The 144,179-nt window shown below is 31.2% G+C and overlaps 11 protein-coding genes, 1 long non-coding RNA gene and 1 pseudogene across 20 annotated transcripts; 7 read left to right on the top strand and 6 right to left on the bottom strand.

Moving 5' to 3' along the window:
• The first annotated feature begins 14,257 nt into the window (after nt 1–14,257).
• LOC125419493 (protein DETOXIFICATION 51) lies at nt 14,258–16,587 on the top strand. Its single transcript, XM_048465667.2, has 2 exons — nt 14,258–16,255; nt 16,390–16,587. Exon 1 carries the CDS (start codon nt 14,595–14,597, stop codon nt 16,221–16,223), a length of 1,629 nt encoding a protein of 542 aa, XP_048321624.1. The 5' UTR covers nt 14,258–14,594; the 3' UTR covers nt 16,224–16,255; nt 16,390–16,587.
• A 22,748-nt stretch (nt 16,588–39,335) lies between these two features.
• Nucleotides 39,336–42,506, top strand: LOC107432812 (protein IQ-domain 26). 4 transcript variants are annotated; one of them, XM_016044008.4, is made up of 5 exons: nt 39,336–39,538; nt 39,687–39,829; nt 40,705–41,127; nt 41,229–41,432; nt 41,511–42,506. In XM_016044008.4, exons 3-5 carry the CDS (start codon nt 40,735–40,737, stop codon nt 42,165–42,167), a joined length of 1,254 nt encoding a protein of 417 aa, XP_015899494.3. In that variant the 5' UTR covers nt 39,336–39,538; nt 39,687–39,829; nt 40,705–40,734; the 3' UTR covers nt 42,168–42,506. The 4 variants fall into 4 exon arrangements, with proteins under 4 accessions (XP_015899494.3, XP_015899495.3, XP_024935376.3 ...); XM_016044009.4 differs by having other exon boundaries at nt 40,725–41,127; XM_025079608.3 differs by having other exon boundaries at nt 39,687–39,825.
• A 4,133-nt stretch (nt 42,507–46,639) lies between these two features.
• On the bottom strand, nt 46,640–49,605 carry LOC125419270 (probable pectinesterase 53). The gene is made up of 5 exons (XM_048464861.2): nt 49,167–49,605; nt 48,572–48,761; nt 48,269–48,475; nt 47,827–48,062; nt 46,640–46,960 (listed from the first exon to the last, which is right to left on the bottom strand). Exons 1-5 carry the CDS (start codon nt 49,523–49,525, stop codon nt 46,813–46,815), a joined length of 1,140 nt encoding a protein of 379 aa, XP_048320818.2. The 5' UTR covers nt 49,526–49,605; the 3' UTR covers nt 46,640–46,812.
• A 5,320-nt stretch (nt 49,606–54,925) lies between these two features.
• On the top strand, nt 54,926–60,272 carry LOC132799055 (probable glutamate carboxypeptidase LAMP1). Of its 3 annotated transcripts, none has more exons than XM_048464800.2 (12): nt 54,926–56,046; nt 56,218–56,285; nt 56,503–56,584; nt 56,665–56,757; nt 56,861–57,013; nt 57,662–57,730; nt 57,902–57,989; nt 58,658–58,741; nt 59,088–59,176; nt 59,342–59,458; nt 59,542–59,725; nt 59,827–59,990. In XM_048464800.2, the coding sequence occupies exons 1-12, from the start codon at nt 55,099–55,101 to the stop codon at nt 59,847–59,849; spliced, it is 1,998 nt and encodes a 665-aa protein (XP_048320757.2). In that variant the 5' UTR covers nt 54,926–55,098; the 3' UTR covers nt 59,850–59,990. The 3 variants fall into 3 exon arrangements, with proteins under 3 accessions (XP_048320757.2, XP_060668475.1, XP_048320753.2); XM_048464796.2 differs by having other exon boundaries at nt 54,928–56,046; nt 59,542–59,685; nt 59,827–60,272; XM_060812492.1 differs by lacking the exons at nt 57,902–57,989; nt 59,088–59,176 and having other exon boundaries at nt 54,927–56,046; nt 59,542–59,685; nt 59,827–60,272.
• Nucleotides 60,273–62,316: 2,044 nt separating this feature from the next.
• On the top strand, nt 62,317–67,442 carry LOC107407286 (probable glutamate carboxypeptidase LAMP1). The gene is made up of 12 exons (XM_016043972.4): nt 62,317–63,411; nt 63,582–63,649; nt 63,870–63,951; nt 64,032–64,124; nt 64,250–64,402; nt 65,046–65,114; nt 65,284–65,371; nt 65,986–66,069; nt 66,360–66,448; nt 66,617–66,733; nt 66,815–66,958; nt 67,100–67,442. The coding sequence occupies exons 1-12, from the start codon at nt 62,458–62,460 to the stop codon at nt 67,280–67,282; spliced, it is 2,124 nt and encodes a 707-aa protein (XP_015899458.3). The 5' UTR covers nt 62,317–62,457; the 3' UTR covers nt 67,283–67,442.
• A 3,562-nt stretch (nt 67,443–71,004) lies between these two features.
• On the bottom strand, nt 71,005–78,565 carry LOC107432821 (serine/threonine-protein kinase VPS15). Of its 2 annotated transcripts, none has more exons than XM_048464911.2 (11): nt 78,155–78,565; nt 77,598–77,720; nt 77,462–77,507; nt 77,210–77,370; nt 76,619–76,698; nt 76,417–76,522; nt 75,973–76,149; nt 72,695–75,874; nt 72,134–72,381; nt 71,953–72,052; nt 71,005–71,412 (listed from the first exon to the last, which is right to left on the bottom strand). In XM_048464911.2, exons 1-11 carry the CDS (start codon nt 78,425–78,427, stop codon nt 71,236–71,238), a joined length of 4,671 nt encoding a protein of 1,556 aa, XP_048320868.2. In that variant the 5' UTR covers nt 78,428–78,565; the 3' UTR covers nt 71,005–71,235. The 2 variants fall into 2 exon arrangements, with proteins under 2 accessions (XP_048320868.2, XP_048320869.2); XM_048464912.2 differs by having other exon boundaries at nt 77,611–77,720; nt 78,155–78,171.
• Nucleotides 78,566–81,706: 3,141 nt separating this feature from the next.
• Nucleotides 81,707–88,288, top strand: LOC107432778 (arginine--tRNA ligase, cytoplasmic-like; annotated as a pseudogene).
• Nucleotides 88,289–90,792: 2,504 nt separating this feature from the next.
• Nucleotides 90,793–98,196, top strand: LOC107432781 (arginine--tRNA ligase, chloroplastic/mitochondrial). Of its 3 annotated transcripts, none has more exons than XM_016043967.4 (18): nt 90,793–91,034; nt 91,384–91,454; nt 91,575–91,714; nt 91,871–91,946; nt 92,074–92,175; nt 92,376–92,591; nt 93,158–93,238; nt 93,880–93,963; nt 94,150–94,254; nt 94,781–94,959; nt 95,777–95,861; nt 96,120–96,306; nt 96,454–96,523; nt 96,702–96,771; nt 97,024–97,113; nt 97,483–97,551; nt 97,680–97,781; nt 97,875–98,196. In XM_016043967.4, exons 1-18 carry the CDS (start codon nt 90,929–90,931, stop codon nt 97,983–97,985), a joined length of 1,944 nt encoding a protein of 647 aa, XP_015899453.2. In that variant the 5' UTR covers nt 90,793–90,928; the 3' UTR covers nt 97,986–98,196. The 3 variants fall into 3 exon arrangements, with proteins under 3 accessions (XP_015899453.2, XP_015899454.2, XP_015899455.2); XM_016043968.4 differs by having other exon boundaries at nt 90,875–91,034; nt 91,331–91,454; XM_016043969.4 differs by having other exon boundaries at nt 90,876–91,034; nt 91,380–91,454.
• A 2,333-nt stretch (nt 98,197–100,529) lies between these two features.
• On the bottom strand, nt 100,530–101,548 carry LOC107432813 (protein OXIDATIVE STRESS 3). The gene is made up of 2 exons (XM_016044011.4): nt 101,144–101,548; nt 100,530–100,977 (listed from the first exon to the last, which is right to left on the bottom strand). The coding sequence occupies exons 1-2, from the start codon at nt 101,428–101,430 to the stop codon at nt 100,701–100,703; spliced, it is 564 nt and encodes a 187-aa protein (XP_015899497.2). The 5' UTR covers nt 101,431–101,548; the 3' UTR covers nt 100,530–100,700.
• A 6,125-nt stretch (nt 101,549–107,673) lies between these two features.
• On the bottom strand, nt 107,674–112,627 carry LOC107432800 (mitogen-activated protein kinase kinase 6). Its single transcript, XM_016043992.4, has 8 exons — nt 112,316–112,627; nt 111,761–111,845; nt 110,747–110,881; nt 109,588–109,812; nt 109,321–109,503; nt 108,909–109,132; nt 108,131–108,176; nt 107,674–107,950 (listed from the first exon to the last, which is right to left on the bottom strand). The coding sequence occupies exons 1-8, from the start codon at nt 112,387–112,389 to the stop codon at nt 107,858–107,860; spliced, it is 1,065 nt and encodes a 354-aa protein (XP_015899478.3). The 5' UTR covers nt 112,390–112,627; the 3' UTR covers nt 107,674–107,857.
• A 6,611-nt stretch (nt 112,628–119,238) lies between these two features.
• LOC107420310 (uncharacterized) lies at nt 119,239–120,851 on the bottom strand. The gene is made up of 3 exons (XR_009634721.1): nt 120,720–120,851; nt 120,539–120,611; nt 119,239–119,384 (listed from the first exon to the last, which is right to left on the bottom strand). It is a non-coding gene; the product is annotated as an uncharacterized LOC107420310 (long non-coding RNA).
• A 9,021-nt stretch (nt 120,852–129,872) lies between these two features.
• On the top strand, nt 129,873–134,143 carry LOC107432785 (glucan endo-1,3-beta-glucosidase 13). The gene is made up of 4 exons (XM_016043974.4): nt 129,873–130,343; nt 131,941–133,215; nt 133,616–133,646; nt 133,743–134,143. Exons 1-4 carry the CDS (start codon nt 130,289–130,291, stop codon nt 133,882–133,884), a joined length of 1,503 nt encoding a protein of 500 aa, XP_015899460.3. The 5' UTR covers nt 129,873–130,288; the 3' UTR covers nt 133,885–134,143.
• Nucleotides 134,144–137,326: 3,183 nt separating this feature from the next.
• On the bottom strand, nt 137,327–139,758 carry LOC107432825 (profilin-1). Its single transcript, XM_016044027.4, has 4 exons — nt 139,475–139,758; nt 138,305–138,442; nt 137,645–137,787; nt 137,327–137,550 (listed from the first exon to the last, which is right to left on the bottom strand). The coding sequence occupies exons 1-3, from the start codon at nt 139,595–139,597 to the stop codon at nt 137,653–137,655; spliced, it is 396 nt and encodes a 131-aa protein (XP_015899513.1). The 5' UTR covers nt 139,598–139,758; the 3' UTR covers nt 137,327–137,550; nt 137,645–137,652.
• Nucleotides 139,759–144,179: the final 4,421 nt, after the last annotated feature.

Here is a 144,179-nt window from a genome sequence, read left to right on the forward strand (position 1 = left end):
CCTGCCTTCATCCTTTGTTTATTTTACATGCTCAGGGATGTCGATGGAACCCAAAAAAATTAAAAAAAATTAAAAACAACGTGTCGTCTAGGTGTCGTTCATCCTAGACGACATGTCGTTCGATCTATCTTCAACCTTTGTCCGGGTTGACCCGAACCCGCTGAACTGGTCCCAATCCGATTCTTGACCTGGTTGTTTCTTCCACCTCCGGCCACCGTACAAGGCCAAACCAGTCCCATTTTTTTCCTCTTTTCATTTCCTACTAATACCCAATATCAATCTATCCTAAAACCTAGGTTATAATCACTTCCATACAAAAACCTAAATCTTCAAAAATTCCACATTTTTAACCAGTTCTAAACACTAAACATAAATCATAAGTTTCAATGTCTCATTGTACTAAATTTGTAAGTATTTAACGGTAAGGCAACAAATAAACACAAAAAATAAAAATAAAAACGCACACGCATCCACGGCAAGGCAACAAATAAACATAAAAACAAATCCACACTGATCACGGCAAGGCTAAAAATCCACACAAAAACAAACCCACACAGGTCCCACAGCAACAAATAAACAAAAATATTCAACCAATTACCTCGAACAGTGCTGAGATGAGATGAACTTTTGTTTGGCTTTTCCACGGCAACTTTGGTTTTTTGTATTTGTGTGTATTCGTGTAAAGACAATTTTGTTTAGAAAAAGTAGATTTTTGTTTTGTTTAAAATATAACAGGATATGTAAGTAATTTTTTTTTTTAAGGTTAAAATAGATATTGAGGGGTAAAAAAAAAAAAAATATCAAATGAGGGGGCAAAAATCGTTAACCTCGTCCCTATGAGGGTATTGGGCCAAATTCCTCTTAATTATATGATTGGTCAGGCCCAATGTATAAGTTTCATGGGTTGTGTCCACGGACTCCTATGCAGATCTGAAAGTTCCCATTGTTGACATGAAAAACTTAATGGTATGATTAAGCCCTTTTTTTCTTTTTCTTTTCTTTTCTTTTTTTTTTTTTGGGTGATACTATCTGGAATGTCCTTTTAAGCATGAAAAAACTTTACTTTATATATTAATGTTCCTCTTGAACGAGACCGAAAAGGTCCAATTCCCTTTTCAGTTACTAATTTCCACGAAGAATTGATCAAAATGTGCACATACTGAGGAAAGAAAGCGTTGTGAAAAAATGGAGAGAAAAAGAAAACAAATGAGGAAGAGAATCGGAAGGAGAATTAGGAAAAGATGATGAAAATCCATGGTAGCGGATGCTGAATGCTGGTGTGTATAAGTAGCTACGGCTTAAATGGTGGGTATATGGATATCCAATTGCATGTAGTTTGAATGCTTTTTTACCTAAAAAATTTAATAAAAAATGCAGTTTGAATGGTTAGTACATTGGAGATTTGAATTCGTTATCCTTACTTAAAAAAATAAACAAATAAATAGTTTTGCCATTGAACTATAGAATTTGAATAAAATTTTACTTCTTTATCTTTTATAATTATGGAGATAAGAGATTCCAAAAAAAGTTAATTTTCCTATACTAATTTTATTTTTATTTTGACTTCCATATCACTTTATGAATATAAATATATATTTACTTTTCTTGTCCACGTTAAATAATAACTTCCCATAAAATTGTTTTCTAGCTAGTTATTGTTATAGTTTCACTCAAATAGACAACCAATATAAACAACACGTCCAAAATTAACGTTTTTTCAATATATATATATATATATATATATATATAGAACTGAAAGAAAACAAATGAAAGTAAATTGTTTGCTTTCCACGGTGGTCAATCACCATAAACATTAGTAAATAGTTTCTGTATTTAAAACTAGTTGAGACGGAAAAGACGAAAGTGGTAGAGAGGATTTTATAGTCGCACAGAGAGAACAGACCAATAGCAAAGCTACCATTTCTCTATTAATGGTATGAGTTTGAATCCCATTTCCAAATGAACAAAAGACTTTGTAAAAGGTTAGGTCTATAAAAGTATATACGACAAGGTGAGTAAAATAATTGATCTTTTGACTTTTATTTATTTATTTTGATTCTTATATATTATTTCATAAATTAGGATCTATACTAAAAATATATATATATATATATATATGGATTTTACCTCTCTTTGATGAGGGAATGAATAAGTTTAGGTTTGTTTGGTACGTGGGATATGATTGGATTGAAATTAGGATTGGAATTGAAATTGAGATTAGATGGGATAAGAATTAATTTCAATTTTGTGTTTGGCGTCAATTGGATAGGATTATTTTATATATATATATATATATATATAATTATTATTATTAAAATGGATATAAGCTTATTTTTGGAAACAAAACATGAACTTAAATTATAATATAACTTATTGATATTTGAATTAAACAAAATGATTTAAATTAAATAAGTTCAATATAAAAAATATATAAGTATTATATTTAATTATCTTTAAAAAAATTTTAAACAGAGAAAAAAGAACAAGAGGAACAAAAAAAAAAAAGCAAATTAAAAAAAGAAAAGAAAGAAATTGAAAGATAAGAAGAAGAAAAGAAAAACTGAACTTAAAACTGATGTAATTAAAAAAAGAAAAAGAATAAACAAAGATTAAAATCAAGAAAAAAGAACAAAATTTGAAAAAAAAAAAAAGAACAAAAGATAAAAGAAAGAAACAAAAACCAAAAAAAAAAAAAAAAAGGAAGATAAAAAATTTAAAAAAAGGATAAATAAGAAAACGGAAGAAAAAAAGAAGAAAAAAAGAAGAAAAAAAAAAAAAAGGAAGAAAATTTTTTTTGACACTGCTGGAAAAAAACGAAAGAAAGATTTAAAAGATTAAAAAAAAATTAAAAAAAATCTAGAAAAAAATATCGAAAGAAACAAAGATTTAAAAAAAAAAAAATCAAAAAACAAATTTTGATGAGATAAAATTATGCCACCATTTTATATGGAATAGTTTTATTCTATAGAAGAAGGACTAATTAATGAGTTGAGAATATTTTAAATCTATAATAAAAGTTGATTCAAACATGGGATTGGACATAATCCTAATCTCAATCTCTATCTTACTTATCAAACAGGCCTTAAGAGATGAGATAACGAGAATCGAAACAAGTAGAGCAAAGAAAAAAGGAGTACCACCTTTGCAATCTGGCCCCCTACGATGCTATTGGCAAAAACTTAGCCCATAAATTCATGGCGTTGAATAAACACCCAGACCCAGTATACATTTCTACCCCCAAAAAAAAAAAAAAAAATTTAATTAAGAAAAGAAAAAGAAAAGGAAAGGTCCAGTATACAATGGTTTAACTTGAATGAAGACTACTTAAATAATTATATATATACATCACTAAGCAGCAAGTAGTTAGACTTGTGGTTAATTAAAAGGGAATTAATATGATTATTTGGTTGTTTAACACTAAAACTAGATTTAACATCATTAGATTCCTCATAATTAATCTCTAAAATGTGTTTGGCAGCCCCCACTTGTATGTAGATCCTTCTCTTCAAATATTAAACCCTTCTCAAACCACACCTATTAGGATATTTTATTTTAGTATCACTTTACAGGATTTAGCAATGATTCTTTCACACCCTCCACCATTCAATTCAATATGTTCTTGTTTTTTTTCTTTCTTCTTATGTATTAATTTATTAATCTTCATTATATCTTAAAATCCAATGCTTCATTATACATATAACTCAACCATCAGCTTGAGCTAAGAGAGAGAGAGAGAGAGAGAGAGAGAGAGAGAGAGAGAGAGAGAGAGAGAGAGAGAGAGTCTAGCTAGGAATTGACAAATATGAAAATTACATGGTAGAGTCTAGATAGAGAAATCAAGGTTTTTTATTTTTATTTTTATTTTCTTAGTTAAGGTAAAATATATTAATGTGAAAACGAGGATACATCAGTATCTAACCAGGATTTAAGCCACAAGGAGAAATCATGTTTAGATGGAAACCATATTGAAAACTTTTCATTCTTAGAAATACAGTACTTTATTGTAAACAGTCGAAACATTCATATTTTCATGGATTTTTTTGTATTAAATTTGGAATAAGGGATTTGAATTCTAGATATTTGTGAAATAAAACCGGACGCATAGTTTTGCCACAGGTTATTCCCATGAAGACGATTAGAATTTAGAACTACTCCTTATCAATTAGCAGAATTTTTTTGGATACCTAAGAACTCGAAGGGGAAAAGAAAAAAAAAAAAAAAAATTTCTCGATAGCTATGGTGCACTCCATCTAATTGCTCTGGACTAATTTTTTTTTTTTTAATTATTTTTTTGGTTGTTTTTTTTTTTCTCTCTTTGCAATACGGTTTTATAACCAAAAGAAAGCCCAAAGGATACAACCTACTGGAGGGAGCTGGCTGAAATGCCACTCTCTTGGGCAGCAAAAAAAGAAAAAATACTAGGAAGAGAGTCTACCGAACCAGTAATATCATTTTTAACACACCAATTACAGGGCTAGGAAATTATTTATATATTATATAATATATAAATATTATATATATATATATATACACATATATTTATATAATATATAATATATACTGCTTATAGGAGACTGAATTGATAATATTATACTAATAATTCGTATCAAAATTATGGGATTTTCTAAGCTTTATTTAATTGGATTAAACAAGAGATCCTTAATATAATAATTTTAAACTTATCCTGGTAAAAGATTGATTGAATATATATTAGAAAACCAAAATTTTCTTGGTAGTTTATTAGACAACCAAAGTGAAGAATCAATTTTCATATCCTAGAGAAGCACAGTGAAATCGAATTATAAATCAAAGAATATTGCTACAAAATGTTGAATCTTTTGAAGTGCTTTGTATAACGATTTGTAAGAACATCAGTAAATACAAGATGTGACTTTCTATTATATGTTAGCAAAATTTTTGTCCCCTACTCGTTTTGGTTTAAGGGGTTTCACGTTGCGAGTATAACTAGTTCCAACTAAATAAATATTCATTGTGATCTCATTTTCTTGTGAAGGCTAATTTTGGTATGCACCATAGTTTTATGATGAAAACAGTATCTTTTGCTTGCACATTATTATATATATATATTATTCACTACAGTAAAATTTCTTTATAGTTATATTGTTGAGACCAAATTAATTTTGTAATTATAAAAAGATTATAACTTAAAGAAGACATTTTTTAAGAAATATTCCACATATAGTTTATTTTAATATTTAAATATAATTTTGAAAAATTAGAAATACTTTGATAATTGTATCATTAGAATTTTTTTTATCAAACTTTAAATTATTTTAAAGGATAAAATTTAAAATTGCGTTACTAATTTATTTGAGTCTTTTTGTAAACTACTAGAATTCAATATGCATGTACAAAGTGAAACCCGCTAATCACATAAGTTTAAACCATTAATGTATTTTGAAGCGGTACAAATGTTGATAAAAAAAAAAAAAAAATCTTGATAGTTAATCATTAGGTTCGGTTTTATTATGTGAGCATACTAGTATATATGTATATATACAAGTTACTCATATAAAAAAAAAACCAGGCCAAAGCCAACATGCAAATAGTAGGGTATGAGAGGAAATTTAATTAATTTTTTTTTTTTTTTGGGGATGCAATCAACTCAATTGTTTGAAAAAAGTTTCACAAGAGAAAATGAAAAATTCAAATGGCCGGAAATCACTCGCGAAAAGCTAATAAGCAGCATGACCTTTGACCGATCAAAAGGTAATTTTAATTCCCCTTGTTTTGGTGGAAGGTGGTAGCTAAGCTATAGTGACTCCTTTTGGTGGATCTCAAAACGATTTTCATCAACAACACAAAATCATGTTGAAATGGACTTCTCGAATATCTGTATCCAAGCATCTACTCTCTTCCTTCTCTTTCTAATAATCTCTCTAATTCTTTTTTCCTTTCCTTTTTTTTTTTTTCTCCCCACATCCTCCAATCAATAATTTCCTCTCCAACTTCGTCGGTGAATGTGTTACTTACGTATATCAATGACCCCCCAAATCCAACCAAATCTATTCCTCATCATAATCTGATTCTCTTTGTGGATCAGTCCTTCGTGCTTTCAAATCATTTGTATATGTGCTATATTCCTGTTCCCAAATTGTCAACCTAAAAAATCTTTTTTTTTTTTTTTGTGGTGAAATAATGGATGATTTTGACCTTGTTTCTTTATATATATATATATATATATGACCTTATTGAGCTCTCAAAGGTACAACCATAATTTTTGGTTTTGCAATGAATCTTATTCAGACATAAAACAAAAAGCATTGTTATATATACATATATGATAAAGATCATGTTCGCATTGTCCTCAATCAATGGACAATTCAACCTCAAAAAAAACAAATTTCTTTTTTGAACAAGTTGAGAGAAACAAAAGTGGGGTCAAGAGCAAATCTCTAGTACTGGAATTTGTTTTGGAAAATCTTACTAGCACCCTTTCATTCTTGCATCAATTAAGGAATCAAAAAAATACCAAACTCAACAAACAAAAAGAAAAAAAATCATGTTTTTGGTTTGTGTAAAAGCAGCAGCATTTTGACTCTCCAATGAGCTATCTATGATAGTACAAGATGTAAATATAAAGCGAGAAAAAAACTCATATCCACGTGGCTAGGACCCAGTTTGCCACCTGTAGAGTCCTTTACTTTCACGCCTACAATTCAACTGGTACTGGAGGAGGTGAAAAATGAAAAAAGAAAAGAAAAAGGAAAAAAGAAAAACACAAACCCTGCAGTTAACCAGTTCCTTATAGTAGTACTAGTTAGTAATAGACTAATAGTATAACTGCAAATGACAATATATATATATATATAAACAGTTATGATATTTACACAAATTATTATGTACGTCACCTAGTTATATACATACATAATTTCAGCTGTATCCATATATAATTAAGCAAAACCTATCATAACATGCCTGTGTAAGTTACTGTAACAAAATTAAGTATATATAAGTGTTTTTTTTGGTTCTTTTTGACAAAGTGAGTTGATAGTGTTTGTTTAAGAGGAAAATGGGTGGTTGTACTCATTAGTAACGAATAGAAAAGGAGGGTGGGGATTTGATTAGTTAAGAGAAAGATTGAAGGCGGTTGTAGAGAGAGCCTTGGCTTGGCTGGCTTTTGGTTCACTTTAATTTGGATGAGAACAGAAAAGAAAGGTCAAGAAAATGGTATGGATTTGGACAAAAATGTCTCACATCCATGTGCAGCAATGCGCCCCACGTGGGATATGGCATGCGTGTGGGTCTTCTCCTCCTAGACCTTCTCTGTATTTATTTTTTTAAAAAATAAATGGCAGTTTAGGGAAGGTGTAGCAAACTCATAAAGCCCTCAAAGCTTCCAAGTAAGGAAAGTAATAGCCGTAAAGGAAATGAAAGCAAAGCATTTAAAAAAAAAAAAAAAATCAAATCCTATATATACACACACACATTGTGTACAGACAAAGATCAATATTATTCAACAAAATGGGGCTTTGAAATTTGTTTTTTTTAAAAAAAAAAAAAACAATAAAGCCCTTTGAGAGGGCTTTTTTTTTCGTTCTTTTGGAAATTTTATACATTTGTCCTCCTTTTACAGATGAAAAATGTTTTAATTTTAATTTTAGTTTTTTCTTCTTTTCAGTTTTTTGGGTTAAGAAGCTAGGTGGAGATGAGCTGGGCGTTAAGGCAAGTAGCTGGCTTTTGTAGAGACCCATCTGCAACACTTTCTCTTATATCACGTGCTTTTTTTTCGATTTTTGGTTTTTGGTTTTTGATTTTTGATTTTTCTTTGACAGTTAAATGGCCACTTGTGTTTTTCCCTTTTGGAAAAAGAAAAACTTTTACCATTTTAATTGTTTGCATATAATATACAGCAATATATAACTGATTAGGGTGTTATAATATACAGCAATACATAGCCGATTAGGGTGTTTTGTTTATATATGTGTGTGTGTGTGTGTGTGTGTTTGAATTCTTTTAATTTTCTAGACCAAATATGAACAATAAGCTTGCTTTTCTTCAAACTAAAATCATTTATCAATCTTATTCTCTCATATTTTCTCTTTCTTTTCGGCCAAATAGATATTCAATTTTTGTCACTTTTTTTTTTTTCTTTTTTTTCTTTTTTTTTTTTCACTTTTCCAACCTCGAGAAGTTCATAATACGTACTGGGTGTTATTGATAACAGCATAGACCAAAAAAAAAGTGTCAAACTTTGCTAAATCCCACTTTTTCTCCTTTTCTCCTTTTGTCCTCCTTTTTTTTTTTTTTTTTAAATTATTATTATTATTATTATTTTATGTCCTTTTGTCTTTCTTCTGTGCTATATACTCTCTTCATAAAAAAACCCTAACTCAGAAACCTTTTTCCAATATCACTTTTTTTTGGTAAAGATTTTCCAATATCACTTTTTAGGAGAATATAAGGAGAGGATTATAGCCTTTTTCTGCGACAACCTTTTGAATCACTTTTAGACAAATTGGACAACTTTTTTTTTTTTTTTTGAATATTTTTGGACAACTTTGGCTGTCACATTCAACAGTCAAAACACAGGTATCTAAGTGGGTTTTAAGGACGAGTAGTTTTTCTTTCACCTTTCATGAAACGAAAGAGGAACCAAGATCATAGTCTTTGTGTGTCTACAACGACTATATATTTATATATATATATATATAAATATAAAGAAAAATCGAAAATAATACACAAGTAAAACAAAAGAAAGGTCAGAGAGATATTGCATGCGTTTATGTGGGATGTGTATGAGTTTTTTTTTTTTTTTTTTTCCTTGTGCTTTGCTGCTCAGAACTTTTAGCAGATCAGTGTGATTTAGAGCAGAGAGCTTTTTGGCAAAAGGAGGTGCTCAGCTTATGATATGCAAAAAAGGGATCTTATGAAAAGCTTCTGTTTTTCCTCTCCTTATCTGGGGTTTTGCCACGTGGACCTCCATTGATGCTGAAAATTTAATGGCTTTCTTTTTTTTTTGGACCTCCCTCCCTTATAATATGGGGAAGAAGTCTACATTTTCATGCAATCCATTGCAATTTTATATGATGAGTGGGAGATTTTTGAAAATCTCTCTATATATTCTTGTAAAGATTATTCATACTCCCCCACGACACATATATATATATATATATCAATTTTGCATTGGCATGCACTTCAAACCCATCCTTAGAGGGAGAAAAGTCAATTTAAAATATTTCAAGAATTTTTAATATTATCTGCTACATTATGTTGCAAATAATTCATGATGGACCCAACCCCAATACACAACACAGTTGGGGACGAAAAATTTTCGTACGATCCAATTATTAACCATTTGATCTACTCTATATGTTTATCTTTTTAGGAAGGAAAAAAGGGGAAGATCTTAAAATGGTCCATGTAGAACATTTCATCCATACAATTTGGCTTGCCTCTCCTTTTATACTTGCACACTATAAATTTGAGGAAATTAATTTTTGAAGCTTGAGATGAGAGTGGTAACTTCACACATTCCCAATGTTTATTTTAGTGATGTAATGGAACAGTTTGTGTTTTTCGTAACATTTTGCGCTCCCATGAATAAAATAAATTTTAGTCCTATATATAATTAATCCTTACAAATAGTTATATATTGGAAAATTTAAACATGGGATAAATAGTCCAAGAAAATAGTATTTTTGTCATTGGATTTTCCCTACATTATTGTCCTTATGAATAGTTAAATCATAGTTTGACATTGAAAGTCGTAAACATGCACTTTTAATGCATTAAAATAAATGAATATTAAAATTTTATGTGTTCTCAAAAATTAATGAGTAGCATGAATGGTGAAGTAGGGGATTTAGCAGGCAAAGCAAATGGAAATGTAATTTTAAGAATGTATATAAGGAGACAACAATGAAATAAACCAACTCATCGAAGCAGAATTTAAGCAACTTCTCATGTGCCTCCATGATCAAGTGGCTTATGGCTATGCTAAGAAACCTAGCTGCCCATCACCACCTTAAATTTAAAAAATAAAAAATAAAAAATAGTAATAAAAAAATAAAAAATAAAAAATGAAACAAGAAGAAGAAGAAGAAAGCTACCCCACTATTATGTCTGACTAGGGACCTACTCACCAACTACCCAATGAGAACCCACATATTCCCTTGTGCCATATGCTAGCTTCTAGCATCTGCTTCTAACACCTCTGAACTTCTGTCTCTCAATTTGCTTTTCCATTGTAAGTTCGGAATCTATTGAACAAACCAAAAATAGTTTTTATTTTTTATATTATGGATTAAAAAATATTTTATCTTGGAAAATATCAAGTTAATTCCAAATGATATATATAATATTTACCTGCAGAAAAAAATTCTACATGAATTCTTTACTTCTTTTACTCTGTGTTGTAGATATGTAGGACTGCGCATAACATGTGCATGCATATCCATGCTTTTGCATAAGATCATCACCGTGCCCAACTTTTAAATTTTTTGTTCCTTGTTAGGACAAAAACAGCATGATCAACTTGGAGCATAAAATTAAAGTGGGAAACTTTTTAAAGGGTTGAAAAGAATATAATATATATTTATATAAGTGAATCAGTAATTTAATGTAATGGGTCAAAGTGAATCTAATGAGTGTGCATGGTGTAAGTTCCATAAGAGATTTTAAAATAAAAAAATGTTTGTTGTGAGTTAATGTGTTTTAATAAAAGCTATGTATGTTTTATTTCATCTCATTAACTCTCAAAGTGAATATGATATTCTATGTACAAAAAAAAAAAAACATTATTTAATTATTTTTTGAAACTTTACAATAATTCTATGAAATTGAGAGTTAATGAATTCTTTAAACACCAAAAACTTTGACAAGATCTGTTTCACTCAAAATATGTGGTCTCAAATTTCCTTTAAGAGCATCTGAATAATTTTGTCATTGGAGGAGCTTATGTGATTAAAAATTTAGAAGGTGTTGAAGGATAAATGACGTAGTATCTATTAATAAAAAATATTTTTTTAAATTTATTCTCCAATAGATTATATTTAGAATTTTAAATAAAATAAATTGACATACTAGAATAAAAGATAAGAGAGGAAGGAAAGAAAAAAGGTTGTAAATTAATAAGGAAAGAGAAGAGAGAAAATATTGAATTTACAAATCATACTGTCTAACAAGCCTTTTATAAATAGAGGATTTGTTAGACAACTTTATTTTATTTTATTTTATTTTTGTTACCATTTCATTTTAATAGATTTCTTGTACAGTACCATTTGAGATTTTTTTTTTTTTTAAGATTGTTTGTCCATTTGATATGACAAATATTTTTCCGATGGACAAAACCAATAAGACATTTTATATGATAGATAAAGCTTCGAACTTTATCGATGAATATTTATTTTATTTTTTTTTAAAGATAATCTTCTATTTTTTAAAAAATAATATTAGATTTTCTTTCTTTTATTATTATTATTTTTTGGCTAGTTGGAGGAGTCCATGAATCCAAGACCTCATATTGCATTATTGCCACAACTTAAAAATCTGAAAAATTTCTTCAAGAAAACAAAACTGAAAATTATTTTAATTAATGTTAAATTTTTAATCACATATAATTAGGTATCTACCATTTTATTTCAACAACGAAAAAGAAAGCTAAAACTCATGATCATTATGGAGAGATAAGAGACTGTCATTCTTTTTTTTTTTTCCCCCAATGAAACATATAAAACATACATAACATGAAATACATGAGTATTAATTTCTGTTTGTTTGTTTTGATAGTTCAAGAAGATATTAACAAAATTGAAAGAAGTAATAACATTAAAATAGACCCAAAAACCAAAAAAAAAAAAAAAAAAGAGAGAATGGAGGTGTAGGGTCCACAGGGTAATAGCATTTGGGAAGGTGTAGAACGGGGAAGAGAGAAGAAAAGGCTCCCGTTACAGAAACAGAGTGGTGGGTGCTTTGTGGAGATTGGGTTGGAAATGTGTGTGTCACATTCACTACACAACACAAAACTCTCTCTCTCTCTAATTAGTTTTCTATCTCACTATTTCTTCTTAGCCACCCAACCCACTCTCTCACTGGGTTTTTTTCTTTTTCATTTTTTTTTTATTATATTACATGCCGACAATTCCAGTGGTCTATTTTTCCCAACTCAACTGGACAGAGATGGATACATTTGCTTGCACATATATATATATATATCCCTTTTAATTCATTTTCTTTATTTTAATTTAATTTTCATTGGGAAGTGAAACAATTTTCCTCATGTCTCCTTCCTTCCATCTGTTTGTGGAAATGCCAACGAGAACAGAAACACGTAATCTCTCTATTCACCACCACAAACTACATTGCATTTGCATGTAAAAAAAACAAAAAAAAAAAAAAAATCCCATGCATTTTACTTTCTACACACACATCCCAAAAACAAAAAAAGAAAATTGAAATAATTAATTATTATTATTTTTTTAAAAATCTTTTTGGTGGTGACGATGACTGACGTGGACAACAACTTTGGCGGGCAAAACCCAGCAACAGCTTTTTTGGCAGTAAAATCCCAGTTTTAGTTTATGGGTGTTTTTGCTGACGTGTACTCATGACCCCACCTTTTTTTTTTTGTGTGTGTGTGTGTGGGGGGGTCCGTCCTAGAAATTCCACTCGCCCAATCAGATCACCGAAACTGCCACAACCCGCGGGCCCACACAACTCACAGTTCCTTTGCTATTAGGATCCACTGCACGTGCCATCCTCACGTGCTACTCCACCATCTGACAATTTGTTTATTTATTTTATTTTTTTTTAAATAAATATAACTTTTTTAATTCTGATTTTTTGGAGCTCCTTTAAGATTGCGTTTCAACCTTAATATGATATCATTGAGTTTAATTAGATTACCATACGTTATTAATTTGTAATTTACACTGTATTTTCCTAATTACGTTTGAAATTAAAACGCTCTTTTCCAAAACAAGAAAACAAATAAAAAGAAAAACATGCTAAGAAATCAGATCCGATGAATTTAAAAATGTTATGTCACTTCTAAACTCACTGAAACTTTTGGAATATTTTCTGCAACTCCATGATATGTTTGAAGATTTTATCATTATACCAATCAACTATATACTTTAAAATAGGACAACTCAGTGTCTTTATATATATATATATAAAACATATTATTTGGATTGATATTTTGTAATAAAAGATATATATATTTGTTTATGCTTTGGATGCTTGCAGAATGGCAGATATATATATATATATATATATATAGTTATCCATTTCTTTCTAATTTCGTTTTAATTTTTAGATTGTATGGAATATTAAATTTTAAAATTATATTTAATTTTAATAAATTTTTTTTTAAAAATTAATATATTATTAATTTCATATTTTAAAGTTGATAAATAAAAATTTATCATTTTGATATGGGTCTCATTATATTTTTTTTTATTATTATTCAACAACAAATTATGTAATGTTAAATGCATATCAAAGTAATGCACCATAATAAATCTCTGAAGAATAAGAAAAAAAAGATATTTTGTGCAAGAATTACTCCAACAACAACCATAAAAAAGGAAAATTTTGATCATCAACCGTTAATGCTTTTAATATCCCAACATATATAATCACAAATGATAAGACCAAAATGACCCATGGAGAGGAAACAACCAGTTTTGACAGTAGAATAAATACAGGGTCAGCGTGGTCAGTTCCTTTCCTTTTATTTTTCTTTATTCTCCGTATGTTGACAAGCAGAACGGAGGGTCCTCGAATCACAAGCCCATTTTGCAAGTAAAGTACATTATTATATTTTTACGTATCGAAGAGTTAGGGGTAGGGGTCTGGTTTTTGCTGATAAGAGGAGTAAAACACTGCACAGACTCATCGGCTTCTTCAGCGAGAGAGAGAGGGTTTAAAATATAAAAAAAAGAAAAAAAAAAAAAGACTTAGAATAATAATTTTTATTTTTATTTCTATTTTTAAAATTTTTATATCTCGTCAAAACGCCATTTTACTCATGGGAAATTGCACCTCTTCAGAAAATCTGACAATCTGACATCTGTTCCTTTAGGCCACATAAAGTAATAAAATTTATTTACTTAGCTAAATAAACTTAATTAGACAGAAACACAGGAAAAGATTTTTTTTTTTCAAAAAAGAAAAAGAAAAAGAAAAAAGAAGATGAATTTGATAAACAGAGCATAAAAAGTGGGAGAATTAAACAAAATAATAATAATAATATAAAAAATTTGATTCAAAAAAAAAAAAAGAAAAAAAGGAAAAAAAAGGAAGAAACCCCACCTCTAACTCTCCCTATTAATACTTCATCATCTCCAACTTCATCTTTCATCTTCAGCCAAAAAAAACCAATCTATCTTCTTATTAATCTAACACCAACAAAAAAAACCAAAAAGCACTTAGTACCCCATTCAAATACTAGATAGAAAACCAAAAAGGAAGAGTAGTATATACGAGAGCTCTCCATTGAGAGTATCTCTGAAGTTGAAACAGAGCATTCAAAAAACACCACTTCAACAACAACAACAATAACAACAACAAGATTTTCCTCGTCATAACCATCACTATCATCATCATCATCATCATCATCATCGACCACCATGTGTAATCCCGACACATCTTCATCTTCATCATCCTCATCTTCAACAGAGCAGCAAAAACAACCACAAACCCACCTGTTATTCGATCTCTTATCATCCTTGCCAACCACCATACAACAACACCAAGAAAACAAACCGAGAACCACCGACCTGGAATTCACTAAAGAACCGCAATTATTCACATATCCTACGTTCTCCGATATCGTAACCGAATCCAAATCTCTTTTCAACCTAGCTTTCCCTATAGCTCTCACCGCACTCATTCTCTATTCCCGCTCAATCATATCCATGCTTTTCCTGGGTCATCTGGGCGACTTGGAACTCGCCGCTGGTTCGTTAGCGATCGCTTTCGCTAACATAACCGGTTATTCGGTGCTTTCGGGTCTAGCTTTAGGGATGGAACCGCTTTGTTCTCAAGCTTTCGGAGCTCAACGTCCGAAGCTACTATCTCTAACACTCCATCGCTCTGTCATCTTCCTTTTGGTGTCTTCCATACCCATTTCTTTGCTCTGGCTCAACATGTCCAGAATCCTTCTATATTTACAACAGGACCCGAACATCACACGCATGGCTCACACGTACCTCGTTTTCTCTCTCCCTGACCTTTTGACCAACTCTTTCATCCACCCAATCCGCATTTACCTTCGTGCCCAGGGTATCACCCACCCGCTAACGCTAGCGTCTCTCGTTGGCACAATCTTCCACTTGCCCATCAACTTCCTCCTTGTCTATCGGCTACGGCTCGGCCTCGCCGGCGTCGCGGCTTCCTCGGCCGTATCCAATCTGTTTGTGCTCCTCTCCCTCGTTGGTTACGTTTGGGGTTCGGGATTGCACAAGCCGACTTGGATTGCGCCGAGCAGGAAGTGTTTGACCGGCTGGAAGCCGTTGCTGAGGTTGGCGGCTCCGAGCTGCGTTTCGGTTTGTTTGGAATGGTGGTGGTATGAGATCATGATTGTGCTTTGCGGTTTGCTTGTGGACCCCAAATCGACGGTGGCTTCGATGGGGGTTTTAATCCAGATGACGTCGTTGATCTACGTGTTCCCGTCGTCGCTTGGTTTTTCGGTTTCGACTCGGATCGGGAACGAGCTCGGGGCGAACCGACCGGAGAGAGCGAGGTTATCGGCTGTGGTGGCGGTTCTGGTTTCGGGAGTTATGGGCCTATCAGCGATGGGTTTCACTTACGGGATGAGGGATAGGTGGGGCCGGATGTTCACGGGTGACGATCAAATCCTGCGGTTGACGTCGGCGGCTTTGCCGATCCTAGGACTGTGCGAGCTTGGTAACTGTCCACAGACGGTGGGATGTGGGGTCCTCAGAGGGACGGCGAGGCCTTCCACGGCAGCTAACGTGAACGTTAGCGCGTTCTATCTTGTTGGAATGCCTGTGGCTATTGGGCTTGGGTTTTGGGCCGGAATAGGGTTTTGTGGGCTTTGGTTGGGTTTGTTGTCGGCCCAGGTTTGTTGTGCTGGACTCATGCTTTATGTGGTTGGGACCACTGACTGGGAGTTCCAAGCTAATAAGGCGCAATTGCTAACATGCGCTGGGTGTGTAGATCGCACCCTGCCTGGTAGTGATTGTAGGGTTGAGGAAGAACAGCCATTGATTTGCATTGTTGTCACTTCACCATGATAACACAAAAGCGAAAAATTAGTGACCCATATGTAACTTTGATTTAGTTTTCATTTCTTTTCCTCTTTTTTTTTTTTTTTTTAATTTTAAAATTATTTTTTTTTAGCTTTATTGTGAATTATTATTGATTTTTTTCTTTTTGGGTATTTTGGTTTTTTTTGATTAGAGAGATGGGGACTTGCATAAAGAGGATAAAGAAGAATTTTTGTTTTATTTCGTATGGTGTCTTTGTCTACAAGTTGTTGTCTATCAGCTATACTTTTGATACTTTCTTATCATCCTGCAGGATGCTCCAAAATACCACTGTAACTTAGGAATTTAAGCTTCTCTTTTTAATTTTAATTTAATTTATTATTATTTTTTATTTTATTTTTGCTATAAAAGCAAATTAAACTTTTACCTAATATGTTAATTATGACATAAATGATAAAAGACTTGACAAAAAGCTCCAATAATAGGATAAGCATCTTCCGCATGACATTATTCAACCTCTTTTACTATCTTTATGTAAAATATATATATATATATATATATATAACTAATTAAATTTATTGGTTTACTTATCTCTATAAGGGGTCTATTTGAAAACATGTTTTTGTTAAGGGGATTGCGTTATAAAAGGTGAATAACTAAACCAGCATTGATGAGATTAAGTTGTACATAAATTCATATGAGCAATAAGGAAGGGATAATTAAAATCAATATACTCATATATAAATATATATTTTATATTATTCAAGCAAAAAAAAAAAAATATATATATATATATATATATATATATATATATTTTATATTAATGGAGATATGAGATTTATGAATGTTGAGAGTGGCATTGCTGGCTAGCTATCAGAACCGTAGAGTGCAAATGCGCAATGTCTCAGAAATTCGGACATGTTTGTTCTTTTTCTTTCATGTGTTTGTTGGGTAGGCAAAGACTTTGAAAAAGTACCTAAATAGCTCTCAAATAAAGAGGTGACACATGGCAGCGTTTAAAGCCCTATCACATCAGATCATCAGGTCAAGTCAAGAGAAGAGACTGGTAATAATTGGTGCTAACATGGTCCAGTTGGGCAGTAGTAGTAGTGACTCCAGTGGAGCTGATGAGCTCATGGAAGTTTCAGCTTATCTTTTCAAGTTTTGGTCCCTCCCAACTTACAAATCTACCCTTTCCTCTGAATGCTACACCCCTGTGCTCCTATTAAAATCTCTCACTGCGGTACTAATATTGACTGTGACACTCTCAAATATAATTTATCTACACAGCCGCAGCTCATATTAACTCAATTTTATAGTTTCACTGTTATGATCTTATTGGTCAGCTTTTAAGTCATTTCATAGTTCGAATTTGAAAAATAATAACAAACTTATACAAAAATATGGAAATTTTACTAAAATTTTATACAGCAAAATATGTTTATTATAGGCTTAATATATATATATATATATATTAAATTTATTTTTTATCAATTTAAATTTTTGATAATAATAATAATTTAATATGATATTAGAATATAAAATTTTATATATAATTAGGTTCAAATCACACCATTAATCATTAAAAATAATCAACAAACTACGATATACTTATATAATATATATAATATATATATGCAAATATTTTTCTAAAATCTATCTGCCAATTTATAATAAATAATATAGTTTGAAAGTATTTGTCTCCACATAATTGTACATTTAGTGACAGTATTTTTGATATACTAAGAGGTTAAAAAAATTAGAATAAAAAAATAAAAAGAGAAAAAAAATGAAAGAAAGGACCATAGCTTTCAACTTCATCAGCAGCAAAGGTACAGCTAACCAGCTAGTGCTAGCTAGGGTTAAAAGTTTCATTATCTACGAGTGTAATTGGTGAAACCAATGATCGATGTTGACAAAAGTTTGAGGGGGACGGTGCATTAATTGCATGTGTGAGATATCTATTACGTATGTTTGTAAGTATGTAAATACTAAGTATATATATGGGCTATATATATATATATATATGAACCTAGCTAGGTAGACATTGTACTAGCTCATAATTTTGATAAAAAAGCAAAAACCAATATAATTCAGGTCGTTGGTTTGCAACCCTAGAATATGGATAAAGGGAAAGGAAACTTAGCAAACAAACAATTAATGGGTTTTGTGTGAAAAAGAGGCCCCCCCTCCACACCCCTCTAAAAAACTCTTCTGGAAAGGGATACCACTACCATGGGAGCTCTGAAAGGGAAAACAAAAGAGGGTCTTGTCTGTTATTAAGCAGCACAAGCTCTTATGCAGAAAGCGCACGAGGGGGGGATCAGCTCTTTTATGTCTTTCAGTGGGACTTTCTTGTTTTCTTTCGATACACTATTATTTATTTACTATTCCTCTCTCTCTCTCTCTCTCTTCCCTCAGAAGCAAGTGGAGATTATGAAATATTGCTGCTGCTGAGAGAAAGAGAAAGAGAAAGAGAAAGTGAGAGAGAGAGAGAAAGAGTAGCTATATAGCTTAATTTCTTCTCTGCCTGCCAAAATCTGCATTTTCAAACTCACTTGCTTTGTATGTATCTTCCTCAGCAGAAATGGTGGACCTTGTACTGCATGCATTGTGGGCTCCTTTCCCCATCAAATCCATCAAAGTCTTGATTCCAAAAACCCAAAAACAAATTATTTGGCACTACCATCAATGTTTTCTGCCATATATATGTACACATATCGGTTCCTATATATCATAATATATTAACTGTTTACATAGCCCTTTTTTGTATCCATGCATTTATACTATGTTTGCGTCAATTGTGTGGTGTGTATTACATGTACCATATTTTAACCTGAGGCTTGCTGCTTATGAAATCAAGGTAAATTTAGATAGGGTCTATCTTATCATTCTGATGTAGACACTAAAATTAAAACACATGTCCTCTCATGGTTATTTAATTAGCTATACATCTTTGGCTCTCCATATATAAATAAACCACACAATTTCTGCCTCTACTTTCAAGATTTTTTTACCTAGACACCCTCCCTTTTTAAAAAAATTGCGCAAACTCTTGTAGTTTTAATTTTCTTTCATATAGTTCCTCTCCTCTCAAGTCAAACTTTAGATCCAATTTCATTTAGATTATTTAATTTTATCATAATTATATTTAGATCCTATATCTTTGAAAAATTATCATTTATCTCCTTTAATTTTCTATATATTTATCAAAATAAAAGCATTTGTTAGTTTTTACCAGTTATATTTAATAATTTAAGGCCAAAAGAAGGTTAAAATAAGCATTTTATAATTGAGCAATATTGTGAATATATATTATGGCTTTAAACTGTTAAAATTAATTGATAAAAACTAACAGATGGATTTAAGTGACAATTTTCCAAAAATATAAAGGTTAAGTGTAATTAGATAAAAAGAACCCTGAATGAAATGTTTTTCAAACTTTATAAAATAACTTCTAAAAATATGGAATAATTACCTTTTATTTTTAAGATTTTACATTGAGGTTATTTTTGATATTATAAAAAAGTATATCTTGTTGATTACTAAATTTCAAAGTTAGATTAAGCTAGGGTACTATGCGAGTAAAAATTGAAACTACAAGAGGAATATCCATCGTTTTTTTAAAAAAAATAAAATAAAGAATGTATTGAAAAAAATTGAAACTAAGGAGTGTAGTATATGTAATGTACCTTTTCTATATATATATATATATATATATATATGTATATGTATTTGATTTTGCTCGAATCAATAAATTTTGACTATTAAATAATACATGTTTATGTAGTAGCTCGCTAAGGTTTACCACATCCATTAAGATTTTTATTTTTGAATTCAAATAACAATTATCAATACATCTAGTAGCTAATACAAAATAGCATCCTCACTTAATTAAATTAAAGATTTAGATAAGAGACTTATCATATATATATATATATATGTATATGTATGTATACCTATATAGTTAATCTTCTATGAGTATATTCTGATAGTAAAATCATCAACATTTTATTATTAGTCATTAAATTACTTTAATAAGATTTAAAAATATATTTGATGAACTATGTAAAATTTAGTGAAATACTAAAATTCTATGATAACAAAATGAATCACGTATGAACTCATATTAACTTAAATATATTTTTAAATCTCAACTTTTAAAACATTTTTAATAAAGGATGTTCTGATGGAATCATTAGGATGGTTTTGACATGAGAAATCCTATATATATATATATACACAATCAGTCTCATATTAGAATGACCTAATAATTTTAATATCAAATCTTTTTTTATTAGTCATTGGATTACATTATAGGATTAGAATCTAAAATTCAAAAATAATCAAATTTGGATTTAGTGACAATACTAAAACCATATTTAAGGAAAATGAACTTTGTCGGAACCGTGATGAATAAAAATGATTTTAAATCTCATTCTTTGATGTGATTTAAATATTGAAAACCCTAACATTAATACTGATATTAAATACCTAATACCTGATTTGAGTCTGATTATATATATATATATATATTAATTGAACACCTTGATATACCTCTTCTATTGGCTATTGAATTATTTCAAGAATTGAAATATTAAAAATGTACATTTTTAAATTCAAGCCCATGAAGCTATGGATAGTATTTGATAAAGGATATCCTACCCATGAAGCAATACATAATAACTTATAAACAAGGATCTGATGATAAGGCAACAAGACCATGAGGGTGTTATAGTAGGAGAACGATTGTACATACATATTATATATTACACATGAATGATTATTTATTTTTGGTATTACACATGATTATGCTGGCAAAGGCAAAAGCAAAAAACCTAATAAATTTAAGATAACTTTTAACATTTTTCATATTAGTAGATTTAAGTATAAGTTGAGAATTAGCTTCCTAACAAAGCAAAATTTTAAATAAGTGAATGTAGATAAGTAAAACTCAGTACAACCTAATAAAACAATGACTTGATAAATTATAATTTGGTGCCCGTAATATTATTAAAAAATGGTTCTTTTTTTTTTCTTTTTATCTTAAGAAATACCAAATTCAAGCTCAAAATCATTTATTCGAAAAATAACTACTTTTTTTTTTTTTTGGTTTTTTTGGTTTTTTTTTTTTTTTTTTTTTTTGGGGGGGGAGAACAACTACCTTGCCCTAGGGCTTTTGATCATTTGTAATTTTCCTTTATTATTACTAGTTAATAAGGATAAATTGAAGATCTTAGGTATAATATTTTTTGTTAAAATATTTACAATGATAATTTTTAAACTTCAATTAGTAAACTATATTCAATATTTATAGTGAGTTATAAAAATAACTAAGCACCAACCAAAAACAAGCAAAACAATATAAATATAAACAACTATGAAAAAGTCACAAAGTTCAAGGAAGTTAAAGAATCTCCAAGGAAATAGACATTGTACATATGTAGCTACTCAAGTGGCAAGTGTGATTGTCGCATCTAATCTAAAATTTTATATTTAAATTTAAATATTAATTACAATTTTATATAATGGTTAAATCTTTACCATATAAGAATCCTTAATTTGGTTAACTAAATTGAGATTTCCTTATAAAAGACTTACTATATGTATATAGAGAAAATTAGACTCACATCAGGTTAACTTATTGGTTTGAAGATTAAATTTTCCTTTATTAGCTTTTAGATAACTTTAAGTGTTAAAATTTAAAAACCAATTAATGATTTGTTATGAATTTAATGACAAACTAATTAAATTTTTGAAAAAAATGGACCCTATAAAAATCCAATAAATCATAAATATATTTTTAAATTCCACCACAAAGTAAGTTTTAAATACCCTTCCTTCCATTTAGAGTAGAAGAATTATTGTAACCTGATAATATATATATAGTTTTGATATAGTGAAAAATTTATGGATATTTTTATAAAAACAACATCTACATTCGTTAATTCTGTATGACCTATGTAATGTAATTTAATAGCTGTGTATAACTATCATTTATAGTTTTTTTTCATAAGTTTTTCACTATATCAAACTTATATATATATATATATATGTATGTATATATAATTAATTAGAAGTATTACAGGGTATCACTCCAACATATAGGCTTTTATTTTAATCATATATAGACATAACAACTCATGGTTCATTTAAGAAAAATTAGGAAAGACAACATTTAAAATTTCTAGCATTTTCGCTCAAACAAATTTGAAACAAATTTTTGATCTCTTAAAAGTGATCAAAGTGATAAAAGATTCGATGAATTTTTTTAAAGTTATGCCACAATGGATCTAGTATGGGTTATATATATGTATACAACGTCTTCGTTACTTCATAATAAAAAATAATTATGATTATGCTCTTAATCTATTCAAAATAATTTACCTGGCCTACCAAAAGATATTGGTCGAGAGGTTGAAATTGCAAGTTAGGAAGCAAAGAAGTATGTGCACAATATATAAATATACATCAAGATCGTTTTTAAATGATGTTTAGAAAATTGGTAATATCTAATTATATTATCTCTCTCCTTTCCTTTCTTTTGGTTAATTAAGTGGGCATGCAAGACAGGATATACAATAATTAAAATAATAGTAGGTGAAGCTTAATTAGCATGGTCCAATTTGGCTAATTTAGCTAGAGTAGGCGTGTGCAATTGCTATGCATGCAGATTTTATATCAATGAAAAGTGAATATTCCACAATGGCAATACTTTATTTGGTAATATACAATGGCCATACTTCGATCTGGTGTTGAAACCACAAAGTCAGAGAGGATCAACATCCATAATTAAAGTTTTCTGCAATGGGGTTGGCAATATGATGAACGCACCGTGGTACTCGTGTCTGATTCTAGTTGGATTCCTTGGATTCCTTTCCTGCAGCTAAATCACATATTCATTAACTGAGAATCAGATATGATATTCCTGCCTAAAAAGGGCCAATAAAGATAAAGTTTTACAATTATACATATGACCCAATACATACATACATATATATATATATATATATATATATTTTGTTATTATGGATGAGTTCGCCCACTTTTTGATAGGAGGTAGGCAAAATCTCTAGGTGTTGAGAGTTAGGTCGATTACATGTAATATGAAAAAAGCATCCCATGACATATTACATGATACATATTTACAAATTAAAGTCTAAAATTTTAAAATGTATTAATTAGTAGATTATATAAGTTTAATAAAATCTAAAAACGTAAAGTGAGTTATATGTGAACTCAAGTAAATTCTTATTATATTATTAAATCTCAACCATTTAAGTAATTGAAAGATTAATAAAAAACTATCAGAATATATGATCTAGTTAAACTTTTAAAATATATTGAAATATCCTAACTCTTTAAGTAACTTAAAAATATTATAAGAAAAAGGATTCTAATAGAAAACTATAAGGATGAGAATTCCTGTACATAAAAATATGTGTATATATACATATGTTATGAAATACTATATATATATATATATATGACTCTTATGACTCATATAGATGAAAAGCAAGCTTAGACAACCATGGATTGGATGGAGTGTTGAGAAGTCCTTGCTGGTGCCACTAAAGTGATAAGAAAATAGTGGTCATGCATGGTTCCAATTCATTTGGTGATAAAATAAAAAAGGGTAAGCAAAAAACAGATAGAAATTAAGCGACCATAAATCGACCACATCATGATTTGAGTTTTTATCATGCTTCTCACATGGCTATGGTTATCCTTTTGAGAGCAACCACCCCCTCCAAAAATCTCTTTAAACCCTCTCTCTAGATCTCTAAATCTCTCTCTCTCTCTCTCTCTCTCTCTCTCTCTAGACCTCTCGCTTTGTCCCCTTATCTAAACTACCCTTCACTTTTTGAAGGACTTCTTCCATAACCCCTCAACAAACACCATCATCGCCCAAACCAAACTACTCCATCATGCCTGTCTCTGTGTATCCAACAAACAAAATCCTTCATGAACCCCCTTAAAAAATAAATAAATAAAAGAGTCATTTTTATTTTCCTTTTGTAGGGTTTTGGGTTTTGGGGAAAATAGGTAGAGAGGTTCTCTTTGTCTACCTTTCAACCAACATGCACCACATTTTTCCGTAGACTACTTTAATTTTTTTTAGGGTTATCATGCTTAAAACCCTAGCTATATATAGCTAGTCTTTTTGCATGCAAGAGTAGAAAATGTTTTAATGATTTGCTCAACTTATTTGTTTTCCACCAATTGGCATGACATGTCTCCCCTATGGAGGTATTCATCTCTTCCTCCACACATGGCTCTTTGGGAAGCCATCTATCTATATGTTTCTAGCATGTTAGGTCTCAGTTGCGCACCCATCATTCCCTACCCCTTAACACGTAGACATGGGGGGCCATTCCTAGATGTGGGTTTCATTACTATATCTTCCGAAAAAACAAAAATATCCTAACCTTGCCCTCTCAATTAGATAATTATACTATATGCTTTCTTCTTTCAGTCGTATGTGTATTATATTCGTACTTGTTTACGGTTTTGAAGATATAAGGTCATATATATACACACACACATAGAGATAGGTTATATAATGATGGGTTGCAAGATTTTTAGGCCCGCACCATATATTTCTGTAGGGACGTCCATCTTTAAAGTGTTGGCCATTTGCTTTTGTTTGTTAAGATTATGGGAACGATATAAATATCCATCTATGTGTAATAAAATTTGTTAAAAAGTTTTTATCTGCTGGGCCTTTTAATCTCAGGACCTCACTTTTGCTATACCAATTATTTTGGGCTGTGAAGAATTTTGAACACAAGACCCTAATTCGGAAAAGCTTAACCAATACTATGATAGGCCTCATTAGTCATTAGTTCTACGTAGTTGACCCAGTTGCAAGACATTCCAATTTTTATGTAAGAGGATGGATATTTAAAAAAAATAAAATAAAATAAAATGCAGAGCCTACGTACGCACACACGTAACAGTTTGATGAACTGGTGAGTGGGGATTTTAACAGCAGGCTTTGAACAAAAGACTTAAGAAGTTTTCATCAATGATCATTGTCATTTGGGCTTTTCCAATGGGACCAAGGATTCCCAACATTGACTATATATATATATATATATATAGCTTGTATCTAATGCTTTCCTTTCGTAATCTCCTTATTTCCTCCAGTAAGTGTCGACAAATGAGACACAAATTCACTTTCATGGATCTTCCTTGAGGCTGTTAAACAATATTCGAACATAATAAATTAGTTCCCAGCAGCCAAAATTAACTTGGGAAAGGGACTTTGATGAAGCTAGCACTCCGTAAAACTAAGCTATAAATCTTGATGCTTAGCAAAAAAGGGAACAAAGAAAGGGAAGAAAAAACAATCTTGAGGCCTTGAAAAAATTACGTTTTTCCTTCTTGACAATGACTATGGTCCAAAAGGCCTAGAGCAACTGAAACCTATTTGGATAAACCCAACCAATGAAGCCCATGTTATGATAAACGGGCCCATCAGCTTGTGTTTCTCTTTTATATTTGCATAGTAAAATTAACTTCATAACTTACATAATATCAACTATTAAAGCCTCCTCTTTAACGTATCAAGAGAAATAAATATATTTCTTAGCAAAATAATAATAATAATAATAACATATAATATAAGTGTTTTTTTTTTCTTTTTTTTTTGTTTTTTCCAGGTTGAAGTAATATTTAAGTGTTTGTGTGTGTGGATAGGTTTTATTTTTGCTGTTAAAATCCCATTCTCAACCCCAAATTAAGGCCCAAATAACGAATTCTAAAGGACTCTTTCATATTGCACCGGTGCTGGAAAATATTGTACTCTTCCCCTTCCTATTGATCAGAAGCATGCAACAGCACAACGACAGATCTCATCTATCCTGCGCCCTTAGCGGGAGCTGCTCAATTTAACCCAAGCTACGAGGAAACTTGTTGCGAGACCCGACCATAGAAGCACTAGCTTCGAAGGCCCCCATCAACAACATCAAATATTGCTACCTCAAAGATCATCCACAACTGAAAGCGAAACCAGAGCTAATGATAGAGGCAAGAACAAACACTTTCCGGCCACGCTTTACTATAACCAACCTCACAGATCCCACTCAATCTTTTACACCGATGTATCATACTCTCTCGACCAGGTCATCATATTGCTATTACGCGATTACATGAACAATAAATAAATATATTAATTGGAAAAGTCATCTTTTACATTTTGATTGTGTTTCAGTCAAAACACTTTTTCCCCTATTTTTTTAAAATTATTTGTAACTATGACATAACATCAAATTAATATTTCATTATGTATTTCTGGCATGTTTTAAATTATTTTTAAATAACTTTTATTCCAGAAGAATCTAAACGGAAACAATATATAGAGAAAAATATTATTTCACCATTAGAATTTATATGTTATTTGGCAATTTAAATGGTTATTCAAAATTCACTACTTGAAAATTGATATCTAGCGACATTCATTTAGCGACGCTACGAAACAAACACGTCTGAAAAAACAAAACTGCGACTCTAAGGTTAATGTGTCAGTAAAAATTCAATAAATATACGACGTACTATATAGATTGTGCATCGCATGTTCTCTCCTCCTCTTTTTTTTTTAGTTCTTTTAAATAATCTAATTTTAATTCAACAACAAATAATCCATAAAAATATTAGAACAACATAACTGAGGTTGTTTTTTTTTTTTTTTTTGTTATATGTGTAACAGTCAACGCACCAGTAAGATTGTGCGTCGCCTATTCTCTTTTCATTTTTTTTTTTTTTAGATCTTTTAATCAATCTAATTTTATTTTAATAATAACAATCAGTAAAATTATTAGTGCACTAAAACTGAGATTTTATATATATATATATATATATATATATTTTTAACAGGCCACGCACCAATAAGATTGTGCGTTGCCTGTTCTCTCTTCACTTTTTTTTTTTTAATTTTTTTATGTAGTTAACAGGTGATGCACTATTTAGAATTTGCGTCGCTTGTTCTTTTTTTTTTTTTTCAATTTTTTTGTTTTAACATTTAAAAAAAAATAAAATCGAAATAAGACCATAACAAGAATAGAACCCAAAACCTCCTACACTCTCAAAAAATCACCACACCACCAAGTCAAATGACTTGTATGTATTAATGCAATAAAAAATGGTTAATATAGTGTTAGGCGACGAATTATTTAAAGAATGCGTCGCCAAATAGATGAACAGACAACGTATTCTTCAACAAATGCATAGCCTCTTCTTCTTTTTTTTTTTTTGTGTCGCCTGTTCTTTTTTTTTTTTTTTCAATTTTTTTGTTTTAACATTTAAAAAAAATAAAATCAAAATAAGACCATAACAAGAATCGAACCCAGGACCTCCTATACTCTCAAAAAATCACCACACTACCAAGTCAAATGACTTGTATGTATTAATGCAACAAAAACTGGTTAATATAGTATTAGGCGACGAATTATTTAAAGAATGAGTCGTCAAATAGATGAACGGGCGACGCATTCTTCAACAAATGCGTAGCCTCTTCTTCTTTATTGAACCCAGGACCTCCTACACTCTCAAGAAATCACCACACCACCAAGCCAAATGACATATATGTATTGATACAGCAAAAACTAGTTAATATAGTATTAGGTGACGCATTATGTTAAAAATGCGTCGCCAAATAGATGAACAAAAACAAATGCATCGCCTGTTCTTTTTTTTTTCAATTTTTTTGTTTAAACATTTAAAAATAAATAAAATCAAAATAGTGCCATAACAAAAATTAAACCCAGGACCTCCTACACTCTTAAGAAATCACCACACAACCAGGTCAAAATGACATATATGTACTGATACAGCAAAAACTAGTTAATATAGTGTTAGGCGACGCATTATGTTAAGAATGCGTCGCCAAATAGATTAACAGGCAACGCATTCTTCAACAAATGCGTTGCCTATTTTTTTTTTTTTCAATTTTTTTGTTTAAACATTAAAAAAAAAAAATCAAAATAAGGCAATATAGTAACATAATGCGTCGCCAAATAGATGAACAGGCGACACATTCTTCAACAAATGCGTCACCTATTCTTTTTTGTTTTTTCAATTTTTTTGTTTAAACATTTAAAAAAAAATCAAAATAAGGCCATAACAAGAATTAAACCCAAGATCTCCTACACTCTCAAGAAATTACCACACCACCAGGCCAAATAACTTATATGTACTAATATAGCAAAAACTGTTTAATATAGTGTTAGGCGACGCATTATTTAAACAATGCGTCGCCAAATAGATGAACAGGCGATGCATTCTTCAACAAATGCGTCGCCTATTTTTTTTTTCAATTTTTTTGTTTAAACATTTAAAAAAAAATCAAAATAGGGCCATAACAAGAAATGAACCCATGACCTCTTACATTATCAAGAAATCACCATACCATCAGGCCAAATGACTTGTATGTACTAATACAACAAAACTAGCTAATATAGTGTTAAGCAATGCATTATGTTAAGAATGCGTCGCCAAATAGATGAACAGGTGACGCATTCTTCAACAAATGCGTCGCCTTTTTTTTTTTTTCAATTTTTTTGTTTAAACATTAAAACAAAAATAATCAAAATAGGGTCATAACATGAACTGAACCTAGGATCTCCTATACTATCAAGAAATCACCACACCATTAGGCCAAATAATTTGGATGTAATAATACAACAAGAACTATCTAGTATAGTTTTAGGCGATGCAGTTTTTTAAAAAAGAGTCGCTAAATAGAATAAAAGGTGACGCATTTGTTAACAACTGCGTCGCCGTTTCACCCAACCAACTTTTAACTTGTTTTTCAATTTGAAAGAAAGTTATTTTTAGTAATTTTTTAGTTTTGCAAATATGCTTTTTTTTTTTTAATTTGTAGATGACCAATCAACAAAACTAATTAAAGATTAAAAAAAGAAAATGGAATAGACAACGTGTTTTAATGGAATTGCATCACCTGTTCCTTCAATTATTTTTTATTTTTATTTTTTTAAAAAAAGCAATTTAATAGACTTTCAATTTTTAAAAACAAGTAAACTATCAATGACCACAAATACATGATAGTTAAGCTCATTTAACATATTTATCTAGATAAATTGGTCAATAAATGCTTGTTGAATTAGAATTCTATATTCGGTATCCTATCTCAAATTAGGTCTTGAGATATTTTGTATCTCGTCTATACACATATATGTGTAACTGAGAAGAGCATTGACAAAACTATTTTCTATTTTTAAATCAATAGAATTTATGTTCATTGGATTGCTACATGAATATATTTGTAGATGAACAATTAAAAAATTATTTAAAGATTATAAAGAAAATATAAAAAAAATGAAACAGGCGACGCTTTTCAACCATAATACATCGCTTGATCCCAAAATTCAAGAACAGACAACCCTTCTTGAAGAGAATACATCGTTTGTTCTCTCAATTAAAAAAAACAAAAATTTTGAAAGACATGCAAATTTTATAAAGAATAAAGGTGTACTTGAAAAACAGAAAAATAAACAGCAATCTTCGATATTTTGCTTCGCATTTTTAAGAAATATTTTTAGTTTTTATTTGTAGTTGAAAAATAAAAAATTAATCAAAGAAAAAAAATGCAATTGGGAGAAAAGGCACGTTCTTGCAATTTTTTGAAAAGTTTTGGCGCGTTTTAAAATTTTTATGCGCTCCTTTGAATCCATTTTTACTTTTTTAAAACTACATCAGGTACACTACCTAATCGATATTAGATTTGGAAGCAATCTAAGAGAGACTTGAAGAGTGAGATATTTCAAGCTTCATTTTTCATTTGCCTACGTTGTTGTCGGCCGAGAAACTGGATTTCTCTGTGTCGCCCTCGTGATTTTTTGGTTTTCTTCTTTCTTTATCTCCATCGTTTAGGTAAGTTTCTTTTTTCTTGAAATTAGGTGGGTTGTTTTTCTTTTTCTTTTTTTCATTTTAACTGCAGCTTAGGTTCATTGGGTTTTATTAATCTTGCTTTTGTAGAAATTATGTTTATGATATTGCTTGACATTGTTTTGCTAAGTTTAACAAGTATTTTATGTTGAAGATCAACTTAATTCAAGATGGTCTATTGTTTTAACTTCACCACAACATCGTACTTTTGTTGAAGAAGATGTTCTTGGAGATACAAAGATAGCTCACAATCCATTTGTCATATAGTTGCCAAGTATCGATGAAAATGATAATGAGGATGAATGTGAGAGTGACTATGTTTGTAATGACTGTGAGGGGAGAAATGTGCCTCGTCAAATCTTAAGAACAATGGTAATATTCTTTAAATTTTCATTTATTAAATTACAAATTTAATAATGATTAATATTTTATTTATTTTGCATAAGTGCTAATAACTTTTTTAATTTTTCCATGTGCAGTATGAGGCTGTAATATCGTTAACAAGAGGATGTCAACTTCCATCTTAATGAATATGCATTCATGGAAGTTTAATTAATATTAAATTTGTTATGAAAAATACAATAGCTTACAAATTATGTAAAAATATGTTAATGAGATGATATTTAATTTATTTGATAATTAATTTGTTATAACAAAATATTTATTTAAAATTTTTGTATTCTATTTATTTTGGATGAAGTTAGTTTTCGTTTTTTTTTTGTATTTTAATTTTTTTTATATTTTTACTATTTTAATCATTTTTCACAAAATTTAAAAAAAAATTTAAAAAAAAGGGCAACCCATTAACAAATAATGCATTGCTAAAAATGTCGATGCGTGGTTAAATAGGCAACTCTATTAATGCGTTGCTAAATAGGCAATTCTACTAATGCGTCGCTAAATAGTCAACTCTATTAATGCGTCACTAAATAGGCATGGCTAAATAGGCTACTCTATTAATGTGTCGCTAAATAGTCACTTTATTAATGCGTCGCTAAATAGGCGACTCTACTAATGTGTCGCTAAATAGTCAACTCTATTAATGCGTCGCTAAATAGGTGACTCTATTAATGCGTCGCTAAATAGTCAACTTTATTAATGCGTCGCTAAATAGGCGACTCTATTAATATATCGCTAAAAGTCAATATGCGTCGCTAAAAACTCAAAGATAGGCGACTCTCATACTGCGTCGCTTGTTGTCTTACAGATTTAGCGACAGGACGTTGGACGACACTGTGCGATACATTGTTATTTATTTTGTGCGACGCATTTATTGCGTCATTTATCAATGCAATTCTAGTAGTGATTGCTTATCTTTTCAAATTTGGTTTGTGGAGTAAAAAATCAATATATAATTAAATGCAACCAATAATTTATGGTTATATCAGCAATAATTCAATTCATTTTCCTCAACACTACTGACAAAATAAAAAGACTCGTATATTAATTATGTTAGTTGTATATGTGAATATAATGTGATCAATTTTGTAAATCTCTAAATAAAGTGAACAGTATAAATAATTATGATCTAATAAGTAACATAGCTCATCTTAAGGTGACTTATAAGCTAGAATAGGCAAATTATGGATGGTTATAATATTAATTATAGCATTTATTTTTATTTTTTATACTAAAATATAATATAAGAAAATAAATTCTTTAATGATAGTCATTTAAATTACCATATTATGTGTAGAATCAACTTAACTTTTTTAATAAAAAGAAAAATTTTCTGCATATTTCTTTTTTCACACTCACTTAACATTGTGCCACATATTATTATATACTTTAAAGTAGGCTACAAAGTACACTACATCAAAATTCTTTAAATTAATCCTTCTATCATATGGATATCCGCATTTTGTTAAATGTAATACCATATAATTTTGCAGAATTGCAAAACTTCTAAGTCCTAACTACATATAACTAGTAACAAATACACGTATCCACATTCTTGCAAAATAAAGATATATGCATGGTGGAATTTTCCTCCTTTATGTAATTTAGATATGGCAATCTTATGAGAATCAATTGTCAAGTGAAGTTGTACGAATAGCAAAACTCTTCACACCCACAATAATTAAATCATTGGTTTGACATATGTTTCTTTATCCTTTAAGAGTAGAAATTATTGTAATATAATAAAAAAAATATATAAAAGAAATCTTATTAGAATCAACTATACCAATATCACAATCATTTCTCAATATGTGGCTATCTCCCTTGGAAGTTTATCGAGAAAATAAAAGCCTATACCATATTCATTTTTAAGTAAGTCATCAACCATGTAACATTTTCTAAAAATATGAGCAATGATACACTCCATATTATTTTTGGAAAAAATAAAAATTAAAAAAAAAAACTTTTTGCAACTCATGATAGAACTAAAGCAGTGGTTGGAATCCATATTTCCTTTTATTTGTTAATTTCATCCGCATTTTTTAATCTTTGGCTTAAATATAATTTGATTTTTGTAATTTTAAAAATATTAATAATTTCTTTTCAAATTTTAAAAAATCATCATCTTTATTTTCTATTGTTTCATTCACACTTCCTAAATTAATATCATCTATATCCCTTATAAGATAGATGGAATTTTTAAAATTTAAAGGTTTAAATTGTAATTAGCACAAACTTTAGGGATTCTAGATAAAATATACCAAAAAATCAAGTAGATATCTTAGTGATTTAGGAAATTACATAAACACCCATTCCATTTCATTTTTCTTGCAATATCAACCCTTTTGTCTACCTAATTTTGAAAACCTTTCTCCTATAAATGGTCACATTTGCACATTTCCATAGACTCAATTTATGTGTTAAAGTTTTAAAATATTATAGATAACATATCAACAAAAATAAAACATAAAAAGGATCTTTTTATATTTTCCAAAAAAATGCGAAAACACTTTTTATAAAATCGACAAATAAATAGGGTGGTATATAATTTTTCAGGAGAAAAAAAAAAAAGGAAAAAAAATTGTGACCTAAAACTTTTTTAGCCCAAGTCATAAAGAGATGGCAAAACAAAAAAATAAAATAAAATAAAGGACAAATAGGGTTCGAGCTAGCAGAGAAAAAAGCTAAAACATATTGAGTGTGCAGGTAGCGTAAGCAGGGTCAGAATGTGCTAATGATTTAGGTCTGTCCCCTGAGCCCATATCACTATCCATCGTATCCATATCTCATAAAGATATACGAAATGGATATTTTCTATAGTCTGTTTCAAAACGATGTCACTCTGTACGCGGTCATGATCATCAACTCTCCCAAAACCATTAATTGCTTCTGCAGGTACTTTCTTCTAATTTCCTCTCCACGTCCTGTTCCTTCATTTGGAAATTAAAGGTCTAAACCACGACTCCCACCAGACAATACTCTCAAAGGGATAAGGCAAATTTCAGTACGACTCATAAAGAAGCTTTGCTTGGGTACTATTTGATAAGGTAGGTGTCCTAGCTAGCTATGAGGTACTTATTTGGACTTTTTTTAGGACAAAATCAAATAGCAATTTTATAGACTCATAATGTCTAGCTCACAACCTCACCAAATTTGGTATCAAAACTTTTTTAATTTTGGATACTTGTGCTCTAATGTCTAATGAAAAATGTGAACAATTTTGACACCTTCACATGGTTGTAGGGGTTATGGCACTTGGCCATCACCCTCCCATAATGGTGGTTTTTTCTTCATTTTTCTTTTTTATATAACAAAGGGCACCCCTTCACTTATAGTCACCCTATCTAATTTTCTAATATTATGTTGTTTTGAGGGATGAATAAAATTTCCACTTTTAGGGTTTTTTTCAAGTTTTCTTGTAAAAATTTATGCAATGTATTCACTTTCTAAACCTATTTTTTATATTCCCCTTTCTATAAAAACTCATCCTACAAACCATGATGGATTCAAATTTTTTATTGTTATAATGTACATTTTGTGCATGTTTACTAGAGGTATATTATTTTAAAATTGTTGCCTTTTGGATTTTATGTTCTGTGAATGTAGGTAAGTGTTTTACCGAACCATATTAAATTATTTCCGTTATTTTCCTATTCTACTCTCTTGTTTCTTCGTATTTTAACATGGCTTGTAAAACAATGTGATGCAATTTATGATGAAACATTTTATTTTAATGATCATCTGAAAAATGATTTTTAAGTCAATCAAAAGCAGTTGTTAAAATTATATTAACTAGCTAATTTTATATATTTCAATGTGTTTAAAAAATTTAAACTAGGTTGATATCACTATACCTCCCAAATTATCCGTTGTTTCTCAATTATCAAAGTTAGTGGGGTTAAATGTGATCATATTGAAAAATTAGGGGAAAAGTGAGAAATAATGTTTTTTTTTTTTTTTTCTTTGAAGGTTTAGGGATAAATAAGTATCAGCCCTTCAAACTATTATCAAAACACAGTCTTCACATAGAATAATGCTGATTAATTAAAAAGTTAGTTTTCACTTTATTATCTTTAAGTTGTGACAATTGGATTTTGAGTATTCTAATTTTGGAACGTTGTAATTTAGGATCTTGAGTTTCAATTTATTGCATTTTACTCTAATTGGTTTTTTTGACTAGCAGTGGGTTAATGATTTAATTCTACTCCATCATTATTAAAATACAATTTATTGAAATTTAAACCCTCTTGTTTAAAAAATATGTATTTTTTTTTTTATTTTAAATCCTCATTATTTGGTGGATCCCAGCCATAGGATTCCATCTTTCCAGTGATCGCTAGGCCCTGACTAATCCGGATCGGACCACAAGGGTGTAAAGCTCTCCCATAGCACTAATTTTCTCCATTCACAACATTCGAATCCAAGATCTTATTTAAGGGGAATAAGTATCGAACCACCTGAACCAATTGGCATTGGTTAAAAAATATGTATGTTACTATCTCTAATTTAGACCCCATGTTAACCACTACTAGTAAATATATATATATATATATATATAATTGGATCAAAATGCAATAAATTGGAATTTAAAAGTTTAAATTGCAATATTTTACATTTGAAGATCTAAAATGTAATTCCCAAATTAAAAAATAGTAAAGTATAATTAACCCTTTTTATCTTCTTTTGAAATAATTAACCCCTTATTAAACATTCTAAATCTATAAATTTCCAACTATTTATCATATCATATGGTATAGTGTATAGGATAGGATTCAACTTCACCAATTATTATTATTATTTTTTTTATCAACACACGACCAATTAAATTTGAAATGTGTAACGTTTTCTATTTACATATTCAAACTATAAAATTTTCTTCAGATCTCAACCAATTACAACTTCAAAGATCTGTAAAAAGGAATCCAACAAGTTTCGTATCCTCGAATTTTATAATAAAAAAGTAAATATAAAAAGAGAAAAGGTACTCTCTTTATTAAATACGTAAAAGGTAAAAAGATGTTCTTAGCCCCCAAAAAGAGGGAGGGGAAAAAAAAAAAAAAGTGAAAGCAAGGCAACACGTCCTGCTGCCATTTTTTTGTTTTTTGTTTTTTTAATTAAAGATCCAAAAAAAGTTTGAAAGGTCCGTAAAAGCCGTACACAGAAGATTCCTCCAAAACTTTGAAACCCACATTCAACATTTCATTTTTTGATCTTGTCATGTTAAACATTTTTGTGATTACCCAAAAAAAAAAAAAAAAAACATTTACGTATGTACTACTAAATTATTATTTTTCTATTTGTTTAGTCCAATTATATGTAGATTAATAAATTTGAAAAATTAATCGCATATATATTATATTGTTATCAAACAAATTAAAAATAGAGTTCTATAGTATAAAAGCTAAAATGTTAAAAATGATATGAGTAATGGTAGAGGCTTTAAATAAATTTATAAAAATTATATCAAATGCTATATATGCTAATATTTTATGAATTAAAATATCAATATAATCTAATTATAAATATTCATAAATTATTAAAATGATAAATATAATTAAATATAACCCAATTAAATAATCACTAATAATATTTGATATACAGTAAATTTATTTCAGTATGGGTAAAATGTTATGCCATATTAAATTATTTGTCTACTTTCGCCAATCTGCCACTGCCAGCTAATTATATATTATTTAAATTTCCAATTTATATATAAATATATCAACATCCAAGAACAAAAAGAGACAAAAAATTACTATTTCATTCCTACCGCCATAGGCGCTCTCATTCCTTAAATTAGCCATCAAAAATAGATTTCCTAAATAATTTCATCAGGCTTCGCCTGCTAATTAAAGTTGTAAATTATTCCTTAAGCATTCAGATCCTGCCAGCTATCCAAGACTGCCTATGTAACCTATGCTTATGTGTTGTAAAATTCACACTTAATTCCAATTACATTTGAATCATTTGATTTTAAACCATAAGTAATACTAACGGTATTAAATAATCTATCAAAAAATCAACTAAAATGATGTGATACAATAACATATTTTTATTTTATCTGTTGAAATTTTAATATATCAATTAATTTTAATATATCAGTATAACACCTGGATCATTTAAATAAGATTAACTATACTTTTTTTTTGGACTGTTTAGTTTGTTGTCAAATTCAATTGAGTGCATATGATTTCAAGTTTTTAGTTAAGTGCTTCAATTTTTATTTGGCTTAAATTTAGATCATCCAGTTTCTTATTTTTTTTAATTGAGGTAATCAATTTGAATTTTTTTCTTTCAACATGAATAGAAAATAATGAAAGCTTGGTCAAAATAAATATTTTATTATAAATCCAAAAACTTATTAATTTAAAATGTTTCTACTATAAGGTTAGTTAGCTAAGTAATGCCCAAATTGAAATAAAACTAAGGTTAGTTAGCTAAGTAATGCCCAAATTGAAATAAAACTAAACTTGAATATCCAAATTAAAAAGAAAAAATTTGAAAGTGAAGGATTTAAAAACTGAAACCAAAATGAAATTAAATATGAGCACTCAAGTGAAAAAATTGAAATATGTGGCACTGAATTGAAAATGGAAGCGAATTAGAAGTTCAAAAGTATAGTTTACCCTATGTAAAAATATAAAAATTTTGTGTTGCCGTGTGACATATATAATTGCTGCATGAATAACATATATTGAATATATATATATATATATATCAGCAATTTGGAAATTTTAATTCGGAATTATTGTCCAAAAAAAAGACAAGTGGACAGATATATATATATATATATATATTAGCAAGGTCATATATTTTGTTCTTGTATTGCTGTAGCCATATACTTAAGACTGTACGAGAGGTTATCTACTTAGGTAACAAACTAACAACAATATTACGGGTATCAATTTATTTATCAATATTTAGACAATATTTAGACATTTTCGTATCACAAAAGAATTAACATCTTACAAGTCTTTTTTTTTTTTTTTCCCCTTAAATTTTTCTTAAGGCTTTCTGAATATGAATTTTATTTCCCAATATTTTTAATATTAATTGAAGTAGGTGAAAATATTAATTGAAAATGCTGGTTTTAAATATTATATATATAGTTACTGCTTACTAGTATTTCTCCTTGCCGTTGAAAAGTCTATCTCGAACTTCCTTTTGACAATCCTTTTTAGGAAAAAAAAAAAAAAAAAGAAAAAAAGAGAGAAAGGAAGAAAAATCAATGTTTTAGCGGTGCATTGGCAATTTGGTATTTGGCTTTCTTAGAGAATACAAGAAATTATATTAAGTTGGAAGTTATAATCCAAATAAGGATATGAAGAGATTTGAAAGGAAAAAGTTATCCAACCATTCCACCAGAACACATTAATCTCCGTTTGAAAATAATTATCTTCCATACCATTTATTTCAAATAAAACCTTATTCAAATGATCCCTTTTCATTAGGAATTATACTAAATACTAACTATATTAATTGCAAATGTTGAAATAAAATTGTTCAATGTATATAAAGTAAAAGTTTGGCATATATTGTGGAATGGAGGATCCCATGTACAAGGGATTCGATAAACCTTTTTAACAAATCATTTTATCCTTTTGTTTTTCTTATCCAATGATAAATAATTGTTTATCTTTAATAAAATAGTTATTAAAATTAATTAATTTTTAAAAGTCGTAATTCATTTAAAATAAAATAGTTATAAACTTTTGAATGAATCTCATCTAAACTAGGGTTAGTCAAATATATATAGAATAATCAAATAATTATGATAGGTTAAGATACAATATGCTTAAAGTCAAACTAAAATTAAGATGATTAATTTACTTTGATTGATTTGAACTATATCATGAATTATAACTGTGTATATATATATATATCTATATTATTGAACTAGTTCATAATTTATAATAGAAAAAATAATGCCGGAAATACCATTTACCTTACTAAAGTATCTATTGAATTTACATTTATTACTATTTGATTGGCTTATAACACTTGTATATTTCCAAAGACCAAATACTACCTCTGACATGTTAGTCTAATGAAAAATATGCTAACTAAATAAATTCTTGTAATCTGCTTTGTCCTCCATTTTTAAGAGGAGATAATTACTTGGAGATTAGTCTTTTATATAATATATATTATTATCTAATGCGGATTGTCCACCATAGTAATTTTTTTAACAGAAAATCCTATCTAGTAATTAGTATCACATATTGTTATTCTATGAAACAAAAAAATATACATTGTTATTTTCAGCCAAAAAAAGAATATATATATATATATATATACACACACACATTGTTATTCTATTATATTTCAGGGTGATACCATTTTAAAGTGTCACATCACCATAAGTGTAAGGAGGGGGAAATTCAACCAAAAAAGAAAAAAAAAAGGAAGGGGAATATTTCTAGTGGATGATGCTGTGAAATATATATATATATATATATATATACTGTGAAATATATATATATATATATATTTATATATAATATACGTGAAAGAAGAACATATGAAATGACTGAACCCTGCTTGAAGTACATCAATAGTATAAGACCTTTAATTTATCAACTTTTTAAGATGGTGTTTCAGAGTTTTTTTTTTTTTTTTTTTTTTTTTGGGTGAAATGATGTTTCAGAGTTAACAGAGAAAAAAAAAAAAAAAGTGTGGTGAAAAATTGGCAGGTGGGTTGAGTAAAGTGCACAAATAAAGTGCATGAATAATTGAACAACCAGAACAGTGAAAAAGAATTATCAGGAAAAAAAAATTAAAAAAAGAAACAGTTAGATAGGTCCTGCAAAACCTACAGAAAGCAAAAAAGCATCAAATGGAGAGTGAAAAAAAAAAAAAAAAAGAAGCTTAGCCATTTGGCAAAGAGAAAGAAGTAGAAGTTGAAAAAGAAAAGGAAAAAGAGCCAAGGATTCTACAATTGGGTATTGCATTAATTGCTAAACAGTAAATCAGAGAAGAAGAACGATTTTGCAGAGCATAGAAGCAATATGATCTTCTTCTGTTTCTGTTTACAGGTTAGAGTGTTCTTCTTTCATATACCCTGTCCAGTTTGTTTTTCTTTTTTCTTTTTTTGATAATACCCTGTTCAGTTTGTTTGGATATAAAGAAAATGGAAGAAAATATTATATATATTATGTGATTGGGTTTCATTTTCTTTTGCAGGGCAAGTTTTGAAAATTAGGATAAATAATAATTTAATTAAAAAAAAAAAAAAGTGGAGTTTTGGTATGTGAAGGAGAAGAGGAAAGAAAAATATAAAAACATAAGGTTTCACGGGACTGTCAGAGGCTGAGAGGACACTGTAGGTATCTTTCTTTTTGAGGACACAGCGCTCCAGAAAGTAAATCCATTCACACACACACACACACAAACACACTATAAAAAATAAAAAATAAAATAAAAAATAGAGTTCGGGGTGTGTTTTCTTTTTCTTATGGAAGAAAGTAAAACTTTTCTCAGTTTCTCATTGGACAACTGAAAATTTTGAGCGTTTCAATCACTTTCTTTCTTTTTTTTTTATTTTTATTTTTTAACTTTTCTATTGAGAATCTGATTCAACCAATTTGGGCGTCTCTTATTCTTTTAGATTATTTTACTCTTCAAATTTTTATTATTTTTCTGACAGTGAATCTGTAACTTCCTTCATATTAGTAATTTTGTATAAATTTCTTTTTTTCAATTTTTTATTTTTTTATTTTTTCTTTTTATGAACTCCTGCATGTACCAGCTGCATGTTTTTGTCATGTAATGCAGATTTTCACGCGGACTTTTGGAACTTTGATAGTGATTTTCTTGTTTTTTGTTTTTTTTTTTTTTAACATTTCATTTAAAAAGAAAAAAATTGAATAGAAAATTCTTTTGAAAAAATTTTCCATTTTTTTCCAACATTTTTCATTTTTTTTCCAATGGGACTTTATTCTTTAACAACGACTCTGTTTCACCACTTTTCGCAACATGGAAAGTAACCTAAAAAGATTTGTGAGCTGAGATGTTATAGTAGACTTTTTTCTTGTTTTCTTTTCACCAAAATTTAAAAAAAAAAAAAAAAAACGTTTTTTTTCTCTCTAAACTAAAAGCTCAACTGGGTTTTTCTCACATTCAATCTTTCTATCAAACCCACTTTTTAAATTTTTTTAATTTAATTAAATTTTTCTTTTATCTTCTTCGTTATCTCTCTCAGTTTCATAAACACTGTAACAGAGAGAGAAAAATGGGTAAAGCAACAAGATGGTTGAAGGGCTTGTTTGGAATGAAGAAGGATAAAGAAAACAGAGCGGCCAATTCAAATTCCGGCGACCGGAGAGACAAAAAAGCTTGTAATTCTGACCTACTGTGTCATAATCCGGCGACTATTCCACCCAATTTATCAGCAGCTGAAGCTGCTTGGCTAAGATCATACTACACGGAAACAGAGAAAGAACAGAACAAGCACGCAATTGCTGTTGCCGCAGCGACAGCCGCCGCCGCCGACGCCGCCGTAGCCGCAGCTCAAGCAGCCGTGGCGGTTGTCCGGCTAACCAGCCATGGACGAGGTACAATGTTCGGTGGTAGCCATGAAAGATGGGCTGCTGTGAAGATTCAAACAGTTTTCAGAGGATATTTAGTAAGTGAAGAAAAAGTTCATAGTTTCTTTTTTCTATCTGTTTGGATTGCTAGAAAATTTTTACAAATGGGGATTTTTTTTTTTTTTTTATTGTTAAACAGGCTAGAAAAGCTCTCAGAGCTTTAAAGGGATTAGTGAAATTGCAGGCACTGGTTAGAGGTTATTTAGTCAGAAAACAAGCAACAGCAACACTTCACAGTATGCAAGCTCTGATCAGAGCACAAGCCACTGTTCGTTCCCAGAAGAATCGAGCAATCTACAACAATGAAGCTAATAGATTCGAAACCCGAGCTCGAAAATCCATGGTAAACAAAACCCACTTCTTGAAATTCTCTATAAAATGCTAAAAATATAGTTATTGAATTTCCCCAAAATGTTTGCAGGAGAGATTTGACGACGCCAGAAGTGAATTCACAGCTCCAACGCATAGCAGGAGGCTCTCTGCTTCTCTCGAATCCACTGTGACAGCCAACATTGATGAAAGCCCCAAGATTGTGGAGGTAGATACAGGCAGACCCAAATCCAGGTCTCGAAGAACAAACACTTCCATGTCCGATTTCGGTGACGACCCAAATTATCAAGCACTTTCTTCTCCTCTTCCATGTCGAATCCCCTCGCGGATATCAGTCCCGGATTGCCGGAACTTCCAGGACTCTGACTGGGGACTTACCGGCGAAGAATGCCGGTTCTCCACCGCCCAGAGCACGCCGCGGTTCATGAACTCCTGCAGCGGCGGGTCTAATGCACCGTTGACCCCAGCAAAGAGTGTTTGTGCAGATAACTTCTTCAGGAGTTATGGTAATTTTCCAAATTACATGGCTAACACTAAGTCTTTCAAGGCCAAATTGAGATCTCACTCTGCCCCTAAGCAGAGGCCTGAAGCGGGACCCAAAAGGAGACTCTCTCTGAATGAAATGATGGAGTCAAGGAATAGTCTAAGTGGGGTTAGGATGCAGAGGTCATGTTCACAAGCTCAGGAAGCCATTAATTTCAAGAATGCTGTGATGGGCAAGATTGATAGGTCCTCCAGGATTTTGTAGTAGCGAATCAGAAAGGAACTACTAGCAGAAGAAAATGGTGATGAATAGGATTTTAGATGAATTCAAGTTGGCAGCATTTCCAATTTGCTTTCTTGTTCAAAAACAAGAAAAACAGAATAGAGGATAACAGAAAGAACACAGGGTGTGTGATTTAGAATGTAGATTCAAAAAGTTTAATGTTTGAATAATTCCATCCTTTTGTGATTCTGATTCTATGTGTGTTTCTCTGGTGCGATGGAATTGTTCTTTTATTAATGGTGTTATTAATTGTATAATAATTGGAATTACATATATATTTTATGAAGTCCCAAAAAGAACAAAATGTACAACTTTTTACTCTCTGTCAATTCCAAATTGGATGAAATATTTGAGAAATGAAAGCCATCCCATCGATTTGATATGTGTATATATTTATGTTGAGGTAAAAAATGAAAGAATTGTATTTGCATGGTTTTGAAAAAATAGTGGAAAATATTTGAAGTGTTCCCGCTTTTGAGAAGGTATAATTATGATATGTCGGGGTAATTTGACACTTGATTGATATTGTTTTGTTTGATTGTGAAAAGTGACCCCACTTTCTTTTATAAATTGAGCTACAGACAGTCTAGAGTCGGCTGGAGAGTCCCTTTCACTCCATGTCCTCATTTGTCTCTACTCTCTTACTCTGTGTTTTGGAAAGATTTGTACAGCAAAATTCATAAGCAAAGCAGTAAATTATTGTTATTATTACCAAAAAAGCAGTAAATCATTTTGTTATTATTATTTTATTTTTGGGTTAGTGAAAAACTTTCTTAATCAATTGAAGAATTTGCTGTTTCCAAAGCTATGAATCATGTGTTTAATATTAGATCTGTTTTTAAAATGTTAGTTTACGAGGAAGGAAGGGAAAACAAATCAATATTTGAAACTTTTCTGAGCCAATCATTATCATAAATCATTATTCTTAGATGCAGCAGATATTAGGTACTGTCAAATATTTAGTATTTTGCAATGTACGAGGAGACTTGAAAATTCCCAAGGAAAAACTAAAAAAAAATATGAGAGAAGAACGAGAAAGATGGACAATTAGCCAATTATGATTAGCTTTTGATTTGACACAATGATTAATTGATTTGAAAGGTAATCTTTTCATTCTTGTGACGTTTTTGCTACTTTACTACTAAAAGAGAACTTTGTTAAGAGGAATATTTTAAATAAGATATTTACTTGCTTTTTTTAAAGAAGAAAAAAAGATATTTACGGTAGAAATTTACTTCTTCGATTACTTTTGTTGGGCATAAATTTTCTTGTCCATGTTTCTAGCATGTCCTGTCAACATCATTTAAAAGAATGCTCAAGAACCCTTTGACTAAAAGTTCTAATAATTAATTGTTCAAAAGTAGACACTAGACAGGACTTAGACAAACAAATAAAACAATATCATATCAATTGATATGGTTCACAATGTTCGGGTTGCTCCTAAAAACTAATAATAAGATTTTTTTTTATGGTAAAAAAAAAAGGAAAAAAAAAAAAACTAATAATAATATGGTACTTAACAAGGAAGCTACTTTCAAAAAGTAGATAACATGCAGTTGAAAACTTTTATATTCCCTCCCAAACGGTAACATGTTTTGTCAAAATGATACCATGGAATTTCCACAATTTCAAGTATTATTTTCTTGCTTCAGATTGCATGTATTCTGCTTTCTTCAAATCTGTAATAATTGGTAAGAAATATTCCAATATTTCAGAATCTTTGGTACTATGAATCATATCTTTTTTTATTTTTTATTTTTCGTTTTTTTCCCTCTTATAAATGAAAGTTGGAACAGCTAAAAGATTGCGCATCTTTAACACAATATGAAAAATTTTAAAGAATCTCAGCAAACCAAAAAAAAAAAAAAAAAAGAGAAAGAAAGAAAGAAGAAGAAGAAGATGAAACTTTAAAGAAATTCTAGTGAGTTGGGTTATAAAGCGAGATAGCCCCTAGACTTAATAGCAGGCATGCTGTATTTTTTAAATTTTGTTTGATGGCATGCATTATGTGTTTTGAAATTTAGAGAATTTGTGTTACTTATTTATGCGCTCCTTATTTTACATTTTTTTTTTCTAATCTAGCTTTTTTTAAAAAAGAATAATTATTTCAAAACTCATACTTCTTTTAAAATCAATGATATATGTGACGAGTAGTGTCGAAGGATGCGAAAAGCATTAGCAAATTACCTATTGTCCAATTTATTGTCGTTAGGATGTGGATTAGTAGATGATTCAAATATAATGATAGTCATTTTCATAATGTTGTGGTTTTTTTAAAGCAATTGATTTTAAGATTCGAAAAAAACGAGTTCAAAAATGGATAATCTCTTAAAATGCTCTAAACAAAAACTTTTATACTAAATGTGATGGTTAAATTAGGGAGTAATATAGATAGAGAGCGATATATTTGCTACTGGAGGCTGGGTATTACAATGATATCAAAACTTGTACTCAATCGGAAGTGTGCCAGAAAGGAGGCTATGTCTAAAGAGGTGGATTGTAACCACAAATGTGGGTGGGTACAAGAGACATTGGCAGACTGCATGATGTCTAATGCCACATTATCTGGGTGTGGATCAGGAGATGGTTTAAATATGATGATAATCACTCTCATAACACCAAGATCTCTCGGTAGTGGATTAGAGAATTGTTTAAATGTAATGATAGTTACTAAGGCCTTTTCAGAGTAATTAGTTTTAAGATTTAAAAAAACTCTGAAGTTAAATATACTCAGGTATGAATTATTTAAGAACGAGTGACCTCATAAAAAACTCCATAGTAACCCAATGATAGGTGATTTCCTAAAAAACTCTATATCTAATCGAGACAATGGAGGTGGGGTGTTAAAATATATTTACCAATTTTTTTTAAAAAAATAATTTTCCTATTATATTTTTAAACTTTTTTTCTATTTTTGTATGATATTTAGAAAGGGGGGAATTTGAACCGAGGACAAAATTTTTTAACAATATTATAAGTATAGATTAATGTGTGTTTATATTTAAAAATTACTTTTTTAAAAAAGTTATAGAAAAAAAAAAATTAGTCAATTCAAATCGTTGACAACTTTTTTCTTCCAAGGGACCAAAAAAAAGACCCCACATTTTTGATAAGTTCGTCTAATTTGATTTTAGCCTCAATTGGGTCTGCAAGTCTCCAACTCTCCGAGTCAAAATACAAAAATTTGGGCCCCAAAAGAATTTGGGTCATTGTTTTTTGCTTCTGAAATGAGGCTTCGAGGCTTTGCCTTTTTGAATGGACACACATGTGCACTTCTCTTTCCAAATGTACTTCCTTGGAAGACCCATTACAATCATGGGCTACCTATGTAATGATTCTCTTTTTCTTCTTTCTCTTCCTTCTTCATTAATTAAAGCATATCTTTATTATTATTATTATTATTATTAGAGTAATGGAGGATTTTCAGCCATGTAGTTTTAATTTGGACTTGGAGGTGCATTTTCAATGATTTAATTATTGGGCTAAACTTATGAATTAATAAATTATAGGAAATCTTAAATTTGGTTTCAAGTAACAAGGAATTCAGCTTACCTATTTTAAGTTTGTGATGCATCTTCTTTTACCAAAAATTAACTATGATTAGTAAGAGCATAACCAATAGGCTTTTTAAAGAACTTCACTTCTTTATTTTACAGAGTTATATTTCTTTTTCATTATTTCAATGGACTCTCTAAATTGAAAAATTAAAATAAAAAATGGGGTTTGATTTTTAGAGAATCAAATTTACTCTCTCTATATATAGCTTTTTATGAAATCATTTATTCCTATACAATTTTTTATGCAGAATTTTAGTTTATTTACTAATTATAATTTTAATTTCATATTTCAAATTTTTTAAATACTGCTTTGGTATGAGAAGACCAAAAAAAAAAAAAAAAATGCGGGAACATGTGAATTACAATTTTTAATGGAGAAATGCAAAATAAAAAGTAATTATTGAGAGTGGTGTTGAATTTGGATAAAAAATTTCTCTCTTTAATTTTAAAATTTTTTTCAAGATATTCTTTATTTTGAAAATTTTACTCTGAAAAATAAAGAGTCTCATAGGAAATGCTCTAGGTTAGAATTTTTTTTTTTTTTTTTAAATTTTAAGCTATTCTACTCTAAAAGATAAAATGAAAATATCTCAAACCCACAATCTCATGGTATGGCCGGCAGTTGTTAGGTATCTTGGTGTTCACTGTTACTAAACTTTAAATAGAATTTTATAATCTCTTGAAAAAAACAAATAAGGCCCACCTATAAAATTAAATGGGACAAAATTTAGACAAATAAAAAGTAACATGTCTCTTGATAACTAAAAGTTTGATAAATTAGATTTGTGAATTTATTATTATTGATTGGAATGACATAATGTATGGATTCAAAACCATTTTGTTATCTTAAAACCTTTTTTATTACTTTCCGCAACCAACAAAAAAAAAGAAAAAGAAAAAGAAAAAAGAAAAATCTTTTATTAATGTGATTGCCAATTGATAACATGGCATTTATTTCAGTTATATATACCTAGTAACATGATCATAAGGATGATTTTACAAAGATTTTATGAGGGGAAAAAAATTAAAAATTTTATGTGAATCTAAAATTATAGACTGCAGATATAGCATCACATGTTAATCCATTCAGAGCCATCAATATAGCTAAGTGAAATAAAGGGTTTGGCTTCCTCATCAGTAAGTTCCCTTGACCATGATACCCTTCCTGCAAAGCTTGCTCCTGGTCCTGTGCACTTGTATTGCCCATAAAACACAGTCCTGCCAACCCAAAAACAAACCTATATCATTATAAATGTTTTCTTCCTTCTGCAGTCACAACCAATTTCAAAAATGCCAAACATGTACCTGTTATATAAAGCAATCCCACCGAGTTTAGGTGGCTTTGGCTTATTAGATGGATATGTATATATAAATAAATAAATAAATAAAATATATATATATATATGCATCTTTTATGGTGCATTACACGTAGGTTTTGCAGCAGGGTGGAAAATAAAAAAAATAAAAAAAAAGAGCAAAAAGACATTTCCATGATACTCTCATGGTTAGGTTTCCTCAAAACTCTACTGCCCCATTTGTTGTTTTTCCAAATTCCCTAAAAGGTCTTATCTGTTTACTAAAATAATCTTTGCTAGTTTTGGCTTGTTTGGTGCATTTTTGGGTCATTCTACTTCTAAAGATGCTAGTGCACGAACTAAGCTGTGGCTTGGAAATTCTGATTTAGTTGGAGTAAAGATGACAAACACCTAAAACCCATCTTATAGGCAAAATGGGTCTGCAAAGAGTGGGGGGAAAATTATGGTTTTCCACAGTGCAACTAACCCAAATAATTCATCTTTAGAATTTTCTCATACCTAACTAAACATCTGAACCCTTAACCATCCCCTATGGGATAGTCCAAGACAAAACCAACAATTCCTTTGACAAAAAATTTATTTTATTTTTGTCAGGATTATAATAATTTTCTAATCTAAAAAAGAGAAGATATAACTTAAATTTACAATTTCAAAAGTGTGGAGTTAATCTTACTGTGTTTTGTTATAAAAGTCCAAGTCTGAATTTGTCCTAACAAGATAACAAAAAACAATAATAATGATAAGAGAGAGAGAGAGAGAGAGAATTACATCTCACGGCTAGGATCACCCCAATTATACCAGCCTTTGGGAATGATAATGTTGTCCATATATGTATAAGCAAAGATGACCCTTGAGAAAGGCCCCCATGCTCTCCCAAGATACAAAGCTCCTGAACCCGTGACCTTACAGTTCACAAATGAGAACCCCGTGTCATCCAATATGCTGCTTCTCCCTTGTGCTGTTACGGCACCTATATTCTGTGCTATGGCGTGCACGTGACATCCCTGCATCCATTATTTCCCATTTTACCATATATATATATATATATATATATACATACCCTTTTATTTCTTTTTAATTATACAAATTCTCTATGACAAATAATCAAACATCCACACTTTCACATCTCTTTTTGGGTTCCAAAATTTTATGCCATTTTTGGGTGGTCTATTAAATTTTGCATAAAGGAATGGGAAAAATTCGTTATCACCTCAAATAGAGAGAGTGAATTGCCAAAGATGAAATCCACTGAGCCTTCAATGTAACAATCTTTGTAATAATGCCTACCAAGATGATCATAGAGTGTGTCTTGTGCTCCTAAGAATCTACACCCAAAGAAGGCTGCTGTGTCTGCTGATATTCTAAATGCCACTGCTTGTTTACCTATTGCTCCTGGTGGTGGAACTGGGGTTGTGTTCTGCTCCACCATTGAACATATATAATTGGAGTGAGAAAAAGAGAAACATATAGAACAAAAAAGAAAAAGAAAAAAAAGAAAAGGAGTAAATTATACCTTAAATGTAATGTTCTTGGCAATGAAATAAGGGGAATTTACAGCAAAAGTTGCTGAACTGTAGGTCCCCATGGGTTGCCCTCTTGGACCAGGTGTTTGAGCTGTGTCTCCCCACTGAACTATTGTCTTCTCTGCCCCTGCTCCTTCTATTGTTATGTATGATTTGAACGGAGGTATACTAACCTTTTCCCTGATAATAATTATAATAATAATTTCAACATTATTATGGTTCATAGTTAAGCAAAATTTACCACAAAGTGAAAAACCAGCCATTGATATCAATGAATTAGAATATAATTACATGCTAGAAAAGTATCAGAAAAGACAATTCCTCAACAGCTCAAAAAAAAAAAAATTATTTTCTTATAGTCAAAGAACAATTCCAAACAACATTGTGCTCAGAAAGAAAAAGACATTACATCAAGCAAAAAATAATAGTAATATGAAAACCCTTTTGAACAGGAAATTAAAATAATTTAGAATATAGACAAATTTCAATATCCATTTGAGGCTCAGAGAACAAGATTTTCATGTAAAGAAAAGAAAAAAAAAAAAAAAAAAAGCAGAGAAAGCAATGTATCCAAGCACAACTCACGTGTAAACTCCTGCATGAACCTTGATGACAACTCTCACGAGATTGACTAAAGGTAGAGAATCAATGGCGTCCTGAATTGAAGTGAAATCTCCAGAAGCCTTGTTTTTTGACACTCTGAGAGTAATGGAAGGGAAAAGCTTGTTCTTTGCTGCTCTGAAAACAGAGTGTTTGAGCCTCCCAACAAATCTAACCCACTTCATGAATTGCAATTCAGAGATTTGGGTCTGAGTCATGTTTTTGTTCTGTTGCCTGGTAGATGAATTCCTTGGTCGGAGACCTTTGGTGTGGCATAATGTTTGGCCTGAACTGAATAGAAGAAGAATAGCAACAACATAGAATATCTTCTGTGTTGTTGACATTATTTGAAACAGAATGAGAGAAATAGAGAAAGGCCCCAAAAAAAAAAAAAAAAAAAAAAATGTTATGGATATGGAATATGATGAAGTGCCATAGAAAATGGGTGTTTGTTTAAATACAAGTTTTTAGTTGGTACAATTTCTTTTAGTGGGGGAAAAAAAAAAAAAAAAAAAAGTGATGCTGAATTGGAGAATCCACGAGAGAGAGAGAGAGAGAGAGTGTGTCACGGGTGCTTCTAGGACATCCATTTAGATTGAGTAAGAGAGGGAGAGAGAAAGAAACATTCTAAGCCACAAGACAGGTTTCACTTTTCAGCTTATTAAAACGTTGTTACTAAAAAATTTTAGCACTTTTTGTTGTTGTTGTTGTTGTTTGGTTTGGTGCCCGTGAGTGTCCCTCTTGCTGTTTGTGTGTGATTGTGAATATATTCTGAGACGAGGGCATTGGGGGTATTTACGTTTCTGTGATTTTGCTAATAAAAAAATATGATGTTTATGACCAACTCTCTGATTACCTAATTTTTTACTTTTTTTAATCACGGCCATCCAATTATAGTACTCAAAAAGTAAGATTGCTTTGATTATATAATCAAAATTTTTTTGATCTGTGATCATCATGTCCGGTGGTTGAGATTAATTTGGCGGTCTTTAGCTGCAGACTAAGAAGTTATTAATGTGAGCAGAAAGTGTATGGGATTTATAATAGGTCCACTTGTAAGGAAATAGACAAAAGCAACTCAGAGACTTGGGGGTCGTTCTTGGCAATATTTACTTGTGAAGAGAATTTTGTTGATGTGAAAGAAATCAGAAAACCACAAGGAGTATTCTGTGTGCTTTAGAATGAAGAGAAGATCAATATCTCCACCTTTTTCCCTTTTTGTGCTTTTCTGTTTTAATACCATCCCACTTCCTGGTTTTCTTTAGTATACTTCTTATCACCTACCACCTTTTATGCTTGTGTCGGTGAAAAAAAAAAAAAAATGAAAAATTTGGCTAGCTATTGAATTGGCGAAAACCCTAACATTTGAAGTTAGTTACTTTCCATATAATTGAAGTACATTGCAATAATCTTTATCCCATTCATTATGATTCAAATCCACCGTTAATTTGAGTTTAACACATGAAAGGTAATCGCTCTTTATTATATTAATAATGTAGACCTCCACATATTCATTTTTTTTCTGGTTAATCATAATTTTATTTGTCATGTAATGTTAATTCAGTGGCAAGTCATTCACGTTTATAATTAAAAGATCAAGAGTTTAAGATATCAATTGGGGGAATGGAAAAAGAGTTTAAGATATCAATTGGGGGAATGGAAAAATATTGTGAATGATAGAAAAAAAAAATGATCCTATTTGCAAAAAAATTAAAAATTGAGTGTCTAATGGTAAGTTTTACAATCCAAGATCAAAAGTACAAAATTTTCAAATTAAATAGTATCAAAATGTAATTAATATTATATTTTTGGAGTCACTCTCATGGAAGAAGAATTGATTGAGTAAGCAATGTATTTTGATTTTTTAATATTAAATATGGGAAATTCAAGTTCATAATTTACCACTAGATTATCTCACAAGCTATAAGCTGCTATTTCTGTTGTATATCTCATCCATTTAGATCCGTAAAGTGCAAATTGATTAATTCCACAAGAGCCAAGCCAGTGAATTAAAGGAATTTGCAAAATCCAAACTTTCTTCCTTACCAATTAATCTCAAATATATATTTATATATATGTACATATATTTTGGTGAATCCTGCCATTATCATATTCGTTATATTGACACTGCTCAATCCCAATTCTCATTCAAATTAATGAAATTAATTGAGAAACAGACTCAAACAAATAGTCAATGTCAGTACATAACATGGTCCCGTGAAGAGGTCAATGCATACAAACAGTAGTAACCAAAAGCAATTGGTCAAACTATTTGAACCCCCATCTGGTCCAGAGGACCACCAGTGAACCACATGGGCTTTTTCTGCCAATTGATTCAAGAAGCTTCTCTTTTTATTTGTTTATTTATATATTTTCTATAACAAATTGAAACAAAAAGAAAAATAGATAAATAATAAAGAAAATAAGATACACAACACGAGCAGGTTACATACTCAGGAGAAGGATAGGCTTAATTTATTTTGAGTTTCTAAAAAATCTATTTTGTTTTATTTTTGTTAGTAACTTCCTTCTTCCACTTAATAATTTTTTCTTCTTCCTCTCCATTTCAATGATATCAATTTGACTTTTATCATTTTATAACATTTACTAGCATGTCAAACTGATAGATTCAAGGTTAAAATCTGTGCAAAATATTTTGCTGACCCCATTATATTTTTTAATTTGTCCAGAAGCTTTGGCATGGGGTGAGAAGATTATTATTGTTCGGTATTTCATTATAAAATAATTTTTAATTAATATTATAAATGGCACAGCTTAGTTGGTAATAATTATCAATGATAATCCAAATTCTGGGTTCAAAGTGAGATGATGGAATTGCCCCTTTCCAATTTATCCAAAAAATTAATATTAAAAAAATAAAAGTTTTACAACTTCTTAAAAAAAATCCATAAACTTTTCTCAAAGTAAATTAGTACTCGGCTATGAAACTAAGCTCCTATTTTTTTTTTTTTTTTTTTTGAAATGAAATAATCAAAATTTTATTCCAAAATTCCACATCTAGCAAAACAAAAGGGAAAAGAGGATTTAGTTGCATAATAAGAATAGGTTGCCATTTTTATTTATTTATTAAATCTGGAATAAGTTATGAATAAAGTAAAAAACTAAAAAACAATAATGGTGGAAAGGAGAGAATTTTATAAGGAAATCTATCATCTTTTGTATCCGAAGGGGATATACAATTTATAAATGGGAAGAGATTCCGTTGATGGACACTAAAAAACACAGGCTAACACTAACTTTTAGGTTACCAAAAAAAATAAACAAAACAAAAAGAAAAAAACATAATATATGATTCTTAAGCGAGTAGATACATGTTAATCATCTAACTTTATATATATGATTCTCAATCGCATGACATGGACCATACTTGGAAAGCTAATTGTGATCTCACCATTTCATGTTTGATCGATTTCGCATGATCAAACATAATATATAATATTATGTATACACAGAAATGATTTTATGGGTAATATTTTCTTCTTTTTTTTTTTTTTTTTTTTTTTTGAGAGAGAGAGAGAGAGAAAGGCATATCAACATGTTGACATGAATTTCCAAATCACTTAATAATATTTTATTTAATTATTTTTCTTCTGAATACACTCGATCTTACAAGTTGATCTTATTATTTTACTTTCGTTTTTTATTTTTTTTATTTTAAAAAAACTAAAAATGAAAAGAAAAAATTATAAAATAGCCAATTAAATTGTCATAAAAATATATGGGTTTCATTTGTAATACACACATTTTATAGTGATAAAATTTGCTTTTTTTGTTTTTTTGATTTTTATCAAAAATTTCTATATATGCTATTTTAGAAACTGATTTTTAATGATTTTTTTTTTTGATTGCATAAATGTCTATTTGGCATGGTCTTTGTTGGAAATTAAATTTAATAAACATATTGCATTGTACAATATTCATTTTTAATTTAATTTCTAGTACTAATATTTAATTTATCCTTAAATATAATTAAGTAGATATACTATAAATTTACATATCATATACTGCCATCCAAATCATATAATATGGATGAAACAAAATACGTTTAGTATATAAAACCTAAATGATTTGAATTGCCTGGATTGGATTGTATATGCCAGGCAACTATTTGATATAAACTAGATATATCTAATATGCAAAACTTAAACAAATTCAAATCATTTAGGTGATAAATATCAAACAACTACTTTATGGATTGTTCATTTTCATCTGTATTGTAAAATTTGGATGAAACAATATATGTATAGTATATAAAACCCAAACATGTTTTTATTACCAAAAAAATAAAAAGAAAGATCGTGTTCAAATCATTTAAGTTATATATACTGGATAATTACATATATTGTTGAAACAATTATTTTTTTTTGTATATAGAATCTAAACCTATTCAAAGCGTTTAAGCCACCGTACCGAATGATTTTAAAGTGATACGAATAACAAATAGAATGAAAATTAAAATAAATAAAAAAAGAGAGAAAAAAAAACATAAAGAAAAAACAAACAAATTATAAAAGAAAGCTGAATATTTACTTTTTCAAGTTAAAAGGAATAACTTATTGATCATTTTTGTATATTTTTTTTCTTGAGTGCTAAATTCCATAGTGTCCATTGTTAGAATTTATTATTTTTTTAAAATTCCATTATACTGTACCAAATAATTTATTTTTATTATGCTTATATGCTTAAGGGTACTTGTAACTTTTTAACAATGGATATTTTTGGAGTATTAAGAAGTAATTAAAAATGTAATATGATTATTAAATTTTATAGTGTGAATAGAAGAACCACACTTTTAAAAATTAAAAGTTCGGCCAAACTTAGAGCTAGATGAACCTAGATGCCCATTTTGTAAATATCTTGAGAAATCAAAAATTAAAAATTAAAAAAAAAATTATACATGAAGGAAACCCATAAGTAGAGATTACCAATGCTGTTTTTGTTGTTGGTTTTTATTTTTGTTCAACTTTCACTTTCTCCTTCTCTTTCCCTTTCTACTTGTTTTTATCTTTTCTTTTTTTAGTTTCCAAACGTTTTTTTTTTTCTTCTCAACTTCTGTGAGTCTTATATCCATTGCTCTTTTACTCTCTCTCTCTCTCTCTCTCTCTTTACAAAAAGGAAAAAAAAAAAAAAAAAAGGTGAAAATTTTGTTCTCTCTCAATTTCACTATGTTGGTTAATTTGATTTTCACTTATAAGATGTTATAGGATGGACAGGGCACTTGTATCCATAATCAATTGTTCATTTTTTCATTAGCTGAAAATTATTTTATTCAAATCATCATCACTTAGAAGCTCCATGGATAAACTAGCCCCATTGAATTTTTATGGAAAATGTATTGAAATTCTATAAGCATTGAAACCTGCTTATGAAACAAAGAGAAAAAACCTACTTTGGAGAGAATAGATAATAGTTTAAGGTTGATGATATTAAGGATAATTAGGTCCCCTCAACTTTATTATACTTTTTATATTTATGAAAATCAATAAGGATAGTTTAATCACAACTATTTAATCGTGGTCATTTATGCCAAAAAATAAAAATAAAAAATAAAAAAACAACTCATTTTTCTTTAATTGCTTATAAATTCTGTCATGAATGATTGTGTCAACTTCCTAATATAAATTGGTCATTTTTGTTTTTTTGATAAGTATAAATTTGACATTTCTAATATAACTTTTTAATTGCTTTTTAATATTAATGAAATATATAACAATCAGACATTATCAATATCATATGAAATTCAGCTTTGTCCTTGCCGTGCCACACTCCTCTCTCTCACCTCCACTGCAATCTTCAAATGGTTACTCCAATAGCTTCTTCTCCCATTACACACACTAACAAGTAATAACCACACCCATTCAAATTAAAAAAAAAAAAAAAGTAAAACAGTACCCAAATGATCAAGGTCGCCATAGCCACCTTCCTTGCCATACTTACCTCCTATTTCCTCCCCTTCTCTCCTCTCCCAAAACCCACTTATCACTCCCTCTTCCTTTCCACTTCACTCACCCAAAACTCCTCCATTGCTCACCACCTCTTCACCTTGACCCGCCGGCCCCACATCGCCGGCTCCGAAGCCAATTCCGATGCCGCAGCCTATGTCCTGTCCACCCTCACCTCCTCCAATTTCCACTCCCGCATAGTCTCCTACCAGGCTGCTTTGACTTACCCTGCTTCTCGAACCTTGACTCTGACACCCCCACCGCCGGACCCTCCTTTCACCTTCGAGCTCCGTCAAGAAATCTACCCCGGAGACCCTTACGCTGACGTAGCGGATGAGGTTGTGCCAACTTTCCACGCTTATGCTAAGTCTGGGTCGGTTTCTGGTCCCGTGGTGTACGTGAACTATGGGCGTGAGGATGACTACAAGACGCTCGACGAAATGGGTGTGGATGTTTCCGGTGCTGTTGTTTTGGCGAGGTATGGACAAATTTACAGAGGGGACATTGCGAAGAATGCGGGTAGTAAAGGGGCGATTGGGGCTCTGGTTTATACTGATAGGAAAGATTATGGTGGTGGTGGAGACGACGGTGGAGAGTGGTTTCCGGATGGGAAATGGATGCCTCCTAGTGGGGTCCAGGTGGGTACGGTTTATAGTGGGATTGGGGACCCTACAACACCTGGATGGCCAAGTACAGAAGGGTGTGAGAGGCTTAACAATGAAGAGGTGGAGGAGAGTGGTGAAGTTCCTTTGATACCTTCATTGCCAATTTCTGCAGCAGATGGAGAGAGGATATTGAGGACGATTGGTGGGCAAGTTGCTAAGGAGGATTGGCAAGGTAGCAAAGATGGCCCTATTTACAGGGTTGGACCAGGTCCTGGAATTGTTAATCTCAGTTACTTTGTGAGTATCTAAACTATGTTTTTCACAAGTTATCTAGTTGTTCTGTGTTATCTTGTGTAGTTTTGGTGAAAAACAGGGAACAAACACCAATGATTAGATCAATCATGATGAACTATAACTTAGTGCTGCAATAGATTGCTAAAACTGGTGACACTGAATTTGGTTTTTCAGGGAAAGCAATTCATAGCGACAATTAAGAACATAATTGGTGTGATTGAAGGAGCAGAAGAACCTGACCGGTATTCTCAAATTAGTTATTTTCTAAGTAAAGATTATTTCTTTAGAAAGCAAGAATGTTGGTAGTCTAGCATTCATGTGTGTACGTGCTATAAAGCATGAAAGCATCTATTAGGATTTCGTTTTTCTGCAATCGACATGCATATTCAAGAGAAAAAGACTATGACTCATCCAAATTGGAACTTTAGAACTAATGAGACTCCATCTTTAAAACTGTAGATTTGTGATTTTGGGTAATCATCGGGATGCATGGACATTTGGAGCCGTTGATCCAAATAGTGGAACTGCAGCACTTCTTGAGGTTGGCTTCAATATAAATCTTCACCAAGTATCTTCTCAGAAAGGAAAGATTGATGCTACATTATTTTGTGCTTGATGTAGGTTGCCCAAAGATTCAGTAAGCTGCAGAAAAGAGGGTGGAAACCACGTCGAACAATCATCTTGTGCAATTGGGATGCAGAAGAATACGGCCTGGTCTCTCTCTCTCTCTCTTTTTACATAATTTCACACACACACTGACACATATATACAAACATGCATATATATATATATATAATGTTAATCTAGTTATGTGCAGATAGGATCAACTGAGTGGGCAGAAGAAAACAGGGAAATGCTTGCTTCAAGGGCTGTTGCATACTTGAATGTTGACAGTGCAGTATGTGGACCAGGTTTTCATGCTTCTGCAACTCCACAGCTTGATGAATTACTCAAACGGGCAACTCAACAGGTATCTCAACAATACTAGTAAGCATATGGTTTGGATTATGAATATGGATATAAGAAGCCAATTTCTTACAATGTAGGTCATCTACATGGAAAAAATAAAGAAAAACCAGGACCTAGTTGTAACTAATACACATAAACCTCCATTTAAGTTCTACATTACCAGAGGCTGTATTTTTATGAACCATGAAGATTTAAATAGTGTAGCCAGACAGGCATTCCCAATTTAAATGTTGATTGTGAGTCATAGCATGTGACAACAGACACAAACTGTTTTCTGTTGCAATTTGTGCCATTCCAAATGTCTGTATCTTGGAAGTTTAGATGTTTCTGATACAATAATAAAAGAGTAAAGAGACAAAATCCAAAACTAAACAATTATCAATTAGGATACTTATACTATTAACTATAAATTAAGGGGAATCCAAAAATAATCAATACCTATTATAGTTAAGGGATGAGTCTTATGTAGAAACATTTCTGCCATATGCATTATGACTATAGCATCTATAAGAACCCAATGACAAAAGCAGCAGTTATGCAAGCCACCCAAAGAATAGAATGCATATGATATATTCCAAATCTATACAGAACCATTACTTCACTCTTCTCTATTATATCATAAAATTGATTTATTTTTTATATTTTTTAGGTTCTAGACCCTGACAACTCATCACAGACTATCTATGAGTCATGGTTTGGTTCCAGCAATTCTGAAGAGGTAAGCAATTGGTTGAACTCCTTGACAATATACTTGTAATAAATTTGATTAGGTGATGACTGACCAGTGGTGGAACTCTCTTATCATTTTATCACGTATAAATCATGGAGATGACTTTCATCATGATAAAAACTACTAATGATCCTTCACTTATATTTTGGTATAAAAAAGATTGGGAGGTTAGGTGGCGGAGGATCAGATTTTGCTGCTTTTGTGCAACACATAGGAATTCCATCAGCCATAATGTCCTATGGAACAGGTATGACAGTAAGGAAAGTTCGAACAGCCACTACAAACATAAACGAGAGGAAGACACTGTGAGAGGCATTATTAACAAGTATACAGCAATAGTACAGATACTAACCATTACATAAGAACCATCGTCAAAGCATCATGCAAGAAAGCTCATAATCATGTGCAACCCCCAAAATCACATCATTAAATGTCTTGTGATCATTTCAAAAGAGCATTTTTTTAACTATGTCCTGAAGCATTGTCTATTTGTACCAAAATTTACTGATAGTTTGAAAATGTAACCACCACCTATTTACTCTGAAAGTAAAGGATATTTGAAGATACAATATGTTGGTAATCCCGTAATTATGACCATTGAACTTTTTATTATTCATTATCAATCCATATATATATAATTTCAGTATTTTCAATTGGAACTGCTTACAATTTAAGTTACACTTCCTATATGGGGAGAAATAGAGCATGTACACAAGAGTACAGGTTAATAAGTACTCTCATGAGAATCAGATAAATGCTGTATGACGGTTGGACTTTGGGAAGTTTTCAAAGAGCTTGTTGCCTTTACAATTTTGATGTCACTCATCTAGGATCATTTTAGACCAATATATGTTGTAGCAATGGTATAGAACAGTCTTATGTTTGTTATTGCTCATAAGTAACTTAAAATTGCAGGATACCCAGTCTACCACTCGATGTATGACGACTATATATGGATGCAAAAATTTGGTGATCCAGGATTCCATAGACATGTTGCAGGTCAGCTATGTATAGATTTTGCTTCCTTCATAGCAATAAAATATAGCATCTAAAACATCCTATGATCTTTTCTTATCGATTCTAGAGAAAGGTTAAAAACTGTGTCAGTCAGGGACATTGAAATTCAGATTTGCAGTGTGTACTAATTACTTAAGAGTTTCAGAAATGCACTTTCTGGTAGGCACAAAATCAAAACCATCTGAAGAGCACTTCCTTACTCCATTGCACTAGGAAGAGTAAATTGTTTTTGAAAAATTTGGTTACAGATTCAATGCCCCACCTGACATAGTTGAAATTTTTTTTTTTTCAAAAAAAAAAAAAAAAAAAAAAAAAAAAAAAAAAACAGTGGCAAGTGTATGGGGTTTGATAGCTCTTTGGCTAGCAGACGATAAGTTTTTGCCCTTTAACTATCTCTCCTACGCAGAGGAACTCCAGGTATGTCAACACTGCATGGAAAACAATAACTATAGGTGTAGAGTTGTATAAATGTATTTCATAACTGCAGTTTAGTGCAATAGCCCGATGAATCAATTACATGTAGATTTATATAGAGATTTTGTGCCAAAAACAAATATATGCATTGACTTCCTGAATTGATAGAAATATGCGAAGGACTTGGAAGTTGAGATCTCAGGTAAGGACATAAACCTAACTCCTCTGCTCAAGTCAATTGAGGAGCTTGAAATAGCAGCCACCAAAATAAAACACCAGATAAAGGTACTCTGCTTAATCTTTTCCTTCTTGAATTGTTATTACACAAACAGCATTTCACATGTATTGACAAAGTGACAACTCTCAAGGCAATAAAAGAAAACGAAGGTTGGCGATCAGTATGGCAGAAAGATCATTTGAAAGTGCGAGAGGTAAATGACAGACTAATGATGGCAGAGCGTGCATTTACAGACCGTGATGGGCTCTCTGGGAGGTCATGGTATAAGCATTTAGTAAGTTTCTTCAAGACCCCTGATAGAGAAGCTTTCTATGGTAAACAAAAGACTAAACAGATTTAACCAACATAGCAATCATTTTGCATTGGTGTGCTCACTGCAAAATCAAGTAGTGACTGTTATTTTGAAATTTTGCAGGTTTACGGACCTTCAAAGCATAATGAATACGGATCTAAATCCTTCCCGGCAATTGACGATGCCATCATAAAGGCAAAGAGTTTAAACAGTAGAGAGTCATGGCAATCTGTACAACATGAAATTTGGAGAGTTGCCAGAGTTATCAAACAAGCCTCGCAAGTCCTCCATGGTGGACTGACATGAGCATGCAGCAAATATACCTACCATTTGTATTGTTCATGCACTTCATACATACTACTAAAACTGAAGAGACGACATTATACTACAACTATATTTCTTTTTTTTTTTCTTTTTTTTTTTTCTTTTTTGGAAAAAAAAGAAAAAAAAAAAGGAAAGGAGGAAAGGAAAAAAAAGAAAAGAAAAAGAAAAGTGTATCAGCAACCATTCTGGATCCCTGTTTGTTTATATCTGAGAAAATAAGAATGAATCACGTTGTTGAATTAAAAGTAGAATCCATAATTCCCATAGAAACTATTCAAGTTGCCACTAGTTGAAGATTGTGCCTCAACAAGCCAGTTAAGAGCTGCGGTTTGCACAACATGAGCTTGGCTTGGTTAAATTTAGTGCAAATTAGAGCCAAATTCAAACTTTTTTGAGCTCAAGGGGTAATCCTCAAACTTTGTTTTATTCATTTAATTTAGTATTCACTTGAAGTAAATTTAATCCATATCGAACATGCATAAGATTACGACAATCTCTGTAATATGACAATACAAACATCAATTTAAAGAACACCAAAATTAGAAATTCATCTCTTAACCCTTGGTTAACCAACTTAAATATCACCACTATTTCAGAAGATGACTTGTAAATACCTACTTTTAAACGGAGATGCTAAGGTAATCATATGAATAAACTAATAAAATATAGAGCAAGTTCTTTTTGCAATGCAATAGTAAGTCTACACCGTTCTATAAATATTTGAATTACCAAAATAATTAATTTTCAAACTATTTCATTTTTTTCAGTTTATTTTTATTTTTTGTCTTTAACTTGTAATAGGAAAATTTTAATAGTTTTCAATATCTGAAACTCTTTCATGGACCGAAATTTTGTCTGTTAACCGGTTCTTCTTTACTGAGAGACTCACACTTTATTTTCGATCGCTAGAGAGACTCAACTTTGCCTTCTTTTTCTCAATTTCCAAATCTAGTTTTTGCCCATTTCTATTAGCTTTCCAATAACCCTTATTTAATTCTCTTCCACTGATTTTCCTTCAGTTTCTCGCCCGCATTCCCACACTTTCTCACTCTCCAACCATGGACTTGACCACCAATCTTCACCGCCCTCGACCACCGGTCAAGCTTCCCTCCATGTAGTTTGAAAATACCACATGGTTAAATTTTTTTTTTTTTTTTTTTTTTCAAGCTTTGTCAATAATGAACCACTAACACCCAGTAGACATAGAAGATGTGAAGCTTTTTTTGATTTAAAAAAAAAAAAAAAAGGGCTTCTATAGCATCATAGTCATCAGATCGTACCACATGATACCATTCAAGACAATAACAATTAAACTTGCAACCTGAGCTTCCAAAGGCTCTAATCTACCACCCTAAGATGTGAAGCTTTGCAGAACATCGACTTGGACGATAAAAAAACAAGCTTTGGCAGTGGTGACATGGCGAATTTTTCACATATGGCATTGATTGACTTCTACTTTTCAAAGGCTCAAAAATAAAAATAAAAAATTGTATTTAAAAAACATTAAACAGGGATATTATGGAAATCTACAACTTATAAAACTCTATAGAATCTGTTTTGCGGTAGTGCAGCTACCACTTCTCTAAAATAAATTTTCCTAACAAAATAAATAAATAACATTATTATACATCTTCTGTTCTGTCTATCCTTCATTTGCAAATAATGAAAGTGTTAAATCCACGCTCTTGCTTCACCTGTCTCCAAATGTCAGTTTGCCGTTAGTTCAAGATTTTTTTTTTTTTTCCTGACTATATTTGATCTTCTTAGTAACTTATTTTATGAGTGGTTTTAACCATTATGTAATATTTACACTTTTTTAATTATATTGAATTTTTATCTAAAATGCATTGAAATATTATAGTAATTGAAATCTGCTTAAGAAGCAAAGACAGAATTGTTGTAAAGGGAAAAATAACAGTTTAGAATTGGTATTATTAAAAATAATTAGGTCCACTCAAGTTAATATCTAGATATCCTATGGATAAATTAATCACAGCTCTCTAATTTTGGTTATTTATGCCAAAAGAAAAAGAAAAATCTAATTATTTATTTATTTATTTATTTTTTTAAATTGCTTTTAAGCTCTTTCTTGAATAGTTGTGTCAACTACCAAATATAAATTTGACATATAACGTTTTCTCATTGGTTTTGATGCCTTAGGGTCTAAAACGTCAATGACTCTCAGTACAAAAATAGATAACAAAAAGACAACATCATTGTCATTATCATTATCATAAGATGATTCAGCATTGTAGTAGATTTCAGATTTTTTCTGACAGACAAGATACCACTCTCTTTTGACTCACTCCTTCCACTATCAATCTTCAAAATGCTTATTCCAGCAGCTTCTTCATCCATGACACGCACACACACACACACACACACACTCTATGAACCACTACACAATCAGATAAAAAACAGTACCCAAATATGATCAAGACCGCCATAGCCACCTTCCTTGCCATACTCACCTCCTTCTCTTTCCTCCCCTTCTCTCCTCCTCTTCCAAAACCCACTTACCACTCCCTCTTCCTTTCCGCTTCACTCTCCCAAAACTCCTCCATTGCTCACCACCTCTTCACCTTGACCCGCCGGCCCCACATCGCCGGCTCCGATGCCAACTCCGACGCCGCAGCCTATGTCCTCTCCACTCTCACCTCCTCCAACTTCCACTCCCACTTAGTATCCTATCGGGCTGCTCTGACTTACCCTGCTTCCAGAACCCTGACTCTGATACCCCCACCGCCGGACCCTCCTTTCACCTTCGAGCTCCGTCAAGAAATCTACGCTGGAGACCCTTACGCCGACGTAGCGGATGAGGTTGTGCCTACTTTCCACGCTTATGCTAAGTCCGGGTCGGTTTCCGGTCCCGTGGTGTACGTGAACTATGGGCGTGAGGATGACTACAGGACGCTCGATGAAATGGGTGTGAATGTTTCCAGTGCTGTTGTTTTGGCGAAGTATGGACAAATTTATAGAGGGGACATTGTGAAGAATGCGGAGAGAGAAGGGGCGATTGGGGCTTTGGTTTATACTGATAGGAAGGATTATGGTGGTGGTGGAGAAGACGGTGGAGAGTGGTTTCCGGATGGGAAATGGATGCCTCCTAGTGGGGTCCAGTTGGGTTCGGTTTATAGTGGCTCTGGGGACCCTACAACACCTGGATGGCCAAGTACAGAAGGGTGTGAGAGGCTTAGCAATGAAGAGGTGGAGAAGGATGGGCATGTTCCATTGATACCTTCATTGCCAATTTCTGCAGCAGATGGAGAGAGGATATTGAGGACGATTGGTGGGAAAGTTGCTAAGGAGGACTGGCAAGGTAGCAAAGATGGCCCTGTTTACAGGGTTGGACCAGGTCCTGGGATTGTTAATCTCAGTTATTTTGTGAGTATCTAACTGTGTTTTTTCACAAATTTTTCTTGTAGTTCTGTGGTATTTTGTGTAGGTTTGGTGAAAAACTGTGAAACAAGACAATGAATAGATCAATCAAGATGAACCGTAATTTAGTAACGCAATAGATTGCTGATATTGGCAACAATGAATTTGGTTGTCAGGGAAGGCAAGCCATAGAGACAATTCAAAATGTAATTGGTGTGATTGAAGGAGCAGAAGAAACTGACCGGTATGCTCGAATTAGTTATTTTCTAAGAAAGATTATATTTTTAGAAAACAAGAAAATTGGTAGTCTAGCATTCATGTATGTATGTGCTATAAAGCATGAAAGCTTCCGTTTGGATTTCATTTGTCAACCGTCAACATGCATATTCAAGAAAAAAGGCTAGCACTCATACAAATGGAATGGAACTTTAGAACTAATGAGACTCCATCTTTAAAATCTGTAGATTTGTGATTTTGGGGAATCATCGGGATGCATGGACATTTGGAGCCGTTGATCCAAATAGTGGAACAGCAGCACTTCTTGAGGTTGGATTCAATATAAATCTTCACCAAGTTCCTTCTCAGAAAGGAAAGATTGATGCTACATTATTTTATGCTTAATGTAGGTTGCACAAAGATTCAGCAAGCTTCAGAAAAGAGGGTGGAAACCACGTCGAACAATCATCTTGTGCAATTGGGATGCCGAGGAATATGGCTTGGTCTCTCTTTTTCTCTCTCTCTCTCTCTCTCTCTCTCTCTTTTTACAAACTGTCACACACACTGACACATATATACATACATGTATATATATATATATATATGATGTTAATCTAGTTATGTGCAGATAGGATCAACTGAGTGGGTAGAAGAGAACAGGGAAATGCTAGCTTCAAGGGCTGTTGCATACTTGAATGTTGACAGTGCAGTATGTGGACCAGGTTTTCATGCTTCTGCCACTCCACAACTTGATGAACTACTCAAACAGGCAACTCAACAGGTATCTCAACAATACTACTAAACATATGCTTGGGACCATGAATTTGGATTTTAGAAGCCAATTTCTTACAATGCATGTTATCTATGTGGAAAAATCAAGAAAAACCAGGAAACAGTTGTAATTAGTAAACATGTACATCCATCAACTTCTATATTACCAGAGGCTGTATTTTTATGAACCATGAAGATTAAAATAGTGTAGTCAGACAAGCATTCCCAATTTAAATGTTAATTGTAACTCATAGAATGTGATAACGGACACAAAATGTTCTGTTCACAATTTGAGCCATTTCAAATGTCTGTATCTTGGAAATTTAGATGTATCTGATACAATAATTAAAGACTACAGAGACAAAATCTAACCGCTAAACTATTATCAATTAGGATACTTCTATTATAAACTAAAAATGAAGGAGATCCAAAAAATAATCAATACCTATTACAGTTTAAGGTACAACTCATATGTAGTAACATTTCTGCTCTATGCATTATAACTGTAGCATCTAGGAACCCAATGACAAAACCAGCAGCTATGCAAGCCATACAAAGAATAGAATGCATATGATATATTCCTGATCTATACAGAACCATTACTTCACTCTTCCTAATCATATCATAAAACTGATTTATTTTTTATTCTTTAGGTTCAAGACCCTGATAACTCATCACAGACTATCTATGAGTCATGGTTTGGTTCCAGCAATTCTGAAGGGGTAGGCAATTGATCGAACTCTTTGACAGTATACTTGTAACAATTTCATTAGATGATAACTGACCAGTGGTTGAACTATTGCATCATTTTAACATGTATAAATGATGGAGATGACTTTCAAAATGATAAAAACTATTAATGATCCTTGACTTATTTTTTGGTATAAAAAGATCGGGAGGTTAGGTGGTGGAGGCTCAGATTTTGCAGCTTTTGTGCAACACATAGGAATTCCATCAGCTATAATGTCCTATGGAAAAGGTATGCAATAGGGAAAGTTCCAATAGCCACTATGAGCACAAAAGAAAGTAACACACTAACTAGAAGCATTATTAACAAGTATACAGCGATATTACAAATGCTAAATAATACATAAAAACCACCTGTCAAAGCATCACGCAAGAAACCTTATAATTGCGTGCAACCCCAAAATCACATCATTGAATGTCTTATGATCATTTCAAATGTGCATGTTGTCATTTTTCCTGAACCATTATCTATTTGCACCAAAATTTACTAATAGTTTGAAAATGTAACCACCATCTATTTACTACAAAATTAAAGGATATTTGAAGATATAATATGTTGGTCATCCCCTAATTACCACCATTGAACTTCTATTGTTCATTATCGATCCATTGCACTTCAAATCCCAAGAAATAGAGCATGTACACAATAATACAGGTAAATAAGTAGTCTCATGAGTATCAGATAAATGCTGTATGATAGTTGGACTTTGGGAAGGTTTCAAATAGCTTGTTGCCTTTTCACTTTGATGTCACTCATCTAGGATCATTTTGACCAATATAATGTTGTATAAATGGTATAGGACAGTCTTATGATTGTTATTACTAATAAGTGACTTAAAATTGCAGGATACCCAGTCTACCACTCGATGTATGATGACTATATATGGATACAAAAATTTGGTGATCCAGGATTTCATAGACATGTTGCAGGTCAGCTATATATCGATTTTGCTTCCTTCATAGGCAATAAAATATAGCATCTAAAACATCCTGAGAAGAAAGGTTAAAAAATGTGTCAGTCAGGACATTAAGTTTCAGATTTGCAGTGTGGACTAATTACTTAGATTCTCAGAAATGCACTGTGGTAGGTGCAAAATTAAAACCAGCTGAAGAACGCTACTTTACTACATTGTACTATGAATGAGTACACTGTTTTTTTAATAATTTGGTTACACTATATTCAAGTGACTCACTTGACATGGTTGAATTAAGAAAAACAGTGGCAAGTGTATGGGGTTTGATAGCTCTTTGGCTAGCAGATGCGAAGTTTTTGCCTTTTAACTATCTCTCCTATGCAGAGGAACTCCAGGTATGTCAACACTGCATGGAAAACAATCACCATAGGCAGCTTGTATAGTTGTACAAATATATTTCATGAATGCAGTTTAGTGCAATACAGATGAATCAGTTAAATGTAATTTTTTATAGAGGTTTCGTGCCAACACAAACATATGCATCTGACTTCCTGAATTGACAGAAATATGCGAACGACTTAAAACTTGAGATCTCTGGTAAGGACATAAACCTAACTCCTCTGCTCAAGTCCATTGAGGAGCTTGAAAAAGCAGCCACCCAGATAAACAACCAGATAAAGGTACTGCTTAATCTTTTCCTTCTTGAATTGCTATTACACAAACAGCATTTCACATGTATTGACAAAGTGACAACTCTCAAGGCAATAAAAGAAAACGAAGGTTGGCAATCAATATGGCAAAAAGATCATTTGAAGGTGAGAGAGCTGAATGACAGACTAATGATGGCAGAGCGTGCATTTACAGACAGAGATGGGCTTTCCGGGAGGTCATGGTACAAGCATTTGGTAAGTTTCTTCAAGACCCCTAATGCAGAAGCTTTCTATGGTAAACAAAAGACTGAACAGAGCTAACCAACATGGCAATCATTTTGCATTGGTGTGATCATTGCAAAATCAAGAGGTAACTGTTATTTTGAAATTTTGCAGGTTTACGCGCCTCCAAAACATAATAAATATGGATCTAAACCCTTCCCAGGGATAGAAGATGCCATCATAAAGGCAAAGAGTTTAAACAATAGAGAGTCATGGCAATCTGTACAACATGAAATTTGGAGAGTTGCCAGAGTTATCAGACAAGCCTCGCTTGTTCTTACTGGTGGACTAACTTGAGTATGCATCAAATATAACGACCATAAGTGTTGTTCATTTACTTAATGTGTATTACCAAACTGAAGACGAAACAGAATGGTTGTGTAATAATGCAAATACATTTCTTAATATATATATATATATATATATATATAAAGGTTGTGTCGGCAACCATTGTATATCCAGTTTGTTTATACCTGAGAAAATAAAAATGCACCACGTTGTTAAATTAAAAGTGGAATCCACAATCCCCATGGAGACTACTGAAGTTCTCACTAGTTGAAGGTTGTGCTTCAACAAGCCAGTTAGAGCTGGAGGTTTGCACAACATGAGCTTGGCTTGGTTAAATTTAGTGCAAATTAGAGCCAAACTTTATTATTAATGTTTAGACTGATTAAAGACTATAGCTAGCTTGCTTGACTTGAAATTTATTTATTTATTTTGGTCGATGACTTGAACTTTGGTTTGATTTTTTTTTTTTTAAATTTAATTTAGTAAATCTATTTAAGTAAATTTAATGCAAATGGACTACACATAAGATTATGACAATCTTTGCAATATGATAATACAAACATCGATTTAAAGGAACAGCAAGACTAGAAATTCATCTTATTACCCAAAAAAAAAAAAAAAAAAAAAGAAAGAAAAACTAGAAATTCATCTCTTAACCTTTGGTAGCATAAATCAACATAATAATGCCACCATTTCTTCATGATGAAGCACATGGTTTACCTCCAGGGGAACGTTGTTTGTGATCTCTGCACCACCTTCATGGAGACCATCAACATGATGAGGAATAGTGATGGTGTGAAATTAATGTCATTGAGGTGCGGATGTAGATTACGGCTTTGAAGAAGGATTTATGCTTTTTTTTAGTAAGTAAGAAGGAGATTCTATGCACTCTTTCTGCTAGCTCGTTGGCAACATGAATGTAGTAAGGGATCATGTGACCAAAAGGCAAGCCAGGGATACATGGCGATATGCAAATTATGAGCTTCTCTCTCTCTCTCTCTTAAAACTCTCTGTTTCTTTTGCTATTTGGTACTTTGCATTGTTTTTTTCTGGTAAATTGGTACTGTGCAAGTTTGCATTGTTCCATCTTCAGTTTCACCTACATATATAAAACATAATACACCCAACAATCTCTATTGCACACATCTCGGGCTCACATTTTAGGGGAAAAAAAAAAAATAATAATAATAAAATAAACAAATCACAGGGCTCACATACCCAATCATCTTAAAAAGAAAAATAAATGATGTGTATAGGTATACATATCATTTACTGTTTTACAACATAAACAAAAATATTAGTATATGATCGAGCCTTCTTAGCCTTCTTATATGTCATTTTTCATATATTTGTTTTAAAATTATTAAAAAAATCTATCAAAATGATATAACAAAATGTTGTATTATTATTTTATTAGTTGAAAAAGTAATTTTAGAATTATTAAAAAAATTAATTAAAACATTTATGTAAATATTTATCAAAATGATATAACAAAATGTTATGTTATTATTTTATTAATTGAAAAATTAATATAATTTAAATATTTATTGTATAGGTAAACCTTCCTAATTAAACGCCAAAAACTGGCAGATCCATACTGGATTTTATTTTACCTTATAAGATTTTCATAATTCTTTTTTATCTATTTACTTTTTATTCCCACGCACAGATTATTATTGCCCTCCCTGCCCCGTCACCTACAGGCCATACGTGCAGTTTTTCTTATTCGTTTTACATTTTTATTTTTTTTTAATTATCTGATATCTACTTTTATTCATCTAATCATTAATTATTTAATATAATTATTAAATTCACCTATAATATTTTAACAATACAGTATACGAATATAACTATTTGATACAATTAATTAGTAACAAAAATGTTTATAATTAATATGTTTTATTTTCTTTTTTCTTTTTTTTGGCTTTTATCATTGAAAATTATAATTTTCTCCAAAAAACAATTGAGAAAAATTAAAAAAGATTTAATCCTTAATCAATTGGGTTAATATTACTAACCTTAAACTATTCCTTGTTTATCACTTTGCATTCCAACCTTTCAAAACCATATCCTAAATTATACTCTTTTTTTTTCCATTTTACCCTAATTGGTAACAGATATCCAAATTTTAGAAGGAAAATTGATATGTGTTATACACATCATTCCTACAGAGCACAGAGGGTATTTAAGGGGGGGGAAAAAAAAGATAATCATGTGCATGATTTTTAGATTTGATAATAGTAATTTGAGTTAGAGTTTGATGTTTGAATATACAGATGAAGCAAAAATTATGTTTCCTATGCTTATAATTTCTAATTTACTGGTCAAATATTGAGGATAATTAACTTGCTTAGATGCATAAGTTTTAGTCTTTTATATGCTTTTTTCTTGTAATGTTTTGATTCACAGTTTGATATTAAAATTAGCATTTTTGCAGTTTGTGTATTTTTTTATTTCGTATTATTTAATTGGTTTTTATTATACAATCTTAGACTCATTTTGAGGATTTTCATATTGGTTGGATTTTAGAATTGTAATAATAAAAATAAAAAAATCTAAGCAAATAAATAAAACAAGAAAAAAAGAAAAAAGAAAAAAGAAAAACTTTTTTAGTTTAGTTTAATTAGAGTTTTAAGGTTCTTTTATTTCTTGTCCTTTAAAATTAGATAAATAAAAAAGTGAAAACAGCCTTCCAAAATTTTTCCATGTAAAAGATTTGGGATTTGGTGTTTGAAGAAATTATTTTGTTCCTTGTGTTCTCAAGTCATTATACCATGACAACTAATCCTGCTCTCCCTGCCCATATAATGATTGAGATCATTTCACAAATATCACTCAAAACCGTGAACCGTTTTGCTTTTGTTTCCAAAGACTTGAAGCACATTACTTAGCATCCAAAGTTTCATCAAACTTCTACATCAAAACCATCGAACAAAAACACTATCCGGAATATTCTTCATGGATAGTAAGCTTGAAAATTGTTTTTCCTCAAATATCCTCATTAGACATAATGCGTTTTGCACATGTTCAATTTTTCACCTAAAATTTGGATGTCTATACCAATTGGAATAAAGTGGGAAATAGGAAGCATAGTTTAAGATGCAATATAATGATTTTGAAAGGTAGGAATGTGAAGTGATAAAATAATGGATAATTTGGAAAATTTAGTGATATTAATCATAATTAATTTAGTAAGTATTCTAATTAGCACAAGCAAACTAATATCATAACAACCTGATTGTTTTATTTTCAGATATTACTCTTACACCGTATGAAAAGATTCAAATTGTCAAATACAAATTAAGTTACATACTCAAATTCTATTTAGTAAAAAATTAACCAGGTCAAAATTTAATAATTAATAAATATAATTTTAAATTTTAATTTATTTAAAAAACCGATCAAGAAAATCAAAATTCTAATCTTAATAATTAATATCTAATTTGAATTTCATAGCTAATTAGTAGAACTACAAAATAACCAAAAACGTTGCACTTTCGTATGATAATTGAATTTCCCCATGACATAAATCATCAATGTTAATTATATAAAAATTATATAAAAGTGCCTCCGGAAAAAATTTCCAGATCCGCCGCCTGGCATCCCTCCAGCCTAGGTCAATTTGCCCCTTCCATTCCCTCGATGGGATGCAAAAATAAAAATAATAATAAAAAAATTAGAATATTAGAGCTTTTCCAACTTAAAAATGTGGATTGATGACACTACAAAAGTTCGTAAAATTGGTTTTTCTTCTTTTTCCTTTTTTCACTATTTCCTAAATGCTCACAATCTGTACAAAACATAGACTCCATAAAAATAGTCTATCGTAAGGGTTAGATTTAGATGACAGTATTCATTCTCTGGATTCAAATAAAACCTTGGTTGTTTTGGGAAATAATATACAAATTTAATTGTATTGGCGCTAAATATATACATTAGATAAATGGATCTGCCAAGGCTGTTCACCTCCAAACCTTGAGAGCCCCATCTCTACCGCTCGATATTAGGAGTCTCTGGTTCAATTTCACAGAAGCCAATGATAGGATGGAATCACGATGGCAACCAGCAGGATCGGTAGCAGCAGCTGCAAGAACTGCCTTGGCTGTCAGCTTAGCTGTTAGAGGTCGCCTCTTTGTCTCCTGCTTACCAAAGTTTAAGGACCAGTTGAGCATCATATTCAAGTGAACAAATTCCAGCAAATTCTTAAAAAGTTCGAATTTCCTTATAACAAGTCTAGGAAAATGAGGTTAAAAACTTCCATAAAGATCTATATTACTCTACCTTCCTTCTACACACATTGAACAATTATGGCTTCCTGAACCCTACATTCCATAAATTTACTTGGAAACTAGGAACAAAGGATTCAACCATCAGCTATACTCTAAAGAGTGGATAGTGAGCATGATATATTTAGTACATGTATTGAGCACTAGATTTTCTATTTATCGGGATCGAAAAATTAGAAAACCTATAGCCTGTCAACATGCAAAATTTCATGAATAATTTGTCAAAAACACTAGCACCTAGAAACTAGATCCAGGAAGATAAAAGGACAATGAGGTGGAAACCAATTCTAAAGTTTGAACAGAGCATTATATAAAGAAAGGAATTAAAACAATCTTATAAACCCAACAAAATTGAAAGATCCAGAAGGAAGACACTCTAACCACAAAGCATACCTGCACAATTTGCACCCCAAAATTAGATTTTGTTTCATAGAATTCATCGTTTCCAACCCCCTTCAAATTTGGCCCACAGATAGAATAACTTCGGTCAGGGCTGCAATATTTACAAACTGTCATTTAAGTCACATAACCAAATAAGTAAAACAAGAAAACAACAATCTACTGTAACCAATACCTGTTATGATCCCATCGACGAATCTTCAGGTCTGTGCCCCCAGTCAATAAATCACCCCCAGGTAAGGGAAGCAATGAACGTATACCAGGAAGACGGGGAGAGGGTTCGTTCAGTTCATCAATCCTGTACTTGGGATTGACATTTCGTCTCATATCTGATTTAAAACTTACCCTGCTTGATGGTTTGGCCAAGGCCGAAGGCAGCTCAGACACTTCAGCATCACTGTCATAATTTGCCACCCTTAGTACCTGGATAAAAAGGATAATAGTAATAAGTGATGGACAACTCAGGAAGAAGAGAGGGAGGGTGAGGCAAAGCTAGACAAAATAATATGCTTACAATTCAATATCAGTGACGGTCTCAGTGTGTTTGTCTATGGTTATAAAAACCCTATTTAAAAATGAAACCCAAACTAATAAGAAACTAAATGGAATTCTTATAATATCCCAAATCATTATCTTAAATTAGTTGACAACTTATAATATCCTTGTATAGCTTGTCTGCATCAATAAGAATATAAGAAATTTCTGCAAGAAATGACTGGAAACCATCTCTATGTACCTGGTGGCAACTTCCATTCTCTGCATTCCAAAGGGAAACTTCATTGCAACCAGCAGCAACATAAACAAGGGGCCTTGCAGCAGCAGATACTGCAGCATTTGGAGGAGGAACAAAAAGGCAGATCTTCTCTATAGGACATACAAGAGAATACTGCCATGTGTTCACAGCAATGAGGTACCTCAGGTCCCAAAGAGTAAGTGTACCCCTTGAAGATCCAGATACAAACCAATTCCCACAAGGGCCTGTCGCCAGCGAAGAAACGTAGCCATCTTCAGGAGTTGACTTTAATGTCCAAGCATTAGAACTTGTTCTTGTATCCCAAAGATGGATCCCACAATTTTGACTGCTGTACATAACCGTCTGACTGGTAAAATTATCAGCTGAGTAGTTCAAAATGCTAAGTATAGCACCTCCCTTGATATCCTTCTTTTTTATATCAGCAATACCTGAATACTTCTCAACAACATTTCCAAGACCTCTGGAGATGTAATCAACAGAAAACATATGTATCATGCCATCACATGCTCCAACTATAACTTGAGTAGAGCCCCGAAGCATTGCAGCACACAATGCCCGGCTTCCCTCCAAGTGATAGGTTAATCTTGATCTAAATGAAATATCCTTTTCCAACTTCCTTGAATCCCACACCTTGACAGTGGAGTCATCAGATGCACTCACAAAAAAGCTATTATCAGTTGAAATAGCTATGTCATTGACAGCAGAACGGTGCTCCTGAAGGTGTGCAACCAACACACCACGGGGTCTCCATCCTGAATCAGGGGTCGTTGGAGTTCGTGCAAAAGATGGCAATCCTGTTAGATCAGTTGGAGCAGAGGCATCTTCCATGCTGATAGAACTTCCTTTTGCAGAGTTAGATAACCCCATGTCTTGGAACTTGCCACTACCATAAGCAATTTGATCATTTTCCCGGCTATCTGGCTCATGCACAACTCTATAGAACTGTTTAGAGCCATTACTTATGCTGAATGAACCTGACACAAGCTTAGGTGCTGGAACTGAACTAGCCAAGCTAAATGATCTATTTACAGGATCCATCCAAGGCATGGATGATGCACCAATTCCAACAGAATTTACTTGTAATGGAGAATCAGATGCTGCGGGTGGAATTCCCCCTGCACGCCTGTCCAAGGTAAAGGAGTAGAAGGGTATGCCTTCTGATGGTTTATCACACACAAAACTATTTACACCACTTCCATGTGGCACCATAAAGCCTGAGAATTGCAACTTTTCAGAGCTCAAGGGATCAGAAATGTCAACTGTACCAGAAACATTGCGCATCAAGCTTCCCATACTTCTCAATTTTGCTTCACTATCACCACATTCAGTTAGTTCTACCTGTTGCATTGAATTTCCAGCAGGTTCTTGACCCTCATGATTAAGTTGTTTATCGAGCCTGCTCTTCATTAAATTTAATTCTTCAACCCCTTTTTGAAGTAAATCCACACTTTCCCATTGCTTGGACTGTGGTGATGAACTATACCATATCCTTCTCTGTCTCTCCAACATATCTGAGCTCCTGGCATGTTCTAAGACCTCATTAAATTTCTGCCTTGAGACTGGAGGCTTTAAACATGAAAACAGCGCCTTCTCAGAAGTCAGAGATGCTGGCTGCCTTCGAAGGAAAGGTCGAATAACAGGGGCAAGAAAAACATATGAATCAACTGCACCTAAGCTCTCACTGCTTGCAGCAATGAAAGTGACAGCTGACCTTCGTACCCACTGACTAGGATAACATAACAGTGGAAAGGCACGCTCTATCATTTCAAGCAGTATCCTCTTTCGTAAGAAACTACTTTTGCATAAAATTGATAAACAATCTAATGCATTGACAATGACAGCTTCTGTAGTATCACTCAAAGCCTGCTCAATGTAAGGTAAAAGATATTCCTCCACACTTCTTTGACCCACAAAGAAGCAGACATACACAATTTGCCCATAAAATACAGCTCTTAGTTGCTCATCCCGATCATTTAGGAAAGCAGGGAGAATAGGTAAGAGAAAGTCATTACTCTGTCTTTGGCCAAAAAAGCAGCATAGATTGCTAATGTCCTGAAGGAGTGCTCTCCTGATATTTGGAGTTTGCTTTGGACCCATAACGAGTTCTTGAACAACATCAGCTATAGACTTCCTCAGCTGCATAAGCTGTGCATCTCCATTTACCCTATGCGGTCGACCAGATGTATCATTAGATGATGGTAATGGCTTCTGTGGTGTACTCAGTTCATCAAGAACCCCAGCCTCACTGAAGCTTATGGAGTGAATCAAGAAACCATAAGCAGTTAATGCCAGCTTAGCAATATTGCTGGCATAACAAATTCTCACACTTTCCTCTGGATCATCAGGAAGCATGGAGAGCATTGGAAGAATGTACTCTGGAAATATTTTTGCATCACTGGGAGGAAAATCTCGTACAAGAGGCAGAATGTCGCACAAAGTTTCAATGGCAGCACAACGTACAATTGCCGCTGGATCCGAAAGCATTGCAATAACATATGGAAGCACACGCTGCAAGCGGTCTTCATCATCAATATATAATGCAGAGGATTTCAGTAGGAGTATAGCTGTCCTTCTTAAATGAGGTAATTTCACATTGCGTATGCAGGAACAGAGAAGAGAGGTAATTAAAACCATGCCTTCACATGTCATACTACCTTCAGGTAGCGGTAAAAAAGGAGCACCGAAAGTATCTGATTGGGTGTCATACTTGGACATCAATGAATTCAGATCCTTCAATGTAATCTTCTTCAGATAGGGATGATCATTTCTCCTAAATGCCCTGGAGATATTTTGGAGGAGCTCCCCAGAAGATTGAATGCCATAGTTTCTAAGATTTTGGGAAATTGCAGAACCGGGAACGTCCTCCAGCATCGGCTTAGTACCAGAATAGTGATTGCTTTCTTTGACATCCTTGAGCAGGGAACTGATATCACCAAGAAGTTCAAACCGACCATGATTTAAGCCTCCATCTATCTCCTCTCTCTTTCTCAAGGAGTGCTTTGTTAAACTTACTTTCTGATCTGCTATCTCTTTAGATGGTTTGCCAGTTAAGCTGTGGGCATTTGATACAGCAGTTGAAAGTGTGGTCCCATTCTCCTCAGCTGAGTTATTGGTCATCATTTGCTTAAGTATCTCATGGAAAGCTTGCTGGCACAGAGTAACCTACATATATAACGTACAGATAAGTAAACTACTGTTTTATGAATTGCAATTATCAAGTGGTCCAAGTAATAACTCTTAAAATACATACAACAATTTACCCTCATATCAGAATTGAGAGGATTCCAGCAGCAGTAGACATTATGCAAAAAAGGAGAGAAGTATCTTGGAAACACAATGGTTGCATATTCCTGAAGGTAGCTGTCTGCAGAAAGTCGTAACTCTGGTTCCAGCTGAATCATATGAAGTATCATCTTACGTACTCCAAAATCTGGGATCTGCAACCAGAGAGCAAACAATTCAACAAAAGATGATTTAGAATATATGAAAGTCAACATAGTAGTGTGAGGTTCCAGAAAACATAGCCACCATTTATATAATAATGAGGTTAGAGTGAAATAGTAAAAAATAACATAAGAACAGAAAGAACATAAAATCAAGAATATAAAGGAAAAAAGCAATGGCTTAATACAGTGATGAGGTACCACAAAATTGTATCCTTCAAAACAAACCATGACTTAGAGAGAGAAAGAGAGAGAAAGTACCTTTTCAAGATGTTGGCTAGGGTCATATTGCCCTCTGCGATAAGCAAGAAGTTGAGAGAGTTCAAAAAGCGGTTGACCCTCAAGGAAAAGCTCGGCAATTACACACCTAAAAAGCAATCAGAGAATGTAAAAAACAAAATTTACAGGAAAAATGTAGATTGAAATATACAGATGCAAAGCTACTAACTAATAAATAGCTCACCCTACAGCAAAGATGTCCATAGATGGCCTTAAAGGTGCATCTTGCGCAACCTGCATCTCACCTCCATGCTCATAGAATCTCTGAAAATTGAGAAAACCTGAGGATAGTTACTAATACAATCATGGAACTTGAGAAAAGGAAGAGAAATACAAGAATAAATAAATAACAAACAAACAAGCAAACGCATACACATACAAATTGCATTCTCTAAGTTTCTTCTTACCAGCATCAAGTATAACTTCAGTAGGAGGCCTCTAAAGTAGGGGATTATCAAAATAAAGTCAAAATTTTATAGTTATAAACATCATATCATGGAAAAATGATATAATAATGTTATTACTTCCAGGCTCACAGTTTATGTCATGGAACTAAATTAGCAGATAGCCTTTCTATTAGCTAGCAACTCTTTGAAGGCACTAAGAAAGATTCACTACAAGTTGTATCATAAACGATGAACTATAACTGAAAAATATACGCATATGTACACACACCTACATAAATATAAGAAGAAAAGAAGTAAATGACACGAAGCAACTCCAATAGAAAGTATGAAACAGTAATACATGAAAAGAAGGGAAATAAGACACAGACCTCAGGAGCAAGATAACAAATCCTTCTTCCTCCAGTGTCAAAGAAAAACGAGAAATCAGAAGGGTCATCATATGGAATGTATGTGGGTTTAAACGATGCAAAGTCCGCAAGGTAAAGCCAATTCCAGGAAGTGACCAGCACGTTCTCACACTTAATATCACCTTCAAATACACAAATCAGCGTAAACAAAATCTATCAAATTACAATGAGAATGACATAAAGGGCGCAAAGAATTCATCAAACTGAACTTACCATGACAAATTCCTTTCTCGTGGCTCTGTTTCACAGCAAGAAGTAACTGCACACCACCAGAATATAAGATGATCAGTGAAACTATATAGCCATTACAAACTGAACATATCAGGGAAAGAACAAAAAAAATTGAGACCTGAAAAGCCAACCATTTCTTCTCCACAAGACTGAGAAAGGGCCGTGTGCTTAATCTATCATGCAGATTATTGAAGAAGTATTGCCTCAAAAGGTAGGCCGCCTTATCTGTTTCTTGCCAAAACTGCAATACAACTCCACCGTATGAGCAAATTCAGATAACAGTTATCCTCATTCACTAGCTTGCAAATCTTAAAACAACCCAAATCAAGTTAAAACTTTTTCATAATCGAAACTCACAATTTCAGCCCCAAAAAAATAAAATATATATATATATATATATATACACACACTAGTTTTGCCTAACATTTTAAGCGTCTTTTTTTTTCTATTTGATTTCTATGTAAAATGAAATAAAACGAAAATCAAATACTCAAATTCAGTATTTTTCAAACAGTATCGAACCCAAACAGAGTACATTACAATTTCTATGTGTCCTAGTATCGAACACGACCCAATTTTCCCGCATGTTCTCGACAGCCAAACGAAAAAACAAAAAAAAACAAAAAAAAAAAAAAATCCCCCCCCAAAAAAAAAGAGACACAAATTGGAACCAACCTGGAAAGGCCAAACGTGAGGGTGGTCGAGGGCACAGAAAATCTCCTTGATCTGGAAGAGACGGCGTTCGTACTCGCGGAGATCAATGGAGTCGCCGCGCTTGAAATAGACCTTGACGAGGACTAAACCCTCGTCGTGCTTGCACTGAATGGACTTGAAAAACCGTCCTCGCCCCAAAACCTCTTTGAGTACCAAATTGTAAGACGACGGCAAGTCGTGTAGGTAGTACTCCGACGCCGACACTTGTGTCGTTCGCGCAATCTTGTTCCCCATTTCTCTGTGTCTCCACGATTTCCAACCATTCGCTGCTTTGCTTTGCTTTGCTTTGATTTGATTTGCTTTTTTCTGATCAGCCTGCCATCGTTTCTTTCTCCCGAAAAAGACGACGCTTTTAAGCCTTTGCGTTTTGGTGTGTGAAAATAACGAGCAATTAACGTTTCGAAACGTGTATTTTTCGTGGGGGATTAATCTACGTTTCGGAATTTATTCCCATTTTGGGGGGTTTGTTTACGTGGCGTGAAGGGATTGGTTTTCGAACTTAGCGTTCTCAAGCCTCTTCCAACTTTGACTGTAATGGTTTTTGAGTTTGGTTCCAAATCATCCCAGTAAAACTATAATAAAAGTGTAAAATTGCATCTAGTGGTGTTGGATTTTAAACCTCAAATTTAAAATGTTATTAATTTGAAGCAGTTGATTTTAAAATTTGTTGAAATTTAATCTAATTATAATTACATTTTTTTATTATTTATTTTTTTGTTTTTGGCTAATGGTGGTTGATTGATGATTCAATTCCAAGAGTGCAAACAAGCCAAACACTAAAATTTTCAAATTAAGCTGGTATAATCTTATAAATGATCAAACTTAACTAAAGTTCCTAAATTCTTTCAAAATCTTACTCAATATTGGTCTGTTCATTCCCCAGAAAAATAAAAAATAAAAAAAAAATCTCAAAATGTGCCTGCACGTGACTCATTAATCTCTTTTAATTAGAGCTTATTTATATTTTTATCTTAAACAATTTGAATATTTGATTTTTCACTACTCAATTATTAATATATTTCTTTTTACATTAATTTTTTATTCGATTAAATACCAATAATATTGAGTCGAAAAAAAAAACTAAATATAAATAATATGATGTATAGAAACAATAATAATTTTTAGAGCTAGAAATATAATCTATATATAAATATAAATTTTGAGCTATTTGTAAGGTACTCACATCATTTAAATCTCCAGTCGTTTTAAATCTGGGTTTTACTTTTACACCCATATTGGTCGTACGCAGTATTAAAATAATAAAATGTATTGTACACAAATTACATAGTTTATAAATTTTGCAAAATCATAAAACCGACACACTAAAATTCATTTTGACTACTTTTTTTTTTTTTTTTTTCATTTTTGATAAAACGGGTTTTGATATCTTACTTTTAGTGTTTTGAAAATTAAATCCTCCAATTTGAGTAAATACATGTTAGTACCAATCACATGCAATTATTCGAACACATTCTTAATCTGAGCTGACATTGCACGATACATTCAACAATCAAATTGTTTAGAAAAAAAAAAAGAAAAAAAATTATAGCCAAACTTATGATTAAAAAGTCACCAGCAAATGTGCACCATCATAAACAAAAACATTTCAGTCTTTTTGGAAAAGTCACAAGTGAGAGAAAAGGATTTTTTCAAAAAAATAAAAAAATAAAATAAACAATCCGTTGTTTCTTTTTTCGTTAGTTTAAAAAAAAAACAAAAAAAAAAAAAGAGAAACAATAATAAGCGTAGCCAATGACATATTGGTTTCAGAAATTCCTAAGTTCGCAAATCTATCAAATAAATTCTACACCAATATTATTTAAGTACAACCATTTTTTTTTTTTTTTTCCTATCCTTCCCTTCCTTCTTACAGATCAAAGTCTAAACACATCCAAGAACTCAATAATTTTAGCAAGTAGCAACTCAAATAAAATCAAAAATAACAAAAATCAGAAAAGTTTTTATTAATAAGACAAGAAATCCAACAGGATCAATATGTACAAAAACTACATCAATATCAACCGATGAACACCACCGGTACGATAATCATCACGATCCATTACAAAATCAGACGGTAGCGATCTCTTCTGGGTCTTCAAAGTTGGGATCTTTGGCATCCAAAGCTTCATTGACAAAACCCATCTCGGCCAGAGAGTATCCATCACCAGACCAAGTAAATTTACCACCATGCCCTCCCTTTTTGGGCGATCCACTCAGACCCGTACCCGATTTCCGATCCTTCCTCATCTCCGACTTCCCATTGCCTTTCGAGCTCTTCCCACTGTTCTTCATCTTCTTCTCTCTCTCTCTCTCTCTCTCTCTCACACTAAATATTGTACTTGCTTTTGATTCTCTACGCAACAGTCTATTTATAGAGATGCCAGAGGGGTGCAAATGATATTTTTGAGAATTTGGGGTACGTGTCGTCTTGTAAGTGGATAAAGGCAATCGGATAAGAATGAGTTCTTTGTCAAAATTATTTTAGGATTAGGAGAATTTCTAATGTCAGGTATCAAAACCAGTGTGATCCTCTGTTACCGTTGAAGATATTTTGATCGATTCTTCTACTACGTACACGTGGCTTGATTTTGCGGATTTGATTGATTTATAATCTTTGACGGTGGTTAATCGTTTGCATCTCATGCATTCCGTATGAGTAATTTTTTTTTTCAATATTATTTCTATCTGTGGACTGTTTAACTGTCTACTGCTGTTTGTACGTAATGGATGTAAAGCTGTTGACTCGGTGGGTGGGCCAAGCCCGTTTGTAGTTTCAATTACAATTTTCCGCATCGTACGGTCAGATCAAGGACTCAGTAATCTTCAGTAATCAGATTAATGGTGAGATTGCCTACACCGGATCAAAAAAGGTCAAACATTTCAACGGTGTCGATCCCTCTTTTTTTTTTTTTTTTTTTTTTGACTTGATGACTTTTCTTGTAGTGCACCCCAATTTTTATTTTTTTTTGACTTGATGAGTGTTCTTGTAGTGCACCCCAAGTTCCTAAGTCCAACCCAATTTACCTGTCAAGCGCGTTTCGCACTAAAATGGACAGACGATATTCGCACCGAATTAGTCCAAAACCGTTGGAAAATAGAAAATTGAAAATAAAGTTTTAATAGAAAATAAGAAAATTATTTTAAAATATATTTAAGATTTAAAATTTTGGATGGAAATAGCAAAGATTTAAAAAATAAAAATATTCATGAAAATATTATATAATTTGATTAGAACTTAAATGGAAAGAGGATAGAGTTGGAGCCGTTAGTAGCAAATAACCGCAGCGTGAGAGCCTCTATGCTTTGTCACGCAATATTTTACCCTTTTATTAAAATAAAATTAAAAAAAAAAAAAAGATGGTATATTTTTGGACTTTATGGTTCTAGTTATGGACTTTCTTGGAGTGCACCCCAAGTTACATACTCCAAACCAATTTTAGTTTATGAAACCAATTTTTCATTTTCTTTTTTTTCTTTTAAGACCATATAATTTTATACCACATTGTTTTTTTTTTTTTTTTTTTGGTTCTTCCTTTTCTAGTGATTTAATTGTCGTTACTCTGAAACTAACTAGACACATACCAATTCAAAGGCGTCACTGCATAGAAGCTAATTTTTATGGCTCACGATGAAGAACAGTCGGGAAATATAAAGAGGCAGTTCGCAAAACTGTTTGAAGTATCGCTTAAAGCAGTATTGCCTGATGAGCAAGATTTATTAGAACCCATGATTGAAGCTTCTACTGGAAAGCATAAAGTTGCAGATTATCAGTGGTAAGAATTTTTAAGAAATAAAATTTTGAGTATTAATTGTCACATGAATAATATATATTTTTTATCAATTGAATTTTTCTTTTATATGCTAAATTTGGAACTCTTTGCTTTGGTGCAGTAATAATGCTTTGCCCATGTGGTCTAAATTAAAAGATAAGAAGCCTGAAAAAAAGAAGTCTAAAAAAAAAGATAAGAAGTCTAAAGTAAAAGATGGTACAAAAGACCCCGTTGATGAGCCTGAGCTTGAGAATCCATTTGGGCAGGTATATATTAATTATTCTTCCTTATATGACTATTATGAACTTCCTTAGTCATAGCCACGTAGATTTTCTTCTTTTTTTTTTTTTCTTTTTTTTTTCTTTTTTTTACTGTTAATACTTTTGGTTTCTATAGGCCATTGCAAAACATCTCCCTATATCAGGCATTATAAAATCATGCTCTGTGTTAAAACATGGATTTGTAATGGTTGAATTGTCAAACACTTGGATGGCTAAGGTGTTATTCTCAACTTTTCATCTGTGATTGAAACTTTTTATTTTTATTTTTTTCTTTACTTGTTGGTTCTATTGTAAGGTCTTAGTTTCAAAATTGTTGGTGCAGAGCATAAAAAACATGTTACTAGGTGGTATAGAAAAAAGTGGGCACCTCAGCTTGCAATCAAAAGGGCTGTGGTCGACTTTTCTTCACCTAATATAGCAAAAGAAATGCATGTCGGGCACCTGAGGTCTACTATTATTGGGGACACACTGTCCCGTATGCTTGAGTTTTCGAATGTTGAAGTTCTTCGTCGAAATCATGTCGGTGATTGGGGGACTCATGTAGGTGTGGCTTTTGATCAGTAAATGTCGGGCAAAAATGATCCTGTTCTATGATTTCTTGGCTACAGAATAAGTCCTTTGCTTTTTGCAGTTTGGCATGTTGATAGAGTTCCTTTTTGAAAACTTTCCCAACTCAGAAGATGTTAGTGAAACTGCCATTGGAGATTTGCAGGTGAGTAAAATCTATCAAGATTGTATATATATTACACAATTTTTTATTTTCAATCCCCTTTTTTTTTAATTAAAATATACTAGCAACGAACTTTGTTTTCCTTTTGAAGTTTGGACTGCAGCGTTACAATCGTTTTCCTTAATTATAATAACTTTGTAATATAGCTAATAATATCATGCTCTTTCAATGTAACAATTAAATTGATGGCATTTTTTCTTTTATTCGATTCAATATCCTTTGGAAGAGATATTATTGATAAATAATGAAAATGCTAACTAATACCAGCTTTTAATATATAGCAGTAATGTGCTTTATGTCCACTATCAATTCAAGTATGTTTCTTAGAATGAGGGTAACGTTGGAAATAGCCTTCTTTTGAGTGGGCAATACACTGTATTCTCCTTGTCAACTGCAATGCATATAGAATGGATGAACGTGTTTCTCTTGTTAGCTCTACTTCTCTAGCAATTTCTCTTCATTCTTTGTTTTATTTTATCTTTGTTAATCTTGCATTCCCTTTTGGTGCTACTCTGAGGTGCAGCCAATCAAAAACAAAAACATGATATTAAGTCCTAATTGAAAATATATTTTGTAGGAATTCTACAAGGCATCAAAACAGAGATTTGAGACTGATGCTGTTTTTAAAGAGAGGGCACAACGGGCAGTTGTTCTCCTTCAGGTAAGTTCTTTTTTTGTTCTATGTTAAAGATGCACATAAGGATAACTTCTCTGAATGAGAATGTTAGATATCTCAATTTTGGTTGTGCTTTGTGTGTCCATGGATTTCTTTTAATTATTATCGTTGTTATTTATTTATTTATTTATCTATTGCACATGGCTCAACTTTTATATGCAGAGTGGGCAACCTGAGTACCGAAAGGCATGGGCACAAATATGTGAAATCAGCCGGAAAGAGTTTGATAGGGTCTATCAGCGCCTTGGGGTCCAGTTGGAGGAAAGGGTATATAGCTTATGTTCTATTACTATACATGGTGCCCTATTTGGACCAATCATGAATTGTAGTTGGCCTGTTATATAATTGTCGCTCACATTCATTTAGCTTATTCTGTTTTTGTTTGCCTGGGGAGATGGTTGAGGAGTTTTTGATAGTAATGTGACTTCAGCTGCATCAGATAACCATGTCACCTAACTTGCTGCCGTCCTTATCTGGTTGTTAGCATATTTTTTAAACAACTCATATCTGTAGTTTAGAGCTGTTACTATTTGTATATATCTTGTATTTCATATTTATCTTGTACACATGCTGTCATCAGTATCAATACTCACTGTACATTGTAATACTTATTAAGTAAAGGAAGAACCAGTTTTGTTTCTACACAGTTTCCATAGTTTTAAGTCGGTTTGACAACAAACTATGTAAATGTACTTTATTGCTTGAAAATTTGAAAATGGTGAATAATCTTTTGCATCAAAGTTCTGAGGGATCCAAGATCCATTTTTCATTTTCCTTGTTGAATGATTTGAATCTTTTAATACTGAAAGTATCTTATCTTTCATATTAGTTACTGACAGGAGGTACTAAACTCATATATGTTTTTATTGTTTTCCTTTGCTTACAGGGAGAAAGCTTTTACAACCCATACATTCCAGGGGTTTTAAAAGAATTGAGTGATCAAGGATTAATTGAGGAAGATCAGGGTGCTCGTGTGATCTTTCTCGAAGGGTTTAACATACCTCTTGTCGTTGTCAAGAGCGATGGCGGTTACAATTAGGCATCAACTGATCTGACAGCTCTTTGGTTAGTTTTATGTAATTGTTTATTTATTATAACTTAACAAACTTTTGGGTCACATGACTTTTAAATGTAGTCACCGGTATTCTAGTTCTCCATTCTTTCAATTTCGTTCTTATCGTCCTGTCCAATTTTCTGCTTGTATAGGATATCTGATTCAGGCCCTTTTAGAGTCAAAATTACTGCTCATAACCATTATATGACTAAAAGATTTGGAAATGTTGGCCGCTAGAAAACCTCCAAAAATGCTAATTAAAGTACACAATTGGATAAAGTAATTAATATCAACCAATTCAAGATAAGGTTTAGCCAATCTCTAGTTTCGTAGGTCGAGTGGCCATGCCTCATCTGATCATGCTTTGGCCTGTGGTATTATTTTAAATCAATGCAGTCGTATGTTAGCGTTGTGAATGTGTTATTTACTATATTGACAAAGCAATTGTTTTTGTGGTTGACGTACATTTTTGTGTGACTTCCAGATGCAATGCAAGTTATGTAACATTATATATTTGATGACGACCCCGCATTGGCAGCGCATTGGGGTCTCTGTAGGGCTGCGACAGCGATCCGTGCACGCAGCAGGGAGCCGAGGGTTGGACAACCACCGATTGCTGCAGCACTCGTCACCTGGGACCCACATTTCGGCCAGCCGCGGTCCGTGGCGGCATTGCTTGGCACACCCTTGGGCAAGGGGGTGGTCGCCACCCCATGGCTGGGCAAGGGCAAGGGGGTGCACGGTGGTGCAAGGTGGGGCAAGGGGTTGGTGAGGCTTGCTAGGGGCACGAGGCCACCGTCATATCCTCTTGGAGCTCATTGGGGGGCACAAGAAGGAAAGAGACATCCAGGGACGACCAGTTCTGTTTCGCTAGGTAGGCAACACAAGAACCAAGCAGAGCTTAACGAACGAGGCCTCAGCCTGCTAACTAGCTTTGTGGAGGTGACCCTCCGCGGCCAGCTTCTTAGAGGGACTATGGCCGCTTAGGCCAAGGAAGTTTGAGGCAATAACAGGTCTGTGATGCCCTTAGATGTTCTAGGCCGCATGCATGCTACACTGATGTATTCAAGGATTTCGGTCCTATTTTGTTGGCCTTTGGGATCGGACTAATGATTAACAGGGACAATCGGGGACATTCGTATTTCATAGTTAGAGGTGAAATTCTTGGATTTATGAAAGACGAACAACTGCGAAAGCATTTGCCAAGGATGTTTTCACTCGCCGCCCCCACACATACGCATTTCGTAGCAACTCCGTGTGTTTTCCGTGCAACAAAACGTTCCAAAAAAACACATGGATCATTTTAAAGCATTCCCAACTAAAAGAGCCAACCTCCAACCCATTTCCTATTTTCTTCATATGCTTGTCTCAAAAATTAAGCCATGCATGTGTAAGTATGAACTAATTTAGACTGTGAAACTATGAATGGCTCATTAAATCAGTTATAGTTTGTTTGATGGTATGTGCTACTCGGATAACCATAGTAATTCTAGAGCTAATACGTGCAACAAACCCCGACTTCTAGAAAGGATGCATTTATTAGATAAAAGGTCGACGCGAGCCTCTCTCTCTCGCTCCTTTCTTCAGCTTGGTCCTGTATATTTCTAAAAAACATGTTTATATTGGATTGTTATGGTCATGTTATTGCATTTTGTGAGTGTGTTGAAGTGAGAACTAGTAATTGTACTTCATTAATGTTGTTGTGCAATGTACAGGTATCGACTTAACGAAGAGAAAGCTGAGTGGATTATTAATGTCACCGATGTTGGCCAGAAACTGCACTTTGATATGTTTTTTAAGGTATGTACACAACATCGTTTCCTGCTTTGTGGTCATCATTCATTCACTGTTTGATTATCTCCTTAATAACTATTCGTCCAAGTTGTTCATTTTCCTTGGACCTGTTTTGTAATTCATATGCTTTAGTGCCAATGTGCGTAACTTTAACTCTATGCAAATCCCTCCCCTCTAAATAAAATTTACCAATAATCAGAAATGCTTTTGTATTTTTGTTCCAGGCTGCAAAGCGTGCAGGTTGGCTCCCTGCTGATGGTAACTTGTATCCAAAAGTTAGCCATGTTGGTTTTGGTCTTGTTCTTGGAGAAGATGGTAAGCGTTTCCGTACTCGAAACACTAAGGTGGTTCGATTAGTTGATTTACTCGATGAAGGCAAGAGTCGCAGTAAAGCAGCACTTATTGAGCGTGGTATGTATTGAAGAACCTGTTTTAGTCTCATATGTTAAAGATGTAGAAATATTCTATTTGTCTTTTTCTTGTCAACTCAATGGCAATTGTTGTTGGTAAACCTTGGTCAGGTAAGGTTGAAGAGTGGACTGAAGAGGAGCTTGAGAAAACAGTTGAGGCTGTTGGTTATGGTGCTGTTAAGTAAGTCATTTCTGCTCCCAACATTTTTTTTTTTTTCCTTACTAAACATTCTGATCAATAATTATCATTACGGTACAAGATGACATTTTTTATCTCTTGGCAGGTATGCTGACTTAAAGAATAATAGATTAACCAATTACACATTCGATTTTGATCAGATGCTGAGTGATAAGGTGAGTTAATATTGCTGATTTCTGTTCTATGGCTTGTGCTAAGCTAATTAGTATTTCAGTGATAATATACTAATACTTGATCCACTGTCATGTTATTCTCTTGTTGGTTACATTTTTCCTTTATCATTTCTTTTTCACCAGTAAGCTTTTTACCACAAGTATTTTCCTGACCTTGTGTAAAAAATCATAATGTACAGGGCAATACTGCTGTCTACTTACTCTACGCTCATGCTCGAATCTGTTCAATAATTAGGAAATCTGATAAAAACATAGAGGAGTTAAAGAAAGTAAGTTCTACTTCTATCATACTTTTATTGGTTATCACTGTCACTTCTTATTTGTTTCTCAATTATATTTTTATGGTACAGACAGGGGTAATTGTGCTGGACCATGCGGGTGAGCGGGAACTGGGGCTTCATTTGCTACAATTTTCCGAGGTAATATATACTATGAAGTAACAAAGTGGTTGTTAATTTCCTCGTGATGTTTTCTTGCGTGTTTGTTTATTAGTTGCTGTAGTATTGCGATGTTCTAATGGTGTTGTACCATTTGTATTTTCCCTTTTATAATTCTCAGATTGTTGAAGAGGCCTGCGCAAATCTCTTGCCAAACATTCTGTGTGAATATCTTTATAATTTGTCAGAAACATTCACCAAAAAGTTCTATTCAAACTGCAAGGTACAGTCTGTGAATATATATGTATTTGTATATATATATTTTTTGTTGATGAAATTTTATTCTAGACCATCATGGAAATCTTCTGAATTAAAATTTTGATAAATTGGCAGGTTGTTGGATCTCCTGAGGAAACAAGCCGACTTTTGCTTTGTGAAGCAATGGCCACTGTGATGAGGAAATGCTTTCATTTGCTTGGAATTGTTCCGGTTTACAAAATATGATGTTTAATAAATATATAAATTTATACACGTTTAACAGTCTTTGGGTTTATTTTTAGTTCAAAATTGTAAAGTTATATACCTCATTTGTTTGCATTTTTGGTAAAAATGTTTTGCCCTGCCAACCAAGTTTCAGCTGCTTGTGTGTTCTATTTGATTAATTCTAGCTTAAAAGTAGTTTACTTGCATGAAAGCAAATATTTTATTTCAGTTTTAGGATTAAAGTGTGTGGTTCGGTTGGGTATGGTTTAAGCTTCATAAAATTTTAAAATCTTTGTTAACATTGGCTATGCTTCATTAACGAGTAATGTTTAGGTCAGTTTGGCTCATTATAATAAGTTCGTCTACTGCTTGAAAATAAGAAGTGAAATATTTTTTTGAAGGCTAATAGATATTAAATTTTTCAAATTTTTATTTTCACTGTAAAAAGTAGAATCAAAATATAAGAAACTGAATCTATAGGAAATGCACAATATTTACAACACAAGTAGGTTGTTCTATGTTCATTTTAATGAAAAGTAACATAAATAAAACAAAAATAAGTACTGAGTATACCTGAATTTTGCATTGATCAAGTTTAGAAAACCAAAACTACAACCATGAAAACTTTATATACAATTTAAGTGGAAGATGGAGATTGCTCGTTGATAATACCTGGTTTAGAAATCTTTGACACATGTCAATAACTCAATATACCTAGGTTTTACACTAAATAAAAGTGGACCCCACATGGATTTGTTTTTCAATAATCTATGAGTCTTTCCTTACCCGAGTCAAAAAAGGATGGGTTTGACTTTATATTACCTATTGGCTATTAATATATTTAAGGGTTAAAAATATTAAAACAACAGTATTAGTATTGTACAGAATTTGGTGCAACGACATACAACATTAAAAAAATAATAATAATAAAATTGGAACATACTGCATTATAAATTTTAAATTAATGTTAACAAAAAATAAAAAATTAATTTTTATTATTATACATCTAAATTAAATGATTACATTGCTCCCAAAATTTTTTTTATTATTTATATAAATTTTTAGAAATAATTATATTATTCAAAATATATTAAATTGTTTTTTAATATTATTCATGTATTTTTTAAAAATAATTATATTATTTATAATAATATCAAATTGAGTTTTGATTATTATTCATGATAATAATTGTGTTGTCTAAAATTATATGATATTAAAATAATTTAAGAAGATGTTTAACATTATTTTTTTGATAAATCGGTGTGGCAAGAAGAAATTTAACATTAAAAATGAAAAAAAATTAATAATATTTGTTACTTTTTGATAATTATTTGATAAATTTTATTATACTAAGCAACCATAAAAAGAAAAACTTTTTCACATATTGCATTATCAAAAATTATATAATATGAAATGAATCAATAAAAAATATTTAATATTGAGAAATACAGATTAATAATATTTAAATGATTTTTTAAAGGCTTACTTGACAATTGGCAAAGCAAAAAGCCAAAAAAAAAAAAAAAAAGTTATAAAATGAAAAAAGAAAAAAAAGGTGCAAATGGGGAGGGAACTTTTACCAAGAAAAAGATTTTGCACGACTAGACTAAACCTACGCGTCTACATTATTGATAGGATTTAGGCAAATTTTATGCATCTCGGTTAAAAGTTTTTTTTTTTTCTTTCAAAAAATAAAAATATTAATAAGAATTAACAAATATTTGTTGATAAAAAAAATTAATTTTTTAAACTATTTTAAAAAAATCTAAATTTAAATTTGTTTACAAAAACTTTTATTTTTAGATTACGTCACAAATTTAACGAGCAATTAATATAATATTTTTATTTACTATTAATATTTGTCAGTTTTTTAATAATTTTTTTAAAAATATTTATTATAAAAAAAATCTATTTTTATTAGGTATACCATATAATTATTTTTTTAAAATTAAAAAGTACTTATTGTTTTTAATAAACTCTTTTACTAAAAAAATTGTGTATTTGATTACAAATCAATAAATATTTATTGGCAAAAAAAAATTTAAAACCAAAATAGAAAAGTTAAAATTTTAAATTTTTCCCAAGCAAAGAAAAAATAAAACTTATTTTGAGCTTATATAAAAAAGCCAAAATAGTATCAAATTAACAATAAAACACTTTGTAAATTAATAATTAAATATCCATTAACTTGTCAATAAAAATTCTTTTTAAATAAACTCTATTGAAAAAGACTCTATAATCAAAAACTCTTTTCACATAAATTATACTAAACAAACCTTTACTTTCCACCATCCATGGCACCAAAGGTGCCCTATATGCACAATTTCAATTGGATAAGTCATTAGCATTGTAGATTTTTATTTTTTTTAATTTTTTTGGTTCACTTATTCATTGACATGGCAACAATATTGTTTTTTTGTTTTTTTCCTCTAATTTCTGTTGATTACATGGCAACACTTCATTGGCGAAATTGAGGAAAAGAGCACCAAAGAAAGCGGGGAAAAAGAATTGGATTCCCCACCCAAGCAACCTTATTGCCACACATGAAATTTCAAGTTTACCCTTTTTTTTTTTAACTTAAGAACAAAGACATTTTTTTTTTTATACGCACAGAGAAATACCGTGGCAAAACACAAAAGTTTTGTGGCAGTAAGGAAACCCTCTATGAAGCCCCAATAAGCAAAACTGAGCCTATAAACAATAAGAGAGCGAGCGAGGGTTTTCTCTCAGCTCAAAAACGCAAAAATAAATAAACAAATTAAAAAAAAACCAAAAATATAAGAAAGTGATGAGAGGGTCGTTGAACCTAATAGTACCGCCGAAATTTTCGTCTCCATTGATATCCTTCAGTCCTCTTTCTCACCTCCATTTTTCTCACTCTCCTCCTTCCTCTGGTGAGCTTCATCTTTCTCTTTCTATATATATATATATATATATATGCTTCGTAGTTGGAAGTTTATATATATATATATATATTTTTTTTTTTTTTGGGTGATTGTCATTTTTTTTTTTTTATCGTTTTCAATCTGTTTGGGTACTGAGAAAAAAAAAAAAAAAAGAGGACTATGTTGAGCATTAAAGGGAAACTAGAAGGACGTAGGTTTTGTCTTGGATTAGTTAAGAGAAGCGTTTCACTTTACCATTTTCCTTTTTCCTGTACGGTTTTATATCACATTTGCTTTTTTTTCAGTTAATTGTATGGAATTTCTAGTGATTTAATGCCGTCTCTGTGAAACTAGACAGACCAGTTCAAGGCGGCATCTAGAAAGCTTATTTTTGCAACAAAGATACAGTCAGTGTCAACAATGGCAACTGTAAGTTTTTTTCATATCAGAAAGTTTATCATATTTTGAATTTTTGTTCATTTTTCACTTATATATATATATATATATATAAAAGTTATTTCTGAAACAAATTTTGATTTGATGGTGCAGGAGGAAGAAAATTTGGGAAATGTCAAGCGGCAGTTAGCGAAACTCTTTGAAGGGTCGCTTAGAGCGGTAGTTCCTGATGAGCAAGATGTAGAGCCTATGATTGCGGCTTCTACTGGAAAGTTTGTTGGTGATTATCAGTGGTAAGAATTAACAAATAAAATTTTACTCTTTTGGTTGGAAAGTTTTTATGACAAACATTATGGGATTGTCAATGAAAATATATATTTTAATACCAAATTCATGTCTTGATGGAATTTGTATTGAATGCTAAATTCGGAACTCTTTCTTTTGTGCAGTAATAATGCTATGCGCATATTTTCTAAAATAAAAGGAAGGGACCCTCAGCTTAGGAACCCTGCATCTGTCGGGCAGGTATATTACTATTCCTTTTTATTTGTCTATTATGAAATTGATTAGTCATAGTTTAATAGATGGTTACGGTTTTTCTTGTTATGCTTAATATGCAGAATCATTAAATGTTAACACTTCATTTCTGTAGGCTATCGTGGAACATCTTCCTCCATCAGACATTATAGAATCTTGCTCTGTAGCAGGAGCTGGATTTGTAAATGTTGTATTATCAAAGACTTGGATGGCTAAGGTTTTTTTCACAACTTTATCTTTAACTGAAACTTTTGGAAATGAAACAGTGTTGGTTCAGGTCATACTTCATCAATTCATTTTCATTAATTAGTGATTTCAAAATATTAATATTGTTTAACTGAAATGGTGGCTCTGTAAGTTTTCTTTTTCTTTCCTTGTTGGTTCTATAAAGTCTTAATTTCTAAATTGCTGGTGCAGAACATACAAAGCATGCTAATAGGTGGTATTGAAAATTGGGCGCCTCAGCTTGCAATCAAAAGGGCTGTCGTTGACTTTTCCTCACCTAATATAGCAAAGGAAATGCATGTTGGGCATCTGAGGTCTACTATTATTGGGGACACACTATCCCGTATGCTTGAGTTTTCAAATGTTGAAGTTCTTCGTCGAAATCATGTTGGTGATTGGGGGACTCAGGTAGGTGTGACTTTTGATAGTAATGTCATCCAAAATGATCCTGTTTTATGATTTTTTTTTTTCTCCCATCCTTGTTATCTTTCATTATCTTTTTGCGGGCCAAATTATATCTCAACCTCAGACCAATAGTGTGTACATTTTTCTTTTTTTCACAAGTGTGCCCTTCATTAATGTGTAGTATATGCTGCTTTGTATGTACGAATATGTTTGTACCCACATACATGTGCATAATTACATACGTATGATATGATATACATGTTTAGACATTTGTAGATTGGCTAAAGGCAGCATCTTCTTGCTGTTGTTTCTTGTATCCTCAGTGCCACTTGTTTAACCTTGTATCATTGGTCTTGCATATCTTCATAAATGATCTTAGTAGGTTATATTGCTATATTTTTGGGGCCAAAAGACTCAATGGCTCATATCTCAGTGCGATTATTGTTGTGGTTAAAAATTCTTCTTTTCTAGAGGAAGCTGTTTGATGTGTAATATCTCTATCGATAAATGTTCCACTCCTTTTCGCCATCATCAGCCTATGGTTCAAAGATGTTCTTTGCCTTTTGCAGTTTGGCATGTTGATCGAATTCCTTTTTGAAAACTTTCCAAACTCAGAAGATGTTAGTGAAACTGCCGTTGGAGATTTGCAGGTGAGTTAAATCTATCAAGATTGTCTCTATGTTACAAAATTTTTTATTTTAAATCCCTTTATTTCTTAAAATATACTAGCAACAATTTTTTTTTTTTTTTTTTTCCCTTTCAAAGTTTGGACTGCAGAATTACAATCTTTTTCCTTTATTAAAATAACTTTGTACTATTGCTGATAATCTCATGCTCTTTCATATAACAATAAAAGTAGTGGCTCTTCTCTCCCCCCCCCCCCCCCCCCCCCGCCCCAAATTAATATCCCTTGGAAGAGATATTATCGAATAAATAATGAAATTGCAAACTAGTACAAGCTTTTAAAATATAGTAGTAATGTGTTTTATATACTCTATAAATTATCAAATTAAGTATGTTTCTTACAATAAGGGTAACATCGGATCGGAAATAGTCTTCTTTTTGGTGCGCAATATACTGTATTCTGCTTGTCAACTGCAGTGTATGTAGAATGGATGAATGTGTTTCTGTTATTAGCTCTACTTCTCTAGCATTTTCTTTTAATACTTTATTTTATCATATCTTTGTTATTCTTGCATTCCCCTTTGGTGCTGCTCTGAGGTGCAGCCACTCAAAAACAAAAACATGATGAGCTGTGATCATAAATTCTAATTGAGGTAATATTTTGTAGACATTCTACAAGGCATCAAAACAGAGATTTGATAATGATGCTGCTTTCAAAGAGAGGGCACAACGGGCAGTTGTTCTCCTTCAGGCAAGTTCTTTTTTGTTGTATGTTAAAGATGCACACGACAATAACTTCTCTGATGAGAATGTTAGATGTGTCAATTGCGGTTGTGCTTGTGTCTATTGATTTTTTTTTTTTTTAAATTATTAGTTATATCATTTATTTTTTATTTATTTATATATCTTTTGCTTATGGCTCAACTTTTATATGCAGGGTGGGCAACCTGAGTACCGAAAGGCATGGGCTCAAATCTGTGAAATCAGCCGGAAAGAGTTTGATAGGGTCTATCAACGCCTTGGCGTCCAGTTGGAGGAAAAGGTATATGTAGCTTATCTTCTATGCATGGTGCCTTGTTTGGATCAATTGTTTTGGAACAATCATGATAATATGGGTGGCTTTTATATAATTGTGCTTGTGAGGGGGAGCTGCTAGAAAATTATTTACGCTTGGTTTCCTCCACTGTACAAGGAAGGTAATCAGCTTAAATGCTTTAATGCTTGTGCATGAAACCTAGTTGTCCAGCCGGTAGCTCTGTAGTTTTTTCATGTAATTAGAGACCATGAAGGTTTATATCGATATGGCTCTAAGTAAGTTTCGTTAGTTTAATCTTATTTTCATGTTATTATGAGCTTACTACAAGAATGTTCTTAGTTGCATCTATGTCGTTTTTGTTTGCTTTGGAAGATGGTTGAGGAGTTTAATGTAGGTTTGACAACAACTTATATAAATGTATTTCATTGCTTGAAAAATTGATCGTGAATAATCTTTTGCATCAAAGTACTGAGAGATCCAAGATCCATTTTGCATTTTCCTTGTTAAATGTATTGTTTTCCTTTGCTTACAGGGAGAAAGCTTTTACAACCCATATATTCCAGCGGTTTTAAAAGAATTGAGTGATCAAGGATTAATTGAGGAAAGTCAGGGTGCTCGTGTGATTTTTCTCGAAGGGTTTAACATACCTCTTATTGTTGTCAAGAGTGACGGTGGATACAACTATGCGTCAACTGATCTGGCAGCTCTTTGGTTAGTTTTGTGTAATTGTCTATTTATTTGATATCTTAATGAACTATTACTGCTGTTCTAGTTCTCCATTTTTGAGATTTCGTTCCTATGGTTCTATCCAATTTTCTGCTTGCATAGTATATCTGGTTCAGGCTCTTTTAGAGTCAAATTAGAGCGTTCATATCCACTAGATAACTGTAGGTTTTTGGAAATGTTGGTGGTTAGAAAGCCTCCAAAAATGCTAATTTAAGCCCACACTTGGGTGAAACAATCAGACTATTTGATACTTGTCATATGCTGTTGATTGACTCCATGGGATTTTAACTTTTGGCAATCTGTACTAAAATAGTGGAGATAGATTACTGATGCTTTGAAATATAAGCATCTAGAGAGTGATCTGTCAATTTTCTGGTCTTCTATCAATTTACCATATTTGAAATAGTGTAGACATTGGAAATCATATCTTTATTTTCTCTACTCGTTTTGTGGTCATAGTGTAGACAAAGTAGTATGGGTTAATTAATAGCAAGCAATTCATAATAAGGTTTAGCCAATCTCTAGTTTCGCAGGTTAAGGGGCCTGGATCATCTGAACATGCATTGGCTGTGGTATTAATTTAAAGCAATGCTGTCATATCTTTGCATTGTGAATGTGTTTTAATATATTGACTAAGCTATGGATTTTGTGGTTGATGTATATTTTTTTGTGACTTCCATATGCAATGCATGTTATGCAATATCAAATATTCGATGATATTCCTCATTATTGCATTTTGTGAGTGTGTTGAAGTGAGCAGTTGTAATTGTATTTAATTAATGTTGCTGCCCGCAATGTATAGGTATCGGCTTAATGAAGAGAAAGCTGAGTGGATTATTTATGTCACTGATGTTGGCCAGCAGCAGCACTTTGATATGTTTTTTAAGGTATGTTCACCACCATTTCCTGCTTTGTGGTCATCATTCATTGTTTGTGTGTAATAACTATTTGTTCAAGTTATTCATTTTCCTAGGACATTTACCTAGTCGCCTGGCTGACTGCCCTGTTCTAAAACTAATATGCTTTAGTCTCAGTGTGCTTAACTGTAATATATAGAAATCCCTGTCCTCTTATTAAAAAATAATGCAATTACCAATTTGCAACGATAATAGTTGATCAGATATGCTCTTGTATTTTTGTTCCAGGCTGCAAGGCGTGCAGGTTGGCTTCCCGCTGATGCTAACTTGTATCCAAGAGTTAGCCATGTTGGTTTTGGTCTTGTTCTTGGAGAGGATGGTAAACGCTTCCGTACCCGCAACACTGAGGTGGTTCGATTAGTTGATTTACTTGATGAAGCCAAGAGTCGCAGTAAAGCAGCACTTATTGAGCGTGGTATGTATAGAAGAGCCTGTTTTAGAGAGAGAGAGAGAGAGAGAGAGAGGGGTGGGGGGGGGGGGGGGTAAAAAAGGGATCTCGAATACTTCATCTGTCTTTTTCTTGTTAACTCAAGTGCAATTGTTCTTCGTCAATCCTGGTCAGGTAAGGCTGAAGAGTGGACTGAAGAGGAGCTTGAGAAAACAGCTGAGGCTGTTGGTTATGGTGCTGTTAAGTAAGTCATTTGTACTCCCAACATTTTTTCCATGCTAAACATTCCAATTATCATCAGAGTGACTGCCCAGGGGTTTATTGTATCCCAAGATGGGAATGATTATCTCAGCCTTCTCCAAATTACTTGTAATTTTTCTAACAAAAATTGCCATTAAATGTTGTTTTTAATCTCTTTGCAGGTATGCTGATCTAAAGAATAACAGATTAACCAATTACACATTTGATTTTGATCAGATGCTAAATGATAAGGTGCGTTCATCTTGTTAGGCTTTTGATCTATGGGTTTTACAAGAATTAATTTGTATATCAGCAATTTTACTAATTTAGCAATCCTTGACCTATTCTTATGTTATTTTCTTCGTGCTTGCATTTTCCACTATCATTTCTTTTTCAACATAAAGCTCTACCACCAATTGCATTTTCCACTATCATTTCTTTTTCACCACTAAGCTCTACCACCATTTGCATTTTCCTTACCTTATGTAAATTTGTTATGAACAGGGCAACACTGCTGTTTACTTACTTTATGCTCATGCTCGGATCTGTTCAATAATTAGGAAATCCGGTAAAGACATCGTGGAGTTAAAGAAAGTAAGTTCTATCCTACCTTTGCTGGTAGTTACCGCTGTCACTTTTTAAGCTGCATGCTCTGTTCGGCTGCTTTATTTCAGTTTATTTTTGGTACTAAAGTTATTCTACTAGGTTTGGTTAGCATACAGAGATACTTAACCTTCCAACAGCATGTTATGTTGGAATGTCCAAAGTTTCCATATTTCAAAAGCTCATAAATTTCAAACTTATGTGCCACTGCCCTACCCCTTTGTTTTTTAGATAACAGAGACTAAATTCATTTACTTTTCGCCAAAAGAAGTAATCCGACTTTCAAATCCATCATCCTCCGTGTTGAATAAGGAGGTCCAGTTTTATTATTTGTTTCTTAATTTTATTTGTCTGATACAGACGGGGGTAATTGTGCTGGATCATGCGGGTGAACGTGACTTGGCGCTTCATTTGCTACAATTTTCCGAGGTAAAGATATGCAGTTACAATCTGATTGTTGATTTCCTCGTGATGATTTCTTCCATCTTTGCTTATCAGTTGCTGTAATCTATGAGGTTTTAATGGTTGTATTTGTGTTCTCCATTTCTAATTCTCAGATTGTTGAAGAGGCCTGCACAAATCTGTTGCCAAACGTTCTGTGTGAATATCTTTATAATTTGTCAGAAATATTCACTAAAAAGTTTTATTCAAACTGTCAGGTATAGCCCGGGAATAGTCTATTTTATAGATGAATTTTTATTCTAGACAGACCATCATGGAGATTTTCTGAATTAAAATTGATAAATTGGCAGGTTGTTGGGTCTCCTGAGGAAACAAGCCGACTTCTGCTTTGTGAAGCAACAGCCGTTGTGATGAGGAAATGTTTTCATTTGCTCGGAATTGTTCCAGTTTACAAAATATGATGTTTATGCAATATATAAATTTACACACATTTAATAGTCTTTGAATACATTTTTCCGTCCAAAACTGTAAAAGTTGTTTACCTCGTGTATTTGCACTTTTGGTGAAAAAGCTCTGCCCTGCCAACCAAGCGTTTGCAGCGTTTGTAATTTTGATCCACTCTCGCTTAAAATTAATTATTCTTACGAAATCAAATATTTAATTTCGGCTTTATTAGTAGCGGTGCAAAGCAGGGACAGGCGGCTCAAAGAGTTTTATAATATGTTGTTTATGTTGGCACATCTCCATTAAAGGAAACTCAATGAGTTCGATTAATTCTTGAAAATCACAAGTCAAATATTTTTTTAGGGCATATAAATATTAAATTTTTTTAATTTTATTCTTCTCCATTTAATCATTAATACAGGTATTCTAAATGTTTAATTAATAATATATTCTCCATATGTAAAATATTAATATAAATTTGAGCTACTCAACTTCAGTTCATATGTTAAACTAGTTTAGGTTACTGTTTAAATTTTGCTTTTTTTTTTTTTAAATTTAATTTAATGAATCGCTTATAAACTATCCAAAAACAAGCCAATTTTATGATCTTCAAGTCCTCCAAGTTACTTTACAAGTCTATTTGCGTGGTGCAGTTGCTTTTGTAATAAACTTAATACATGAGAAAACTCATCCTCGTTAAGGTGTACATGAGTTAAAGAACGGACGTCTTTTTGGCAATAATTTTATTGATGCTCGGTTTTTGAGGTTCTTATTATTATTATTATTATTATTATTATTGTTATCTAAACTGAGTCCACTTTGATTGAAAATTTAATCTAATCCAATTAAAAATTAGTTCCATAGATTACTTTTATCGGTTTCAAATATCTAATCCATTTAAACTAAATACATACAAAAAATAGTTAATGTATGTTAGACCTAAATGAATATTCTTAACAATATTTGGTTAAACGAGAATATTTCATAAGATGAAAAGTACATTCTCATTTTTATTACTATTATTGTCCAAAATGTTTTAAACATGTAAACTAAAATGTGTTTTTTTTTTTTTTCTTTTATCCTTTTGTAATTACTAAAATGTGTATGTATAACTATCTACGTTGAATAAACATCACCTATCATACCAACAAGCTTATAAATCTACATATAGTACATGAAAATTGAACAATCCAAATCATAATATTAAATAATGAAAACATACAATTGAAATGATGTGGATGATATGTTCTTGAATGTAATAATCCACAATAGTTTAACTCATTCAATTACATATTTAAAAAATTAAATTTAATTAAACCAAAATAGATTGGATAATCCAATAAAATTGAATTAGATATTGCTATTTATTTTGAATTAAATATTCCTATTTATCACCAGGATCATCACAAATGAGACACACCTAATATGACGATTATTGGTTGTCATAAAAACTACCAGTTTCCCTAATGAATCATTACCAGTGATAAATAATAATTAATTTTCAAATTAGATTAAATTTAAGTTTTTGACATCCTAAGCTATCCTTATCAAGTGCTTCGGTTTTATTGGAACTTCATCTATAATTCCATGCGTTTTATCACAAATTATCATGGTTATCTATTCTTGTTTTCTTGGACATTATTAGCATTTTTTTTTTTTGGTTTTTTTGAACATCAATAACATTTTTATATTTGGGTTTATTACGTTTTATACAATTTTGTTTAAGGAAGTTACATTTTTTTATATTTTGTTTAAAAAGCTACCATTTTCAAAAACAAGTTTCGATTATTGCGTCTAATCCAATTCTTTTGTTTTTTTTGGGGCTAACAATACTTAATAGTTAAAAGGATATTACAGTATAAATAGAACATCAAAATCATAATAAATTAAAACTAGAGACCTAAATTCAATTGCATTTTTGTGGTCATGCGAGATGGAGTGTTAAATCATGCTAGTTAAAAACTCCAATTGAAGTAAAATGTTATAAATTAAAATTTAAGAGTCAAAATTGTAAACCCATTAAACTTAAAAGGTTGAAAATGCAATTTTAAAAACTAAAAGTATTAAATTGTAATAAAATTATCGAGTAGGTCCACTTTATTGGTATTCCCACTTTATCAACCATTTTGCTCCAGATTGTGTGCTGCCAGCTCCGTCTTTGCTGTCTTAATTAAAGTTTCATTTGGCTGGAATAGGGTATATATCCCTGTCTTTTCGATAATTTTTTTTAGGAGTTAATTTTTGATTAAACACATCTTTTAAAGATAAACTATAATTATACTCAAAAATCAGTACTAAGAACTTTAAAAAAAAAAAAAAGTAAAAGTTTTACAAAATGAAATCAACTAGATAGTGCTTCTTTGTAGTAAGTCTTTTAAATTGTACTGTATGTAAAGGTTGATGATGGATCTATTACTGCATTTTACAAAGATTAGCAGCAAACCAAAAAATAAAAATAAAAAGGAAAAAGAAAAAGTGGCCTTGCTTCTGCAATTTGTTTCAGGTTTATCATTATAGATATATAAGCCGTCATTGTATCAAATACAAGGTCTGCCAAAAAAAAAAAAAAAAGCTGCAATATATTAAAATTCTGAAGCCTCAAATTGTTACCCCAAAAAAAAAAAAAAAAAAAGGTGTAAACTACATCATGACAAATAAAGTTTCAGATCAGAAACTACTTTGAGATCAAAAATTTAAAAAAAATGCATAAAAAATTTAAAAGGGTTTGCATCTTAGAAATTCTTCTGTAAAGAAAGGCTTGAATTAGGCCTAGAACCACCCAAATTAGAAAAGAAAAAAAAAGATCGTCTTGAAGATTTCTTTGATATTGTAGCCTTGGGATTATATGATAATGATCTATTTCCATCTAAACCTCCTCCATAGCTTTTGCATGGTTTTATTTTCTTTCGCATAGGTGTTGCTCTCTTTGCTAGATCTTCTAAGCTTTGAACACTTGCTAAAGATGTGTATGACTGAGATTTCCCTTGATAAAACCTGGATAAACCTCTCCTGCAAATATCATTAAAAAAAAAAATAAGGAAAAAGAAAAAAAAAGAAGAAATTCACCAATTTTTATGAAAATCAATTAAAATGTCACATTTCTGAAAGAAAAAAAAAAAGGGGGGGGGGGGGGGGGGGAAATTTCTGTTTGGTTAGAAGGAAAATAAGCATTTACCTCAAAGGGAGATGAACCATGAGCTCAGATAGTTCATAGAGAGGTCCATTTGTGAGTACCGAAGAAGATGAAGAAGAAGAAGATGCATCTTCTACCAAGTCTGATGAAGAAGATGATGTAATGGAGTTGCCTGAATTCTCTGTGGAGGTTTCAATTGATGTTGATATGCAAATATCCTCAAAGCTTTCCATGTTATTTTCCCAGCTGCTATCATCATTTTGAGCTTTTTGAGCATTTTTTGCTTTGAGATTCTGATCTCCAAAAATTTGCTTTGCTTCTTCACCCATTAAATCTTTCAGATTCAACAACAAAGAAAAATATGATTTTAGAAGAGGAAGACGATGATTTTTGAGAAATGGAAGAGACTTGGTACAATATGATTTTAGACAAGCCCTTTGTAGGGAAGCATATATATACATATGTTACATGCTTTGTAGAATATTATATTTTAATATAATACTGTTAGAAAAAGCTTTTGGTCATATACTACTTTATTATTAATGAGGATTTTGGATAACATTGACTATTTTATTGGTAAAATATTAAATATTAATTTTATTTTTATTTATTTATGAAAAGTTTATCCCAAAATTTGTCATTGTCATCTTCTCCTTATATGGTCTAAATTTATTAGCTTTTCGTGTTCCGCATACTAGTAGAAAAAAAGAGGATAAGGTCTAAATTTGAAAGACATCCAAATCTGAGTCACCTTTATATCTTTTATTTTATTTTATTTGGAGGTGAAACTAAGGTCACTATCTTTAGCAACTTTGCCTCTTAAAGCCATGACAGATTTTGCATATTTTCTTGTTTCGAGGCCATTATTAAATTAAATTAAATTAAATTAATAAATAAATAAAAGGGTTCCAAAAGCATCCACAGTAAAAAGTTGTGTCCTAGACCTAGAGGAATCTCTTTTAGATTTATTAGAAATCTTTCTGATAAGTTTATAGATAATAATCATTTTGGAAGGATATATCTGGGTTTATTTTCAAATTTCAAAACTCACTTTTTATTTTTATGTTTTTCTTTGTCCACTTTATTTGACATTTTGGTGGATATAGTTTGTATATATGTTCTTCGTTTCTTTGACCCAGAAAAGTCCCATGTAGAAAAAGCTTGTTAGACTTAGAGGCTTAGAGCTAACATATTAATCTCAAAATTTGTTTGAAAAATTAGTTAAATATTTTTTTTCTTTTTTTTTTTATTTTTTTATTTTTCCATCTTTGGTTGAACATGACCTAATAGATAACTTCTGCTTAATCATCATTTTTTTGGGTAAGCATTTTAATTTTTCCTTTAATTGGCGTCCATTGTCAAGTCTCAATCTCATAGAATATGGTATTCAAAACCCGCACCACACACCTTTTAATGATGGTCACTCATCTTTCATGAATCACAATCTTCTTTCTCTCCTCAGCTTAAGCCAAATATCCAAAATACTACTATATCTGTAAAATTTCAAATTTCAAAAAAAAAAAAATATATATATATATATATTATATGTCCTTGGAAAGCACAACAAATTCATATATTAGTCGCCATCACTCAATGAGCAAACAGTGTTATATCCCCACAAGGGCCACTAATTCTACATATTTAACGCCATAATTATGATTGGTAAACAGGGAAAAAAAATAATTTACAGCTATATCTCAGATTTGCTTTGTTGACATAATGAGGTGTCAATAAATTTAAAAAGCTGTTACATTAACACTCAATTATACATATTTAATGACAAAATTATGATATGTTTATAGCTAGATTTCCTTTTTTTTTTTTTTTTTTAAACCCCAACCCAAGTCTTGAATTAAGTATACAATCTATTAAGGATTACAAACCTAATCCCCTAAAGGCCCAAACTAGGCCAAAACTAAGTTATATTATAATAATATAAGAAGGGTTTAATAATATATATAAGTTAAAATTTTTATAAAATTAAAATAAAAAAATAAAAAATTAAATGTAGGAGATTTAAGTTGGTAAGAAAGTGAATGAAGATAAGAAGGTTGACTAAGGAACAGGTCATGATAGGAGGGAAGGTTTTTTTGTATTTTGATGGGCACTCGAACTACCACCACATGCTTTTGCAGGTAGGCCTTGCCTTCGAAGACGTATTTGATAATTATTATAATTGTAATCTTATCCACGTCCTTCCCCGTTGGACCTCTCCATTTGAACCTTTTTAAGCTCTTACAATCAATGAGCCTCTCCATTTTATTTTTTTATTTTTTTTATTTATTTTTTTATTATATAAATATAATATATTATTTATTTACATAATGCCCACATATTCGTATGCCCCACATCTCCTATTTACACATTCAAATGTGCCATATTCATTATTTAAATAATAAAAAGTTTGATTGTATGAAATGGAACAATTCTATTCTATCACAGAAGAATTTAAATAATTGCTGTTTACCAAAAAAAAGTGAGAATTTGAATAATTGCCCCATATTTATCATCTTGTCATGGAAATGTGTAACTCGTCACCTTTGCTTCATCTCCCTGCCAATATGTCATTGAATATTTGGTATTTTGTGGGACACACACGATTTTGCAAAGATTTCTTGAGGTTTGACTCATTTTTAAATTTGTTTACCCTGTTTGGATGATAGAAAAATTAGTGAAAATTTAATTTATTTTGATATTTATTTTAAGATAAAGAATTGTGAATCCAAAAATTAAATTTTTACTTATACCAAAAAAAAAAAATATATATATATATATATATAGTTAAGTTATTTTTAGGTGTTATTTTAAGATTTTCAATTGTTTTAAATTTTTTATAAAAAATATAATTTTATTTTTAATTTATTATATAATATTAAATTTAATTACATATAAATTTTAATTTTTTTTTATTTTTTACTGAATATAACATGAAAAAATTAATTCTCAATAAACTAGTTTCTAAGAAATTAAATTCAAGAATCAATTTTTTTTCAAACCTTAACACTTATCTTATCAAATGAGACCTTAATAACTTTTTGGATATGAAATGATACTTAATATAGCATTCATAAATAATAATAATAATAATAAAATAATTAAGAAAAAAACCTACTATGGCTAACAAAATAATAACATGTATAAGAATAATGATAAAAATACCAAATAAATCTTCTAGAACGTGTAACATCTTGTTTGGGCTATTGGGTTTATGTTCTTAATTTCCTGGCATGGATATTAGCAGGAATTGGTTGAAATTTTAGCATGGGCTCATGAACGAACACCTTTGGCTAATTTGATTTTCTTTTTTCTAGCACTTAACTTTTTTGTGGATTCAATTGTTCAAAAAAGAATTTGCAGAAAAGAGAAATATTTTTACTTTTTTTTTTTTAGTCGAATTCGTAAAATAGGATTAAAATGTGTAAAAAAACTGATATTTATTAAACATGCACGGATATAGATAGAATTATCTATTTGTGCTCTCCCTTTTTTTTTTTTTTTATTGTATTGTTGCAGATAGAAAAAACATGTCATGCTCTACCAATGTTATATATCAATATTTAATTAAAATATTTTTAATTATATTTATCTCTTTAAATATTTATTTATTTATAATTAGGTCATATTAATATATATAATTTTTTTTTTCATCCGAGAATATAAGTTGAGAATTTCTTCTAGACAACTTGTATCGTTAAAAGATAGGCGTTTAAATGTGTATAAAAATTATGTGTCTATCCTTTGGATAGGCAATGTGCCAAATGAATTTTGGACAAAATATGAAGGAAAAACTATATTTTTATTTTTATATTAGGAAACTTGCATCATTGTTCGGGAAATAATGATTTTGATCATTATATCCTGTAGAGACAAAGTTATATTAATATATTAATCAATAAAATATCAACACATGATATTTAGTATACATTTTAATAGATTTATTTGGTACATTTAGTATTACTCAATATATAAAACTAATGAATTTGTTAAACAATTGTTGTGTCGTTTGGTATTCAACAAATAAGAAAATTGATTGGTATAATTTTATCAAATTGAAAATGTTTTAATTAAAGAACAAATATCAGTTAAATAATACTATAAGTACCATATAAGTACCAAAATATGTAGTAAATGACATATGTCAATATATTATTAGTTGATATATTTATATAATTTAAATATCTTATTTGAACCTTAAAATGGACAATTGAATCTAAAAATACACCAATAAACTACTATCATATTATTCGTTATATTATTTAGTAAAAAAATTTGTTAAACAATTCAGTTACTCGCATTATTAATATCATTCTCATGTGTTAAGTAAATGTTATGATAACTTTTTTACTTTTTATCTAAAATGTTAAAATAAGTTTATATGCATAATTTGCCCACCATTGCACATGGTGCAAATTCCTAGATTCAATTCTAATTATTGAAAATTATTATTAACATAGTTTTTCGATTCGAGTTTAAACCGTCTCACGTTTTAGGTGCACTTGAAGGTAAATTAACACCGTCTATTGTTTTTTGAGATAGAATTTGCAAGAATTCCTGAAGATTTTGTTATTTAGAAATCTTTTTATTATTATTATTATTATTTTGGTAAAAGAGGGCAAAGATTCTCATCCGGCTTACCTTTTATAAGTGATTCAACATTTGCAAAAATTGTATGGTCAATAAGAAATACATGGGGGGGTTATATCAATACTTTGGGAAGGTATAATATTCCCAACTGAAAAAACATGCACCTTCTATATGTGGATCCTAGATACATGCTTGTGGACTGAGAATAAAAGGTATTCTTCAAGTACCATAGATTTTCTCTTCTTGTTCATGAAAAGAGATGGAAATTAATCATCAATAATGCTAATCTTATCAAAATATTTATCAAATTTATTTATTAAATGATATAGTAATATTTAATTGATTTTTTTAATTATTTATCTATTTAAAAAATCACTTTTTTTAATATTTAAGTTATATAAATATATCAAATAATAATAATAATTTAATATGTGTCATTTAATAAAAAAATTTGGTAAATATTTTAATGCTGTAATGTTACTAATTAATCATACACCCTAAAGTTAGTTAATTAGTATGTCCTAAACAGAAGAATGAAAAGGATAAATATATATATATATATATATATAGTATGATTTAATGCTGCCATAAAAAGTCTTTGGTTAGAAAATGTAATCTAATCAGAAACCATTTATGGAAAGATAGAAACAACTTTACCGGTTATAGACACCACTAATAAACAACTCATGGCCAACAGAATTTCATGGTAGTGCACATAATAAAACAAGTATTGAAACAGAAAAAAAAAAAGTGATGTTTCCACAATAAAACAAGTATTGAAACAAAAGAAAATAATGTTTCTTCTATATTTTTCATATTTAGATTATATAAATATACCAATAAATAATAATTTAATAAATATCATTAGATAAAAAAATTTAATGAATATTTTAGTACTACATAATAACTGTAGTACTATTGATTAATCATACACCCTAAAATTAAGGTTTAATCAGTATGGCCCCAAAAGAAGAAAGAAAAGGATTAAAAAAAAAAAAGTATGATTTAGTGCTGCCATAAAAAGATTTTGGTTGGAAAATGTAATCTAATCAGAAACCATTTATGGTAAGATAGATAGAAACAACTTTACCGGTTATAGACACTACTAATAAACAACTCATCGCCAATAGAATTTCATGGTAATGCGCATAATAAAACAAGTATTGAAACAAAGGAAAATGATGTTTCCTCTAGAGGCTGCAAAATCTGACCGTAATCAAGTCTTACATTAGGGAAAGAGAATGAATGGGTGACCAAATCACACACTTTGTCTTTCACCTCATTTCCATGGATTAAGAATTTAAAAATGTTTTAGCAAAAAAAAAAAAAAAGACAAAAGACAAAACAAAACAAAAAAAGAATTTAAAAATGTTAGCAAGATTTGGTATGAAGGTGGGTAAACTTCTGTTTCACTAAATATCTGAATTTTCCAGGACAAAAACTAACTATACAGCAGCAGGAATTCTTTAATTCAAATCTTTCTATCCTATGTTGTTATCATGAACAAGCTATGCTAAGCCAAATAGATAGAGATAGGGAGTAAATGAGAATAAATGGGTGACCAAATCACACACTGTCTTTCATCTCATTTCCATGGATTAAGAATTTAAAAATGTTAGAAAGATTCAGTATGAAGGTGGGTAAACTTCTGTTTCACTATAGAGATAAGAGAGGAAATGAAAATAAATGGGTGACCCAATGACACACTTTGTCTTTCACCTCATTTCCATGGATTAAGAATTTAAAAATATTAGCAAGATTTAGTACGAAGGTGGGTAAACTTCTGTTTCACTGTATATCAGAGTTTTCCAAGACAAAACTAACTATATAGCAGCAGGAATTCTTTAATTCAAATCTTCCTATCCTATGTTGTTACCATGAACAAGCTAGAGATAAAGAGGAAATGAATACAATGACGAGGAATTTGTATAACTAATAAGATTGACTAGAAGGGCTTCATATTCTTGAAATATTCTAGCATCTAAATGTGTCCAGGCCAGTTGAGGGGGTTTTGTATTGAGCAACTGAACTTAAAAAGCATCATAACAAACAAACTATATCAATATTTGCTTGGTTACTAGAAGAAAATTGTTGTAATGTTGACCAAAACTGGAGAATATTACATATGAGAAGAAAACATGCTCTCTGAAATTATTAACAATACAAGACAATCTATCGGGTGAAATTTACAGGAGGTTCCAAGCTACCAACCAGAATTCCAAGGTCGATATCTTTATCTTCAAACTTCTTGATGAAAGGGTGACTCTGGAAAGACAAAACAGTATTAGAAAGGAAAACTATTTTTTTGTTAAAAAAAAAAAATCAAGACAGAAGAACTATTTGACGAGTGGGGACTGTCAAAAGACACAATCTAACCAGCAATCAGGTTCCTAACATTATAAAACATGAATCTCCAAAATATTGAAAGAGAACCAAGTTACTAACCAAAAGATCCAATGACGATGCTCTGTTCCCCGGGTCCTTCTGAATGCTGCAAACACAATTGGATAATAAGAAAGACCACTTGATATTTGCGAGTGCATTATCAGTTCATAATCCTATATATTAGAAATGCAGAAATCTATGCTAGGAGTTAGCCAATTAAGTGTTCAAGAAGACTAGAACTAATTCTTCTGTTCAAGTCTAGCTTTGAGTGACAAATACGGACTGGAAAAGTTGTTAAACAAATTACTAATTCAATTACTTCAATCATTATATGACATCATACCTAAAAAGAAGCACAAACAACAGGCTTCTTAAAATTATGAGAAACATCCATTGAGGATGCTGAATCTAACAGAATATGCTTGAAGCAGCAAAGAAAAGGTTCAGCAACAAAGTAATGTTGATTAGCAACAAACATATCATCAAGGAAAATTATTATTATTATTACATTAATGTAGCTTAACTTGAAAAATTCATCATAGAAAATAAATGGCAACTCTGGCACTCCACAAGTCACATCTCAGTATATGAAATGGGCAAAGTTACTTTGAAAAAATCAGTCTAACAGAGAAATCAACTGACTAATATAGGTTAGACAAGGTTAAAGGTTGGGAAGTTAGCAACCCATGAACTGAAACACTGATTATCTTGGTACATGTTATTGAAAGCACACTAACAAATTTATCTAAAAAGGAGAAAAAGAACCAGTCTTTTAAGATAAAAAACTAAGTCAGACAACAAGGTTACGAATATTTAAGTTATGCGGTTAAACCATTACCAGGCAGATACAAATGAACAGAACTCTGGGGAGAACTGATCTGGTGGAGCGGAGGGTGGTGGGCTTTCCACAATTGCCTCCAAAAGCTCATAGAAGCTTGGCCAACTTTGTTGATCTTCAGATTGCATATAAGGAAATCGTCCTATAGCACACTCAAGTACAACCAAACCCAAACTCCAAATATCGCTGCTATAGTCGTAAGTACTCCCACTAATTCTCTCCGGCTAAAGTAAAAATAAAACCGATTAGACTTTTGTACTTCATTTCTGCATTGAATTTGTAACGTGCTTAAGAGCTTGACATGACAAAATCATCTCCAGTTTTCAACAATTTCTACCTAAAAATAAAAAATAAAAAAAGGAGAGATTGAGTAGCCAATAATTTAGGATAATCAGAAAAGATGATCACATACCGACATATAGTTGTAAGTACCCACAAATGTATCCCTTTGGCCCATAGAGCTAGCAAGTGATGCACTGACACCAAAATCAGTAATTTTCACCTCACCTTTGTGGTTTACTAGCAGATTGGAAGGTTTTATGTCTCTGTGTATTACATGTCTTTCATTATGCAAGTACACGAGACCCTGCAGAACCTGATACATTGAGCATAAAACCATAGTTAGAAAAAATCTTTCAAAATGCAGTCATTTAGATAAAAACTAAAGAAGCTAACAGACCTGCTTACAAACAACTGCGAGATAAGGTTCAAGAATTGTTTTAACTTGTCTAATGACATCTGCCAGAGATCCACGATCCATGTATTCTAGTACAAGAGAAATAGCTCCATTGTGATAGAAAGAGTGGTAACAAACCACCACATGAGAACATTGTGCTGCCTGGTTTATTTTCAGTTCTTGCACAATCTGTTTACGAATCTCTTCTTGAATGTTCATCTGGATGACCTGTAGAACAAAAGGGGAAAAAAAAAAAAAAAAAAATCCCAATCATCAACCTTCACAAGTGACTTCCTGGATGGATAACAATAGGTTCCTTACAATTTGATATCTTCTTGGTACATCGAACATTCAGTTCAACAGAGAGAACCAAGTTTATAAGTGTTTCAAGAGAATATGTCAGAACAAGTGGTAGGGTATAGCCCTTAGCTTCAAATCTTCCAGGAGTGACAAATTAAAGAAAAAGAATGAATGCCTCAAAACATAACAAGGGTATAATTCTGACTTGTAACCAAAAGGTGAACACAAAGGCACCATTGTACACTCCTATAAAATATAAAGTAAGTTCTGCATTCACTCAGAGATAGTTTTCTAATTAATTTCCATTTACTTCATACACTCTGATGTTGAAAAATCCCACCAATCAGAGTTGTAGTTGGTAACTACAGAAAGTTTATTTCCCCTTCCTCAGTAACCACCATATATCTCCATGCTTTGCTACCAAACTGGTGTGCAAAATATACACCACTTTCTTGAATTCTAACATGCTTGAATATCGTACTCAATCAAAGCCATTTCATGTAATTCAGAACAGTTACTTTCTTTGTTCCATATGACTTTCCAATCTCGCTTGCACAGGAATAAGTGCTCACAAATAAAATCATAGTAGTTCTTCTGGACAATTGGTTTTTCCCACATTATACTTCATTGCATAGCATAAATTAGATTAGAAAAAAAAAGTAATATTCAAAATTATCTAGAACTATGAGTTTGTCACTATGTTAATAATATTTCCTTCAACAAACTGAACCATTGAACAAGGATGGTGTAAAAAATTTATACAGACCATCTCTTATATATAAAACAACCATAAAAATTTTGCACTCCTTATGTTGAAAGAGAAGCAGCACTTATAAAGAAATTGCTTTTCTATTAGACCTACCTTCAGGGCAAATAGCTTTCCAAGCCATTTATGACGCACAAGCTGTACCACCCCACCGCTTCCCTTACCAATGACTTTCATAGTCTCAAGATCTTCCAATGAAAATTCAATATCAAGCTCCTTACTGTCAGCAGGCTGTTCAAACAGAGAAGAAGCAAAATTATATGAGTTTAAATACAAAATAATCAAAAAAATAAAAGTTACGACAGAAACATCTACAGTAATTTTGGTAAATATGTGATAAGGAATAAATACGTCAATTGTCAAAACAAAAGAATGACAGAAAACAATTATGTGAGTTCACAATGCAGACGTACAGTAAACCATACAAACATAAGGACGATGAGAGGCAGCAGAGGCTGAGAGCAATAAGCATTTGCCTATGCTTTACAACTTTAGCACAAAGAATTTATGAATTTTACTGGAAAGTGAATATAGCTGTTGTCAGAACAAGAATCTCCAATCCTTTTTGTTTTACAAGTAACAAAGTTGTCCAGTCCAGCATCATGAAGAGTCAACTGATGCTTATAAATTTCAATTTCAAAAAAGAAGCAACTCTTTTCCATGGTTTTCCATAATGTTACTAGCCAAGCACACTGAGAAACTTTATGCTCAAGCTCCTTAACAATTTATATCTTCTAATGTGAAGCAAAATCTGTTGTACTTTTTATAGATGACATTCAAGATTCGGTCCAATGTTCTTACTTCTAAATATGAGGAATTGAACGCTAAATGTAGAACTTAAAAAAATTGTTCATATATTAACTCTGTAAAACCCAAAAAATAAACTCTTAAAACAAATAGATTTGTTTCCTTTTTCTCCGCAGCATTAATTATCATAGTCCCAAATCAAAAGAGAAATATTTTACAATGTTTAAATTCATACAATATTGCTAAAATCAATCAGCCTTATCAAATCGAAATTACCAATAATCGACAATTGATAATACATAAATGGAAATGTATAATGGTACAAGCAAATATAGGGATGAAAATTAGAAAAGAAAAACTCACGCGAGGTTCCTTTTCTTCAGATATAAGCCGCAAACCCTTCTGATTTAATAGCAGATCGCCATCATGAAATGTACCACTTGCCGTTCTGTGATTCAAAGAAATGCATAGTATATGAATGAGAGAAATACAAACACTCGCTCGCTAAAAATTGAAAATTATAAAAAATATATATATAAAGAAAATGCATAAACCATAATTTTAATCTGTTGGATTCTAGAAAGCTGAAGAACTACTTCAGATTGAAGGTGAGGTGCTTGAATTTAATACTTTCCCAAATGATAAACTTCCCTAGAATGACTGCTTCACTCTCAGCTTATATTTAAAAAAGAAAAAAGAATAATAATAATAATAATAATCTGAGCTTTAAACTTAAAAAAATCTTTTATCCTTTCCAAATTCACCAAAATCACTTTCTTTATTTTATTTTATTTTTTTCCCATATATTCTCAGCAACCAAACAGAAAGTAATAGGCACATTTAAAAAAAAAAAATCAAAGAATTAAAAGAATTTACGAAAGAGGAATTGAAAAGAGAAAAATGGATGAAAAAACTTACAAGAAAGAGGAGATGGGAATTTCTTGAGCGGGAACAGAGAGCTTGAGTTGCTTCAGTGGCGTCTTGGTCTTCATGTTGTGTGTGTGCTGTACGGGGACTGAAATTGAAGTGGTCGATTAGGGTTTCAAATTCAATGGCGAGAGAGAGAGAGAGAGAGAGAGAGAGAGAGAGAGAGAGAGAGAGAGTGAGTGTTGTTTACTCTCTATACAATACATATAATATGGACATGGCGACGATTGACTCGTTAAAGTAGAGAATAAAATTCAAACGCGGAGACCGCGCAAACGATTTTTATTATATTATTCTTACAAACGAAAAATATGTGTTTGTTTCTTGGGAAATACATATATATATATATATATATATTAAAAAAAGTAAAAAAGAAAAAAAGACAAAGCTGTTACCGTTGGAAAAATTCCAAAAATTCCAACGTTTCCAATTAAATCTTGAAAATGAATGGAAGTCATCGTGTCGACATGTCACAGCTAATTATTTTCATTTTTCTGCCGTTTTAAAATTTATAATTAAATTTCAAATGAATAAATTATTATGCTCTATTGAAATATTGTATCGGTGACAGAATAAATAATATAACTTTTTTAAAGACCGCATTAATATAATTGTGTTGAGTTAAGTTTGCAAAAAGAAAATGTTTTTGGTTCGTATTTATTTGGTTTTTGGCAGGAAAAAAAAAAATCCTAACAAAACTGATTAGTTAGGGCCAACCTAACTCAAATAGTATATGGAAAAAGAATTTTGAACAACAATTGAACTATTCGAAGTCCTCCTTAACTAAGTTTAGTTAAATTTAAAATAATCTAATTCAATTAGAATAGACTTAAAATAATTCATTTATAATGCAAGGTTTTAGGGTGGGTATAAATCAACCACACCGAATTAACCAAATTGGTTTAGACAAATTTTTATCCAATCCAAATCTAACACACACACATATATATATATAATCCGTTTATGGTGCACATGTTCGTATATTTTTATCATGCGGATTTCAATATTGACAATGAATTTTTAAAAAACTATCATCAATACTATTACATAGAAACACTATTACATAGAAACGAATATTAATGATGGTTTCTTTAAAAATCATTATCAATACTGAGATCCATACTATAACATGGTATGAATCATCTACACTGTAAAATTTCTTTATATATATATATAAATAATTTTTTAAAATATTTTTATTATAATTAGTCATGTTTGAAATATATTTTGATGATTTTAAATTATGCAGCTTAATAATATAGGATTACTAGAGTATCTAATCCCATTCACTTCCCTAACTTTCGTTTTTCAATGTCAATGTCATCCAACAGAGTGCTTTTTTTTTTTTTTTTTAAATTTTAATCTTTACACATTTCACCACTCCATTGGATATTCCCTTTGTGCCTATAGTACTCTGGATTGGTAGTTCCACCATTTGTCTAAGGTTGAGCATTGGGATTTGACAACAAAATTAAAAAACCACCTACAAACACTTTATGCTTAATCATTCTAAATAATGCTGTATCCTTTATATTACTACTATTATATCCAAATTATTTAAAAAAAATTTAAAAAAAGTATTTGGCAAAGGCCAAATCGAACAAAAAATGGTTAGTTCATTTTGGTTTAGTTTTTCTCAATAGTTATATTCAGTTTGGTTTGTTTTTTTTTTTTTTTTTAAAAAAAAAGGGATAAAAAAACCAATTGAGTTGAACCGACAGCCTTCCCTAGTAGGATTGGATTGAACTAGTTGGAGTGGATTTAAAACTAGTTTCATAAAACTCAATTTTATTATGCTAATTTAATCCAAAAATTACAGTTTGTGCAAACCAAAATTTTAAATCCAAAGTTATTAAAGCCATTGTCATATTAGATAATGATGTAAATTTGAATTCAATCCCACACTCAAATATAAACAAAACAAAACAACAAAAAGAAAAGAAATTCAAAATTATTATGTTTTTTTAACCTAAGCTTTTTAAAAGAAAAACAAAATATTGGAGATACCAAATAAATATATAAAAATGTATATCAAACATCATATATTAATATTTTATTAGTTAATATATTATCCATAACCTAAATATATGTCATTCAATACAGATTTTTGGTATATTTATTTAGTACTAGGTATGGCCACGTACGATGCACGTGGCTTGAATTAAAATTTGAATGTTTAATAGTTTTTTAGTAATATAGAAAAGTTTGAATTAAAAAGTTGTTAAATTAGTTTTTTTAATTAACATTTTTCAATTTGTTTAGAAGGATTTAATCTTAAATTATTAACAAACATAAAGAAATTAATCATTTTATCCCAAGTTTTTCATAAATTTAATATCCAAATCGCATCATATAATTTTGAAGTAAGAACACTTCCAACTGATACGAACCTAGGACGACTTGTTCCTAAACCTGTATTATATTAGCCCGAATCTTAATTAAGTTCAAGTTCTAATGGAATTGACCTCAACCCCTAACCAACCTGTGGTTAGAAACCTTGGTATAATGTAGACGCCACAATAGGGGATGGAAAACCTATTGATAAGTCAAGCTAAAACAACCAATTTTCTAATGGCGTTTTAGGTGTTCTCAAAGAACAAAAAGATAATTAATCTCACAAGTATTTTCTCAATCAAATCAAAGTTAGTTCTTATTGATAACTAAGCCTTTAAATAGGCTTTGAAAGAATAAATCCTAAAAACCCAAGGTAAAACCGGCCACACACATAAAGAATCCTAGTTGGCCGCAACTATACTTCCTTTCCTAATCTAAGTTTGATTAATTAATTCCTTTATATTAAATTAGGAATTAATTAATTTACAATAAAATAAAAACCTTCCTAAAGTTATTTGTCCAGAAAATAAATAAATAAAAACCCAAAAAGAAAGAAAGTCAATCGCAAATTAGGTAACGAGTTGACTTTGACATTTAGGCGGAATTATTTCTTCAACCAAGCTAACTTATGTTTGCCTGATGTCCGAGTTAACTTATGGCCTATCCGAGCTAACTGATGTCTGTCTAAGCTAACTTGTGTTTGGCCGAGCTAACTGATGTCTGTCCGAATTAAGTTATGTCTGACCGAGCTAACTGATGTCTGTCCGAGCTAAATCGTGTCTGGCCGAACTAACTGATGTCTGTCCGAGCTAAGTTGTGTCTGGCCGAGCTAAGTTACATCCGATGTTCGAGGCAAGACTCGTCCGAGATCAGATGTTCGAGGCAAGGCTCCGATATCCGAAGTCCAAGATCAGATGTCCGAGACATGGGTGTCCGATATAAAATATTCAATGTATGGGTGTCCGATGTATCAGCCTCCACCACTTGAATACTTAAAACAGGTCTTTTATCTTCAGTTATGGACACGCCCTTTTGAGAATGAATTACTTTCTGGATAAAGGCAGCAAGGTTGTCCTTAAACCTCTTAGCTTGAGCCCTAGTGATCGGTCCAGTCTTCATCTGTATCGGATCAGTACCCCAGTGAGTTGTCGATGGTGCGAGCTCGGGCGGGTTTGCATCACCAACTCTTAGATGAACAGAAAATCTAGAAAAGCAGAAAATTTGAAAAAGCAAAAACCATTATTGTTCGTAATTAGATTCTAGCTTCATCCTTTCAATTTTATTTGTTTTTTATACACCAAACAATATTGAGATGTTTTAGATATTTAGTGAGAATAAATTAATTTTAAAACTAATTAAAACATAAACAATTTAATTTGATTCTAGTCCATTATCATGAAATTTAATTTATTCATGGATTTATATATTAACTAAAAGAAACACAAAAAATAAAAAATGATCATAGGAAATATAAGTACAATCATAAAAACTCATAATTACTATTTTACTTTCGTTAAACAAAAAGTAGTCATAAAATACTTGTGTCATAGATGAATCTATCTTAGCATCATTGCTATCTTCCTAAGATAAATTGCAAGATTTAATAGAAATGTATTAGGTTATACCTAAATCAATTTTCTATTACATCTTGCAATGTACAAAATAATAATATTAATGTTACTATCATAGTATAGTCTAAATATGCTATAAATTCACAAAAGACTGATAATAATCTACTTATGAACTGATAGTAATCTATCATGTCCACATTAACAAAAAGATGGTTCCCATGATAACAAATTAAGCATTGTCTTTAAGCTCAGAAAACTGCTTCCTACTCCCTTCACCAAATTGTAAATGAGAACTTTCAAGATTCAGCACTATTGGATAATGTAGATTCAGCGCTATTTTTCAATATCTTTAACAGAATCCTAAAAAAAAAAAAGATTCATAGTTAGTACTCATATAAGCATTTACATCATTTATATATGTTTTTTCAAAGAACAAGTTAAAACTAACCGGTCATTTCCACAAACACATATGAAAAGAATTATATTACCCCATCATATTTATTCATCAACTCATATGCAGTGCAACCAAGAAAATTTTCAGCTTGATTTCCGAACAATGTAGCATTCAATGATGAAGACTCATCTATCAAATCAACAATGACTCGGCACCTGAATAAAAGAAGAATTACCAGTTAGAGGTTATAATTAATCATAAAATAAATAATATGAAATGTCTTATACAATAACTGAATAAAGTATTTCACATTATACAAAATTGAAGTGACACTGGGTGGAGAGAGCAGAGGCAAAGATTGAGGCATTAACCTAATGGATTACAACAAAAGGTGATGAAGTAATAATGTAGATGAAGTAATAATCTATATGACAAAGATAAGCTAAGTATTTAGAGAACAAAAATTTATGGAGTTCTACATTTTGCTTACTAAACTATAAATGAAAATTCCTAAAGAACATGCTTAACATAAAAGATGGCTCATTTTGTTATTTTTCTTTGTTTTGTGTTGCAATTCTTAAACACGATCTCTGTTTAAGTTTGATTTTTGAGTTTCAAATAATGATGATTAATTTCAATTATTAATTTTTATGGATCTCAATTATTATGGCAACTAAATATCCAAAAATACTCAAAAAACAGTGGAGTTTTTCTTGCAACAAATCTCGTTATTTTGGCTAGCAAGCATGATCCTCAATCATAATGTAGCCTGTTTTTGCTTTTAAATGCAGCATATTGACAAATGAGCAAACGTTGTAGAATGGGGTGATTGCTATGGGGCTCAACAAATGTACAAATCGATCAGTGCAAGGTATAATCATATCTTTTTTCTGTTTTATTCTTGTCCTATTCATTTAGATCAAAGCTTTATCTTATGTTTCACACCTGAGATGAAAAATATAATATCATTGATTATAAATTTTTCATGCATAATTAATTAGTGTGTTTTTAATGGGGAAAAAAACTCAGTAGTTGTAAGTTACAATCATATAATGATGATTGCATAATTGGACGATAATAACAATAATAATAATAATAATAACAACAAATATTTGTATGCATACCTTGGCATAGCTTTAACTTGATCATGTCTGCAATACAAGCAGTTAAACCTCTGTTCAAATTCATATCCAGTTGCTTTTGTGCATTTTTCACAGCTTAAGTACCAAAAAAGTTGAATCAAATTTATCACTTTGATGTGACCATTGATCCAAAAACTTCTCATCTGTTTACATAATGAAAAGTACAAACATATCTTAATATTATAGTTGTTAATAATTATAAACAAAATAATAGTCAAGAAATTTACCGTATTAAGTTGATTATCTATCATCTTAATGGTAATGATGTCCTCAGCAGAAGGAAGTGTAGACAGTGATTTTGTCTCAAGACCAATCCTTCCACATATTATGTCCATGGCTTTTTCAGCATTAGCATTATACCTGTAATTGCTCAAATTAATTATTGCTATTTTTATTTTTTATACAAGAAAAATTGTTCTAAATTTAAACTCCAATATTAGTTTACCAAATTGATAAAGCAGCTGCTTGTGGTATCTCCGGTTCAATAACAAATGAACTGGAGGATTTGGTTGAAAGCGAGATACCTGTATGATGATATAAATAATACAAATATGCATGTAAAAAATTGAATTAATAAAAACTAATTTAGAAAATTGCTGACTATTTTAATTACATAAAAATTGTTCACAAATAACATCAATTGTAGTGTAGTCATTAAGGAAACATACCATTATATGAGCTAACTTTAAGTCGACATCCAATTATGATTGGTTTTCTATTCATAATATTCAAAATTTGAGTACATTTATTGTTCACAAATTGGTTCCACATGGTAAGCATCACAGTATCCATACTGTCCATAAAATTAAAATCAAAATTCAGAAAAATGTTTATTAACTTATTTAATAATTAATAATTATTTTTATTTTTTTGGAGTACTTACTTATCATTCATCAAAGTCATCTTTTGGACAATCTCTAAACCATCATTCGTGATTATCTCCTTTTTTGGCTTGATTTCAATCGCTATTCCAATCACATCTGATGATAAACAAATTCAAAAGTTAATTAAAATGTTATAGATCATTAGAAATTTGTCCACATGATGAATTAAATATAAATGAAAAGTTATAAAAATATAGCTGAACAAATTGACTATATAGACAAACATACCGACGTGGGATAGAGAATCAATATAAGTGTGTAGTTGTGAGAATGGAACAAAGCTGTAAACAGCAGGCACAATTATCTCTGAATCTCTAGTCACTTCTTCCACAATGGTTCGACCATTTATAGTCCATTGCAAATTATTTTGAACAATCTGATATTGTGCACCAATTTCTTTAACCCAAGCATTAGAAATATAATAATTTTTCCCAATTATGAGTGTGTCTCGGAAGATGTGGATGTCTCCACCATATATTGTGGCCTGGATCTTATTACCTTATATAAGAAAAACAAGAGACTTAAAATTGAGTTATATATGAAATAAATTATACAAAATAAATATATTATCAAAACAAACTTACTTCTTCATCAGCTAAGATTAACCTTTGATATTTGTTTGGACTTGATTTAGAAACTCGTGGCATTGCTTTCTCAATAACCACCACTTTTACTGTCCAACCTTTTTGTTGAGCTTGAATATTCTTGATTAGCTTTACTTCTCTAACCATTTTGCTATATTATATTTTAGGAAAACATAAAATGAAATCACTATGAATCAAATAAACCAAATTATAGATAACATAGTCATTGACTATTTATTTATTTTTTAGACTGAGAGAAAAAAAACAATGACCATCACGATCTCTTGTGGGATTGCATGTTCTCCTACTACTTTTTCTTTTTTCTGTTTTTTTTTTTTACTATTTTTTTTTCCCACCCGATAAAGGGATTGTTTTTTCAATTATGAGTTTAGAGCTTTAATGAATGTTGGGGTTAGTTAAAATATATTGTTCAATTCTGAAAATGGGTTTTATTATTTTTGTATAGTTATGTTTGTCTGATGGTGTGGGGTTTAAGGATAGAACAAGAGAATAATCTTAAAGCAAGGTTTTTGAGGGTGGTTCTTTTTAAAATGATTAGATGTTATGTGAATGCTAAGGACATTTATTTAAGTATGGTTTTAGTATAATAATGGGGGAAAAAAAAGAAAAAAAAAAGAATTGATGTGTGTTTTTGAGCATGGGTAGAGGGTACTCAACTTTTGCTCTACTTAATTAAAAAGCTTTTGGTTTAATGATTTAAAAAAGAAAAAAAAAACAATGGGTATGACGGAAAAAAAAAATAAAAAAATGAAAGTCTTTAACACGTGTGGGAAAGAGACATGATGGGTAGGAGAATGCCAAAAGGGAAAACTTATTTTAATTTTAAGCCACTTGAGCAAGTGTGAAAATTTTGTAGCCAACAATTTATATTGAGTTGTTTTTTACATGGTGTTCATAAAAAGTTTTTTTATTTAGATTTTGGTTGGTTGTTGAATATGCTACATTTCATTTTGCAATTTCTAAAACAAATAATGAAATAAGGGAAGACTATAGAATGAGGAACACAGATACTTTGGCAGTTGTTAGAGCTCTCAAAAAATGGATGTTTGAGATAATCTACACAGACAAGCTAGTCCTTTTGTTAACATAAATACATGTTGGTTTTTCATATATCAATATGTGATATTGGGTGAAGAACTGAAATATAAATCATATGCATGTGCACACAAAAGCAATGAAAAATGCAAAGATCCATGCACAATGAAATTCATGAACTCACAAAAGAATTGAAATGCATGAGGAAATTAAGTAATAAGACAAAGGAATGGAAAAAATTAAAGTTACCAATTTTGTAGTGAATAACACAATCCTCAGGTTCTTTGTCGTCACTGATAAAGAGAGTAGGGGGAGAGAAAAGCTGAAAACAAAAAAAAAAAAATAGAAAAGAAAAAAAGCCAATGGCATTTTAATACTGAAAACCAAGGAAATAGGCTTTAAAATATTATAAATCAAAATCTTTACTTACATGATAAGTCAAAGTCCTTTCTGAAGTACAATAATGAAGTGCAGAATTTTGTATAAAGTACACCAACTCTATCCTTACCATACTGTAAGTCATCATAACCATAATGCATGCCATACCATAACCCCTGACACCTGTATGGCAAAATAAAAAAAGAAGCATAAAATGTGGATCTCACCAGTATGGCAACTGTTGAAGATCAAATATGTGATGGAACATTCAAGGATTTTAATTAACGTAAGGCTAATGCAAAGCAATAGTTGGAGTAAGTCCAATCCATTATTTATTAACAAAAAAGTCCAGCCTATTTAACAGAAATTTATTTAATATTTAAAGTGAAAAAATTTACTACATCTCACATATGATAAAATATTCAACAAAAATATTTATTTTTTTTAATTTACTTTGAAAATCATATATATATATATATATATATATTGTATGCACATATTTATATACACATCAAAACATAAATTATTTCTTCATTTTACATTTATTTTTTTATACATATTGGATCAAATCAGTATCATATTATCTATATATATATATATATATATATTAATTTTTATGTGAATGAATCAAATTCCATATATGCAAGCACATATTAGAATTTATTTTTTTTTTTCTGGATAACGAACATTTTCTTTGAAAAAAAAAAAAAGAAAAAAGAAAAAAGTAGACTAAAGAAACAGGATATTTTATTTCCACACAACAACACATGGAAAACCTTGATCACCCTATTTGGGGTTTCATTGTCTCTACATTCATAAATAAGATAAATCATAACCCAAAATTCTTTAACAATTTCACCAAGCTTATCAAATATGATCAATAGATTCCAAGTTAATGACTACATTGAAACAATACTGAATTCCAGAACCAACTAAAAGGTTTACACGGCTTCCAATAACAAACAAATAAAATACAAATCCTAATCTTATTTTCTCTAAAATTGAAACAGATAAATAAACTTGGTCCAAATTGAAAGGCAGAAAAAAAACCCAATCTATACATGAACATACAGGAAGAGAATATAGATTTTGGTGGAAAATGGAAAGCCCATTAGAGAGAGAGAGAGAGACCACGGAGGATTGTTGAGGAAGAAGGAAGAATAAATAAGGAAAGAAAGAAAAAATAAAATATAATATACACTCACCAGATGACCCAAGCGACCTTGAAGCACATCCCAGAGTTATTTTTCTTTTCTTCTCTTCTGTTTTTTTTTTTTTTTTTTTTTTGGGTGAATTTGAGCTTCAATGGAAGGAGGAATGAAGAATGCACAGGAGAGGAAATATTCAACTTCCCGTACAAAAGTTGGTAGATACTTTAAAAGACGTTAACAACCCTCAAATTTCTTCCCAAAAAAAATGATCGTTTTTTAACCATTATGAATAGTAAAATATGACCAAATCCTTTGGCTCTTCTCATTTATATTATAGACTAAAGGATCTCCAACATTATTTTTCACTCCGACTGCCATCATTAGCTGTTTCAGGGCAAGAAGGTGACACTAGAGATTTTAGCCGAACAATGTAGTGAGTCTTTATATTTAACCCCTTGGAGACTGGCTAGCAAGACTTCGTTGTCTACTAAATGCCATAATCTCTCTTCATATTATCAAAATTTTATATTTAAGGGTAAGTTACTACCAAATATTTTAGACATGTTCGATAACAATCCTATTCAATATTATGTTGTTGTTGAACATTTTTAAATTGTTTGGTCATACGACTTTGAGAAATCTGAGAAATTCTTGATTGTGTAAATATATATTTTGGTCGAGCAAAAACAACTCCTGAAGTTATTTTGATCATTGGACCTTTTAAATGTTATTATTACACTTATAATACAAATGAAAATCAAAATTAAACTAATAAAAATTGTTTATCGAAATGTCCATAAGCTTCCTTAAAGAGATTTCACAAACTTTAAACTACCAACATAATAAACATATACAAGATAGTTCAATTAAACAAATAACAAAAATTTTTTCAAAAAATAATAATAATATTAATAAATGAAAATAAAGAAAATGGCAAAAAAAAAAAAAATATATATATATATATATATATATATATAAAATGCAACTTGTTCGAATTATTTTCAAAATACAAATCAAACTCCATCAAACTTATATTAGGGTTTACAAAATAAAATTATATCATATGGAAGGGGATATGGTACTAGCAATGCAACAATAATAAAAAAGCCTCAAAATAATAAAAAAATATTACAATTTAATTTAATTATTTGAAGAAATAAATTTAATTTATTTAATTGATTTCAATTTGATTTTTGAGTTGGATTGGGTTTAGAACTACCATTTCAAATTTTCACCAAGCAAAATTCAAAATAAAACGATTACCTTAAAATAAATAACCCAAATTATGTTGTTTGGAACAAGAAAAAAAAAAAGAAGCATTATCATGATTATGTTGTTTTTCCTATCTTATTTGATATAAAAGTAGCATTAATATTTTTACATGAATTAATGCTTATGCATCATTAGATCATTAAAAATTTATGTAGAGCTTAGATAAAAATTTATGTGCCATTGGCTTAGTTAATTTTGATTCTTCTCTTTTATATACTTCCCTTTTTTGATAAATTGAAAAGGAAGATTTTAAAACCAATCTTAATTAAATTTAGAATTTCAAAGTTATCACTAAGGCTAGTTGCCAATAAAATTATTCCGAATATACAAATATATTTGTTAGTAATAATGTTAGGCTTATTAAAATGTTTATCAAATTTATTTATCAAATGATATAATACATAATGTGACAATATTTAATTAATTTTTATTTTATTTTATTTTACTTATTCATTTAAGATTCATCCTACCATATTAATATATCAACTAATAACATTTTGATACACACAATTTAATAAATATTTTAATACTTATAGCATTACTAATTAATTTGTTAGCCCCAGATAGTATATGGTTCCTATTATCCAACTCGTATGGGTTGTGTGATCCGTATCAATTCCATAGCATTACTAATTTGTTGGTCCTGCATAGTATATGTTCCTTTAATCCAAGCAGAATTTGGCCCAATACACATCAAACTAAGAGGTTAAAGGATATTTACCTTTTCCTTCTTCAGGCTTTTTTATCTATCCTCCGCTTCCTATGTTATCCTCAATCAAACTAAAAATTACTTTATTTTCCTTTTCTCCTTTCAAAAAGCTTTCAATCTCTGCACCTCTGTTTTTTTTTTTTTTCCCCCCTTCTTCTTTAAGCAAAATCCACACACAATCCTACTGAAAAAAAAAAAAAGAAAAGGGAAATTCCTACTCCACCTATGCTTTCCTTTTATTTTTGATTTCTATTTTATATTTTTTTTATCTATGCATTAAAAAAAAAACAAAAAAAAAAAGCAAAAAAAAAGGGCATGAATACTGATGTGTAAAATCAACTCGCAAGTGCACGAATCGTTTTCAAGTAATAAAGTGGAAAAATAGGGTTGTCGTACCCAAGGGATTAAGTATTAAGTACCAAAGATAATTAGGTTTTGATAATATTTGAACTAAAATTTAAAATGGCAATTGAAAACTAAATAAACTAAATTAAACAAAAGCAATCAATTAAAATTAGATCAATTTCAAGTAAGAGAGAGAATTGAATAATTATGAATACTAGGGCATTTGATTTCACCGCTAACTATTCCAATTTAATTACTTAAATATGTGAATTTAATTAACTAGTAATTTTGTTAACCACACTTAATCATAAAATTAATCAAAAGTAGTTTCCACTCACAATTGATAATATTCACATAACCTAATTTATTCCTTCCGGCCTATAAATTAAATCATGCAAATTCATCAAGCATAGAGTAAGAAAATAATATGGCATGAGACATAACTATTTTCCAATCAATTATGCATTCATGTAAATCATTGGAGATCCATAATATTATCCTTTTTCAAGCTCAAATATTATTAAAATCATTCATTCTTTCCGGCCTATGAAAGCATTAAGTATACCAATGATTTATTAACAAAACATATTACTAATTAAATAAAACTAAACATATATTAAAATAATTAAACCTTCATAGTTAGGGCTACATCATAGCCTAGCTATGAAAATTAGTTCATGGTAAAAATAATTTCAACATCCATAATTATTAAAAATAGTAAGATTCACAATTAAAGAGAAAGGAAAAGAGAATAAAAACTATTGAAGAAATTCTCCTCCAAGAGCTCTCAAAGTCGTAGCCTTCTTCTCCAAGCAAGTCCACGTCTCTCTGCCACCTCCAAGCTCTCCAATTGATCTTCTAAAACTCTAAAATTTTAAAACCCTAGAACCCTTAAGAGAATCTTAGAAACTCCCAAAATTTGGTTTGTTTCTATTTAAGGTTCCTAAAAGCTCTTAAATAACTCTCTATACTTGTATATCTTCCTTCAATGTGGTGGGGGCTATATATATAGGACCTTGGGAATCTTTTTCTCTCCTTATTTTCAATGTGGGAGTCTTGAAAGATACCTTTTTTAGGCCATGAAAAGGGTTGAAGGAATTTCATGTGTAAAAAGGAAACTGGATATTACTTGCTCTCTACTACTTTCCTTTTATCTAATTCCTCCTAAAAAAATAGTTAATTAGTCTAATTTACCCTTAATGAAGCATGTGACATGACATGTGTCTCATTAATGATAAATTAACCAATTATTGCCACTTGTTTTTATCTTGGCCCTCAAATTGCCTTGATTCCCTCTTTTGATCAATGGTGGAGATTTAACTAGAATATTATTTTTTTATAAATTCTAAACTTTAAATGATGATAACTCTTTGCTCGCACCTCGAAATCCAAAAATAACGAGACATTTGAAATCCTCAGATCGTGATGATTCATATGACATCCACTTCCATCATGAAATTCGTGATAGAATCTTTATGGAATCTTCAAGGTATCTTTTTGGAATCTTTTTAATGCTTAGTCTGTTCGAGCTCAAATCTTGCTTCCCACCATAATTCGACCCAAGGAATCCATTTTTATGGTTGTTTTCTTAAAATTCTTCCTCTTTTACCTAGATTAAGAAAAATACATAATTAAGTATCTTTCCATAACAAATTAACACAAACTAACAAATATTAAGCTATAAATATGGCATAAAATCATCAATATTTTAGACCTAACAAATACTCATCGAAGAAGAGTCCCCTGTAACTCTTAATATCATTGTAGCAATAATGGAGGACACTATCATCAACAACAACCATAACACATTATTCCAATTCCCATTCCAAACCCAAACTCATGCTTTCCTCTTCTTCTTCTTCTACATGGCCTCCTCCATCTTCATCTTCATATTTATCTTGTTTCTTCTTCCTACTCTCACCCCCTCGCGCACTCTCTTCTTCGACTACATCCCTTTAATATGTGGAAGAGTAGTTTGTGCAACCCCAGACCCATGTTTGCTAGGTTTCGTGTTTTTCAAAGAATTTATGGATAAAGGGTATAATTGGAATATTGAAAAAAAAGTGGGTAGATAAAAAAATATTTGAGAGTAAAGGGCAGATTTCATTAGAACCATTTAATCAGGGGTATTGGGCTAGATTTCCCTTAATCCAACCTTTATGCGTTGTGTAACTTATATCAATTTGGGTGTTACCGTCAAGATCGCCAAGTTGGGCTTTCTTAACTTGTGACGGAGTTATCGGGCTTATGGTAAAAGGTAGGCCCACTGATATCCCAAGCATCCTCACCTGAAGGGTATTTTCAGACTGTTATATGTAACGAGCCAGAGTTTGCTAAGACAGCAGTCAACCATGATTTGCACTACATTTCTTGGGATATTCCTCCCAAACAGCATCCACACACCCTTACAGTTAGTGGCACTGCCAAGATGATTGCAAGCAGCGCTGCCTTTGCTCGAAAATTCAAAAAAGACGACCCTGTCTTGGACATAATCGATAAAGATTTACTTCGTCGAAAGAAAGGGTGCTTGACACCAGGGGTTGGTGTGCCGGAAGTCCTAAATGTTCCCAGGTTGGGAACCCAACGAAGCTCAAACCAGATCCAGGAGCACAAAGACTTTGTCGTCTTGTAGTTAGGCTAACCATGTCAGCTCAGTTTGGTCAATCTCAATGTAAATAGATTTTATGAACAAATTCTTGCTTGCGGATGGAAAATAACAAAGGAAGAGAATGAAAAAGAAGAGAAATAGAGTTACATTTTCAAGCTTGACAAGGACTGGTTGGAAATCTTATTTTAGGGAAGAAATTATGAGGAAGCTTGGACTTACATGAAAGGCTTCCCTAGACTCATACATGAGCACCATTAATTTTGATCCCAAGGTCAAGAACTAAAAATTGTGAATGTTCTCTTAGCAAGGTGAGGGGTTAGAAGTTTGGCATATCATTATAATTATGAGTGGTGGATTCATATGTGTTGATTATATTGATCTTATCGATTTACACACATCTTTTCTAAGGTTACGTAAGGTCTAGATGATGGTGGAATTCAAACCTTTACCTTTGTTATCAAAGTCAAAGTTGCTGACCAATCAATCATCAATCTATTCACTAAGATAATGTTACCAGAAAACCTAAAAGATGATGAGAATTCTTTTCTAATTTGACAGCTGTTGAATGAATTTTAAGATTTTGTTACTTTGAGTAAATTTGTTGGATTTTTGAATAAAAATGAGAAGGATGCTAAAAAATAGGGTAACTATCTCAGATCTTAAGATTATAAATTGATTTTTAGGGAAATTATAAAAAAGAAAAAAGAAAAAAAAAAGTGTTTTAGCTAAGTGATCCAATGTGACACATTGAAAATTGAAAACACATGGTTTTAGCTTTGAAGTATTATTCATGATCCAATTCTATTGCCTATACAAGAATTTCATAGTTCCACCTAAAGCTATATCTTATATGAGGAATGTTGATATGCACAAATCTAATCTAGAGATCTTGATACAAATTGGAGGAATCTTCCTAAGAGAATGCTTGAAATACAACAGAAAACATGAAGAATCTTAGGATACCAATTTGGTATCAGATAAAAACATTCTAACACTTAAATCGATATAGTGATCACCAAATTAATACTTTATGTAAACTATTGTATACGTACCTTGAATTGGTGCCTTTTATAAAGTGCTTTTAAATTAAATCCCCTAATTCTAATGGGCTAAACTACAAAAATACTCTTTTTTTCAATTAAAGAAACTACCCTTATTTCCATATCTTTCTTTCCTTGTTTACTATTCCTCTTTGATTTACAAGATTTATCATAATTAGTAAAGAAGAATTTTCCTTAATTATATTACTTGATGCCCAACGTTTGTATCCTACCTAGGATACTCAAGATATGGTAATCTTTCCATATATTAATGACTTAATGTTTAAGGAAACAATTTATTTGGCCCTCTCTTATGATGCATAAGATTAGTGTCGAATAGATTCGCGAGATTACAATAGATGCATAGGAATAGATAGGTTGGACTACTTTATTTGGTAAAGTTCATTTAACATAAGATCATTCATCACTCCATACATCACTTCATACAATTAATATAACATCGAGTGGAACAAAATAAAGGTTGAAATAGAATGAGTATTAGAATAGGATATTAGAATAGAATAAGGATTGAAATACGATAAGGGTTAGAATATCCTAATACTTAAACCTATCCAGGGATACCATCATCAAGGTTAATAGACATTCTTATCTATTTATAATACCTATCTTCAGGCCAAATAAACTCACTTAGTTGGATAGGAAAGGTAGTCTGCATAAGATTTCCTACCAAATGACTCTTTTATTCATCTTTCTTAAGTGAATATTTTATCCCATACAACAAATAACCAACATTTTTATTTTGAATTTTGTACAATTCAATCCATCCCTCCTTTTAGACCCACATGGGTCCTACAAGTGCTTGTGTTTTGAAAGTTTGGTACTCCACGCTCAAGATTTTCACCTCCTTTAAAGTTCTACCACTTTGGCTTGATCAAACTGCTAAACAATTTTAGCCATCCAAGTTTGAGGTTTAAAATGGACTCTGTTTTTTTGCTTTAACCCATCCCACATTGTCTTCAACGATTTCATATCGAGGTCAAAACTATTTACCACCAATGTGAAAAGGTTTTGTTTTTAATTTTATTTTTATTTTGGTAGTTATTTGATTATTGTTATTATTTTTTTTTTGGGGTTATTATGTGACAACGATGTGGTAAAAACTATCAATTTAAGGGAAAAAGAAAAGGTTGTTTCAAAGGAAAACAAACAAAGACTAAGTGAAGATTCACCCCAAAATAAAAACACTTTCATGTTAAAAATGGGGATAGCATAATTTTTCCACACACACACACACACATATATATATATATCTATATATATATATATATATATATATAAATTTGTACCTAACAAAAAAACCAAACTGGGTCCATGAGCATTATTTTCAATCTTTTCCTTTTTTCTTTTTTCTTTTTTTTTTTGGTGGAAAAGTATTATTTTCAATCTAATAAGTCACAGTTTGGAGGTTAGATTTTCACATTAGAATTTCGTTGTGGAAAAAGGGAAACCAAAAAAATCCAAAATTAGGAAGAACAAATACAAACAAGAAACAACAAGAACTATATTATTTCAATAATTTCATGGGACCATTGGTTGGAAAAGTGGCATCTACCTATTTTATTTATTTATTTTTAAGAATTATAATCACATCCTACTCTAGCCAACAAAAAAAAAAAAAAAAAAAAAAGAAAAAAAGAAAAGAAAAGAAGAAAGAGGCTATGACTTGAAGTTGAAGGAATGAAACTCCGAACTTACCGAAAAAATAAAAATAAAAATAAAAAATAAAACTCCAAATTATTGTCAAAAAAACAAACTTTGCCACTCAAAAGTATCTACCTTTTTTTTTTTTTTTTTTTTGGGGTAAAAAAACAGAGGAAGGATTAAAAATTGGTGTATTGTTACATCCATAATGATGAATTTATCCATGTGGATCCAATCAATTTTTATAGGTTCTAAACAAATTATACAAATATGATTATGCCTCCAATTCAAACAATGGTGAGACTAAAATCTTTGTGTATGGATGTACCTAATTTATATGGTTAGGGTTGGATCATAGTGCGAGCCAACCAACACGAGCACCGAGAGAGCATATACATATATATACACATAACAGACATCCAAAGTACCGGACCCGAGGACACCCATTTAACTATATTTTAAAACACCAACGTTTAAATCCGGTCCTTGCGGCTGACAAACCCTCCTGCGTCCCTGACACATACACAGACACAGACACAGACATAACTTTTTTGCCGTACATAGAAATAAACCCTGAGCTTAGTTTTTGAAACCCCTTTTTTAATTAATCAATTCATTAAGCTCTTTTCCTTTTTTGGTCTTATTTTACTCTGTCGAGCTTTGAAAGAAAGAAAAATAAAAAATAAAAAATTAAAGCTTTGGACGAAGAGAAAAAAAGGAGCCGTTACTGTTTTTGTTCAGAAGAAAAGAAGAAGAAGAAGAACGTTACGATTCTTTCAAGCTCCATAAGATAAGCTGAAGAAGGAAGAGAAAGAAACTGAAGAAGGAAGAACAATGGGGAGGGGTTTCAGGTTCATTTTCGCTACTTCACTGTTGCTCACTCTACTGGGTTTGTGCTTCTTTCTAGATTCTTCTTTTGTATTCGTCTCTCTCTCTCTCTCTCTTTTTTTTTTTTTTGGATATGTTTGTGGGATTCAATGTAGATGATTTTTGAAATGCTTCAGCTCAGATTGTCTGTATTAGAACCCGGTTTCTTTTATCTTTGCATTGATTATTTGGATGATCTTCGTTTTATTTTAGCTCGGGATTATAAATAATCTAATTATCTGAACCATCAATGTGCTTCTAATAGAGCAAAACCCAGAAAAAAGAAAAGAACCATGTCGGTGCTTTTTTTTTTTTTAAATTTTATTTTAACCCCTGTAAGGACACCATTCTTGTTAGCTACTTTCTTGACCATTTGCTCTCCGTTTGTTTTGTTCCATTTTTCTTTTCCCCTTTTAACAGTTTCCAATTTCCTATATTTTCTTATTCTAATGGGTTTTAAATATTTTATTAATATAATGCCATATTTGTGATCAACAAAAAATGCTTTTGAGTACCCATTAACATTTAACCAGCCAAGTCATTTTTAGAAATTTTGTCAAGTGATATGGGACTAGGAATGGTACTTTTGTTCCTCCTTTTTGTACTCTGCTAACTTTACTTTTGCATTTTGTCAAGTTGGATAAGTATATAATGTTTGTGTGTGCCCTCTTTTGTATGAGTTCATAATCCTTTTCCTTCATTTAAGTTATTCTTCAAATCTTTTATATGGTAGGATACACATCTAGCTGTCAAATGCTGCTTTTGTACTTGTTGTCACTTTGTTATAAAATCCCCTAACCGAGAAGTTAATTGCATTTTCATTACAGGAGTTTTAGCAGGTTCAAAACCTCAACTTGAGTAAGTAACTATTAGTTTGGGAGAATTGTATATTTCTGCTCGCTAATGGAACTATGAACTTAGAACAGTCTTGCTATTAATGGCATATATGTTGTCCTTTTCTTAATCATAGAACATAGAACAGCAGTTAAATTTGTTGAGAGCAAGCCATGTTGTTCATTGTTGTAAGTCTTTGCTGTTTAGTTATCAAATCCTCTCAAAGCCTAAGCAGATGAGAAGTAGCTCTGAGTCTGACAATGTGTTTCATGTTTTATGCACCATTAAACAGTGCTGCATGCAGGATTTGCTTGGTTTACCATCTGCAAAGAATGAGTTAGCGATGAGTGTAAAGTATCTTGAGTTCCTAAAGGTGTTACTATGATAAATTATCATGTAAATATGAGATGTTCGTGCTGTGGATACAAAATCATACTTCTGATTATCTTTTTCCCTTTGGATAGATCTTTTATGGTGATGATTGTACAGTTGAGTAAATTTTTCCACGGCATGTGTTGTATTCCCAGTTTGAGGTTGGGCTATGTTTCTGAGTCGATCATCTCAATTGGATTGATCATCCAAGTATTATATATGTAACTGAGTTGCTTTGTGATATTTATAATTATGCTTCACATTGTAATTGTAAAACCTTTCATTGTAATGGTGGCTTGTTGCTTTAGTTCCATTTATGTGGGCCTGAGTCTCTCTCTCTTTGCGTGGTTCATTTGTACAGAATATATAATAGCAGTTTAATTCAGGACTGAATCTTGTAATCCTTATGACAGATCTCTGCAATGGAAGCAACATTGGAGTTTGTTATGGGAGAAATGCTGATGACCTTCCCACACCTGACAAGGTGGCACAGCTGGTTCAACTTCACAATATTAAATATGTAAGGATCTATGACTCCAATATACAGGTCCTCAAAGCCTTTGCAAACACTGGAGTTGAACTTATGATTGGGGTCACAAATGCAGACTTATTGCCATTCTCTCAATTCCAATCCAATGCAGACACTTGGCTTAAGAATAGTATTCTTCCTTACTACCCAGCCACAAAGATCACAATCATTACTATTGGTTCTGAAGTCACCGAGGCCCCTAATAATGTATCTGCTTCAGTAGTGCCTGCCATGAAAAATGTCCTGACAGCCCTCAGAAAAGCTGGTCTGCATAAGAAGATCAAAGTTTCAAGTACCCATTCCCTTGGAGTACTTTCCCGATCATTCCCTCCCTCTGCGGGGGCTTTTAACAGCAGCCATGCATTTTTTCTCAAACCAATGTTGGAATTTCTTGCTGAAAACCAGTCTCCTTTCATGATAGATATTTATCCATACTATGCTTACAGAGATTCCTTGACCAATGTATCCCTGGACTATGCTCTATTCAAGTCATCTTCTGAAGTAATCGACCCAAACACTGGCTTGTTGTACACAAACATGTTTGATGCTCAGATTGATGCTCTATACTTTGCACTGATGGCTCTGAATTTCAGAACAATTAAAATTATGGTGACTGAGACTGGCTGGCCTACAAAAGGATCACCTAAGGAAACAGCAGCAACTCCTGATAATGCCCAAATTTATAATACCAATCTGATTCGTCATGTCTTGAATGATAGTGGTACACCTGCAAAGCCTGGAGAGGAGTTGGATGTGTATATCTTCTCTTTGTTCAATGAAAATAGGAAGCCGGGAATAGAATCTGAAAGAAATTGGGGGTTATTTTATCCTGACCAGACAAGTGTCTATAACCTGGATTTCACCGGAAGAGGTGCTCTTGATACGCCTACAGAGTCTAATATAACCAGTTCAAATGCAACAACATGGTGCATTGCTTCAAACAAGTCTTCTGAAAGGGACTTGCAAAATGCCTTAGATTGGGCTTGTGGTTCTGGAAATGTGGACTGTACTGCTATTCAACCTAGCCAGCCTTGTTATGAACCGGATAATCTGGCCTCACATGCATCTTATGCATTCAACAGTTACTACCAGCAGAACGGGGCAACTGATGTTGCTTGCAGTTTTGGAGGCTCAGGGATTAGAGTTGACAAGGACCCAAGTAAGTATACTAGCAATTTTCCTCTTCATTTGGACAAATTTTTCGTTCCTTTTTATACTTGTTTTCGATCTCTATTTATTATTGTGAATAAAACTTGGAAACAATTAACAATTGCTTGGTGCCTCTGGTTTATTTATGACCCGGCATGAAAAGCAGTAATTAAGTGCTGAGAGTATGCATATATGATGTCCATATGTTTGTGTCATGTTGAGCAAAAAATTCAGAAACAGAGCTTTCCATCTTGTTATGTTTCATACTGGCGATAGCTGCTGTAAAATTCTCATTTAGTCCATCAGTCTACACCTTCTATTTGCAGTTAGTTGGCTTTGCATGATGCTTTTATCTTGACCTTTTTGACTCTTCTTCAGACTAGCTAAAACTTTGTTATTCAACTCTGCAGGCTATGACAAGTGCATCTACATGAGTGCTAGGTAAAGTTTACACTCATAACAACCGCCTCATTTTCAAATTTTCAGGTGACACGCATAGTGCTTAAACTCCTTTCTTGTTTTATGATTTTCGTACAGAAGCAACAAAACCATAGCAAGCAACACGACAGCGATTTCTTCAACTTCTTCCTACGCACGCAACAAAATTCCACCTGCATGCTTCTCTAGCCTCATTCTAGCAACCTTCATTCTGTTGCTCTTAAAAATTAGCCATGCTTGAGTTAGCCTAATATCGAAAGCACAGGAGAGATTTTGCCCAAAATATTGAGACAATCATGCACTTATAGATGTTCGGAGTATGCTGGCTTGAGAAACTTACATAGTTTAAATTGTGAGAAAGAATGCAAGTGTGTAGAGCAACCTCTCTTCTACTCCTAGTTTTGTATGTTAAGGTGCACAAAGGACAAAACATCTATGGGCACGAGCATGACATGAATTATATATTTTTGCACATAATGTAGCTTAGTTTTTCATTCTCAGTTGCATTTTTTTTTTTTTTTTTTGCCCCCCTAAAAAGAACTTTTTATTATTTATATGCAAAGTGCATATCAGCTGTCTGATTGGATAGAAATCTTCTCAAATCCACAGCATGTTTTCAATAAGGACTTGCATTTGTGTGTTTTTGTTTTTTTGTGGTTTTGCTTTTATACTTTTTAGCTGTTGCTTTGGTTTTGGCTTTTGGGTTTTAACCCAAGCAGTGACCAGAAGAGAATATATTTGGTCAGTGGAACTGACTATTTGATTCATTTTCATATCAATTTGATTGAAAATTTGAAATGCTCCCCACACTTTTAAGATATGAGTGGAGGAATGGTGAATCTCCCAAGTACTAGTCCATTCAACCCAACCATTATAAGGATATCTTTTTGCTGGTCCACACACTCACCAAATGATTAATTCCTCTCATTTTATATTGACTAAAGGCATAAAAAAGTAACTAATTTTAGGATTAATGTCATTTAAGTTTGGTCTAATCTAACTGGATTTTACCATTAAAAATGTTATCAATGTTTAAAGATTGAAACTATTTTTTGAACTTTTAAGTCTTTAAACTATTTTTTAGTCTAATTTTTAGGGGTTTTAATACAATGCAATACACTTAATATTGGAAGGAAACAATGAAAGTACACAATCAGATTTCCTACAAAAGTCTTTGTATATTGCATTAATTATACTGTATGTTTCAAAACTGTTAAAATTAAACAAGATAATAATATAAGGATCAAAATGCATTCAAAACTAAAATTATAAAATGCAATTATGATCAAAGTATCAAAAGAAATAAATAAATAAAACTCAGGGACCAAAATGTAATTATGAATATAATTTAAGGATTAAAATACAAATATATATATATATATATATGTCAATCTCTTCCGTTATTATTTTTTAGAGCCTCTTAAGTCTCTTCTGTTATTATATTTGTATTCCTTGGGTTTGGTATCATTCTCTAGTATTTATAACTGACAGTATAAAAAAATATTCATCTATTTGGTATCATTCTCTACCATTTGTAACTTTACAGTATAACCAAATATTTATCTATCTCTTTTGTTATTTGTATTCGTATTCTTTGACTTTAGTATCATTCTCTACCATTTATAATTTTATAGTTGTATAATTTGACATTTTAAAAACCAGTAAGTTTGGGAGAATGTCGCTAATTTTGAGGAAAGCTATTTTATCACTACTTTTCAAAAATATTTGCTAACTCTACTCGGTATAATTATGCTTTTAATTATGTAAGGTTATATATATATAAATATATATATATATATATATTTTAAAATGGTTTTAAAAAACTATTAAAACCTAATTAAAAGAATGTAATAAACTTAAAAATTAGTTTCATATTTTATTATTTTAATTAAATAAGAATGATTCATGCATTATTTTTTGTACCAACTATATAACTAACATGTATTCTCATATATAAATTTTAGTACATAAAAAAAAATTATTATGTTTTTGATAAATAAAAACAAAACCAATTATTTTTAATTAAGTAGGCAACTCCTACAAGTGTTTTAATAAAAAAAATTTACGTGGGTATTAATACCATTTTTTTTCTTTTGTTACTTTCTTAACATCAACCTAGTAATGAGAATTTATCTATTTATTTATTTTTTAGTTTTTTTTATCTACAAATATATATTGAAACTTTTTTTTATCTATTTATTTATTTTTTTAGTTTCAAGCAACTATGATACTGGAGCCGACTTAAATTTAGATTATATATAATACATTATTATTAACCGATATTGAAATAATTAACAGCTGAGGCCATCAGTGACGGTGACTGAACATAAAAGCCACCACAATTTTTTTTTTTTTTTTCCCCTTAAAATACATAATACTTCACTATAAACTTTCACTCAAGTTTTAGTCCTCTCCGAACTACTCTTTCAAGCGAAAAAAAAAAAAAAAAAAAAAAAGACTTAAAACATAATATCAATTTGCTTCCTCTTAATTCTTTTTCTTTTTTGTTATTATTTATCAAAATTAATCAGCTAAAATATTGAAATCGGTTGTTTGTATATTAATAAAATATGTCTATCCCTAATTTTTTTAATCAAATTTGATAAACAAACAAAGAAAAGGAGATAATACCAAAATGGTTTTCACCTTTTTTTTTTATTTTTTATAGCAATTTGTTAAAAAATTGTTTTGATTTAGACATATTTTATTAATATAAGTAAACAATGCCAATCTCTTATAAAAACATTGTGATAGGTTTTCCATAGGGCCTCATTTATTAGTGATAAAAAATATTTTCAAAGGCTCTCTTCCTGAAAATATATTAAGGATTTTATATAAATTTAATAAAATATTAAAATCCTAAAACAACAAAGTAAAAATTTTATATAAATTTAATAAAATATTAAGTGAAAGATCCAAAAGTTAATAACTGAAATTCTGATTAAAAAAAACCCATTAAGGCGTCCCAATACGATAAAAAACTGACTATAAGTAAGCAATTTCAATCTTAGCCGGGTTCAAACAAGGAATTTTAAAAAGGGAGCAAATTGATATATCAGAGTTTATATAGGAGATATTAGAACAATTAAAAAAAAAGGGTTCGATAAGCAAATTAATACTTAATAAGTGAAAATTTAAAAGGTATTGTGTAAAGTCTCTCTCTTTTTTATTTAATGATTCCAAAACATGAAAATTCAAACTCATACCAACAGTAGCACAGCCACATGACTGTCCTCAAGGGACAACCGTCAGGATTTGTCGATTATTCCTTTACACATGTAAACCTTTTACTTTATTATGTTTTGTTTTCCTTTTTCCCCGGCTTAGAAGCCCATATATAGAAACCTACTGAATCCGTGTCACTTTAAATTCCCCTCCATTTTCCTAGCCAACTTGATTAAACTATATTACATAGACAAAGCCTTTCCTTTTGAAAAAGTAAGAAACCGATTTAAATACAGCCCATGAAACTTGTTTTCCCAAAAAAATTCTAAGCTGAAAAAAAAAAAAAAAAAAAAAAGATAAGAAAAAGTAGGCTTCAAAGCAAAAGGCCAGCTAAATTGTGTTGTGGGAAGATTATAGGCAAAGCGACTGTTTTAAATTCATTCTTTCTAAAGCCAAAACATTCAGCCAAAACATCTCTCATACTTGTTCAATGAGCCAGGATAATATAAGCACAATCATAAAAACAGAGACTATAATTTTATGCCATTCAAATTAACCACATCATCCATTAACTGGAAATCCCACCGAACAACTCACTTGGAAAATCATCACAATACTACTTATCAAAGGAGTACAACGACAAAGACCATAATCATAACTTTTTCAAGGCACCAAACCTTTGTTTTCCATACTAGTCCGCCATCACTGTTTTTTTTCTTTAATACTTTGTAATAATATTTCACTGCAATCAACCGGTCAAACAGCAGAAGGTCAGCCTTAGCATATGCAAACTTATATGGAAACCTATGATTCACTTAAAACAAGTAAAGACATACCAAGGCAACTAGAGACCCTGATCAATGAGGTAATCACCGAGCCTTTCAACAATCATGTTGCACTGGCCAGGTGTCATTGGTTCATCATAGATACCGATAATCAGAGCTTGATTAGTCTTTTTAACAGTAACACCACCAGGGCCCTGAAATTAAATTAAGATGGTGAGAATATAAGATATTAGGACATGGTAAAATAAAATCTCTACAAACCCCATCATCCCTATCCTCTCCGTTTTTAAGGTAGTGGTGGGCTTAACTCGTACTGGCAAAAGTAGTTGAACTCTCAAACAGTCGAATGAGTTAAAGAGATTGAGACTCATCCCTGTTATCTAACTAAGAATTGCACCAGAAGAAGAGGAAAGAAGAAAAAGGCACTATGAATTTAGCAGTGGAAACCCATTCTAAGGTGAAGCTGTATGCTGACAATGAAAAATGTTTGGCCGTAGGTGATGTGACAAAGCAGTTAGATGTTCAAGCTTCTTGTTGGATCTAGAATGATAATGTCATTACTTCACTCTAAGTAAACTAGCCATAGATTTTCAAGCATGTGTATGCATTTATGTATGTGTAAAATGCTATTTTATAGTTTATATTAAGGAAAAACATGAAATTTCATACTTATCCAAAGAATTAAAAAGATTGAATTTATATGCTTATCACCTTCTTCCCTCGAATGACAGCTCCTGGCTCCCCTTGAATCACCATATATTTTGTTCCACCAAGGTACAATCCAGTTGGTGCAAGTGTTCCAGGTTCAGCAAAGTCATTCACAATGGCGGTTATTTCCTCGGGCTTGAACTAAATCAATATTGACATCAAAATAATATGCAAGTTTTTAAATTCAAGAAGAAACAAAAAACTACTAAACATTTGAATCAAGGATGTTAAAGGTGTAAGCACATATTTGCAGCCATAAAAAAAAAGTGCATTAACACTAGCAAAAAGAACGGGAAGAATTTTACTAAATACAAAATCATCTTGTATCAACATAAATAGCATTGCTGGAGCAAAGATTGCATCTCCAACAATGTACATATCCTATATTAGGAAAAATCAAGTCCGATTAACATTTCAGATAATTTATTATTACAATTACCATCTCTTCTACAATGATGCTTTCATTCTTTAACAGCATTGCGCACCCAAAGAATGCATGTATAATTTGAGGCTTTGAGCTCTCAACTAAAACTAATATAAAATGAAATGACACAATTAACTAATAATAAAAACTCCCATTTGGTATGTCAAAAAAAAAAAAAAAATTGCTCCCACTTAGTAGTTAAACAATTCTCCTGCTAAAATTTCTCAAATTTATCTAAAAGGGACCAAAAGAATATATATTTTCACAATTACATTAAAACCCAAAATGATATAAGAATTCAAATCCAATCCCAAATTACATCACATCCAGTTGTCATCAACCAAGTAATCAACATTCCACATTCCAAAGAAACAATGTTAAATCAATCTCTCTCTCCCTTCCTCATTTTGCTCCCAAAAAATAATAATCCAACAACAAACAACAAATCGGTAATGACAAAGACAAACACACCATTTCCTTTTATGGAGTACCAGATCCGGACAGCCATGATTCACAAAGACATGCACAAGAACACACACACACACACAAACAAACAAACACCAGAAAAAGAAAAAAAGAAAAACAACCTCACTCCCATCACCCCAACTCAGCATGAAATTCAAACCCAAAAAAGGAAAAAACAAGACAACAGTAATCAGATCGCAAATCAGACACAAACCCATGAATTAAAACACTAGTAGAACAGAAATGAACCAAGAAATGGAAAAAGAAAAAGAAAAAAGAAAAACCTGAGGGAAAGTGGGGCTCTGAGCCCAAACGTTGCCGTCTTGGCCGATGATGGCGGCGGCAGAGAGATGGTTGCCTTCGATGTCGCACATCAGATGGTCGTCAACGTAAGTTTGCCACGACATCTTGTTGTTGTTGCTGTTGGTGTGAGATTCAGTGAGGTTTTCTTTTCTTTTTCTTTTTTTCTCTTCGACTGTGAGTTTTTCGGTTTTGGTTTGCCGAGAGAGTGAGAGAGATAATCGGTGAGTTTTGTCTGCAGAGAAAAAACGCTTTATTTATTTATTTATTTGGTTTTTTTTTTTTTTTTCTTTTTCTTTAATGTCTTTGTGGGTCTTCTATCTAAGCAAGCGGTAAGCAGTAGCGTTGAAACCACGGAGCCTTTAATAATCATCTTTTTTGTTTAATCATTTATTTTCAAAATTATTTCTTCTTTTGTATTCGGATTTAATTTACTGAAACACCCCTGTCGGGACCGCAAATTTCGCCTCTTGATCGGTGCCCCCCCTCCTTCCTTTTTTAACCATTGCATGAATTGTACTAAGTAAACTATTTCAATTTTTTTTTCTTTTATTTTTTAATTATCTTTTAAAATATTATTAACCATGAATAATTATCAATAAAATTTACTATGATATCATTAGTTTAAATAGCTATCATTAAAAAAATTATTTTTAAAATTTTAATACAAAAAATGATAAATTTAAATGTTGGTCAAAATTTGAATTATATTCTCTCAAATATATATATATATATATATACAAAGTAATTAAATTCATATTTTAAAATATATGTACGTCAAGCGTGAGCTTTAAAATTATTCTGCACAGAAAATTTAAGTTTCTTGTATTCCACAACCTTTATTTTCATATTTTTTGTATTCCATATTTTCGTTTTCTTTCTTTTTCAATATCATGCTTACATTTATGAAAAATAACAATAATAATAAGCAATTTTATACCTTCAGCATAACGAAGTTTGCCATATGGTTGAGCATTATTTTTATCTAACCTATTAGATGCTTTATTTTCCTCCTTTCATTATCTCCTTCCTTTTTTATTCTTTTTCCCTTTTTTTAAAAAATAATATAGAAAAGGAATACATATTCAAAGCAAATAATAAAAGACTAGCAATCAAAGGAAAACCAATTTGAGCTCATGGTTCCTGTATTTCCACCTATATGAATCTTTATGTTTATTTTATTTTTGTTCACCAAAAATGATAAAGAATACAATAAGGTAGAGATGAAGTCATATTATAATTCAAAAAAAAAAAAAAGAAAAAAAAAGCTGCAAATAAAATAATGTAAAGTTTGGTGAGAATCTCGTTTTTTGAGTCGTATGTGGTTCTTTAATTCCTTCTTTTTGTGGTAAAAATGATGATGAAACATTTCAAGTTTGTATTGTCTTTTTTATGCCTAACAATCAACTTAGATTTGATGCTCACCACCTTCTGGAGAAGAATACTTTGACTGGATATTCACTGTATGTTTCTGATGTCAACTTGTTCTGTTTCCACAACAATAACCCACTTTCTCAAACCTTCTAATATCTCATTCTCAGAAGAAAAAAATGAAAAATTGATAAAGAAACATTTTTTTTCTTTCCTTCTTTTTTTTTTTTTTAAAAAAAAAACATAAATTTAAGATGCTTAAAAGATTTATCCGTTAAAGGATGGACAAGTGTACTAATAATGGCCAAGGACAATTAAAAATAATGCCTCACTCTTCCTTTCATGGACCTAAAAACATACACTAAAGAAAAACAAGAAATTTTTTTTTTTAAATTTTTTGGTTTTTTATTCATTCAAACTAGTAATAAATAAGATGTTATTTTTGAGATAGTCTAGTTTAACAATGACCATCAATGATAATTTTAAATTTTAAATTTAATATTTAATGTTAAAATTCCCCCATCAATTTATAAAAAAAAAAAATACGGTTAAATGCACTTCAATATGGATAGAGCTAATTTTGAGATTATATAATTTTATTTAAATATTTTTTTGCTGAATTTTTTACCTTCTAAATTTTAAAAAGTCACATCTTGGTAATGAACCATTAAATGCAATGGAAGCCATTAACTTTATCCCTTTTTTAGCCATAATTTTTTTTTTAATGTTTATTTGGTTCATTAAATAATGAATTTTGGATTATTTTAGAATGAATTATTGATTAAAAAAATTAAAATACATGGAAAAATAGTTTTCACGTAAAAAAATTGAGAACATAACGGTTTCTGTTAACATTTGACTGTTTGTTACCAAAATGCAACTTTTTAAAATTTAAAGGGTATCAAATGCCAAAAAAAAAAAAAAAAAAAAAAAGGGTAAAGGCCCCAAATTGAACTTTGCATAAACTGAATTTGAAATATCGGAATGAAGAAAATTATTGTAAATGATTAAAGAAAATGCATTTAACACTAATTACATTTTATTCACCTAATTATTAAAACAAGGTGCCCCTAAACTATTATGTGTTTTGCACTTTATCCTCAATTTATAAAAGATGTCACATTGCTTTCTAGACTATTATTTTTTATCACTTAAGTTCAATTATACATTTTTGATATATAAATTTGATGAAATTAACCATTTATAGCTCATATAATTCTATTCAAAAATTATTTTAGTACGTTTTATTTCATTTTCTACCAATATTTATGCCTAACACTGTCAAATTCATTAGATAAAATCACAAAATCAGAATAATGAGTATTAAAAGTATAATTCCTTGGACAATTTGATTTGATTTTATTTTTAAAATTTAAGGGGTAGAGTTCAAAAAACAGTAATAATTTATAATGGCAAATTATAACTTAAAAGAATAGCGGTAGACAGCTTTGGTATTTGTAGCACGGACGTACTGATAGTATAAAAATGGCTGTTACATATTTGATATTTCTCCATTTTAATTACTCGTACAAATGTCTTTCTATAGGGGTCAAAAAAACTAATTCAGACCACAAAAAGCAAACAACTTTATGACTGCTTTTTGAAAATGCATACAATGCATTGAGTGGAAATTTGTAGGTTGTAAAAAATTGAATTCAGTGTACCAAGAGGATCAACATATTAAATTGCCGACAAATTATTTGGTAGAATGGGCTTACTATGGCTTATTCCCCAATTCTATTAACCTAAAAAGGTAAAAAATATACAGAATATTTTTTACTTGTTGACCAAACACAAAGTTCGTAAAAAACTAATATTGCGAAAATCTCAAAATGATTTTGATTCTTTAATGACATCTTAATAAGGAAAAAATAAAAAAAATAACTAATAAAAATAACTATTATATATTTGGAAAAATCTATGAAACAATAAACTTACGTGATAAACAATGCTTTCAAATTATCATAATCATGAAAAAAGGATATTTATGAGATAAATTGATATTTATACTCAAGTGAAATAATTAAAATTTAAATAGTTTTAGGGTTGATTAAATAGATTAATATTTTCCTTATTAGCAGTTAATTTTTTTTATATTTTCGAAAAATTATGCATTCTAAATAGGAATAAAAATAAAAAGAAGAATACTATGTTATATATACATATAAGTAACAATAAACAATATATACATATATTGTTATATACATGGCAAAAATCTCAAAACGGTTATGATTCTTCAATAATATCCTAATAAGGAAAAATACAAAAATAAAAAACCCAATAAAAATAACTATTATAATATTATTAAAATTAAGGAAGATTAATCTATATAATATGGTAAACCAAATATTCTTCCAATGGTATGTTATACAAATACTCATAAAAAATAGAAGAGAGTAAATTAGATTTGCTTATCAGGGACGATAGAGTTGGATAGTGAATTTTTTAGGTAAATTATTTATTGAATTCAAATTAAAAAATGTTGACATATTTAATTGATTTTTTGAAAATAATTAATTTCTTTAATTTATTTTTTATTTTATATATGTTTAGGGTTTAGGTTAAATATGTATTTTTGGAGGGTTTGTTTATTTATTCCTGCAAATTATATTTAATTTTTTTTATCTTATTTGGAACTTTGTACTAATGGTTTTATAAAAACTAAAATTAAATTTATTAGTTTATGTATTATTTTAATTTATAATTGGTATAAAAAAATAAAAATAAAATACAAGCATAGTAACAATTAGAATTTGAAGATTACTCCTATTTTGGTAAGCGATTATCCAATTAGTTAATTCAGGGATCTTTAATTTGAAAGAGTCCTTTCCAAAAAAATGGGGAAAAAAAAAAGTTGAAACATATATAGTATGATCAAATCACGAATGATATTGGATAATCTCCTGTTCCAGCACTTAATTAAGATAAATATTATTAATGATATCATAATATCCACACAATATATCTTACCAATTGGATGCAATTAAGAGTTGTCTATAGATGAATAAAAAAATTATTTGTTCTTATTCCCACTACTTTCTTCTTAAAAACTTAAGTTAACTAATAGAGGGAAATTAAGTTAAAACAACAAAAACAAACCACAAAATATTGAATATTGAAATAATTATATTAACCAACTACAAAAACAAAAATATTGTCTGCCTCAAAAAAACTATATTATAATTTATACTAACTAAAATAAAAACCTTTTTTTTTTTAATTTCAATCCCAATAAAAAAATAGTAATAAGAAAAAAAAAATATCTAGGACAAATGTTTAATTTCCTTAAGTTTCTTCGTGTTCAATGAATTTATCTCA

This window comes from Ziziphus jujuba, chromosome 11, assembly GCF_031755915.1.
Source record: "Ziziphus jujuba cultivar Dongzao chromosome 11, ASM3175591v1".
NCBI classification, from domain to species: Eukaryota; Viridiplantae; Streptophyta; class Magnoliopsida; order Rosales; family Rhamnaceae; genus Ziziphus; species Ziziphus jujuba.

Coding starts and splice junctions, on each gene's coding strand:
- LOC125419493 (XM_048465667.2), top strand. CDS start 14,595: ATGTGTAATCCCGACACATCTTCATCTTCATCATCCTCATCTTCAACA.
- LOC107432812 (XM_016044008.4), top strand. CDS start 40,735: ATGGGTAAAGCAACAAGATGGTTGAAGGGCTTGTTTGGAATGAAGAAG. Junction 41,128..41,228: donor CAGTTTTCAGAGGATATTTA/GTAAGTGAAGAA, acceptor ATTGTTAAACAG/GCTAGAAAAGCTCTCAGAGC. Junction 41,433..41,510: donor CCCGAGCTCGAAAATCCATG/GTAAACAAAACC, acceptor AAATGTTTGCAG/GAGAGATTTGACGACGCCAG.
- LOC125419270 (XM_048464861.2), bottom strand. CDS start 49,525: ATGTCAACAACACAGAAGATATTCTATGTTGTTGCTATTCTTCTTCTA. Junction 48,762..49,166: donor GTTCATGCAGGAGTTTACAC/GTGAGTTGTGCT, acceptor AATTATTATCAG/GGAAAAGGTTAGTATACCTC. Junction 48,476..48,571: donor CCAAGAACATTACATTTAAG/GTATAATTTACT, acceptor ATGGTGGAGCAG/AACACAACCCCAGTTCCACC.
- LOC132799055 (XM_048464796.2), top strand. CDS start 55,099: ATGATCAAGGTCGCCATAGCCACCTTCCTTGCCATACTTACCTCCTAT. Junction 56,286..56,502: donor GGAGCAGAAGAACCTGACCG/GTATTCTCAAAT, acceptor TTAAAACTGTAG/ATTTGTGATTTTGGGTAATC. Junction 57,990..58,657: donor CATAATGTCCTATGGAACAG/GTATGACAGTAA, acceptor TTAAAATTGCAG/GATACCCAGTCTACCACTCG.
- LOC107407286 (XM_016043972.4), top strand. CDS start 62,458: ATGATCAAGACCGCCATAGCCACCTTCCTTGCCATACTCACCTCCTTC. Junction 64,125..64,249: donor ATGCCGAGGAATATGGCTTG/GTCTCTCTTTTT, acceptor AGTTATGTGCAG/ATAGGATCAACTGAGTGGGT. Junction 65,115..65,283: donor GTTCCAGCAATTCTGAAGGG/GTAGGCAATTGA, acceptor TGGTATAAAAAG/ATCGGGAGGTTAGGTGGTGG.
- LOC107432821 (XM_048464911.2), bottom strand. CDS start 78,427: ATGGGGAACAAGATTGCGCGAACGACACAAGTGTCGGCGTCGGAGTAC. Junction 76,150..76,416: donor CTAGCCAACATCTTGAAAAG/GTACTTTCTCTC, acceptor CTCTGGTTGCAG/ATCCCAGATTTTGGAGTACG. Junction 75,875..75,972: donor CTCTCAATTCTGATATGAGG/GTAAATTGTTGT, acceptor TTATATATGTAG/GTTACTCTGTGCCAGCAAGC.
- LOC107432781 (XM_016043967.4), top strand. CDS start 90,929: ATGAGAGGGTCGTTGAACCTAATAGTACCGCCGAAATTTTCGTCTCCA. Junction 94,960..95,776: donor ACTGATCTGGCAGCTCTTTG/GTTAGTTTTGTG, acceptor CGCAATGTATAG/GTATCGGCTTAATGAAGAGA. Junction 96,772..97,023: donor ATCAGATGCTAAATGATAAG/GTGCGTTCATCT, acceptor TGTTATGAACAG/GGCAACACTGCTGTTTACTT.
- LOC107432813 (XM_016044011.4), bottom strand. CDS start 101,430: ATGGGTGAAGAAGCAAAGCAAATTTTTGGAGATCAGAATCTCAAAGCA. Junction 100,978..101,143: donor ATGGTTCATCTCCCTTTGAG/GTAAATGCTTAT, acceptor TGATATTTGCAG/GAGAGGTTTATCCAGGTTTT.
- LOC107432800 (XM_016043992.4), bottom strand. CDS start 112,389: ATGAAGACCAAGACGCCACTGAAGCAACTCAAGCTCTCTGTTCCCGCT. Junction 109,133..109,320: donor GTACTTACAACTATATGTCG/GTATGTGATCAT, acceptor TTTTTACTTTAG/CCGGAGAGAATTAGTGGGAG. Junction 108,177..108,908: donor TGTTCATTTGTATCTGCCTG/GTAATGGTTTAA, acceptor TTGTGTTTGCAG/CATTCAGAAGGACCCGGGGA.
- LOC107432785 (XM_016043974.4), top strand. CDS start 130,289: ATGGGGAGGGGTTTCAGGTTCATTTTCGCTACTTCACTGTTGCTCACT. Junction 133,216..133,615: donor TAGAGTTGACAAGGACCCAA/GTAAGTATACTA, acceptor TCAACTCTGCAG/GCTATGACAAGTGCATCTAC. Junction 133,647..133,742: donor TGCATCTACATGAGTGCTAG/GTAAAGTTTACA, acceptor ATTTTCGTACAG/AAGCAACAAAACCATAGCAA.
- LOC107432825 (XM_016044027.4), bottom strand. CDS start 139,597: ATGTCGTGGCAAACTTACGTTGACGACCATCTGATGTGCGACATCGAA. Junction 138,443..139,474: donor AGAGCCCCACTTTCCCTCAG/GTTTTTCTTTTT, acceptor ATATTGATTTAG/TTCAAGCCCGAGGAAATAAC. Junction 137,788..138,304: donor CTGTCATTCGAGGGAAGAAG/GTGATAAGCATA, acceptor ATTTAATTTCAG/GGCCCTGGTGGTGTTACTGT.